Here is a 144179-nt window from a genome sequence, read left to right on the forward strand (position 1 = left end):
TGCCCAGCATATATCTGTTTTAAAGGAGTAGGTGAGTAATTCACTCCTTGATTTACTTAATAAAAGCCTACTTTGAGATTCGGTTGACAAATTCTGCGCTATACTGAAACTAATACCTCCATCCATCTTGGGCACTATAGCACTACTGGAGCCTGCCCATGGGGAAGTAGTATACCTTTACTCAGCATGGTCAATGAAGTTTTGCTTATTGTCTGGAATAAGCAGTTCAGTTTATGTTGACTGAGGGTGGTTGGTCATAGCAAGAAAAAGGGTGAAATGTTTCCTTTTCAATGTGTCCGATTCAACGTTTTCAAAAAACGCTTACTGCACCTTTAATTGATATACAGAGATTTTATTAAGGTAGCATAGCTATTCATTGTTGTGACATTACAAAGCCACTGAATATTTTTTGAGTGTAATACTGTAATATTATTACAATTTAAAATAACTGCTTTTTGTTTTAATATATTTAAAAATGTAATTTATTCCTGTGATCAAAGCTGAATTTTCAGCAGCCATTTCTCCAGTCTTCAGTGTCAATCATTCTAATATGCTGATTTGGTGCTCAAAATACATTCCTGAAAGTTAATTTATTTGAAATAGAAATCTTATGTAACATTATAAATGTGTTTACTGTCACTTTTGATAAATTTGTGTCCATGCTGAATAGAAGTATTATTGAAAAAAAATGTATAAAATAAAAACTTACTGACCCAAACATTTTTGAACAGTAGTGTATATTGGGAACACTGTAATGCTGCTGAGCTGTTGTTTGTTTCAACTTCAAAGTCCAAACAGGACTTTACTTGGCAGATAAGGCTGTTTTTCTACTCAAGAGAATAATGACTAGTACATCTTTTCAATAAAACATGGTGATCAGCTATATGCTATTTGTGTAAAGTTTCCTTAAAGCAATTGCAATATGACAGATATCTTTGTGAACATGTCATGATCTTTCTGAAATTAAAAATGATTATTACCAAAGCATAATTTTTTTTTACTTATTTATAATAATAATAATGTAATGAAACAATTCTCTGGTTTCACAGACAAGAGTTAAACTAGTCCCTGACTAAAATGCATGTTTGAGTTGTTTTAACTGAAAGCAACTTGCACTGACAATCTTAAAATATGTCAGTGGCAATGTTTTGTCTCAAGATGCACATCAGTAATGTTTATTTTTTATGACACTTTTATAAAAGCTATTTAAATGCCCTAATTAAACTAAAGCCTAATCCTGGCCTAATCTAACCCGTCTATGAAACCAGGCCTATATGTATTTGTATCAGTTTTTTAAAATAATTTGTGAAATGAATCATTAACATATTGCTCCACCCTCCTCTGTTCACTTAAATACATGCAGGCATAGTGATTTTGGTCTCATATAATCGGATCGCTGTCTGAGAAAACATGGTAAACTCCCATTATAATATTGCTTATGTTTATAGTTTAATAAATAGATTTGAGGATTTTCAATAGATATTTTTCACAATTAATTACAGGATTCATTAAATGTGTCAGTTGCATGTGATATTTAATACTTTTTTATACCTGTCGATGATAAATTTCACCATACAATTCCTAAATTACTTAACTTTTGTAAAGCAAACATGCTTTTATTATACATTGTTGTAAAATTAAATTCAACCCAATTCTGCAGCTTCATTTAAAACTATTTAAAGTTTAAGATTGGGTCATCTGCTTTATTTGCTTGTGTTTGTTGACTGTGAAGAGGTCTGTGGTTTTGGGTTTGTTTCTGTGCACTGTCCTTCCTCTGGTCAATGCTCAATGCTTCAAAATGGAACACAAAACACCAGGTACATACACACATAAACTTTCCTTTGCTTTTAATGCATAACTAAAGAGTATGACACAATTCTCTTATCCTTTATAGTTAAGTTTTGCCAGGACGAAACAGATAAGACATGGCATCCTATTGGATCCACTTGGAGAAACAGTAAATGTATGGACTGTGATTGTTCTGCTAAATCCATGAGTTGCTGTAGTCAGTAAGTATATTAAATTTAGTAAAGTGACATTACCTATTGATTTCCTCCATCAATACAACAGAATTGAGTTACTAAGGCCCTGTCCACACGAACACGAGTATTTTCAAAACCAGTTAGGCAGTTCGTCCACACGTAAACGCAGTATTCGGTCACTGAAACCAAACTTTTTGGAAAACTCCTGCCAGGGTGAAGATTATTAGAAATTCTGGTTGCAGTGTTGTCATGTAGACGGTGAAACCAGAGATTTTGGCTTGTGACGTCGGAGTGCGTGCTATCTCCTTTGTTTGACATCAGATTGTGCGCCGCTATCTCTTTTGTTTACATGAGGCGAGTCTGTGCTAACAGGGCTTATAACATGTACTGTATACAAATACATGCACAGTTCTCCCATTATATTGTGGAACAGAGGCGTCAGAATGCAATACTATGCAGGTCTCTGCTTATGGCAACATGTTGTTAGCTACCCGAACCAGTAATAACCTTTTTTTCTGGCTTCTGATTGGCCAACATGGCTTTACGGTTAGGGTTATATCGCCATCTGTTGGTTTTGCATGCTCTTGACAGCGCTTCATAACTTGTTTTTGTGTTTTCATGTGGACGGAGATTTTTTTTTAAACTGTGCTTGTGTGGACACGATTTTTTTTTAACGAAGGAGGAAAAACTCAGTTTATAAAAAATACCCGTGTACGTGTGGACTAGGCCTAAAGTAAATGAGACCATTTTGGAAGCTTGAAGCTTGTTTTTATAAAAAAGCACTTATAACAAATTTGTTAAAATTGTGTATTACTTGAGCTGTAAAGTTCATGGTTCATTTAACGGATGATTTTGAGTTTTAGGTGTTACATTGTCATGGCAAGAAATATATATATTTTTAATCCATGTGCAGAAATGTTATTTAAAAAATACTTTAAGACCCAAAGCCACAGTGGGGGATCACTGTTGCCCTCTATTACAAAAGCATTAGGTTAACTAATTCATTTTGGTTCCCTTTTAAGGAAACGTTGCGTCTGTTGCTGACACTATGGGAATGCCTTCAGTGTGTGTCACACGTGTCTGAAGCACATGTGTAATCACGTCAATTCTATTGCCAGAAGAAATCATGACGTCTCTCAACGTGCTTGCATGACACCTCCTGAGCCTTCTGTTTCTTCCTAATCTCCATGATGATTTGTCGCCTCGCATAGTCACTGTTTCACCATCGAAGTATTCTAATGTGCAAGGGCTACACAAGCAAGATATATGAAGATGCCTCAAATAGAAGAGCTTGTGAGCTACCTCTCACCTGGTGTGGCGTCTTCGCTGAAGGCTCCAATCTTGCCACCCAAGCCGTGTCAGACCACCTCGCGGCTGGTGGGCAAGGCCTATGCAGCGGTGGGTAAGGCTGGTGCAGCCCTACACACCATGGCACTGTTGCAGGCATACTAGGCCAACCTTCTCAAAGACCTGGATCAGGTGAGGGATTGGCACCTGAGGCAGTCCTGGAACTCTGTGTCACGAAGAAGGGTCCAGGGTCCATCTGCCCCCGTAGCTCCCTCTTTCCTGCTCCCTGAGACTAGTTCCTGGCAGTAGGGTCAGAAGGGGAGGGTGGCAGTCCGCGCTTCCCTCCAAGGAGTTAGGGATCAAGGCGGCGTGACTGGAGGAGGCTAAAGCGGGACCTTGGGGAGATAATTTCAGCTTGTAGGTGTGAGGACCCAAAGCCGTGAGGTCCTGCACCTGGGGTCTCATTTATAAAACTGTGCGTAGGAACCTTACTAAAAGTGTACGTGCGCCCGAAAGCCAATAAAGGCGTACACAAAAAAAATGTCAGACTTATAAAACCGTTCGTACGCCAGAACCTGCACAGAATTCACTTTATAAATCCCAGTCAGCGGGAGATTGTGCGCACATGCGTCTCCACCCCGAAATAACCATATATGGAGCTTACAACGCCTAGTTTTACTATGCAGATCCTCATTTGCATATCATTTGCATATGATTATTCATCAACGTGATAGCGTTTAACGGTACAAGACACTCTACATTAATAAAAATCATGTAGTTGCCTATCCTTGCCTTGTTTTTGAATACATAAATCAAATAGTGTATAAAATACATTTCAGAGAAAGTTTTTCTCAATCTTTTCCACTGGCCGAAATGTAATTTTAATTGATTTATATTTTTAATGGAAACAGACAGGCCTTGGGCATTATTTGCACGAAACAATTTTCTCAGACAATCTGGTATTATCATGATTATCAATTATCTCTGTGGTTAAAACATTTAAACACAGCACGCCACAGGAAAAGTGTTCAAAAACATCGCATCCACAACAAATATTTCTATTGATTGAATTTGAATATACATTTTTTTGTAACTTCTCAGTAATGATTTCATGTTAAAGTGTTTAACTCCATTCATTTGAATTGCATATTTAATCTAAATGTTTATATCAGAAGTAAAACAGTTTAAATCATTATTTTATTTATTTAAACTGTTATTTGCGTCAGTTTCACTAAACGGCCCAACGCGCTCGCTGGCGCGGACATTTAAGAAGGGATGGATATTTGCTTCAAGTGACAGGCTTGGTGAGTGAAATTATAGGCTATTTGTATTATCTTTCTGTATATGTTTAATTTTCTTTAGATTTTCTGTCTAAAAGTAACCAAAAAGAGACTTAACTCCAGCTCACCATCGGTGTCGCCAAACTGCTCCATCTCCAAAACGTTCGTACGCATGGGTCAGAGTTTGCGTGCAGGTGCGCAAATTTGCCCGTCAAGTTTGTTTTTATAAATCACAACTTATGCGTCAGAAGTGGTGTACGCCTCTTTCAGGGCCTGTTTTGTGCGTACGCAATGGTTATAAATGAGGCCCCAGGTCTCCTCAAACACACCCCTCCCCCTCTCTGTCTCATAACCCTTAGTGAGGGTGTTGTTTTACAAGTGGTTGTTGGGTCATTGGCCTTACAAGGCCAGTGGTAAGGTAGATTCTTCTCAAGCCTCCGGTAGGAGGTCGAGCAAGCTCTCCCAAAGAAGGTAAAGAGCTCAGAGGAAGAAGAATTAAAGACAGAAGAGGTATAGAAAGTTTGAAACAGTGGATGTGGTCAGAAATGGCTATTTTGCGATTCCCTCTCTGGTTTGATTTGCCTAGTGGTAGAGGCACATAGTGCTTTCCAGAGGGTGTAGTAGGTGTTAGACCAGGGTTAGACAACTGGAGATCCATGAAGGAGTACATAAGTGGCTAGTTGAACAGAGATAGTACAGAACAAAACTTTCTGACCCAACACCCCCCCCTGTAGCAAGGGAACTGGACATGGTGTTGGCCTCTCATGAGATTGTTTTTTTGGGCAGGCATTCTCCTATGGAGGAGCCAAGTGGCAGATTTACGGATGGGCCAGACCGTATTTATGGTACCTGTAGTTTATTGCTTTCTTCAGCTTGAAGTGGAGATAAGAAATAGACATACTGTCTGTTCACTCCTCTAGGAAAATGCCACTCATTAAAGATATCCTGCTTGGGCAGGGGCTTAAGCCTGGGGAATTGGCATATTAGACCCCCTCCATATTCATAGGAGGCGATGTGAAAACTCTTCCCTGATGCAGGGAAACTATGTGGGCAGTACTGACCATTAACATCCCACTTTCTCGTCTGTCACCCACCTCCAGTACACTGTTGTATGGAGGTATATCAACCCGCTTCCCTAAAGGTCTGCAGGTTAGTCAACTGATAGGGTGTAGAGTGCATCACTATTTCCGTTCCACTATCTGTTGCCCCCTCCAGAGTCTTTCTTGAGCCGCCAGTAGGAGGGTGAGCATACTCTCCAGAGGACATAAAGAGCTCAGGAATATTCTAAAGACCAGCGGCAAGTAGCAACCATCAGCCTAGGGTTAGAGCTATACAGAGGTGGACTAGGTCATCACATGTGACCAGTCTCTCTGTGGCTCCCTCTGGTTTATGTAATCAGAGGTAGAAGCAAGGCACCACGCTGTATACCAGAGAAGGGCTACTCCTCCAGTTTTTGGAGTAAGAGTGCAAACAGAATGTTGCCTCAGTCCCTGGTGGGCCGCAAGGATTAAAGAGTGGTTGAGTCACTTTAGGCCTCCCGCTCCCTAGTATGTTGTTTTCCTCCGCGGAAGGGATCCACTGTGCAGTAGTTTTACTCCTTCTAGGAGGATCAGGGTTGAACAGGCAACTGACAGTGTAGAAGAGATGGACAGTATCGCCATGGGCGTACCACCCCCTAACCTGTCGCCTTCCCTCAGTTAATTAACTAGAGGTTGAAGTGTAATCAGGACTGCATTCCCTCCGCTTGGGTTGGATTTTAGAAACTTTTATGATGCTTGTGAAGGTGGAATAAAATTGGTTGATTGCCACAGGCTCTTGGTCTATTCACTCTCTTTCAGTTGAAATATGTAATTGGCTGTGGCTGATGCTACGTCTACAGTTTTCCTTGCTACCTCTGTTCCCATGGGTTCTAGAAGTCTAGGGGCATTGAGTTGCTAAAGGCATTCCCATAGCATAAGCGACTGACGCAACGTCTTGTTCCCTTTTCAGGGAACCAGGTTACATGCATAATCCAGAGACATTTTAACATAACACACATACATTTTGTGGCACAATGTTGTACTAATATGATGCATAATCATTTCTTTTATTTTGTTTAATTTCTGTAGAATGGCGACGCCCACTGGTTATGCTGACAAGTGCACTGTGGAGTACGATTACACTACATGCACATTTGAAGTTTTTGAGAAAGTTCCATGTGCTCATGGTACTTTTGGTAAATGATGGCCATGAATTAGGGAAAGAAATCAATCATAATTTTTCAGTTTTATCTGCAGATTTAAAGGGCAATTACAGAAATGTCCAAATGAACATGAAATTTGTATTACCGCTCAAAGGTTTGGAATATTTTAGATTTAATGTTTTTGAAAGTAGTCTCTTGCTCACGAAAATGTATAATAATTGAGGATTAAATCAGCATATTTGTATGATTTCTGAAGGATCGTGTGACACTGGACTGGAGTAATGATGCTGAAAATTCAGCTTTGCCTTCAAAATAATAGATTTCATTTAAAAATATATTCAGATAGATAACAGTAATTTTAAATTGAAATAATATTTCAAAATATTGCTGTTTTCACTGTATTTTGGGCTGGTAGTGTAAGTTAACATGATTTGAGGTATTTAGGCAACCTTATTAACTGCATTTAACAATAAAACTGTAACTGAAATTAAAGGCGTACAGACAATAAAAATTATATAAATTAAAAGATGTAAATTCTAGTTTACATTTTTAAATGTACACCTGTGTTTATATAAATAAAGCTGAATCAATACAATGTGTTTGTTAGCATTTTTTTTTTTTTTTTTTTTACAGCAGCACAGACCAGTAGGCCTACTAATTAGACACTTTTTGAACTCCATGCCTAAACTGTTAATGGTTGAAATTTGGTGGATAATATGGTTAATGTGATGCGGTCAATGAACATAAACATTTTCACTAACATTTCTTACCACTAGATGGCAAAATAACAACCTTAATCACGCCTTTGCTTTCTTTATTGCTTTAAAAAAAAAAAGGATGGAAAGTTGTTTTGGAGTCAAGGGGCTGAGAGAGACAATGATTTTGCACTGTCTGGCAAAATCATGCTCACACACACACACACACACACACACACACACATTCTCAAACATAAACACACACAACCACACTCCCTCCCACACTCCATCAATCTAGCAGCAACTGGGGCAGCGAGCAGAAGTGTGTCAGACTTTTGGGTACATGTACACATTTACATGTTTGCATTTGGGCTCTAGAAACTTATTTCTATCCAGAGACATTTTCTTATTTTTTTCTGTAAAACATTCACTCTGCCACCACAGGACCCTAGAAGAACAAAGAAGACAAATTCAGTCTTTTGGAGAATGCTTTCTCCAAATTAGGTCTCAACATAAGGATTACGGATTGTTAAGGACCCTGTGAAACCTTATTTTTCTCTTATGGTCACTTTTATATTTTTCCTGTAGTCCTGACATTTGCTTGACTCAAATAGTGCTTTACAACATGTGCAGACTTTGGAGGATAGCAGTTTTGCTCTGTGTCAAATTGGTGGGCACTGCGAATGGAAATACAGGACTTGTGCCGGAAAGAGGGACAGCAGCTTCCTCCTGCTATGGGGGTTTTGACCTCTATTTTGTTCTTGACAAGTAAGTTATCCTGTTATTTACCACTTCCATGCATGGTCCATAAATGCTGTGTTGGCGTCTGCATACCATTTAAGACTCACGATGAGTGAACCGATTAACCTGATTTAGTTATAATAGACAGTGGAATACACATGTATAAATTACAAATGCACATTAGAGAATTAGGCTTATTTAAATGCAATGCATATCGTCGCTGTCGGGCGGAAACCTCGTATGTCCAAATTTGGTCAATTTCATATTTTTTCACAAATCGATGCTATTGGTCAGTCCCCACGTGGTCCTGTTATTTTTACAAATTATTAACCAATCTAAACTGTTGAAAATAGCTTGAGAGCAAATCTCGTAACTCCATTGGACACTTCAACTGTCTGAGAATCCTCGTAACTCCACCTCTTCTTCACTCCACGGCGGGCGGGAGCCTCGCGGCATTTTGTCTCCTCAGGATTGAAACTCGCAACGATTAAGAAACCCTCGTCGAGCAACACGTAAAGCAAGCCTTAACTCTGATTTTATCTGTGTCAAACTATGATATCAGTTATTGATGCATTTTAAATGTCTACGTATTACTAGGCTTATTATTAGGATTATTATACTTGTGCATTGAAGTTTTAAAATGTATCTAATATTATACTTGAATTGAATTAAAAGTTTTGGATACCAGCTTTAAATGATTGTTTTTATTATTATTTTACTGACTCGAAGTTGGCACTGTGCATGTAAAATACCCCAAGTAGCAGGTTTTATTTATGGGAGAAAAAGGGTCTGTCTACTGGCGCCAGTAAGTTAAGCCTATTTTTGCATAACTCTGTCTGTTTTTTAGACAATAACGAGTGAAAATAGTTAGGTTAGATACATTTTAGTTGGCTTGTTTTGTTAAAAATCGATAGCTGTAATGCTTTGGTGCAGAAGGAAGCCCGTGAGCCACGGAGGTAAATTTGCGTGCAGATTAGGCAAATTTCCACCTATTAGACAACGTTAGTCAGCTCATCATTTTTTGTTCTGCTTCACTTATAGCTCTTAAACCTTTAAAATGGAGTTTAGGAAGATGTATGTAACCACGGTCGTTAGCTTTGATTAACTATTGAAGCCTTTTCTCTTGTCAAAAGGCTCAACGCGACCGCAGACTTTGTTTGCGTGCAGATTAATTTCCGCCTATTTTAGACAGCCTAATATTTTGGTATTGCATCACTCATATCTCTTAAACGTTTAAAATGGAGTTTAGGAAGATGTATGTAACCACAATCATTAGATTTGAATAGCTCTTAAAGCCTTATCTCTTATCAAAAGGCTGAACGCGACCGCAGACTGTGATGAACACTGTTGGCAGCAGCGACGTCTGTGTCCGTACCATTCTAATCAATGACAGCGTAACCTCGTATCTCCCCGCTCCCAAGTCATAAATCTCGTATCTCCGATTAAACATTATTTTAGGGAAATGTTGTGTTAATGTTGGTATACAACAGTATATGATAGCAATATAAGGTATATTACCAACTTTAACGATACAATGTTTAATAACTCAAAAAATATGCAGTTTTTTTAATTTCCTGAAAAATAATGGTTTTGGAGATACGAGGATTCCGCCCGACAGCGACGATATCTATCTTAAAGCTCTTCAGGTTCTGTTACAGTGAGGAATGCTAAATTAAGTGATGCTTTCATGTTGTAACCCATTGTTTTAATGGAAACTAACTCCAAGAGTCACTTCCATCTCTTTAGGATACTTTGAAGATCATTTTAAAATGAATGCCTATGCCATTTAAACACTCACTGACTGAACTTAATTTCATTAGATGCAAAATAAGTGGCATCTGCTGACAAATGCTGCATTCTTTTCTGAGAAATACTTCACTTTTCTTCATAATTTTTGCTCAATGACTTTTATTAAAGTCAGTTCTCCTCAAGTTCACACAGGTGTCCTATCAGAGGATCCACAGATGTAGATCATCACAGTAAATATTATCCACTAACGTTCAGCAACAGCAAAGTGCCAAAATAGCCTATATTTTGACTTCACTATATGTATTGTTTTATACTTATTATTATATTGTTGATTTTTTTTTTGTGAAATATTTTGCTTTAGTTTTATATTTAATAATTTAGTGCAGAATGGCATTGACATATAAGAGTTAATGAGAGAGAGAGAGAGAGAGAGAGAGAGAGAGAGAGAGAGAGAGAGAGAGAGAGAGAGAGAGAGAGAGAGAGAGAGAGAGAGAGAGAGAATAATGATAAAGATTATTGTTTTCCTCTGTAACATATGTCTCATCTAACATGAGGTGAGAAAATTGCATGTTTGGGGTCAATGCGGACACTTTGGCTGGATGCAAGTAGTGCCCTCTGAGGGCAGTTTACAAATATGCAGCTCTGAGCCAAAAGCCTGCAAGGGAATGATAGATTAAACAGCTGGTTTAAGAGGCTATTTGCCATATTAGTTCCACATTGGCAGTTGAATAAAAAAGAAATGTTATTTTGTGCATTTTGACTACAAATTAAGGTTGTTTTAGTTTTGTTTGATAGTATGCATGGCAAATCACAAGCTATCTTGACCTAATTTTGGCATGTATTGTGGCGAAAGCCCTAGGACCTATAAGAACACATGGAAAATCAATTACATACGACTCTGAACTCAATCATCATGTTTGCCTGCGTGCTGTACACAATATGAATACACACACATGGACATACATTAGATTGGATGTGGGTCACAGTTTCCAACTATTTTGATTCTACCAGTCTAAACTTTGGCTCTACTTGGCAACTTTTCCCCAGAGTGTTATGTTCATGTTCGTCGAATGTGTTTTAAGTAAAAAATAACACAGCTGTGTTTCCTAATACATGTAAATCATTCGTCATGGATAGCCTGGCAGTTCAGCTGTGAATGTGATGTATTTGTTGGACAGATTCATATTGTTTTACAGTAACATACAGCTGTATCTCAACTCATTTCCCCTTTACGCCACTGCCTTGGATCCTGTGTGTAAATCGAATTCTGTCGGATCTAATTCATTTTCGCTTCGTTCGTTCGCTTTTTTGTATTCAGAAATAACATAAGAAATAACAATGTTAATTTGATTATGGTATTGCATATTGGTGCAAAGAACATGTCGTCATTTTCAGCACCCAATGGCCAAGACACTCACTCTTTCAAGGGTTCCTGTATGTCTTTCATCATCTACAAGACTTGTGAAGTCAAAATATTATTGTTCTATTAGAGACACAAAATTAATTCTAGAATGCACTGATGGCAGAACATGCCAAAGCAAATAGCTAAATTACATTCATTTCAGGATTTGATTTGCTATGTCTACTTTCACTTTAATAACAGCAGCACTCAAGGTGACTTAAAAGAAAAACAGATGGTCGTGTTCTTCAGAATGATTTGAAATGTGCATCTTGTGCTTCAATTTAATCAAGTACATCTGTAACTAATTTATTTAACATCATAACTTTTCTTTGAATTAAATTGTTCAAAATTTCTAAACGTTTCTCTTTATTTCATAATAATGTTAATAACACCCCCTTTTATTATGGCATTAAAGGTAGGGTAGACATTAGGTAATCTTTGAAAGCATGATTTCCCACCCTCCCTCCAGAAGCCATGCTCTCAAAAGCCACGCCTCCTTCAAAACACATGAATGCAGTCTGCATAGTGTTATGAATGACGGGGTTAAATTGTCTCAAGCCACATAACATTCCAATCATAATGAACGTAAACAACTTACAGAGCTCTAGTTGCACCACCTGACTGCTGCAGATTCATTTCGGTGTTGATAGTGTTGACATAGAAACACATAAATCCGAGTCTGAGGACGTGACGGGTAGAACGTCAAGGGTTGCCATCTCGTAGTTACTGTAACAATTGACATGGCGTGAACGCAGCATAAGCTCGTTGTTTTGGTTCAGGAGGAACTATAAAAGGCAGCTGCTGTTTGTTTGTGGAGCTCAGTGACTGTACAGAACGCGCTGATGACGTGTGATGTCTGCGTGAGGAGGTATGGACATGCTGACAGGCAGGTAGGACATTCTATTGGACCGAATGCAATTGATTGGACGAAAATATTTGGTCCTGTGACTTCCACAGAATATAGTTCTTTAATATATAGACCACTTCTATTGATTGCTATCAGGAAAAGATGCAATTACACATAAAAGCCAGACTAAATCATGCGTGCTCTGACCCACTTCAGCCCCTAGTATCAAAATAGACAGTTGTAATTTGATTGTAAATACATGTACTGTAATGCCACCTCTGAGCAGCATTAAATAGTCGATGTAAAGACACCTAAATGCCACTGCAAAGTGCCTCTGTGGCACTTTTGTAGTATAAATTTGGCAAGATACAATCAAATCTGACTATTGCAATAGTTTCAGCATTATTTTGCAAATCAGATTCATGTATTTTAAATGCTATATACAAACACAACTTGTCATAATCAGTCATGCGGTGTTACAGTCTATTTATAATGCAATGGGATTAATTTAGCATACTGTATAAAACATGAGCCTTGAAACTATCATGGGACAATGCCTACCATTAAGTTCTGGTTATGTTTACACGGGTTAATTTATCAACACAAATCAATCAGCTTTGCCTTGTATCTGAGTTATGGGAAAGTCAGGGTTTGGTTGTTCTACTTATGGGCCATCTCTGTGGCTCCACTTTATAGCTGTGGGCTTGATGGTTTGGCTCCTGTGCTCAGGAGGGTCTGTGAAGGACATTTACTGTTCTCCTACTTTCATTCAGCTCAATCACTTCTGCAGAGAGTGCAACAAGAGAACAGTTTAGAAGCAGTGTTGGGAATAAAGGCACATGTGTTATGAAACTAATAATATAACTCATAACACTAATGAGCAGGAAGGACTGTTATTGTCTCTGGAATAGTTCTGGAACTTCTGGTACGTCACATCATTCTTTCAACTAAATATTTGTCCATTGCCCCAAATTTTCAGCATACCGGTCCTTTTTTGTGTCTTCACGGACAAGGTATTATAACTAATTGATACCATTTTGGTACATGTGACACCTGTGAACTCTGACCTGTGAATTGGATCATTGAGGGTCAACAGCAAAGGCATTGGTTAATAAAGTGAGATTAAATGCATAAAGTAGGCTATATTGGTGTAATTTAATATATTTAATAATTGCAGGTTTGTGTTATATACTGACTTTGCATTTCACTGTTTTATTCATTTAGCAGAATACTGAATCTGTTTTTGTGCAAGTAAGATGAGTAAATGCCTGCTCACATTTAGTCTAGATAGAACTACAATAACCATCATGTTCACACAGCACACACACACAACGCCTCTGCACTTACTCCTGATTTTTCTCAACATGAATGAAAATGGGTAAGTCGATAAGTGGGAAAACAGTAAATTGTGTTACTTATTTAAAGATATCTTGTTGTAAATTTAAAAGTAATGCATTACTTTACTAGTTACTTGAAAAAAGTAATCTGATTACGTAACTTGCGTTACTTGATTTGCGTTACCCTCAACACTGGCCATGACACAACGAGAGTATTTCTTGTGTTTGTGACAATTATATAGCAAAAAAGAACAAAATAATAACATAAAATGGCATTCAATTTGAAAATAGGTGCATGATGATAAAATGAAGGTATTATATAAACTTAATGTTTAATGTTAAAGTTTGGTTTTACGTTTGACATAGCTCCATGCTATGCTCGTTGGAAGCAGGACTTGCCTCTATATTGGAACTGACATCAAATGACGCGTCTCGCTGATGTTGGGGTTGATAGATCTATCTCGAGTTCTCAGGTCGGATGTCCGACTTTGAGCGGCGTTCCAGATGTTATTTCCTAGTAGAGGGTTGAGTGATCTGGAACGCAACATTCTTCGCACATGCTTGCTTTTGTAAAGAAAAGTTTAGTAAACGACCGAGCTTCCTCGTGAGAAATGTTTCTGCAATCCGTTTTTAATCTTCACTCGACTGTCGAAGTTGGGTGAGTGTTTAGCAGGGGGCACCCTAGATCATTTCCAAAAAAAGATGCACCTACACTCTTTACAATTCAGATTTTACATGTCTCATACGACAAAGTACCAAAATGTACCACAGTTTTACCATGGTGTTTTGGACATGATCCAGATGACCATTTTTGTAAGGGCTATTATATTCATTATGTAATTGCAGCTTATATTCATATTAGTGTGTATTTCTTTGATTTAGTGCATTTGTGTGATGCCAAAGCTCTATATATCTTCAGAGACATGATCATGAAGTGAATAATCATTATTCTGGCCGTGGACTGAATTTTGTCATAAGCTGATTATTATTATTATGGTAGGCATTGTCCCATGATTATTAGTTTCTCTAGTAATGATATTATACTTTTACTTTCTCATAAAATTATAAATTTTACGTTAATAAAAGACACATTAATTTATGTTTAATATCAGTATTGTAGATTAGGAGTTTATGACTGTATGAATACTTTTAACTCTTATGTATCCTAAAATAGGTATGATTGATACCATGCCATAGATATTTATAAACATTTACTGCACTTTTTTGATACTTCAATATTTTTTTTTATATAATTTACTTTAGTATTTTAATATTCTAATAAAATTAAGGATCTTTTTAATTAGCTACTTTAACTTTATTTGAGTCAGTTTATGGTGTTTTTAATTAAACAAGTATTGGATACTTTATGATTTTTTGTGACTGGCTGATACATTATCCATGGCTTACTTTTACAGTAAGACCTTTAATACGTCTATTACAATTTATGATTTATGAAGCATTAATCTAATGATATCTGAGCACATTTACTGATTTTGAAATAATATTCTAGTTTTTCTTTTCTAGTTATCTGGCTCTGAACACCAAATTATTCTTGAGCAAAGGTTAAATATAATACAAAACATAATTTACCTAATGGTTGCTAGGCTAACTGCTATTGTTTTGAGCCAATATAAGTGAAATGTCCTCGTTGACCTGTTCTAGGACTGAAATAAAAGCTGAGAGATGTGGTTTGGGGTGGGTTTTGCGCTCTCATCCATTCCCAGAGATTATCTAAACCTTTGGGTTAGGGAGGAACTGAATAATGTGACAATCCAGTCCAATTTCAGTGAAAATGAATAGGCAATATTGGGACACTTTAGAAGGCTAGTTCATTAGGAGTTATAGCTATTTAAATAAATCCTTCTCTTTTACACACTCACACACACATACCATTTGCCTCTTGTTAAACCATTTCACCATCAGCTCCAGATGTTCCGAATCCTCCCTGCTTTGGCTGCTTTAGAGCCCTGGATCCCACTAACAATGGAAAAATAATGAGAGAGGGATAAAGACAAGCATAGAGGAGAGCAAGAGGAGGACAGAGGCAGTGCTTAATATCTCACATCATTTCACTGCAATTAATAACTCTAAACATATACAGTAATGAGGTACAGTAGTTGTAGTTGCACCTTTAAAGGGATAGTTCAACCAAAAATGAAAATTTTGTCATCATTTACTCACCCTCCTGTTGCTCCAAACTTGTATGAGTTTCTTTCAACACAAAAGAAGATATTTTGAATAATGTTGGTAACCAAACGTCTCGGTCACATATGGTAACCCTCGTTCCCTGAAGGATGGAACGGGACGCCACGTCGAGACCGGCGAATAGGAATGTCGCTAGAGAGGCCAATCTACTTTGAGTGAAACTATAACAAGCCAATACACATTGGCGTGCAATCATTTGCATCAGCTGTTCAGCCTCGCAGCACGGGTATTTAAGGAGCAGAAGTTGCGATTGCACTTCAGTTTTTTGCTGAGGAGCCAAGCCTGAAAAGCTGGCCGCACCGGCGGGCAGCAGAAGATGTGGCGACGGGACGTCGGGCAGCACGACGTGGCAGCACGCCGGTGTGATTGCCACCCGGAGAGTGTCGTGATGCCACGCCCATCTCGGGACTCAGCCGTGAAGCCAGTGCTGAAGCGGTCTCATATGGAGCAGTCCAAGCGGGGTTACCGCTGCTGCCACTGCCATATGCCCCAGGAGCCACTGAAAGAATTTCAGTGGGACTGCCGTCCTGCCTTTGAACGTGTTCAAGCAGTTCAGCACCGACTGAGCACGCTCATCTGTGAGGCGAACTGTCTGTGCGACCGAATGCAACTCCATACCGAGAAAAGAGATCCTCTGCACAGGGGCGAGTTTGCTCTTTTCCCAGCTGACCTGAAGGCCCAGCTGGCTGAGGTGCCTGAGCACAAGGTCCCTGTGTCCGCATAACTGATCTCGAGAGTGTGCTAGTATGAGCTAGTCGTCGAGATAGTTAAGGATCCGAACGCCCTGTTCTCTCATGGGAACAAGGGCTCCCTCTGTGACTTTTGTGAAGACACAGGGAGACAGGGACAGCCCGAAGGGCAGGACCTTGTACTGATATCTATGCTCGACCCTCGAACACAAAGCGCAGAAACGGCCTGTGTCGAAAGGCCTGTGTCTGTGAAGAATCAAGACATGAGAGTACGCGTCCTTCACCAATCTCGGGGACGGATGCATTCGAAAATGCGTTTCTGCGTGAGCATTTTGAACGGTAGCTTCTGGAGGCTCCGATTCAAAACTCGCAGGTCCAAGATCGGTCGTAACCCACCACCTTTCTTGGGTATAATGAAGTAGGGACTGTAGTCCCCTGACCTCATATAGGCGTACCCGGAGTGGGGCAGCGAGGTGGAACACAGGGACTCGACTTGGGAGGCTCTCTCTGGAAGGCGGCCCGTAGCGGAGTCTGAGTGTGCTGTGTAATACTTACCTGGTTCCACAGGGCAGGAGGCAGCTTGGTTGCGTTGTCGAACCGCACACTGCTGCCCGCTGGCGATAGAAGAGGCGGATGAGAGTGGTGAGGATTATCTCCCCCCACTGCTCTCTGGGCCCTCTTTGGACCTGTAACGCCCGCACCAAAGTGGAGGGGTCCTGAAGAGGCTTGAAGTTTCACAAAGCTGATTTGTCAGGTTTGAAGAGAGCGTTGAAGTGCTTGGCTACGAAGCAACAAGCTGAAGTGCAATCGCACCTACTGCTCATTATATACCCGCGCTGTGAGGCTGAACAGCTGATGCAAATGATTGCACGCCAACAGAGCCGATCCTGACCTCCCTGGGGCCCTAAGCAAAATTCTGTTTAGGGGCCCTCATACCTGACCCGTGAGCCATGAACCATTTGCCATTGCCACACAGTCACACCTGACACCCCAGTGTTCCCACTACAATCCCTCCTTTAACTATAGTGAAAATGTAATTCCTGATATCAGAAGACATTGTTACAAGTAAAAAGTTCATTCTTAATATCAAGAATTCACATTTTAAATAGTACAAATTTAATTATTGATATCAAAAATGCATAATTATCCTGTGAATGAATAAAAGCTAAAATGGCGCCATAGCATGTCACTGTGTTTTAAATGATAAAAGTAATTCTTGATACTCTTGATTCTTGATGGTTATTATTTACTGAGGGATGTGCATCCATATTGACCAGAATCTCCAGCCAATCAACATTTTAAATTCAATGGAGCCTATCAATAGTCAATGTCAATACATTGCTTTCCATATTGCATTTGGGCAGAGTTGTAACTAAACCTTGACTGAGCGACTAGATAATCATCGTCTTGTTTTAAAACTATAATGAGGAGTGCCATCACGCCCATATTGTACTGGTCCCAACTCACAACAGATGTTTCTGCTGGAAAGTGTGCGTTTCATTTCATGCACGTGCATATGATATGATCGCATGTTAACGCGCGGTTATCTTTTCCGAGCTGCAGTTTATAAACAAACACCGTTGTCCTTTGTCGTTTATTAAACATAATAATTCAACTCACATCAACTTAACTTTAGCCTACTGTTCTTTGCTGACATCGAAATTTGAGAGGAGAGCACACAAGTCTACCTGATAACTGTTCCTGCAATGAACTCTTATGGTGTTTTTTTCTCTCTCTTTTCGTGACCAGAAGGATAGTTCCGCTTCATTTTCTCATCGATATAGTAAACATTGATTGACGCGCTTTGACACGAGGGGGAGGCGGGGCCTTGAGTAATTTGCGGGGCCCTACGCACTTTGCGTAGTGTGCGTATAGGGCTGATCGGCTCTGCACGCCAATGTGTATTGGCTTGTTTTAGTTTCACTCGAAGTAGATTGGCCTCTCTAGCGAGATTCCTATTCGTCGGTCTCAACATGGCGTCAACTGACCGACTGAAGAGGAACAGTTTTTCCCCCTCCATACTATGGAAGTCAATGACTACTGTTAACTGTTTGGTTACCACCATTCTTCAAAATATCTTCTTTTCAGCTTTATTATTTGGACACTGTTAAAATATGTAAGTTTTTCTTCAACTAAAATCTTAAAAATTTGTTGTAAAATCAAAATGTGTTGAAAAAATGTACTGTACTATCCCATCACCAATTATTTTGTTGCTTTTCAAATGCCTTTTATGTATAGATGTACTATTTTACACATGTTCCAGAGCAATACCTAGAAAGACATAGTGCCATAACAAAATATTGCTATGCAACAAAAATATCCATATGCTATGAGTACTACTGTGTAGGTGTTTTACGCTGTGAATATATTGTGGATTTTATAGCACAAATAAAAAATAAAATAATGTAATAATAATACAGTACACCCTCTTTTAAATAAAAATGTAACAAAGTTAATTTGGTTTTAAATAGTACAAAAAAATCTTATACACTTCATACATTTACTAAAATCACATTGCAGATGCTACTTAATTTGATATTTTGTTATCCATGAAATTTACACATTTCAAACAGTAATAAAGTGTAGCAAAACACATTTCTCCAATGTACTTGACATACATGTACGCTAACAAATAAGTAAAGTATGGCAACAATGATGACGTCTATTTAATAACTAATATAATGTGCACATCTGAGAAAACCACTATCACTTTGAGATAGGTTTGAGGGCAGGGCCTGGATTTTTAAACAGCATTACTATGCAAAAACATGATCATCTGGAAGCAATTTAATCTTTGGCAGAGTTACACATTTTAAAAACATGTACATCATTTGAATGAATCAATGGTCTAGCTCTGCACTAGACATGGCATCATTGAAATAACATCTGGCATATTGACAACTGCATTAAGCAGAATGCCTTCATGAGGTAGTTATACTGGAACTAAAACATTAAATGGCATCTATTATGCTTAGATTTTTAACCTTTCATTTAGTGTGTAATATAGCTATTTATGCATATAAACGATCTAAACTTATGGAAACATGGAACAGCAACTTCAATCCATGCCCATTCTTGTATTGAAGCCCTCATGTTTGCCTTTTCTTGTGTAACATGACAAAAACAACCAATGAACAGACAGAACTAATGAAGCAAGAACCAATGAGAACACGACACATGAATCAAAGTAAACAATTAAAACAAGACACATGTACAAAGGAACCAAATGGCAAAGGGCCTGTCCAAATACACACACTTGCGGTCTTTGCACTTGACCACTTGTCTACTTACATGACATATTTGCTGTATTTGGCCCAAGTGTTCAAGTGAGCGTGAAGATCGCAAGTGTGTTGAGAACTTTTGATTATCCAATGGGATACACTTTAACACAAGTTTAGTCCCAGACTAAAATGCATGCTTCAGCTGTTTTAACCGAAAGCAACTTGCACTGAAATATCTTAAAATATGTCAGTGCCATTGATGTGTCTCAATATGCACACCAGTAATGTTTTTTTCTAAGACACGTTAAATAAAGCTACTGAAATGCCCTAGTTGAATCAAGGCTTAATCCTGACTTAATCTAAGCCCTGTCTGTGAACCCGGGCTAAAGTGCTGTAAAAATGCAAGTGTTTACAGAGCTTTATTTTGATTTTCAATACTTTGCATTTTAAAATAAACCACTAAATGCCTGTTCAGTACTTCCTATAACAAACAACAATTTAGTAATTGTGGTGCTTTTAATTAAGTGATAAAATGCAGTTGCAAATGCACCAATAAAATGTGCAACATTTTTCTGTTTTGCTACCAAATTATATGTAATATCTAATTAATGTAACTTATTTGTAAATAGATTGGTGCATGTATGACATCACATTGAAGGCCATCCGGCAGTTCGCATCTGGTTCCCTCGACAAAAACCCAATAGGATTTTTCCATTGGCTTTTGGATTACCACAAAAAACAAATTCTGTGATCAACACAAGTTTATGATACTTACATATTTTGTCCATCAAGATAATTTTCACATATGAACACAACTTTTACAACTATAAACGAACTACACCACAGTGCCACAACTTCAACGTCACCGTCACTAAGCTTCTGACAACTCTTTCAGTTTTTATCTAAAATCATTTTCCCAGAACGTTTGAGTTAGACTAGTTTATAAGAACTAAATAACTAAATAAACAAATATAAAAACGAAAGTAAAGACGGCAGCTTCTCGCGGTCGACTGCCGCCACACATAATAAAACAAAACAGCAAATAAAATAGTCAGGCCTGGTCCTATTCACGATCGTCGCTCCTCCTTTTATGCTTCCGCTCCTCCGTGAGAGATACGATACAATACAATAAAAAAAGTGTGTTTTGCTAGTTTCAGCCCAACGCAGTTATCTTTTTCTTGTCCTGCGACACGTTGTTTAAATAGCAAATGCATTTGCACCTATTTGTGCGCCCATGGTCGCTGGTCTGAAACCGAGATGTGTTCAGGCGCATTGTTGGCGCGTTGCTATTTTGAGGCAAACAAATAGAATGCACAGTATCAATGGCGCAGTATTTTAATTTTTTTATTTAAAGAGCGCGTCAGTAATATGCATGTATAGGCGGGTCCACAACGCACATACACTTACAGATCCATTTCCTAGCTAGAGAAGTGTTCAGTCTTTCCGCTTGCAAATACCGCCATGTAAATAGCGAACCCGCCATGACTTGAGCGCAACTGGCTTTTGAAGGGCATGGGAGATGAGACTCTGATTGGTTTATTGCACGTTACGCCCAAAACACACCCATTACTCATTAAGATAATAGAGACAACCCTTTCAGACCATGCGCTGGGTGCGCCAACCATTTTCCCCGTCATTAAACTAGAGCGCTGTGCGCTATAGACCATGCGCTTAGATCCTTAAAATAGATCTTAAAATAGATCGGACGAACAGCGGCACAGTGCTCATTCAGTAAATGCACAGCTAAACAGAAGTGTTTTGAGTCTGGATTTGAATGTGACCACTGTAGGAGCACATCTGATCTCTTCTGGAAGCTGGTTCCAGCTGCGGCTGGCATAATGGCCTAACCCTAACCCTAACCCTAAAAGCAGACTCACCATGTTTAGAGTGAACCCTTGGTATTTCTAGCTGATATGATCCTAATGATCTGAGTGATCTGTTGGGTTTATATTCAGTGAGCATATCAGTAATATATTGAGGTCCTAGGCCATTGAGTGATTTATACCAGTAATAATACTTTAAAATCAATCCTAAATCTAACTGGGAGCCAGTTTAAAGACCTGAGGACTGGTGTGATATGTTCATATTTTCTGGTTCTGCTCAGAATCCTGGCGGCAGCGTTCTGTATGAGCTGCAACTATTGGTACACCATAGGGTGTACCATTTGTCACTTTAGGCCTCAGTAGGGTGCTCGTGAGCGCCCCTTTTCACAGTCGATATGCACCCTCGATGCACACTTTTGCCGAGCCCGCACTGAAGCGAGCTCCACAGCAGTCAAAGCGCCATTACGTCACGAAAGTGCACATTCGTAGGAAGACCGTGAATGTTTAGGGTGTCATTTGGGACAGGGCATGAACAGACACAAGATCACATGAGGGGAACAGGGAATCACATGACATGAGCAAGAAACATGACTATGAAAAATTTCAAAATAAAAGACAAGAAAACTTGAACATGAAATCAAACCCAAACACAGACTTGACACTCTTTTGAAAGGATTCTGCTTTGTCTGTCACCGGTTGTTCAGTTATTCAACTAAAATATCAAAAGACAATTTTAAATAGAATATTTGATACAATATTATAGTTACATTAATTACATATATTAATAAGAATGAAATCAAAAGTAATGTATACATTTTGTAAAATTTCTGCCTGTTGGGGGCTTCTTGACCCAGGTAGGAAGTCATCTTACCCTAGTAGCAAATGTTTCGATTTCCATTAATAACACATTAGCTGATGCATCATCATCCTGTACATTCTTAAGTTATTTATAAATATGTCACAATTTAAAAGTAAATGCACATTGTTCTTAAGGGGGGCATCCTCCCCTATCTTACCCTACTTCATTTAATTTAATTTAATTTCAAAGTCAGATTCCAATGTGAGGTTTCAGTGCATTACTACTGTAATATTTAAGGATCACAATTGTTGATCTTTGGCTTAATTCAAAGTCAATGGAATATTAGCAGCTGGCATCACATCATTCAGACAGCTGCTCTGGGAGGATGCTGGATACTTGAACGATTTCCCTCTGAGGAGGATAAAAATGTGTCGATGTAGTTTTTGAACTGCTGCTTTTAGGAAAAAAAAACTGTCTTATTCACACAGCTGTAAATCTCAGACTTTGGCTATTCTTCTCAGCTTGTGAATCTTTATTGCCCCCTTGGTGTTCGACTGTAAGTGTCCAATTTGTCTGTTTCACCCTGCAGATCAGGAAGTGTGCAGCATCACTGGAATGAAATATATAACTTTGTGGAACATCTGGCCCATAAGTTCATAAGGTAGGCAAAGACAGAGTCTTACAAAAATGTGTGTGTGTACGTCATTTTATGTAATCTTTTCTGCTATACTGTATGTGGATGAAAAATTCCCTGCACAAACACCACCTCTCTAAAACATGTTTATCTGAAAATATTTAGTGACTAGTTGCATCTTTAATTTCTAATTGGCTTAATAAACGTTCTGTAAATAAATAAATTATATTTCACTATTGTTTCAATGGTCCACTTTAGACATTCTACTAACAATAAGTATTTTTACAACTACATGTCAACTAACTCTCATTAGACTATTAGACGACTGTTAGTTCAGGGTTTGTAGAATTTCATCAAAATAAAGTGTTAGTTGCATGTAGTTGCAAAGTTACTTGGTAGAATTTTTAAGTGTTACCAAATATGATTTTAAAACTATAATACACCATTTCAGTTAATTCAATCAAACTAGAGTGCACCTGAAATTTACATTGAAATAATCTTTTAAGTCAAATATACATGATTATACATTATAATTTGTTATTGCATATAGCCCACAGTTGCGGATGTCCTTCATTGTATTCTCCGATCAGGGCAAGATTTTGATGCAGCTTACAGAAGACAGGTGAGTAAACTTTATCTTCATTATTTACCTGTTTAACTCCAGCCGTTTGCACAAATGCATTGTGATAACTTCTGCAGTCTTCAAGTGTTTTGACCATATTATGAGTTTGTGCCAACAGAAGTTTCTTACCAAAAAAAAGAAGGCCAAATCTGTGAGAATCGATTATGTGACAGTTAATGACCCATAAAGAACGACACATCTGCTGTGAACATTCCCTGGTCTTGGCGATCGTCTCCAATCTTTAAAACAGCACTTCTATGACTTCAGCATGTGGCTTACAATTTCTAAATAAAAGTCACTTTTGTGGGCTGCCAATGCCAAACTTCATTGTGACTAAGGCTTTTCCATGTGTCCAGAGAAGTGTTGATTTGTTAATGATTGATTTTCAGTGCCAATGAATATTATTCATGGTATCATATCAGTGGGCGGCACTGATGCTACTTTCATTTGATTGGTCAAAACGCCCCCATCTTCTGTACTTCATTAATTCATAAACAGTCGGAGCGGTTTAAAGTTTTTTCAACTTTAAAAAAAACATTTTGCAAGCCATCACACTACGCATACCATTATAAGCAGAAATATGCTGTTAATGTACCACGCGCAGCCATTTAGAATTTTGTCGGAAAATACTATATTTTACGAACGCATTGGTGTATTGTTACGAAACTCAGTATGTGTCTTTGGCACCATGCCCAGAAGGTTCTCAAAACGTTTTGGGGCAGCGCCACCTTGTGGTCAAAAGTTTTGAGGATATATAAAAAAATTAAAATAACGTTTTATTAGATTTGCCTATTGTAAGGAAACTGTTCTTAATTAGATCCATTGGATCATGCTGAGAACATAGATACCAATTTTGCCATAGTTTGCCATAATTTTGCCAAACTTCTTGTCCACCATTTAGATTTTCTTTCAAAACCTACTTTTTCAAACTCCTCCTAGACCGTTTGTCCGATTTTCACCAAAATTGAATTGTATAATTTTCAGACCATGCCGGCAAAAATTGTTGGATTTTTAGACAACGTTTTCGTATGATAAGTTGATGGCATGATGCCAAAACAACTCTGAGGCTGTATCTCTGCAATGCTTTGTCATATTGACACCTAACTTTGTACATGTCATTATCACCTTCCTCTGACCACTCCAGATTAATTTTGTAACAGCGCCACTTATTGGTCAAAGGAGATAAACCATTTAATCATATTACTAGTGATTGTATTTATGATTTTTTCAGACATTTTGCCTGAAATAATATGTCTTAAATTGCTTGTTGTTGCAGTTAGTCTGATGTTCCCAGGCAATGGTGGCATGACTTATCGTACCTTCTTTGTGCTTGGCCCCGATAATTGCTGCTTGCAGCTATAGTTATGAATTATTATTGTTGTTCTAATAATGGTTCTTATTATTATCAATGATGAAAACAGTTTTTGCTGCTTAATATTTTTATGGAAACTGTAATACATTTTTTCAGGATTCTTTGATAAATAGAAAGTTCAATGAACAGCTTTTATTTGAAATATAAATCTTTTGCAACATTATAAATGTATACTGTCACTTTAGAGCAATTTAATGTATCCTTATTGAATGAACGTATTAAGGAATGAATGAATAAAATACAAACTTTTGAATGGTAGTGCATCACGATTTCCACAAAATGATGTTTTGATTTCAACATTGATAATAATATCAATGATAGCGAATCAGTATTAGAATGATTTCTGAAGGACCATGTGACACTGAAGACTGGAGTAATAATGCATAAAATTCAGCTTTGATCACAGGAATAAATTACATTTATAAATATATTAAAAATGATTTATTTTATTTTATTTGTAGTAATATAATATAAAATATAATAAAAAAAGTAATTATTATTTAATTATTTAATTATTGTTAATTATTGCTATTATTATTGGTCATGATGTATTTCTCTCTCCTTTTCATTGTGTGCAAATGTCAGGGACCAGATTCGTAAAGGTTTGGAGGAACTCAAGAATGTCCGGCCAGGTGGAGACACTTTTATGCATGAAGGCATTCAGAGGGTGAGTGAGCCAGTAGTAATCATTTTGGCTCAGCTGTACTTCCCACAGAGCTATGACATATAGCTCTAAATAGTCTTCAACAAGGTAATGTTTGGCCTCTACTCAGACTGATGGACCTAAAAAATAAAATAAAAACACTGTTCAGTGAAATAACCAGTCACGTTGAATGCTGTTTGATCTGCTTGAGATATTACAATATTTATGATGTTTTTCTTTGTTTTTGTTTTTTACTACTAGGCAAGCGAACAGATTTACTATGGTAACTCTGAGGGTAGGTCAATTTAACCACTATTTTGCTTTAAGAAAAAACTGTTCAGACCAGTTTAAACAATCTTAATTTCTTTTTCCAATTGGTGTTATATTACTGACAGAAGATAAACTGGCTATAAACTAGTTAACCATTAACCCCTAACAGGTAGACCAGTTTAACCAGTGTTTCCATGCTAAAACCAGTGGAAGTACCCAAAACACACCTTGTACTGGTAACCAGCAACAAGATGGTCTTAATTGGTTATTTAAGCTGGTCATCAGCTTAACCAATTTAGCTGATTTAGGCTGATTCGATTAGTATAATTACTTTTTATTCCCCTCATATTGTTCTTTTAGATATCAAAATTACTTGCTTGCTAGTTTCAGCATGTTGCATGTTTCTCTTAAAAAAAATTCTATCAAAAAATTTATCAAAATCTGTAATCAAGTTACAAACGTGATACAAATGTTGTGTCTCTGTGAAGGATACCGCACAGCCAGTGTCATCATCGGCCTCACAGACGGGGAGCTGCATGAAGATCTCTTCTATTACGCTGAGAGAGAGGTAAGAATGAAAAAAGACAGGAGAAGGGAAAGAAAAGGAGTGGAGTAGTTGACAGTACACTTTATTATGATTTTAAAAGTAGTATTTAGTGCTCTCAAATGGATTAAATCGCAATGAATCGCATCTAACATAAAAGTTTGTTAACATATAGGGCCCTATTTTAACGATCTGAAGTGTCAAGCGCAAAGCGCAAGTAACTTTGTGGGCGGATCTCCGGCGCTGCTGCTATTATACCGGCGGGATAAATGACTCTTGCGCCAGGCGCAAATCTAAAAGGGGTTGGTCTGAAGTAGCTTCATTATTCATAGGTGTGGTTTGGGCGTAACGTGAAATAAACCAATCAGAGCGTCATCTCACATTCCCTTTAAGAGCAGACGCGCTTTTTCCATAGCGGATTGCTATTGTAACGGCGGATTTGCCAGACGCGCGCCAGGAGCGGTTCACAGCCAAGGAGAGCAACGCTCTCGTCACGGCCGTAAAAGAGAGAAGTTACATTGAAATGGAGAAACACACCCAAATTAACTTCGGTTAAACAGGCGTATGATAATTTGGGTAAATGTGTAAGCTAGATGTATGCTTTTATAATAAATTGTCTATCTATCTATCTATCTATCTATCTATCTATCTATCTATCTATCTATCTATCTATCTATCTATCTATCTATCTATCTATCTATCTATCTATCTATCTATCTATCGTAATAATGTATGATTTGCAAAAATGAAAACTACAAAAACTGCTGCTTCTGTGTAGATGAGAGAATCAAAGTGCGCGTTGTGCACACGCTACATTGATTATGGCCAAGCATGCGCCCTTAAAATAGTATATGAATAACATGCGCAATGCGCCACTGACTTTAAACTATTTTTTCCTGGTTAGTGGCGCAATTGTTTTCTAAACCTGCAAAATAGCATGAAGGAACGCTTGCGCCGGAACACGCCTCCTCTTTGCGCTGAACCGCCCCCGGGAGCGCAAGTTCATTCCCTAGTTTAGCGACGTGCGTCTGTGGAGGGAAAAGCGCGCTTTGCGCGGGTGCAAAATAGGAATGATACATGCGTCGCTGTACAAAGTCAATTGCGCTGGGTGCAAGATAGGGCCCATTGCATGTGTGTGTGTGTGTATATATATATTTTTTTATATATATATATATATATATATATATATATATATATATACACACACAAACGTTTCTGTTTAATGCAATTAATCACGATTCATCGATTTGACACTATTGTTACAGAAATAACACTTTAAAAGAATAGACAACTGAATGTAATGTTTTTCTGACGGTTTATTGCATGTAAATGCAATTAAATGAATATGTATCATAGTTTAAACGTATATTAAATTCAATTAGCTGAACTTCAGAGTGCTTTTTTTTGGCCCACTTAAGTAGGACTTTACATGCAATTTCATAATTACTTCTATTGTCTTTGAGAAATGGATAAAGTGTGAATGTACCAACAAGCATATATAGTAAACTAACTTTACTTTATACTTTAATGTAATTTCTTTTATAACTCGTATGTCATGTATTTAAATATATTTGTAATTGCACATTAGAAATGAAGTTGCAATTTAGTACATTTAAAATGAGTTAGCTTTAAATATTGAATAACACACTACAGTAAAATTTTTATGAAGTACTTTTTAATTGTACTTGTACTTTTAATTGTTAGTGCTTAAGTGCTTAATTATGCTAGTCAACATAAGTGTACTTTTGAAGCATGACAAAAGTTTAAGCAATTAACAATTAAGCACACTTTTTCACAAGGGGTGTCTTCACCGCAAGCAACAATGTGACGCAACGCTTGCTTTGTTAAACACAAGGTCAAGATGGAGTCATCGGTGTCCCATTTGAACTCATTCACACACTGGGAATTAGATCACACATTTCTTTTTTGTTCATCATCCTATAACAAGAGGGAAACAATATTACAACCAATTTGAACCATATATTTGGGTAAACAAATGAATAAGAAGTAACATCAATTTGAATTAGCATAAATCATCAACATACAATTTTTATATACAAAATGTCAGCCACACTCACTGAAATAATAAGTGTACTGTACATCAGTTTTTCCCTTCCCCATGTTTTGACCCAATTTTCCTCTCAGCTTCAACCAACAAAGACATTATTCAGCATCTCTAATGGTTAGAATTACCCAGTGTCCTCTTCATTGATGTTCAGCCAGTGCCAAAGGCAGTTAATGGCTAATAGATTACAGGTGTCTGAAGTGTTTCTGCTCTTGTGTTTCCCTCAGGCCAATCGCTCTCGCAGCCTGGGTGCCTCTGTGTACTGCGTAGGGGTAAAAGATTTCAATGAGACTCAGGTGTGTGTGTGTGTGCTGTGCACAAAAATAGATCTGGGCACTTATGCCATTTAAGTGTTTACAAGGTTTCTGTAAATGATGCTTGGGTGTTTTTGAGTTTGCACTTGTTTAAGTAAATACTGTAATTTATAATGTATTTGTACACTTTTCATAGCTGGCCAAAATTGCTGACAGCAAAGATCATGTCTTCCCAGTAAATGACGGCTTTGAAGCTCTACAAGGTATCATTGATTCGGTGAGTTTTTATGTATGTGGTTTAATACAGTAAATTGTATTCTTCATGAAAAAGTAATGTGAGAAAAGTCACACTGTATTTTTTTATGATTATATAAAATAAAAAATATTATTATGGTAAAATATAGCTTTTTATAATAACATCTTTGTTTCCATCCATTTAAAGCTGCACTTCATAAACAGAACTGCATTTGTCTTGTGGAAGAACATTGTAGCCGGAGCTCCTTCTCTGTGTTTATGTCTATGACGAGTCACGCAGGTACTGGGATACTCCACAGTGGTTTGACCCGTACCAGTCTAAAATAGTCCGAATATAAACACTTATTATAGGTGTACCGTAGTGATTCAGGATAAGACAAAAACACAGTTTAGTTTAGATCCATGATGTACTCGCTTATTATATACGTTTTGTATATTTTGAACACAAAAAAAGTCATGGACTGCAGCTTTAACTTGATTTTATTATTTGTCAGAATTTCAGCTTTAAAAAAAATCCAGCATTAATATAATTCAAAGTGGTTCAAAAATGACTCATCACTGAAGTTTGTAATTTTGGTAACCACTTAAATATTTTAGTATTTTTATCATATATATATATATATATATATATATAGGCTATATATTTCATATATTATTTATAGTCATTTTATTTAAGCAATTAATTGTAAGCTTAAAATTTTAATGAGGTGATTTTTTTTTTTTTCGTTAATGCACTTTCTATGAATTACTTTTTGCCGAATTCAGTCAATACTAATTGGACTATTTTCATAAATTTCTGCCAAAACCTTTGGTATTATGTAATTAAAAATATATTTAAAGGCAGGGGAGGCGATTTGTTCCAGACATTTTTTTTGTCATGCTGGTTGAAAGTCTCTTCACATCCTGATAGCAATCACTAAGTTAAGCGGTCATAATGTATTTATATGTATATATATATATATATCGTCTGTTAAAGGCGTAGGACCATAAAATGTTTGTCCAATCATTGCATTCAGTCAGAACGCGTCTCTCGTGAGTCTTTTGTTTGCTCCTTGCTGTACGCGTTGATGTGTTTTGAAGGAGGTATGGCTTTGTAGACGTTCTGAAGGGATGGTGGGAGCTTATACTTTCAAAGCTAACTTGCTGTTGCTAGCCTCTCGGAAAATTACCTACCCTATCTTTCATGGCCATCACTGGAGAAAGATGCTTTTCAGATGATTTAGCTACAGCATTTACCAGCAGGGGCTAACAGGGCCATGCCAACAAGCCAATCGTTGACCCCTTGGATAAAATTACCATAAGAAACAGCCTCTTGATGAAAAAACAACAAAAGAAATAAAGAAAAACCAAAGAATAACAAACAAGAATAATCATTGAGTCCCGACTGAAGATGACGGATTGTCTACAGTATCCGAATTGTAACAAAGACCTGCCATGCCCTGCCTGGACCGCTTTGATCCCACGGGCCGCTGGAGTCTGCCCAAACACGATCAAAGCCATGTCCTTTCTTTTTGCAATGAAAGTTAATGATTTATATTTGAAGGCTCTGAAGGTGGAAGAAAAGAGGAGATATTTGGGTAAAGACTCGTCTCGCCCATGCAGAGGTTGTCTGTTTCATGAGCTGAGACTGGGGTCAGTCCAGCTGGCCTCCATCTGCTCTCAATTAGCTGAAAGCTGAAAGCTCTTGGCTGCGGCTCAGGAGAAGAGTGTCGTAAATCAGCAGGGACCTTGGGATCTGAAGGCATACTTCCATAGATGACAGAGGAAGGCGGCAGTCATGTAGATCAAAACAATCTCGCCACACATAGGTGCTAGTATGGCTGATGAAGGCTATTTCCAGGACGAGAGGAAAGAGACGGAGAAAGCAGATGTACATTTCAAAACACAAACGCCACATGAGGATTGTCCTGTTGAGGCACTCGCAGGAGAGGTGTTCCTTCATTTGATTGGTGGACCCTTCAAGATAAAATAAACTTATTCTGAAAAAAAGTGGAAGGTCTTTTCTACTAACTGTTTGTGTTATGAATTTAAGGGAATGGAATTGAGTTAGTTTTACTAGGTCAGCTAACCCAGTTGTTTACCTGCTAAATGTCTTTGTACCCACCAGATCTTGAAGAAATCATGCATTGAGATTCTTGCTGCAGAACCTTCCAGTATCTGTGCTGGAGGTGAGTACAATTCTGTTCTGCTCAATAGACAAAATGGTTTTTTTTGCAACAGTAGCGAACAATCCTCCAGACTAGTAGGTTTGATTTGGTTTGATCAAAAGCCTTAGAAGTGAGGTTCATTTGTGTTTTTAACATCTAAAAAAAATGACACACCTCACATAATTACACTTTTACAAAGTGGATTTATATACTTTATTTTGACAGTCCAACATTCTACTTACTACAAGTAACTTTGGAACTACGTCAGCTAACTCTCTTTAGAGTATTAGTAGACTGTCTGCTTAATATCTGCTAAAACTTTACTTTGCTGCTCCCCAACAGACATTCTACTGACTTTGCAAGTACTTACAACTAAAACGTTTCAACTAAAACGTTTCAACTAAAACGTTTTATGCACTTTTATACACAACCGTTTAAATTCGTGAAAGCCATATTGCATGTTCAGGTTATAGGTGCGTAGTGTTTTTGTACAGGGTGACATCACCAACTACTGGCCTGGCAGCAGAATACAGCGATTTAAGTGGTTTTCCTGGAACCCTGTGAATGGGGATCGTTTTAACAACAATGTCGTCTGTATGCGCAAAGCGCAAAGGAAAGCCTTCTATTTTTAGTACATCATTATCAAGTAAACGTACACTTTACTAATACCGGTACACTAAATGAGAGTTAGTTGACATGTAGTTGAAAAGTTACTTATCATCAGAATGTCTGTTGGGGAGCATCAAAATAAAGTCGAATGTCTAAAGTGGACTATCAAAATAAGTTGTAAACCATTACTTAAATATGCTCATAAGGAGGCTGAAAAGGCACTTACACAAAATGTAATAATATTTAATTGCATAATATTTAGTAGTAAGAGCAAAGAATTTCCCCATGCAGATTTTGCAACAACAGACCTTTTTTACTTGTGAAATTTTTCTAATGTGACCACATCTTAAAGCAAAATATAGATGAAGTTATCATCTATTATGCTCTGCACCATAACATTTCTTCCTTCTCCTTTAGAAAATAAATCTTAAAATAAAAATTGTATTGATGGCTCTGATAAGTGCTTTTCAAAATTTGCTACATGATTTAACAATGTTATATGTTACTTTCCTGTTTTAAAGAGGCATTCCAAGTTGTTGTGAGAGGAAATGGATTTCTTCATGCTAGAAATGTGGACAAGGTTCTTTGCAGCTTCCGAATAAATGACACCCTTACCAGAAGTAAGTACAAATACAATTCTAGCAATTATTTAATCACCCTCAAATCTTTTTAAACCTGTATGCTGTTTTGTTTTTTTCATGGAACACACATTTTTCTTCTTCATATAAGTACAGTTCATAGTGGCCATAGACTGTCCATCTACTAAAATACACCAAATAAGCACCGTGAAGTGTACCATAGTGCACCATAGTGTACAAAATGTGACTTGTGTGCCTAAGTCTTATGCAGGCATGCAGTAGCTTTGTGCGGTGAACAGACCTGAAACTTCTGAAGCTCTCAAATAAAATGTGGACTTCAGGTTGCACATCAATAATTTCAAACGTTATTGGTTTTCGATGGTCTTGTAACTTGTGCCATATTTGAGTAGAGAGTTGTTGATGAAGACTAATAGGGATTTAAGTTTCAGTCTGTTCCTCACTTTGGTAGTTTTGGACTTTGAACTGGATTTTTTTTTTTTTTTCACAAAAAAAAGAAAGTCATACAGGTATGGTACGACGTGATTTTTCATTTTTGGATGAACTATCCCTTTAAGCCCGCAATGCTGAATCGGTTGCTTACATACAAGACGTATTACAAAGATCATGTATGCTGAACACATCACTGGCTAGAAAAAGTCTACTTAAAAGGGGGTTAAATGTAATGTGGGATGACAGCAGTCTTATATAAGACATTTCCGTGACTTCCTTGCGTAATTACCATATGGTTGGAATGATTTGAGTCAGAATCTATAAACCCTTCTGATTAGCTATCATTTTTCCACCGAATGTCCCAGCAGACTCGTTTTCATAGAAACCCTGGAACGACCGACCATGCCAAGACAAATGCCAGTCCCATTTGTTTTTTTGCTAATAGCAGTTTTTAAAGGCTACATTAGGAGTTTTACAGGATGGATTCCTGCCAAATGAAGGAGATATAAGAAAGATTCACTGCCACACAAGAGGCTAAGTTTGCAAAGCCCGTCAGGCAAATGTCAGCTCAACCTCTTGCAGTTTTTACTGTAGGTCTCGTCTTCAAACAGGATATGCATCCTTTCCTGTACACTATAGTGTTGCAGAGCTTGGCGGATGAGCCATAGGCACGATGAAATTAACTCTTCGCGCCGGCATTTTTGAAAAAAGTTGCCAGTCAGCGCCAGCATTTTTGATGAACATCACAAAAGTTTCCCCCCTGAATATTTTGTTGTATGAATATCTGAACACGCAATATATCAAAAGAAAGAACATACCCTCTGCTTTTACTCTAGCTTCATGCTTTCTTTTTTATCAACACTTGAATGAGGGTAAGATTCATTAAAAAAAAGCAACATTTAGAGCAAAAAGCTGAGAAAATCACGTTTTTGTCAAAGACTACATCTGGATGGGATTCAGAACGATGATCAAAACACAGATGGAGTGGATCGAGTCCTCACAGTCCTGTAGCTCATTCTGGGTCGACATTTCATTCAGTATCATTACAAAGAGCGCGTTAGTAATGTGCGCCTATAGGCGGGTCCACAATGTGCGTACACTCTACTTATTACGCACACAGGGACACAGCAACACACAAACATAAATAAAAGGATTACAATGTAAAACATTTATATTGTGTACATAAAGATCCGGCTTGTCCCATAGATGGTCTGCTTGAGCTTTGAACTCGCGCACGAGCACTCTGGTGAAGCGTTCAGTCTTTCCGCTTGCAAATTCCGCCATGTAAATAGCGAATCCGCCATGGCACGAGCGCAACTGTCTTTTAAAGGGAATGGGAGATGAGACTCTGACTGGTCCATTGCACGTTACGCCCAAAACACACCCATTACTCGTTAAGAGAATAGGGACAACCCTTTTCGACCATGCGCCGACCATTTTTCCCATCGTTAAACTAGCAAAAGTGGATTCTAAGTGCACTTGCGCCCTGCGCTTTAGACCATGCGCTTAGATCGTTAAAATAGGGCCCAGAGATTCAGTACTTTTTCAGAAGATGCCTAATAGCGCCCCCTACCGTATAACAGTGAAAACACGGAAAGCCAGAAAATTCCGGTGGGGAAAGAGTTAAACTAGTACGCAAGCAGAACTACTCTATGACAGTGAATCTCAATTGATTTTTGCCTCAAGCAATTTCGCATGAATTTGTACAATTTGTATCATTTGATTTTTAGAAAAAGCAACCTAAACATTACCGTCACTGGGGTTTAAGCGGATTATAAAAAAATTGCCGTGAGATTGTGTTGGTGGCAAAATATTTTACAGACCTGTGACGCATCTTGGTGTCACCACTTGAGAACCTTTACAATATGCTTTGCCTTTACAAAAACAAAGAGATGTTTTCTGCCAAGGTTCACATTTGTCCCATCAATGATGGCACAAATTAATTACTAATGCAGTTATGCAAAAGATGTGCATGCATTGTATATTTAACAAAATCTGCTGTTAATTGCCTGGCAACTTTCCTTTTGAAGTTAAACTATTGAAGTGCAAGTGATTCAAATGTTGGCATTTCAAATGCTGCGATTGTGTAATGGTATTAAGCCTTCAGGGAGTGTTTTATTTGATCCAAACAATTGTCATTTCATTAAAATTGGTATTGGATGTGAGATCAAAGCCCAGTCATCTGCTTGCAATCCTATTTTACAGTATCAGTAATAGATACCAGCTTTGGTGCTTCACTTCTTGCCTATCTTTGCTTTGATTAAAGCTGGACATTTCAAACTAGCACCATGCTAATTGTTTGTGTCCGATAAAGACCAGAACATCCGGTTGATGAGTGTAGCTGTGTGATGGAAGTAATTTGGAAAAAAAACAAAAAACATCTTCCCATCCTAAAGGCAAATTTTCAGACCTGCAACAAATTTACTCTGACTTCGCGGAGGCCTGCTGTTTATTTACTCTTGACCACTGTAAACACTAGAGAATATCCTGTCAATGAATAATAATGTCCATCATGCACAACCTGTTCCACTTACTTTGAGCTCAAGGCTGATTGCAGGCTGTCGGAAAGAACCCTGCGTGGTTACAGCGTGTTTAGCTTCTGACTTTCAGTCGGAATATGTACTGTAGCTCTTTAAGTTGCCCAATTTGCATAATATGTCTCCTAATTAGAATAGAAGATTAGTATTATTGCATAAAATTGTAGAACTTTTTAAATAGTATGATATAGGTATTTTAACTAGAGTGGTATGTATCTCTGAACCCCCTCACCTAAGTGTTTGTCAATGTTGGTATCTGTTGTTGTTGCGTCTCCAGTAGTCTTTTGTTGTTGTTCTGTCTTAAATATTCCATCTCTTTTATGGCTGTGAAATGGGCCAAGACAGTGTTGCCACCTTCTGGACAAATGAACTAGTGCAAAAAAAAAATTAAGGTGCATGTGCGAGCTGAGCTTACAGACTATGCATGGTTATAAAAAAATTTTTTATGTGTGTCTACCGTACACATGTACTATGAAGATGTTGATGAAATTTACACAACGTGCACCCTAGCGCACGCATATAAACCGAAGTACACTATACTCTACTCTGCATACCACTCCATAACAGTCTATACTCTGCAATACCACTCCATAACAGTTCTCTTTTAACAAGATTTGTGTAGTTGCTGTCGCGTTTGTCATATAGTTCTTTATTCCGACACCAACGAGACCAGCAGCTCTACATTCATCTTGCCTTGCATCTTCCTCGTCATTTCTTCCCGGCAGTGTCTGTCTATGGGCAGTGTAGACGCTACTTGGCGTATATCTTCTTCGCTGTTACGTATGTGTGCTCGGCAAGACCGTTTTGTGTTTGAGCGCCCCCAAGTTGTGTTTTACTGTAACTTCAGAAGCTCCAGACACGTGAGCAAAAGCGCCAATCTCATTGGTCGGATAGTTTTTGATGCGGCGCGTCAAACCAAAAAAACGAACCCGAGGCGTTTAAAAAAAAAATACGCTTTTACGCGTGGCGTTTTTCGCGTCGGTGTGCACACTCACATTGGCGCCCTTTGTTTAGTCACGAGGCGTTAAACGTCGGCGAATATCGCGGGCGAAATTCGTCCCGGTGTGTACGGGCCTTTACACTACTGTGTTTCGAAAAGCACTCACACACTACAAGATAATCGGCCCCAATTCTACCCTTCCGACAATCCACTTGTTGCAACAATCTACCCTTTTTTTCCACCACAAATTTTCTGAAAAAGCAGTCCAAACACTTGTCCGTCGTCCGCCATGTTTATTTAAAAGATTTTCCATGTTCACTGTCGGGACTCTGATTGTTTGTGAATGGAATCTGTTAGTGTGTGGTGTCTTGTTCAGATTGCAGCATGACACAGACTATAGGAACAAAAATGTTAAATATATGATATTTTTCATCCTCTATGGTCTCACATTTTGATAATCTTATAAGATTTTAAAAATCTTTTAGTGTCTTAAGACAACAGCTGAGAGAGTCACAGCAAATTTGACATCTTTCTCTCTTCTGACCAATGTAATCAATCTCTCAATATTTTTTCCTTATTTGGAAAGTCATAGAAACACTGTTTTGCTATTGTGCAAATAGAAACACAAATATTATATTTGTTAGGGTATTTCTGGGAACTTCTGAGAACTCTAAAATGTGAAAAGGGTCCATTAATATATATATATATATATATAATATACAATTATTATAATTTTTTGTGTGTGTGTGCCATTTAGCAGTGAATAAATCTTAATTAGCTGAAATCACATAAATAGAACAGTGTGGAAAAAGGTGAACAGATGCACAAGAAATGAACGAAAATGTATGTGAACAATTAGGATGGAGTTTATAGGATTTACAGGCCAGTTCACTAAATTTCCGGTCAATGCTGCTCATACATCCATTTTTATGCACCAAAATCTGAACATCTTTTGAAGATTTGATACCACTTTGCAAACTTGGCAAATCCAGAAACGGCTTCTTCTTCAAAGGTTTTTGCTTGTGTGTAGCATGAAACTGACGGTCAATGAATGGACTGGGGGCGGTTTGCGGGTGTCTAGTGTAGCTGTCCTTGACTTGCATTTCCTTTCTTTAACCTCAAGAAAATTCTCAAGCAATTAGATATTTGCAGAATAAGCACATGAGCTGTTGAATTCACCCCTTAGGCTTGAGCCCAGTGCAGACCATTTCCCTCTCTAAAGGCTCAGATGCAATTTGGTACCAACAATAATTCTTATTGATTTATCACGCAAGTGGAAACCATGTGCACATGTCTTTACTTAGTAGTAAAACATGACTTTCCCTCATGTGCTATGGGTAAACAGCCCATTAAAGCACTCTGCCAGAATTCGGATTCTTTGGGATTTGGGCCAACCGCCTACACCAACAAACAGCTTCCTACAGGATAAAGAGAAAGTAGTGCCATATTTGTCTCTTGCTTTGGCTGTGTCAGGTGCTAAAGCACCAATCGACCTCCTGTCCATTTGATTTCTTGCAGTGTAGCAATGGCAAGATACAAAATCACAAAGTTGCAATTACAAGAATGTACCTTTACATCTTCAATCATTCATTGTTTTTGGCCTCCACTGGCTTCTCAGTTGGAGGCCTTTGACAGTCAGAGGCTCCGGAGCTCTGATCCCATTTCTCTTGTTTTGTAATCCGTGGCCCACTTCCACTCTTCCATTCGGATACTTTAGGGTCACTAGTCTGCATTTCTGTCAGGACCACAATCGTCAAATTTGATTGACAAATAGCATACAGTTAGGATTGGCGGTATGGTTCTGTTCTGGGCAAGAACTCCCTGCTCATCCATGCAGCCTAGCATGGAAAAGAGCAGGGAGAAGAGCAATAACCCCCCTTAGGGGAAACAGATCAAAACCAACATGAATGTATTGCAGATATCCATAATTCAAGATTTTAAAGTACAACATAATTCAAAAATGTATTCTGATTCAAGGGGAATCAGAATGTCATACTGACTGACGACAGGAGGAGCTGGGGATGGAGAAGGGTAATTAGCTCCTGAGAAACGCGATATCTGCTGATAATACTGTAGGAACTTAAATACGTATACAGTGATAGGTGTCATATAGGTATATGTGTATCAGCTGAGAATCATGCGAGCTTGACTAACGTGACCTGCCTGAACTGACGCTACTCTAAATTTTTCTTTTTCATTAGTGGTGAAGCCATTGATAGTGGAGGACACGTATCTACTGTGCCCAGCTCCTGTTCTTCGAGAGGAGGGAACGTAAGTGTCCCAGATACACCTTTTTGCATTCTTTCTAGTTGCAGAATTTTAACTTTGGCTTCACTCATGACGTAATACTGTTTTCAAAAGACTTAAGTAATTATTTCCATGTGAATTGCAGGGCAGCCTCCCTTTACGTTAGCATGAACGAAGGCCTGAGTTTTATCTCTAGTTCTGTTACTATCACCACTGTAAGCTGTGTAAGTATTATTCTAAATTATCTTTCTTTATTTTTTGTGTTTTTGTGTTTGACAACATATGTTGGTACAGCTGCACTACTGTTGAAAGGTTTGTAGCCTTTTTTTTCTTTTTTTTTTGGAAAGAAGAGTCTTATGGTCAACAAGTCTGCATTTATTTAATAGAAATTAAAGTACAAACAGTAATATTATGAAATATTATTACAGTTTTAAATGACTATTTTTATTTTATTTTCAAATATAATTTATTTCTTTGATGCCGAGCTGAATTTTCAGCATCATTACTCCGGTCTTCAGTGTCACATGATTATTCAGATATCATTCAAATTAGCTGATTTGCTGCTCAAGAAACATTTCAGATTATTGTTATTTGAAAATGTTTATGCTGCTTGAAGTGTGGAGGTGCAACAGTTTTTTTTTTGGTTTTTGGTTACATTATATTTTAAGGTGTCCATAGAGTGTAATTATACATTTAAGTACTGAGTAATATTAATTAAATATATGTACTTAATATATGGTTAGGAATAGGGGTTGGTTTAGTGTTAGTTGAATGTAATTATGCATAATTTATAGTTATTAATACAGTAACTATATGTAATGTGTAACAAGGACACTGTAAAATAAAGAAAGTTTGGAGAACAGCATTTATTTGAAATAGAAATGTGTAATGTAACATTATAAATGTCTTCACTGTCATTTTTAATCATTTAATTTGTATAAATTGTTGTATAAAAGTAGCACTTTCTTAAAAACAAAAAAATCTGACTTTTGATCGGTAGTGTACCTTTAAAATGTAGCTTGCCCAGTGTAGAAAAGTAGCTAACTACATCAAAACTATGTTAAAGGGACATATCTTTTAAAATATAACTTTCAGATTATATAAAACAGTTTAGGAAAGTGTATTTTACATAAAATGTCAATGTGACATAAAAAAGTGATTCTAATCAAACTGTACTGATACACGTTGGAAGAAGTTTTACTTGTTTCAGTTACTCCGCACCACTGGTAATCACAATGAATTATCTAGCTAACAGTCATTATTGCAGCATTTTAGCTTTTGAAAATGCAGCCAGATTGCTCGGTAAAATATGTGTAAAAGGAAAATAGCAGGGTCCAACTACAGTCTGCAGGCTGGGAACTTTTGTGCAAACAAAGGAAAAAAAAATTTCATTAAAAGGATTGCTGGAATGTCTGATGCCTGTAAAGTGGTGCCAGTCAAAGCTCTTAAGAAGTGCACTATATGTTTCCCACCAGCCAGAGAGGCAATGGGTTATGAGATCTCCCAGTGAGATCACTTGTAACGTGGTTCAATCCCCTCGTTTATTAACCATCTCTGTCGTCATGCATCATCTGTTATTTTCACAGCTAGCACCCTTATATGGAGCCATTGTTTGAACTGGAGGTTGAAGGACTGACTTCATTGTTTTGTTTCATTGCATTTTCCAAATGTTTTTCTGCATGTCATTTGGATCTGATGTGATAACAAAAAACGGTCCCAGTCAGAGTGGTGTTCATCTGCTCCTCCCTGCAGTCTGATGGTACGATCCTGGCCATAGCGCTACTGATAGTGATGCTACTGCTGATTCTGGCTCTCCTGTGGTGGTTCTGGCCTCTCTGTTGCACTGTGGTGAGTCCTCTGCATGAAACCGCTCAACTCCTGTGCTAGTTTACTCAGATAGAAGTGCTGCTACAAATTAGGATTTACACCCAAATCTGCATCTGCAGAATTACACAGAAAACTCATGAAAACTTAAATAGATGAATGTGCATGTGCTCAAGTCCGCAGGGGAAGTTTATAACGTAAGAGAGAAGGAGTATAACGTAAGAGAGAACCCACGATGGAATCAAACATCTGGAAATAAAAAAACAATGGAGAACAACAATTGCGAAGTATTCCCGCAGATGCCATGTTCGTTATTTACAGAGATGATCTCAATAATAATCTCGAAATGATTAACTAGCAGAATTATTACTCTAAAACCTGCCTGGCGCCATTAAAGACTGTTCTGTATTGTTGAACCAAAAGAATTGCATCAAATTTTCGAAGGTTTCGGGAAACAATTGCGACTAGCTTGCTAATTTCTCCAATGATGTATAATTCTATGGTAGTTAATTAGTTGTTGTATAGGAAATGCACCCCTGGTCTCATGGGACGTGACTACACACATTTCTGCTAAATCTGAGAAAGGTTACACAGTCTCAAATCAGTTATTTGAGCTATTCATCAACTTGTTTTTCCCATCAGTTTTATTCACATTCCTCTCCCTTTGTTTGCTCAGTTACTATATATTTTGAGTAATTTGTTAATAATAAACAATAATCAGCTAGCAATAGGGGGCCGTTCACATAGAATGCATTTTTGCATTTATTGTGAGATGAAGGACAGTGGAATGAAAAAAATTGCAAGGTCTAGAGACAAGTTTTTTTATTTTTTATTCTAAGTTCTTTTAACTTGAACGTCATGTTTTTTTAGGATGCTGTGTCATGCGCAAGAGACGGTGCAAAAGATGCGATATGTGAGTGTACTCATCCATCTAGCAAGTTTACATAGAAAAACAATGAAAAGTAGCATAATGGACTGCTATTCTGTGAACAGGACTAAGTGTTTAGTACTTTAGTACTAAGAGTTTAGTACCTAATAAGAGTTTAGTATTCTCAATTGTGTCTTTTACCATATTTACAACCTCACAGATTTGAGATTTGATACAACCTTAGATTCTCACAGATTTCTGTAAAAGCAGATTCTGTATGGGCCTATTTATTGGTTGGAAAACAATATAATGTTTCTCATTATTTTGCTCATAAGTGCACAGCCATGGTTCTTATGTTATGAGGTGACTGTGAATGAACCAATAACAATTTGAGAAGATTTAATTGAAGATTTGGTAATTTCATTAAATGTGGAGAGGACTACACGTCTTTCAAAAATGAATATCTATTACAAAGATGAATTACACAGAAAGTTGCCCAATTATAGAAAACCACCCAATGCTTGGAACATGTCCCCCTATATGTCCAGATGATTTGCTTTCATTGGGCTAAACCCCTTATATGAAGCATACAAGATGCATGTGTTTGTTGAAGATTCATATTTGACAAACCTGTTGGATTCCTCTATTTCCAATAATTAAACAAATATAGAGAGATGACTTGAGCAAAACACAATTACCTAAAGAGACATTTTAGATACCCTAGGCCTAGGGATGTATGGGCAAAGTTAGGTAGGGTTGTGGACAAAATGTACACCATTATTCTGAATTAGCTTTGGTTGTTGCCATCCTTCAGATTTGTTTGTTTTGACGATGTAATGAGCCTTTCTGTTGCTAACCTCAATTCCAGTGGTGTCCAGGCACTATGTGCAGGTTGTGTTAAGTCAGTTTTCATGCCTTATTTGTTCTGTAATGACTTGTTGAGCCCTGATTGAGTATATGAGACCCACACAGGGTCAAGGCCACCTGGGATTTATGAACAGATTGGCCCGACAACTCTTGGATCTAATGTCACCTTTGAACTCTCAAGGTCAAATGTCAAAAGTGACTTTCCTCATTACGATTCCAGCAGAGGTGCAGATGTGGAACCTTTTTTTACAATAAAGAAAGTTTCAATATAATAATTTAAGGAAACAAATAATAGCGTGAATTAGGGGGGTGGGTCAAAATGGTTGATTATGTGGCTAGACATCCAAAAACCAATCAGTGTTGATTAGTGAGATTTTTTTTCTTTTTGTGACCAGACCAAGATCAGAAGAGGCTTGAGTTTGAGTCAAGACAGAGTCCACATGCACCCGAGTCCTTGTGCCAGCAATTGCTGGCGTTATCTTTATCTTGTCATGGAACCAGGAGCATGTGGACTCGGTCCTGACTCAGACTTGATGCTTTTCTGGTCTTGGTTTTGACTCTGACTCAAATGAGCTGGTCTCAACCACTGGGTAATGCTGCTCTTCTACTAGTGTAACTGGTCCTATCACTCAGGGGTGTGTTTTCCGTACAGCAACGTAACTCGCTTCTTTACTACCATAGTACGAGCTAGTCACGACTGTTTCTCAAAACCGTATTGTCGCAAATTGGTCGTTCAAACGTTTGGTTAATGCATACCTGTCAACATTTGGGTACCAAAATACGGGAGACCTGGGGGGGGGTTTCAGTTCAACCACATGCGGTTTCATGTCATCTATACATTACACACCCCATCGCCAAATCATAGAAAAATTCAGTTAAGACCGTTGTATTCATCTTAACAATACACAACAAATCAATATACAGAAAAACAGATTTCTAAAATAAGGTATTGGCCAAAAATCTGTGAGTTGGCTACAGTTTTCAAAACTGAACAGATGATGTTGAGTAATATTCAGTTACTGTAAGAAACTGTTCCAGCGGGTGCAGTTTACTGGTACTGAATATTACACATCACATCACCATTCTATAGAAAAAAATAACTACGTACTATACAGCGGTAACAGTGAACAAATTCATAATCCGTGCACGCTTTTGCAATCGTTGTTTTGTAAATCGTTCTTTCGCAATAGTTGTTTGTAATATTCAGTTCCTGTGAAAAATTGTGAAATAGTGTTCCAATAGATGAAGTTCCACAACAATATGCTGATTGATTACATAACAATATTTGGATGTAATATTCAGTTCCAGTGAAAATCTGTTCGATTTGTATGATGTGTTGATTGCGCGAGTAGGATGGGTTTCATACAAGATCTGGCAACTGGACAACCTTGGAATAATATATTGATGTGATTATTCATACAACGACGTTTGGGCCATACAAATAACGGGAGTTTCACGGGAGAAATAACAAAACGGGAGGGGGGCGGGAGATGGGTGGGAAATACGGGAGACTCCCGGGGAAAACGGGAGTGTTGACAGGTATGGGTTAATGATGTCACGCACCTGGTGGAGTAATAACTAATTTTAATGAATCTGTTAGCAATCGAATTAATGCTAGATGTTTTGCTATAAATTACGGACATGGCATCTGAGGACTATTTCTCAGTTATTTTACTTTATTTCCAGATTCAATCATAGGCTCGTCCTTACGTACTAGAGCATGTACGCACATGCAAACTCTTCAAAAGCGGTGCTTTAAATCTCTTGACAAACTAATCGACATAAATTACATTTGTATGTATTACAAATAAAAGATACAGATTGTACTGGATGTTAGCTTGCTTATTTTGCTCAAAATAAGGATTTATTAAGTCCACATGTCATGCAAACAAGAAACTATGCTTCTAACCACAGGTGGAGAGCTGTCGTTCCAACTACACAACTTTGCAATGCTGTTTGTGGATGTTCGTTAAAACTATGGTTTCGGGAAACACAGACTCATTTAACTATGCTGATAACGACAGAACTTGCGACCATAGTTGGCTAAAGATGCTTTTGGGAAACGCACCCCAGAGCGGGAATCAAACCAGCGTTAACCGGTATGGGAGGTGGGTGCACTAACAAGGGTGCAGCCTCTAGTGTCAGTTGCTAGCGTGCCTCTTAAGTTTGCCTGCACAGCTTTTACCAGCTGGCCTTCGTTGCACTCACACTGTTTACAACAGATGTGAGCAGCGCAAAGTAACAAAAACAAAACAAACTATAGAACCCATTATAGTAAGTGATGCTGTCAACACTGGACAGAGCGCCATGCAACATGACAAATCCCAACTGTGAACTGATGCTCCATTATATTTCTGACATACTCAAAGCATTTGCAGTACTTGTGATACAAAGGACAAATTCATTTGCAATGGTTGCTTTGTTGCGTCCAACATAGACACAGTGTCAGCCTCTTAAAGGAACCGTATGTAAGATTGTGGCCAAAACTGGTACTGCAATCACTTTCAAATTACTGTAGAGCGGGGTATCCCCTCCCCCTCCCCCCTGACTCGAGGTTGCCAGATAGGCTGACATTTTTTATCCGACACGTTTGTAGCTGCAGCTGTGGTAACTAGAGCAGAGCTGGCAACCCAGATGCCGAAACACTACTGACTTCGTGATTGGTAGATAGGTGGAGGGTGGAGCATCAGGCCAAAAACACAACATGACAACATCAACATCAGTTGCAACCCACACTTTTAAATAACAATATCCTGGCCGGACTTTGAAATGTATTTGAAATGAACATGATTTCTTAATGTCTAGTGACATATCTGGGCCATTTTATGATAAATTGAAATACATTTCTTACATACGGTTCCTTTAAACCTCACTCCCATCCGTGTCACAGTGCCATTGCATCTGGTCAAAGGCAGAGGCACCAACAATGGCGCTAAAAAGCTTACCTGTATACTAGTTGGCCTTTTTTTACACTAACACAAGCTGGTCAGAAGGTCATTGTTGCAGGTAAACTAGCTTGACCAATGTAGCCATAATGGTGACAAGTCAAAACCAGCATGGAAGTGCCCAAAATATACCTTATACTGGTCAATAAAATGGTTTTGACTGGTAATTTAAGATAATCAACAGCAGAACCTGCGATGGTCTTGGCCTGAGGTGTCAAATTCTGCTCCTTGAAGGCCACCTTTCTGCAGAGTTTAGCTCCAACCCTAATTAAACACACTTGAACCAGAAAATAAAGGTGTTGGCTTAATTAGAACCTTCCAGGCAGGTGTGTTGATATTCTGCAGTATAGCATCAGACACCCCTGGTCTAGTACAATTTGACCTATAGATCTTAGAGAGATTGAACATTTTCCACAGGACATTGTGCTTCCACTGCTTGAGACCCTAGCCTGGCCTTTTTCTTGATTTCTGAGGGACATATAATAATTCAGACAGTCAGTGAGATCCAACTGAGGAATATCAGAAGAACTAGACATGTCTGGAATTTGTCTGGAAAGTCACAACAGGAAAAGAGAACAAATGAGTCATTTCCATGTTAGAAGAGTGTGGAGCTCTGGAGTGAAGTTCATGGAAGGTTGAACCAGCTAAACCAACTAAAATCCTGCTCAGCCACAATCAGTTTCCATGGAGATCAACTGTTGGCTATCATGGACCAAATTAACATTAGCTTATTGATATGTTTAAATAGCTTGGCTTTATTTATTAACACAAGTTCTTTTAGATTTTAAAAACCATGTGTGTTAGTCAAGTTCAAACCTGCTCTGCAAAATGCCTTATGAAATGAATATTTTTACAAGTCTTGACCAAAAAAACGGAAAAAGACTTGTCTGTCTGCCACCTGAAATCTCTCCGGGAACTTCCAGGGGGCACGGCTCTGTTTGGGAAATGTTATCCTGTGTTACCATGGGAAATAAAATTATAATTTGACCTTTGAAATAACAAGGAGGAATAGTGCCCATTCTCAATTGCATTAATATCTATCGATTGCCAAGTAGCCTAATGCTAGCATTTTACTGGAGGTACAGAACTATATTTGCAATGCGAAAAAACTGGATTGCCTCCTCTTTAATAAATAAAGCAGTTTTCACTGTAGGATAGCCAGTATATGAAACACACTCTATATGCCAATGCTGTGTTCAAGTCTTTCTGCACAGTTTCCTCCAATAAATTCGAAATTTACGAAAAGTGAATTTACATGTAATAAAATGAATGTGTTGGTTAATTTAGTTTAGTTAATTTAGTTTTTTTTTTTAATATATATATATCTCAACAAAGACAGGAAACTTTGTAGCAGTACAAAATGAAGAGTATCTTTTACTTTATCTGTATTTAATCCTTCTCAGTCAACAACAATTTTGTGCAGATTTGTTGCACAAGCTTGTCTTAAACTACTGTAGCTAAAGGAGCAGTATTAAAATAAGCTTTATAGCTGATCTTCATCAGCAGAATATATGTGTATAAAACTAAATGGTACATCAACATTCATGACAACATTTTCAATAACAGTTTCCTTCTACCATTAATTATTTAATTGACACCCTATACCCTAACTCGGAAACTGGGGGCTTAAAAAAAACGTTTCTCACTGGTAATTACAACTTTATGAACAATAAACAAGTCCAACAGGGGAGGGAAAGAGGGGGCTTAGGAGGTGGGCGCAGGCACAAGGTACAAGCACAGGGGCCATGGTGGAGCAAACAACAGGAGGAACCAGGGCAGAGATCATGGTTGGAGAAAATAGGGTGGAATCCCTAGCAGGTACCCCAGGGCTAAAGCCCAAGGCAGAGAGTCGAGGGAGTGAGGAGTCATGGTGGAGATCTGGCAGACGGAACCAGGTGGACTACCGACCAAGATGAAGCCGATGATGATGGAAACTCAGGCAGAACCAAAGAGTCCGGGCGACACTGAAGGTCCTGGAGACCCAGTCGAAGCCGGGGGGACGAGATGCCAAGGCGAAGCCAGGGTGCCGGAGGACTGAGGCGGTGCCGGTGCACCCATGGGCTGAGGTGGTGCCGGAGGGAAGACGGAGCCAAAGGGGTGGAGGGACGAATTGCAGCTGAAGGCCCGGAAGTCCATGGTGAAGGCAGAGCGACGACTGACCAAGGTGAGGCCGTAGGGATGAGGAAGTCCAGTGGAGCCGTAGGGATGACGGTCCCTGGTGCAGCTGAGGGAGCAAGGAGCCACAGTGGAGCCAACAGGTCAACGGCCCGAGGTGGAGTGACAGGTTTCTAGGCGGAACAAACAGGTCGACAGTCCAAGGCTGAGATGGCAAACTATCAGCCCAAGGCAGATCCACAACGCACTGAGCTGGTAACATAGGAACAGCCGAAGGGCTGATGAGAGGCAGGCAGACATTTCAGGAACGGCTCTCTTGGCCGACTCGGAACAGGCAGAGGAGGTTGGAGTGGGAGGCGGGGCAGGGAACACCGACATCAATAACTCGGTACTGGGTGACCAAACAGGCTCGGTGCTATTATCCTCCATATCCTCAAACACTCTGGGGCTCAGAGTTCAGGTCATCCACACTCGCCTTAGCTAATGAGATGGGGCTCCACTCCCTCCCCTCATACTCCACCAGTATTTCCTGAATGACGGACAATGTGGTGGTAGGTGGCAAAAAGTGCACAGTGTGGAGTGTAGTGTGGCGATCCTCCTCCATCTCGCCGATGGTAAAGAGGGACACACATTACAAAGCTTCCTCGAGGAAAAACAAATACAGGCTGTCGTCGTCATAGTGGACAAGGTGGCATAAATCCAGGAAGGCCTTTGTGTTTCTCTCGAGGGTGCTGTCCCCCTGGGAGAGGAGGATGATACGATCTGCTGCTAGATGGTCTGTTCTTCTGTCTACTATGGTTGCAAAATAAATATGCATGAACGGATCTAATAGCAGCAGTTTTAATTTTATCAAAGAACTCAGGACTAGAAACATGAACAGAACACCCATGTAAAAAGTGATGAGCACTTACCAAGAACTGAAAGAAACACAAGGCTTAAATAACCAGAAAAACGAATCAACGGAATGAATAACAGGTGCGCAAATAAGTCAAACAATGAAAAACTATGTAAACTAATTGAAAACTAGGACACAGAACTAAAACACGTGACAAACCCACCTAAAACAGAAACAAATCCAGATAATCCCTTACACTTAGTGGGGTGAGAAAAATAAACTTAAACTCAAAGGGAGTTATTTTTCTTACACCACGGACAGATATTTTTTCTTGTTTTAATTATAAACATTTATATTTGATAATTTTTTGATATTTGTAATGTAAAACAAAACAGAATTTTTTTTTTTTTTGCTGTGTGGTGTTGTTCATATGCTCTCACTCATAAATACAATAATCCTGATCCCTGACAACACTAAATCACTGAAAGAGAACACAGAAATGTTTATACAAACACTCAATTAATCACATAATTTTCCCTTCAGTCCAAAGAGAAAGCAAAAGAGCTGGAATTATTACTACACTCTGGAATTTTTAATGTCTCTATCCTTGAAATGTTTTTCACATGATTCCCAGAATTCCAGATGAGTTTCAAAACAATAACAACATGTGCTCTTTTGCATGTGGATACATACTAGATGTGTTTTACACTCTTTAGCACTATTAATATTAGTTTCCCAAATATCTTCTTTTGGTTACTTGGTGCAATTCCACAATATTTTTTTAACTGATGCTGCCTTAAACTTCAATTAATGTCTTTTAAATGATATATTGCATGTCACGTCATATAACCAAAGCTGTAAATGGTCGATCTTTTTTGTGTGTTTTCAGTTTTCCAATTAGTTGATAGCATCGAATACACTAACCGGTTAGTCTGCTAACCTCATAAGATAACAAGTAATGTCATATAATGCAACAAGCTATTTAATTTTCAGAATTTACAAACAATTCCTTGAGGTCTAAGGAGGGTAGGATTTCTGAAAAACTGTTTATCTTATTTATTACTAAATCAATATAACAGTACATTGTTGAATTATAATCCATGTAATAATAATAGGAATAATAATAACACAATTATTATAATTATATTATAAAACTATTATTATTACTATTATTATTATTAATTATAATGATCAGTGATCCATACCCAGAGGAACATTAATTTGGGCTGGAAAACATAACTTTTTTTTTCACATGGCAGTTCTGAATCATGCATAATTAACGGATTATATGGTTGACTTTATATTCCTGGTGGTGTTTTTGTACTGTATTGTTAAGATGTTGTTGTACAAGTGACTTCTGGACAAGTAAATAATCAGTTTTATTACTCCGAAAGACACGTACCTGGAAAAGCTTAATGTTGAGCTCTGCCTTTAAGCATTTAGATATGGGCTCCAGATTTTTAGGTCATTTAAACTTGCTTGTAAACACACTGAAAACGAGGAGGGGAGGGCTGCAATTCCTTAGCCATGTGTTTTTGTGTAACCTGATTTTCTGGCACACATTGAACACATTACTTGGGTCCTTTGACTTGTCAGTGAAAGAAAAAAGGTTTTTGTTTTGTTTTTGTTTTTTACTTTGGAGAGCATGTGATCTGACATGCCAGCATGAGTGGGCTCATGTGAGATTGTTTATCTTTTCATCCTCTGTCCTCTCTCTCTTTCTCTCTGCAGATTATCCATGAACCTCCACCACCAATAGTGGAAGATAGTTCGGTAAGAACTTTTGTTTTATGGTTATTGCCACACAATTGTCACAATCTATTTAAGCAGCATCTTATTCTAAACTGGCTGGTTAGGTCATTTATTTCTTCCCCGCCAACAAAAAATAATGCCAGAAGAAGCCAAAGCATCAAGGTTTGCCTTCCACGAAGCAGCACACAGAATGAAAGCTGGTCTGGAACAGAATATCAGTGGACCGGCATGAAAGAGATTTCCCCTTTCTGCTCAAAGCATAATCATGCCACCGCTCAAATACTCTTGTCTGGAACGCAACGAGCACATGAGAAATTCTAGTGTTGTTGTACTAAATATCAGCACTTTATCATGGCATTCTGGAATACTTGATTCTGATTGGTCAATTATAGAACTGAGCATTCAAGTATTTTTGTTTATTTACTTAAAAAAAAAAAAAAAAAAGGAACTTAGAATGGTTCTTATAGAAACTCTAATAGAAATGGCCTCAAAGGACTGTATATATCAAACTTTAATATACTTTAATATACATTTTTAAATGTTAAAATACTATATACGGTCAGCATAAAAAGAAAAAAAGAAAAAAAACTTTTGTCTGACCAACAAGGTCCCGATTAGTTGCAGTGTTCATGCCATGTAATTACGAGTTTTGTAAGGACATGAATGCTTTTTATAAGTCGGAATCTCGTAATTATGGTATTTCTGTCATAAAGACACAAAGAGCTGGAAAAGAGAGAACTTAAAACAGAGAAAGACAAGTACCTTGGATTGCAGATTACTATTAATACATTATTACTGAGAAAATGTGTCTGTAGGTTATCTGCAAGTATGATGACAAGTATCCTGGTAAGTAGCTGTGTAATAAGTGGGATAACGCATAGCCAGCTGGTCATTATCGTTCAAATAAACTCAGACCAGACCATGAAGTAAACGGAGGGGCGTTATATCACCCTAAACTGCAGAGTTTATGGTGATTGTCTTATTTAACTCTTATTTTTCTTGGATTATAGGATTAATCCCTAGGGGTCTCAATGTACAAATCCACACATGAAAATTGTGTATTAAGACCATAAATAGAGTCTAATTTTGATGTTATTTTGTAACAGTGTTATTTTGACAAACTCTTTCTGAAGGCCAGAATGATTCAGCTATTTAACAGGAACTTTGGGAGAGACTTTCGACTCTATAAAACTATCCAGATCTTTGTAGACTGTTGTTTAACCATGCTGGCTCTGCTGTGCTAAAATAAATTAGTTCAGTCTGTCCTTATTAAAGACCTGTAATATGATAGTTTTTTTTTATTATTTTTTTTATTTATTTTTTTATCTTTCATTAGTGATGTCACTTTTGTAAGACCGTAGGAATGTTAAATGTGGAATGGCTGTGGGTTGGGAAATTTTCCCCAAAGGTTACTTTAAGTTGCACTAAACTTGCAGGATATAAAATGTTATGGGGAATCAAGTGGGTGGTCGGAAATATGAAGGGAGGGGACGGCTGTTAAACTTTTTGATTAAGTATAGAGGCATTGATAAAAGATGGCTGTTCGAATCCCGCGGACTGATTGTTAAACAGGGTTAAATTTCTTCAGAGCTGGAAAAATAAAGTCATAACTTGAGTGAGCCAAGTTGAACTTATTTTACTGGATCAGGAAGAGCTAGGGAGGGCGTAAGGCATTGCTCGTGCCTTTCTGAGAGGCAATAAATGAAAAAGTCATGTTTTAAAAGAGTGAGTCACACCTCATTTAGGAAAATGCTGTGCCATTTGAATAAGACTACAAAAATATGTTCGTGGAACAAACAAAAAAATCTTTACAATAGTGTTTTTGTTTCATTCAAAACAAGATGTGTATATCAGTTATCAATGTAGAGAGAACTGAGAACCAGATTTAGTATGAAACCTGTAACCCCTACGTAATATGGTCTGGGTTGTATTTTATTTTTACCTTGTGTAATTTTGTTCTTGGTTTTCGAAGATGAGGATTTTGGCATCTTCTTAATTTGGCTACCTTAGTAATTTGCACCAAAAAAACTATTCTTTACCTGTTGTCCTTGACTAGAATAGCTTTGGAGTCTGCCGGTTGAGAACCATTGAGCTCTATTTTTGATCATTGTCTCGTTTGCTGTGTAAGGATGATGAAGAGGATGGAACTCCGAAGAAGAAGTGGCCCACGGTCGACGCGTCCTACTATGGAGGAAGAGGAGTTGGTGGCATTAAAAGAATGGAGGTAAACAACAGTTGTATTACTCACTAGAGGATACCAGCCACTAAATTAGCGCACACTCAGTCACTTAACAGATGCTTTTCATCCAGATGAAGAGGGCCGTGTCTCTTGAGGAACCTAGGGTTAAGTATCTTTCTTAACGGTGATAGATTCTGTCTGTAAATCTCCAGTTGACAGTTTGCCTCTACTTGGAATGAAACCACTGTTGTTTACATTACTTGCCAAGAGACTTCACCACGTCATAATTGAAGTCAGCAATGCTGCTGAAAGTGAATATAAAAGCCTACAACTGTGGAGAAAAACAGGAAATACAGAAGGGAAAGTAAAATGTTTGTCAGATGCATTCACAAAAAGTAAGCTTGAAATAAACAATGTAGCCTATTATGCAAACCTCATTAACAACACCTTACAAATGCCATTATAAAAACAAGGGAAAACAGTTTCATCCAGCCTACTGTTAGGTGGTTTCTTGGTCTTAGCTGTCTGCTAAGACTGGTCTAGTTTGCTGGTTTTAGATGGGTTTTGGACACTGGAGCTAAACTTAATCATCTGAACACCAGCTTAACTGAGCTGGGAGACCAGCTAAACCACCTTAAGCCCGGGACACACAAGCCGACGTCAAAGAACTAGCGTCGCCTCTCGTCAACTGCGCTTGAACACACTGTTAACTAGCACATGTGTTCTGCGCCTGCATGTAAGTAAATATCTGTCCATATCAGCAGGTATCAATAGTCTATTTTCATCATTCAAAAAGGGAAACCGAAACTAGGGCTGCAGATGTAAAAACCTTAAACAAAGAAGCGCTTGCTTACCATTTTGAATATCAATCACGCTGATCACTTTCTTCAATCCAGTCGGCTCATGTTATAATGAAAATATCTGTGGATTTGAGTGCTCAGGTAAGATGACATAAAATTATAACACCCTTCTGTCTGTACTGTCTTGACTTCTTTACTCGCTTTCATCACTATCGCTTTTATTCTCGTGCTCGACTCGTTAGCTAAACAGCCAATCAGAGTTCTCTCTCTCAACAACGACCCAACGCTGATTCAACATGCTGAATCGGCCCCAAAAAATTGTTTGGTGTGTCCCGGCCAACATCCCGGTCCCAGTGTGTTTTTTCCAACAAATAGCTGCCGGTAAAGTATCAGAGTTTACAATCACAGCAGGACTTATTAAAGCTACACTGTGTAATTTTTTAAGTTGATTCTTAGCAAAAAAACACTTTGTTCTTTCAAAATTATATGTGCTCATTCATGTGTAATTACTTCCACCAACTAATCAAGTATTCTCGTAAGCGTAGAATCTGCCATTCAGAATACATACGAGCGAGTCGCTCGAATGGCGGCAGCCATGTTGCGCCTCCATCTTGAGAAGACATTAGCCAAAGAGGGACATACCTGGAAATTCAAGCTTCGCATTTCGCGCTTTTACACTCAGTGGCACCGTGACGAATGCGAGAGGGAGATTACTCGCGACTGCCGGCAGATTTGAAAGCCGGCCACCATAGGAGCTAAAACGCCCTCGGAATGGGAGGGGCTAAAAAGTAATATTCACTTGGTAGTCATATACAATTTCACTTGATGGGAGAAAATCTTACACAGTGTAGCTTTAAATTGAGGACAACAAGCGTGTACATTATTCAGCTCATCTGCTGTTTGGAATCCTTCCTTCCGTCAAACATTCTCCCTAAATTACCAGCACTGCAGAGTAGGCGATGTAAAGGAGCAGTAACCGATTTCTGGTTTGCTGTGGATATTTAAAATCACCAAAACAAAAACGCCCCTAACCAAAAGGATCACACCCCTATCTTGATGGCAACGACTATGTTGAACCTGCTGTGCCTGCTGCTATGATGTCATCAATAATTGAAAGCAATCAGGGTTGGGGAGTAATGGAATCCATGCAACGGTGTTACGTAATCAGGATAAGAAAATGTGGTAACTGTAAAACAAAAACAAAAAACTAAATAATCAGATTATAGTAAAAAAATAAAAAAAATAAAAAAGGGAATACTATCAGGATTACAATGGTTTCACTTAAAACTAAATAAATGAGTATTTTGACATAATAATTGGCAGTAGTGATGAGCAGATTGCATTATATCCGTGGAGACAACAGATAATCCGGGTGGGCGAGCCAAGTAATAAAAAAATAACGTTCCAATTAATTGCTGGTGGTTGAGAGATAAATCATCAATGTGTTGATTTTAAAAAAGACATGGAACTCTCATTTCACAGTAAAACACAATGTGACGACCGGGTGCAGATATCTAAATCAGAGAAAATCATAGGTTTGAGTGAGCGGCGGGTGGATGATTTATATTAACAGTGAATACGGTTGACGTTAGAACTGATCCGCATATCTCTAATTGACAGCTGGTTCTGTTGCCAGTCATGACTCATGTTTGCATGTGCAATCATTCTCATGAATATTGCTTTTTACTTGACTTTATTTACACACGTGACCTTGAAGGAATCCAAAAGTTATCAGATTACATTACTTTCATATTATGGTGCTTGGATTACGTTACTGAATAACTTTTTTTTGAAGTAAGTTGTAACTATTACGGAATACATTTTAAAGGTATCCCTCCCAACCCTGAAAGCTGTTTGTGTTACTATTATAAATCAGGTTCAATGTTTAATTGATATTTAGCTCCTCTTCTCCTTCGATGGCAAAGTCATCCATTCCATCCCAAAAAACAAACGCAGCTTTCATGAACAGCTCCCTACATAACACGATAGTCAAAGTATCTAATATAATACAAATAAAATAAAATAAAATAAGAATAAAATAAAATTTGTCCTGTGAACTCCTCTTTGGAGAAGGTCAGATGTTCTTGCTCTTCAGATCACATGATAACATGATCATCACCATCCTTTCAGGTTCGCTGGGGTGAGAAAGGTTCGACCGAAGAGGGTGCTAAACTGGAAAAGGCGAAGAACGCAAGGGTAAAGATGCCTGAACAAGAGTTTGAAGCTCCTCCTTCTCGCATCCTAAATAATGGCATGCGGAAACCACCAGGCCCTCGCAAATGGTACTCCCCTATAAAGGTGAGAACAATAGCGTGTTCTCAGGATACACATGATAACTTAAAAGCATTTTGTGTTGAGAAATGGCGTTGAGAATTGTGTTGATAAAAAAAAAAGTTTTATAGGTGCTTTAAAGGGACATTTGGATAGTCAATATGAAAAACTCAAGGGAAGTTAACACGTTGTGCGGTGTTACATGCTAAACTCATTCAATTATTATTTATATATATGTATATATATATGGGTGTGTATATATATATAATTATTGTGCATGCTGCTTTTATGAGATCATATTAATTGGAATATTTGTATCTTAAAAAAAATACATTTGTCATACTGCAAAATTAACTAATGAAGCTAAAAGGGTGATAAAAACTGTTAAAAAAAAATCAAGAAATGTTGACTACTTTTGCCCAAACATTCACATGAATTTTAACCTTTAAAGTCCCCCTGTGGTGAAAATCAAGTTTTTAATGTTGTTTATATGTCTGTGTGATTTATTTTATTTTAAATATGCTTTAAGACAAACCATGTGCAAATTCATAAGTCAGCAACACTGCTGAGTATTTTCTCTTTAAAACTGCAGTGATCTAAAGACGCAGTTTGAAAAACGCGGTTTGATATCGCTGGCGTTTCTGACGTCACAAACTACCTTGTAACCAATCAGGTCAACATGATTACTAGGACAGCTCTGAAGCAGTGGAGTCTCAAGAGAAGCCAGGTTATCCCAGTATATTTTTTTGTTGATATAAAAAAAAATCGGGTACACTTAGCAATATAGCGGGTGAATTATGTATGATGTAAATTACGATGTAATGATGAACTATGCCTTTCTCCACTGACGTTCTGAGTTGTTCAAAGTGTTTCTAAGGATGCTGATTGTTCAGCCCGATCTCATCCCAAGGCGTCATATACTGACGCTTTTGACATTTCGTCTACATCCAACGCACATGGCACCCTTTAGCGTCAATATGAGACGCAGATAGATATGGGCCAGAAGGCGCCTCCTAGCGGTCTAACCCTAACCCTACCCCAGACATAAACCTACCCATAACCGAACAAAGCTCTGTGCGTCTCATATTGACGCTAAAGGGTGCCATGTGCGTTGGATGTAGACGAAATGTCAAAAGCGTCAGTATATGACGCCCTAGGATGAGAATGCGTTGGATTGTTAGAAGGCAGCTGTCTGACTCTGAGATGGCGAACGGAAACATGGTTTGTGTAACATTAGCAACACATTATTAGCTTATTTGTAACGTAGACAAGCAAAAGGCTAATCATATTAATTACCGTTATGTGTCCAACATTGTAAAGAGCGAAACCATTTTCCATTTACAATAGTCCTTTACGACTGTTCCTTGTCGGACTGTGCGAACATGATCCCCGATGTAATCCGTCACAACGTAAGATCTCAGTTGTCATTAATGTCAGATTGTACGACAATCAAGATGCGTTAAAAACGGACACACTCAATTTACATCATCAATCAATGACACGTTCGGTGACAGTGAGCTGCATTACACGTGGAATTGAAATGGTGGCTACAAAGAAATCTCTAACTTTAATTTTGGTCATGATTTTTCTGAAAAACGAAGACCATTTGACGGTCGTCGTCGGAGACGTTACACTGCAGGACTGTGAGAGTCAAATCTTCTAAAATTTTATCGCAACGGTCATTTATCGGCTGTAGGTGAGCATGTCAAACTAACGGTCAAAGACTTCGGATTTTAGCCTAGGACCAGAGGAATGTTGCATACAGTATGTAAATGACCTTTGTTATGACTTGCTGATCTCTGTATTCGACTGCAGCTCACAGTGTTGTTCGTTTGGATGGGCCCTGTTGCTGAGTACTGAATAAAGCCCAAGAAATACCCTACATAAGTATGTGACTGCAGATGCATCTAGCTACACGTTTAAATTTGTGTCAGACTGAAATTTATAATACCTACGCGCTGTAGTCTTAGCTTTGCCACAAGGTGTGCTATAGTCTCTTTCTATGAGTTTTCTATGGTGGGCATGTAGATAATGTATTGATTTCTTCTGTAAAGCACAAAAGAAGATATTTTGAAGAACAACAAAACTGGCCCAAATCACTTTCAATGAATGGACAAAAAAACTGAATGTTTGTAAAAATCTGTTTATTTGTGTTCCATTGAACACTAAGACTATAGATGAGACTCACTCTGCTGACAGCTATACATGAGCAGCCCCCCACCATTCAGCTCTCCTGCTGAATTAATATGTCTAAAATCATGACTTGAGATGTCAATGCTTATAATCAAGCGTCTATGAATCATAGCTGGGGGATTTGTAATACAGACCAGAAACTGTGGTGACCTCCAAGAAACTGGGCCTGCGGAGTCAGCATTTCATTACATTCAAAACCAGGTTTCCCTCATTTCACCTCTCTCAGTTCCCTCACTCTCATAGTCCCTGCCGTCCAAGAGCACTGAGCATTGCCAAAGTCCCCCCCACCCGGTCATTCTTTTGGTCTGTTATTTTTTTCTTTCTTTTTTTTCTCGTTTTAACATTTATCCCCTTTTTATTTGTTCATCTCTATCTCATGTGTCTGCCTGTTATTTGTTTATTTGGAGAGAGGCAACGTGATCAGATTTTTGTGACCAAACTTTACATTTAAATATTCCTAGACATTCTTCTGTTCTTCTCTTTCCTTCACCCATTCATTTTCTCTGTTACATCTCCCCCCGACCCCCTACCCTACAACCCCCCCCCCCCCCCCCCCCCGTCCCCTTTTTTTCTTTTTCTTTTTTTTTGATGAAGAGAGCAGCTCTTGTGCAATGAGAGTTGGCTGACTTTATTAGGAAGTTGGGTCAAGGCTGAGGGACATTAGAATGTGGTTTCATTTTAATAACCCTGGGGCAGATAGTGAAGCATTGATTCAATCTAAACTATGGCTTTGAGCTTTATCCATCTCATCTCATAATGAGCCAGAGAGTCCACATGTGGGGTGTTAAGTTCAGGAAATCTCTTTGTTAATAAAACCCATTTCCCAGAGTTTAGTGACTGATCAATGTGAGGAACAAGTTATTAAACACCTGAGGGTCAAAAAATACCTGAATCGCACAGCAGAAGCACACTTGCTTTTTCAAACTTAATTTTCATGTCTTTGATGTGTGTGCTAATGTGCAGGGAAAACTGGATGCATTGTGGGTACTTCTGAAGAAAGGGTATGATCGAGTGTCCATCATGCGACCACAACCAGGAGACAAGGTAAGACACTTAGTTCATTGTTCATTGTATCACAGAACAATTTGTTTCTTTATCAGGTTATCAGAGACCATTTCTTTGCGAGTATTTTGTTTTACACAGTAACTAAAAAACAAAAATAAAAAAATTCTGTGTTATCAGAAGCCAAGAATTACTGTTGTTTTCCCATTCCCGTGGCTCAGCTGGTAAAGCATAGCATTATAATTGACAAGGTCATGGGTTCAATTCCCTATTTTACATATATATCTTTAATGTACTGTATGTAACTTTTGGGAAAAAAAATATTGGTCCAATGCATTATTGGTTTTTGTTTGCACAAATTAGCCTTTGCCTAAGGAGCAACATTAGAAGGGTGTGAGAACGTTGTTTCCTTTGTGAACAGGAATGGAATGATACAAGGTTTTGAGCAGTTGGGATTAGACATGATTTGGATACACAGATATGCAGAACTGTATACGCTTTATGAGTTGTTGGTAATATGAGTGAGTAGGATGCGGTTGTTGGGAATATGTGTGAAAAGTGGACGGAAGTTGGGGAGTTTAGAGCTGAACAGGGTAATTATATGCAAAGAGTTTGCTGTTTCCACTTAATTTCTTTTTAAACATGAACACTCAATGACTCCGAAGCTTAAAAAAAAAAGAAAAAGATCTTTACGGACTTTTCTTGATTCATTTTTCACAGTCCAACAGAGCAATCTGTTAAATCGCTATTATAACTGTCAGTTAATTCAATATGACTTGGCTTTACTTAGGTGATGAAAAGCAGAAATAAAAAGATAAATATGGGTATCTACAGCTTGATAGGAAATGAAAACCAGGCTCACACTGACAGAGCTTTACACAGCATGGATATAGACATCCTAGATCTTTGTTCAGTTCGGTTTCAAAGAGCTTTTTTGTCATTTTTGGAGCTTGTGCTCACTATCCATTTTTGTTTATTAAAAAATCTCCTTTTGTGTCATATGTAGAAATAAAAACGGTTTGGAACAGCTTGAGGGTTCAATAAATTATGATAATGTTTGAATAAACTATCCATATAAGTGGGCATATTTTCATTTAGTAATGTTTAGTAAAACAAAGGTCAGCTTTGCTAAAACATTTATCATGAACGTTAATGACAAATGTTGCAGTTAGACTTGGCTTCGTCTCTATAGCATGTATTTGCTTTCACTCCGTGCTTCTTTCAAACATTCTTCTATCCTCGTCTGGACGGAGAACAACTACAGGTCGAGTCAAAGCCCACCTGTTGCATGCTGGGTCTCCTGGGCTAAGCAAATAAACAGAGTAAATGCATATCTTATATCCCAGTTGGGGATGTGCATGAAATGAAATATGAAGTTCTTTAGGGTGGAATTGTACGTTATTATGCTACTTATGCAGAGGATGATTTGACTATACAGTTGACTGCAGGTCAAATCCACAGAGAAAAAGAGTTCATCTAAGAACAGGATCCAATTCACAATGCTGTTCATAGACTTTTAAATACGGTTTGGACTGTTGGAGATGTGATGAACTTTTTCAGGGCACAGTCAGGTCTCGTTGTTCAGAAAATATACAATACACTGGTTACTGATACTACGATTTTTTTAAACTGATACTAAGAATTTGTTTTAAAGAAATAAATCCAGCAAGGATGCATTACATTAATCAAAATGAATGTTGTTATATTGAAATTTCTTCACTTCAATTCAAAGTTCCCCTTCAGTCGGTCAGTCGACGCCACAATGAGACCGACGAATAGAAATCTCGCTAGAGAGGCCAATATACTTTGAGTGAAACTAAAACAAGCCAATACACATTGGCGTGCAATCATTTGCATCAGCTGTTCAACCTCGCAGCGTGGGTATATAATGAGTAGCAGGTGCAATTGCACTTCAGCTTTTTGCTTCGGAGCCAAGCAATTCGATGCTCTCTTCAAACGTAACAAAATCAGCTTTGTGAAACTTCAAGCCTCTTCAGGACCTCTCCACTTTGGTGCGGGCGTTACAGCACAGCAGCGCGTGCGGTCTTTTTTCTCTCTCTTTGTTTTCTGTTTTTTGTTTGGTCTAAGAGCAAACAAGCTGTTTTCACAGCTGGTAGGTGTGCAGGTGTGAGCGCTCAAAGGCTGTTTTCACAGCTGGTACCAGCGAGAAAGAGAGGGGCCTCGAACACGCTGAGGCAGCTTTTGTGGATGAGTCATGTACCATTGTGGAATGATGACCATCGCGGAGCTGCGGTCAAGACTCTCGTTCCTGCGCCTCTGCCTCGAACCAACCCTCCCCAGAGGGTTGCTTCGGGCAGTAGCGCCTCCACAAGCTACCGTTCAAAATGCTCATGCAGAAACGCATTTTCGATTGCATCCGTGCCCAAGATTGGTTTGCAGCGATCGACCTGAAGGACGCATACTTTCATGTCTCGATTTTTCCTCGACACAGGCCGTTTCTGCACGTTGCGTTCGAGGGTCGAGCGTATCAGTACCAGGTCCTGCCCTTCGGGGCTGTCCCTGTCTCCCTGTGTTCACGAAGGTCACGGAGGGGGCCCTTGTTCCCATGAGAGAACAGGACGTTCGCATCCTCAACTATCTTGACAACTAGCTCATACTAGCACACTCTTGCTTAGGCATCTCAGCCAGCTGGGCCTTCAGGTCAACTGGGAAAAGAGCAAACTCGCCCCCGTGCAGAGGATCTCATTTCTCGGTATGGAGTTAGATTCGGTCGCACAGACAGTGCGCCTCACAGATGAGCGTGCTCAGTCGGTGCTGAACTGCTTTAACACGTTCAAAGGCAGGACGGCGGTCCCACTGAAATTCTTTCAGAGGCTCCTGGGGCATATGGCAGCAGCAGCAGCGGTAACCCCGCTTGGACTGCTCCATATGAGACCGCTTCAGCACTGGCTTCACGGCCGAGTCCCGAGATGGGCGTGGCATCACGGCACTCTCCGGGTGGCAATCACACCGGCGTGCCGCCAGACCTTCAGCCCGTTGTCAGACCCCTCGTTCCTGTGGGCAGGAGTCCCCTTGGAACAGGTGTCCAGGCATGTTGTGGTATTCACAGATGTCTCTGCCACTGGCTGGGGTGCCACGTACAACGGGCATGCAGTGTCAGGGGTGTGGACGGGCCCCCAACTGCATTGTCACATCAACTGCCTCGAGTTGCTAGCAGTACGTCTCGCTCTGAGCCGCTTGAAAAGGCAGCTTCAGGGCAGGGACGTGCTGGTCCGTACGGACAACACTGCGACCATTGCGTACATCAACCGACAAGGTGGTCTACGCTCCCGTCGCATGTCGCAACTCGCCCGCCATCTCCTCCTCTGGAGTCAGAAGCATCTGAGGTCGCTTCGAGCCATGTATGTCCCCAGGGTGCTCAACAGTGTGGCCGACGAACTGTCAGGAGCTGTGCTCCCGGGAGGATGGCGACTCCACTCCCAGGCAGTTCAGCTGATCTGGAGAAAGTTCAGAGAGGCACAGGTAGACCTGTTTGCCTCCTCAGAGACTTCCCACTGCCAGCTGTTTTACTCCCTGACCGAGGGAACACTCGGCACGGACGCACTGGCACACAGCTGTAAAATATGTGTTTCCCCCCAGTGAGACCCTGTGCAAAGTCAGGGAGGACAAAGAGCAGGTCCTTCTGGTGGCTCCCTATTGGCCCACCCGGACTGCTCCTCGTGACAGTCCCTTCCTGGACCATTCCTCTGTGGAAGGACCTTCTGACTCAGAGACGGGGCACTCTATGGCACCCGCGTCTGGACCTCTGGAAACTCCATGTCTTGTCCCTGGATGGGACACGGAGATTCTAGGTGACTTACCACCAGAGGTACTTAAAACCATCACTTCTGCACGGGCGCCGTCCACGAGACATGTGTACGCCCTGAAGTGGAACCTGTTTGTCGAGTGGTGTTCTTCTCACTGACATGTGTATATTCTCCACGGCAGCTCCTAACGGAAGCCCGTGTCTTTCTCTTGGGCTAAGTCACCCACAATTCATATGTAGTACAACCTTCAGGGTAGTCCATATGTATTTCCCACATAACTCTTTGAAGAAGTGTCTTCCGCAGCGTTCTCCTTCCTAAACAGAAAGGGCACGCTTTCCCAGTGTTATCCAATAGCCTCACTATATGGGTTATCACGGAACAACAGTGACAGATACACTCTGTGTAAGCCTCCTCCTATCGTCCTTCCAGGCAAGAAGGGGTAGAGGCTTGCACAGTGCGCTGGATGGGGTGCAGCAGCTGTGGCCCTTTGGTAGGGATTCCTATATTCCTATTCACTCGAAGTAGATTGGCCTGTCTAGCGAGATTCCTATGCGTTGGTCTCGACGAGGCGTCTCCGTTCCCTCCTTCAGGGATCGAGAGTTACCATATGTAACCGAGACGTTTCCAACAAAAAAAAATCAATCAGCAAAACTATTGTTAACTTTTATAAAAAAAATATAAGATTTGTTTCAAATCAGCCTATTAGAATGATTTCTTAAGGATCTTGTGATCATAAAAATTGTATTAGCGACCCCAAACCTTTGAATGGAATGGAACCACATTGCAACAGCCTAGCAACCTTGGCAGCAACTTTTGCATATGCAACCATGACTCACAATTTCTTCACAAAGTTAGAAAATCCAAGTGCATGAAATCTAGATTGTATGAACAAGATAAATCACATTGAACAGTGCACTACCAATAACTTGACGGCTCCTGCAAGCCTGTACTACGTGCTGATAAACCAGGCTGTCATTTTCTCCGCTACGAAACATGTGCAGCTTTATTTTACCAAAGTAAAAAGATGGGGTCCAATGTCAACAGAACCATTTGGACTTAACAGCATGTGCAGAGGGTGTTGTCATTTATAAATGTGAAGCACAGTGCAAAACTCAACACCCACACCCTAATTATCTCTGAGGACCTTGCTTAGTAGCTCTACATGCCATATCCCCACTGTGAGTCACATTTGACTTCAATTTTGGACCTAATCCTCTTAAAGAGATGTTTCACAAAATCACCAACAAATAACTTCCTCACTGTCTTGTGCTATCCTGCTCCATGAATCTGCAGGAAAGATTAAGTTGATCCGATGTTTGCTGAGCGATGTCAAGAATTTGCGCTTGCATCTTGAATGATTTTTATTAAAAGGACATGCACAGTGATACTCAACACAACTGACTACTCAACAAAGCAATCAGATTTCAAGAAAGAAGCTTAAAAGAGATATGGGCCAAGATCCAACAGAAAAACAGAATGAATAGAGTCTAGACTTGTATATCATGAAAATTATACAACTGCTTTACAAGAGGACAGCCAAACATAGTACAGTGATTAACACCATCAGGGAGGCGACACCCTCAGAGATTATAGAGTATGATGACATCACAGTATGAGGTAAAAAAAAAAAAAACATTTCACCACAATGGATGAAGCCACTTGGATGCATGCCGATACCTAATGGAAAAACACATCCAGATGCTCCAAAATGAAACAGTAAAAGATATTCAGTGATAATCTGGATGACTGAGTGTTCACAAGTCTTGCATATGTGAAATGACGTGATCATCAAAATTAAACAGCATATAATTCAAAACTGCCAAATGTCGACCCAGGACGAGCTGTAGAAGCTTAAGTGAAGCTTAAGGAGTGTTGATGGACTCGATCTACTCCATCTGTGTTTTGATCATCATTCTGAATCCCATCCAGATGTAGTCTTTGACAAAAATGGGATTGTCTCAGCTTTTTGCTCAAAATGTTTTTTGACATTCAAGTGTTGATAAAAAAGTAATGCATGAAGCATGCATGCATTTTAAATCAGAAGCTCTGTTCTTTCTATTGATATATTGCATATTCAGATATTCATACAACAAATTAATCTGGGGGCCATAAAACTTTTGTGAAAATGATAGCAAATGCTGGTGGTGACTGGCAACTTTTTTTCAAAAACACTGGCGGGGAAAGAGTTAATTACCTACACTCTGGCGGCATCACAGTCTAATCCAGGGGTGTCCAATCCAATCCACGTGTACCAGATGTGGGCCAGATCTGGGCCAACGCTGTGTTTCTGTCTGGGTTTACACTTCTCATAATAACATTATTGAAACGCAAGTGAAGAAATTAAGACCAAAGTGTTGTAATATACTGTAGTGTATATTACGTATTATGATACATTAATTTTTAATTTACATTTATTTTACAGTTCAGTTCTATTAAAATAGTAATATATTATTAGTAGTATATTGTGAATTTAATGAAGACTGAGACACTATCAGAACTAAAAAGAGGTTTGAGTCCACTTTAAAGGTGCTGTTTGTAATTTTTTTACTTTACTAAAGCACACACACACAATGCTACAGCCAGTTGTTCTACTTTGAAATGTGCGTTCCGTGTCGGAATGTCTTTTTTTGTTTTGATCTGTTTGATCCCACCCAATTGAACCAATCGTATTTTGACAACTCAGGGTTGCCAGTTGGCATAATTAAAAACACAGCGTATTGTAGCCATAGAATCATAAATCAACTCATCAATTTACAAAATAAGCCTTCCATTGTCAATTGCGCTCTTTCCTGTTGCGTGTCCTCAATCGTGTCGTCGAGTCTGAGGAAGAGGGAAGGGGGAAACATCTCCAATATTTTTTATTTGGACTTCAGTACTCATTTCAACCACTAGCTGTCAATATTACATACTGCACCTTTAAATGTCCAGGTACAAGTCAATGCAAAGACTTTTTTACTCTGTTCAATTTGGACACTGAAAACAAATTGGAGCTCTTAGTTTTCAACTCTCAAAGTGCACCAGACTGATGCATTTAACTTTAAAATATACAAAAAATTTCCCCTCTAGAGGGACCAAGGTCCAACCCCCATAGTCTCACAAAATCCTGTGGGAAGCACTGCTTTGATACCATAGTACTGTATGATTAACATAATATTCAGAATATGCTATTTGAATATGAAAGAATATGGCATAACTTCAAAGAAGACCTTGGTGTTACTATTTGGTACATATCTCCAAAAAACACAATAACTGTCTGGAACACTTGGCGTTCCCATGCCATTATGTCCAAAAAACGAATATTATGTAGCTTAAATCCCTAAAATGCTAAATGTTGTTAGGTTAACAACATTTAGTTGGTAACTTAGTAGTTAAATTGATGATAAAGGCGCATATGCAGAACATTACACCGGATAAACAGCTGTGAGCCGTAAAGCAAACACAGACAGTTATGGTGCCGGATAGGGATGTTGTTGTCTGGCAAACTCATCGGAAGATTTCAGTATCTGAAGCCAGCTTTAAAATATGCTGCTTATATAATGGGGCACAGGAGACAGAGGGATTCTGAGCTAACTTTTTAATGGGCTTTGCAAGCTATTGTAATCTTTCATTAAAGTAAGCATTCACTTCACCCACCTCACCTAAACACTTGTATTCACATCATGTTCTTTTATCATATATCCACATTAACAAAATTACTGATGAAAATGTTTGGTTGATGACGATTAGTGAAGACATGATGAAAAATATGCATCATGAAGTGAGAGATCAAAATCACAATTTCAGTCAATGACTGAATTGATAGTGATGTTAATTTGCATGCAATGTCTGCATTTTTAGCACCCAATATCTAAAACAATTATGCAAATTGAGTAATATCGCAAAAGATACAATACAGAATACAATTTGTAAGATGCAGTGCTAGGATTCAGCAGAAATCATCTGACACACTCCAGAAGCACGATTTGATATACCTGTATATGCACACAGGTTTTTTTATGCTGAAAATATTGTATGTAAAAGTTGCACAACTGTTTAGTGAAACACTGGCTATATGCATTAGCTAACATTAACAATAAGCAATGTTATGGTATTTTTTTAATCTGTTAACGTTAGTTAATAAAAAATATTTCATTGTTAGTTAATGGTAGCTCAGTTCCATTAATTAATATTAACAGATACTATTGTTTATTTTAATAATGTATTAGTAAATGTTGAAATTAACATTAACTAAGATTAATAAATGCGAATACACTTTATTTTAAGGTGTCCTTGTTACAGTCTAATTATGCATTTAGATACTGTTTAATATTAACAACGTACTTTCTATAGGGTTAGGATTAGGGTTTGGTTTAGTTACATGTAATTATACATAATTTACTGTTATTACTACAGTAACATGTGACGCGCAACAAAGACACTGTAAAATCAAGTGTTATCATGAATGCTTTAGAAGTATTTTTAATTGTTAGTTCATGTTAACAAATGTACCCAGTAAATTTAGCCACTTACCAAAAACTGCATAGTCAGCACTCTAGTCTAGTGGATGTGTCAGTTGATGGATATGTATGGGAATTTTTTGCAGTGGTGGGTCTGATTCAGATACTTGAAATTATCATGATGTGAGTTCAGTGGTTGTGTAGCAACTGTGGTCATACATGTCTGCCGAGCTTTGATTGGATCAAGACATCTGTCATTTTCAAAAAAGAAAACAAGAACAAAATGGGAAATTAACTCGTTTTAATGTAAGTTGCAGCCAAATGCTTCTGTCCAGTGGTCAAGTTGATGCTATATACAAAATCATTGAACAACATGGATCTGTTGCTAATTAGAAGCAGATGAAATTTTATTGAGCCGTCCAGTGATTCATGATATCTTCTATATAATGTTCTCTGAGGTCTACTTATAATGTTATCAAGACTGTTATCAAAACATCCTAATTTAGAAACTATTTTTGACCCTCTCTTTCGATCCCTCTTTTGATAGGTGCTAAACATCCACTGCTATGATTTGGTAACAGTTTTGCATATTAAAATAATTTTCAATGTAGTTGAAACATTTGCCAACAATGTGAAACATTTATGCATTAAATGTAGTCGTTACTGCATCATTATTTTATTTTCTCTCCTGCGTCAAACTTTGTCTTGTTTAAAACAAATTCGCAGTAAAATGTAGCGAACAAATGAACAGTATGATCAGTCAGATGTTGTCTTGTACAACAACAAAAAAAAAATCAGCTTAATCTTTAAATTTCTTAACTTAATTTTTTTTATGTAACTGATTACCTCAAATTTTTTGAGTTTTGCCAACTTATTTGGTGGAAATGCGGCTTGGTGCACAATGGTGCGCCTTTCATAGCTACTCATTTTTTTATTGATTAGTCCCACCTTCCCCTTGTTTTATCCCTAATTTATCCTGTGTATTTATATTCTGTTTGGTTGATTTGTTCTTTATTTGTTCTCTATGGAAGCTTGTTTCCGCCACAGAATAAAACATTTTAAAAGATAATTGCGACTTTTCATCTCACAATTGCGAGTTTAGATTGAAATAAAGTCAGAATTGTGAGATATAAAGCCAGAATTGTGAGTTATAAAGTCCAAATATAAGGGAAAAAACACTGAAAAAGTCAGAATCGCAAGATATAAACAATTCGGAGAAAAGTCACAATTGCGAGTTTATATCTCACAATTCTGACTTTTTAACACGCAATTGCGAAGATGTAAACTCGTAAACTTTTGTGGCGGAAACAAGCTTCTAGATTCTCGCCTATCTCCTCGGTCCAACCAGCCCTGACAATAATGAAGTGTGACAGTTGTATTAACATAGTGAACATACATCATAAAGTGTTCCAAACATATTATAGCCTACATGGTTCGAAAGTGTGGCTCAAGAGATTTATTCAATCAGACCATCCAACATTAACTGAAAATACAATAACACAATTATTGTTATTCCATTTAGCTTTTGTTTGTACATTATTGTTGTGCATGTTTATCATTTTAAGTTTTGTTCTTTGTAAACTCAGTTTTATTTTAGATAAAAATAGTCTGAAAGTTAACGATAACAATCTTGCTTCAGTCTGTTAATGCACCATGGTATACTGTACTTTATGTCACTTCAGATGTGGCATCTGCGCCACCATTGCAGTGTAAAGATGCATGCATATAATTACATAAAATTGAATTATCCTGTTGGCTGCACATATGCCTAACATGTGCACTGGTTAAATAACATCAGTACTTCCTTTTCAACAGGAAGGTATCGTTATGTTTTTGATTTGTTGAGTGATCATTTTTCTATTCACTCAAGCGGTGTCAATAAGGGCAGTTTAAGCAGAGCAGATGACAAAAGTCTGGGAAGGAAGACCAGACATTAACAGAGGAAGGCATGTAGGCATGTTGTTATTTAGCAAAAAACTGTAGGGTCTGGTGACTGTAAAATTAAAAAGAAACTACAGCTGGCTGCTGTCCCGGCTACTTCTGAGAGAGACAGCGTGGAGACAGAGAGAAACTCTGCAGATGAACGTTCTGAATTAAGGCAACAGTGTTCAGATGGAGTATAGAGGGCTACTTCTCATCTGGTTTTGCTTCAGGACCTAGATTTCAGAGTGCAATGCCAATGTACAATGCCAAAACTGGTTTGCATACAAAAGCAATCAAAAATGTCCTGAAAAGTCTAAGTCTAAACTACAATCTACTAAAATCATAAAGGAATGCAAAAAAAAATAAAAAAAAATACTATTTTGGTCTATAAATGTGTGTTAAATTTCAATTCAGTGCACAAAACACAATTCTTGAAAATTCTGATAATTGAACAGAACCAAAAAAATTATATACTTTTTTAAGAGTTGCCAAGTTGCCAAAATTGATTATAACTATGGACACTTATATTGTTTTAATAAGTGTGCTGAAAGTTTGTCTGGTTGTCTACTTACTGCCAAAGTCCCTTCAAAATTCACCCCATCTATTTGAGGAAACACTGAAATCTCTGTAACTGTTTGTCAAGATATTAATAACATGTGTCAAATCACAAATAAAATCTGACAATAAAATTATGAATAAAGCTTATTTGGCTCAAATCACACAGAATTTGTCAGGACCAGATATTATGCATGCACATTCCAAGGTAACCAAACACACGATTGATTATTTTATTAAAAGGCGGGACTTCTGTTCCTCCACATTTACTATTATGATTTCTTCCATAATTGTTTCTATGAGAGGTTGGTCTCCTCGACTTTATATTGTTGACCTTATATAGTTTTCAGTCACATGACTGGTGCGGAGACCTGGAGGGAAAAATATCCATAAAACTGCATCACAGGCCTGTCAATTTCCCAGGCCTGTTTCAAGAATATTTAAATCACCTAAAAGAAGAAAAACAATGTGAACAAACTGCAAGTTTCCTGATCCAAGTACAGAACCTGTCGCAGTAATTTAATCACTAAAAACAGCGGGACATTCTAAAACGCCTTACCAGAGATATTAAAATATAAAATTCAATTCACACCTTATTGATGATGAATACTATATACAGGCAAGCAAATGAGCCCACAATATAAAGGCATTACACTAAATTGCGCAGAATATGAACGTAACTCACTCGGTTTCACGTTCAGCGTTTTCCCATAGAAACTAATTATAAAGAAAACACTTAAAGGGTTATTTCACCCAAAATTGAAATTTATGTCATTGATTTCTCACCCTCATGTCGTTCCAAACCCGTAAGACCTTCGTTCTTCTTCAGAACACAAATGAAGATGTTTTTGATGAAATCCGAGAGGTTTCTGAACCAGCCATAGGCAGCAGCGTCATTGCAACTTTCAAGGCCCAGACAGGTATAAGACATCGTTAAAATAGTCTATGGGCCCTATTTTAACGATCTGAAACGCAAGTGTCAAGCGCAAAGCGCAAGTAACTTTGTGGGCGGGTCTTGGTCGCTGTTGCTATTTTCCCGGCGGGATAAATGCCTCTTGCGCCCGGCGCAAATCTAAAATGGGTTGGTCTGAAGTAGCTTCATTACTCATAGGTGTGGTTTGTGCGTAACGTGAAATAAACCAATCAGAGCGACATCTCACATTCCCTTTAAGAGCAGGCGTGCTTGTTCTAAAGCGGATTCCTATTATAACGGCGGATTTGCCAGGCGCGCGCCAGGAGCGGTTCACAGCCGAGGAAACCGACGTTCTCATCAGGGATATTGGGGATGGAGAAACCCACCCAAATTAACTTCGGTTAAACAGGCGTATGATAATTTGGGTAAATGTGCAAGTTAGATGTATGCTTTTATTATAAAAGCTTACATCTAACTTACACATTTACCCAAATTATAATTATACCCAATAAATTGTCTGTCTGTCTGTCTGTCTGTCTGTCTGTCTGTCTGTCTGTCTATCTGTCTATCTATCTATCTATCTATCTATCTATCTATCTATCTATCTATCTATCTATCTATCTATCTATCTATCTATCTATCTATCTATCTATCTATCTATCGTAATAATGTATGGTTTGCAAAAAGGAAAACTGCTGCTTCTGTGTAGATGAGAGAATCAAAGTGCGCGTTGTGCACACGCTACATTGATTATGGCCAAGCATGCGCCCTTAAAATAGTATATGAATAACATGCGCAACGCGCCACTGACTTTAAACAATTTTTCCCTGGTTAGTGGCGCAATTGTTTTCTAAACCTGCAAAATAGCATGAAGGAACGTTTGCGCTGGAACACGCCTCCTCTTTGCGCTGAACCGCCCCCGGGAGCGCAAGTGTATTTCTTAGTTAACCGACGTGCTTCTGTGGAGGGAAAAGTCCGCTTTGCGCGATTGCAAAATAGGAATGATACATGCGTCGGTGTACAAAGTCAATTGCGCTGGGTGCAAGATAGGGCCCTATGTGTCTCCAGTGGTTCAACCTTAATGTTATGAAGTGACGAAAATACTTGTTGTGCACAAAAAAAAACCTAAAAATAACTTTATTCAACAATCCATTCTCTTCAGTCATTCTCCTTCGCTGTTGACATAGTGTAAACAGTGCAGCGCTTTCAGGTTCTACGTAAGAAGTGAGGTGGTGTTCTGACGTAGAACCTGAAAGCGCTGCACTGTTTACACTATGTCAACAGCGTAGGAGAATGACTGAAGAGAAGAAATTGTTGAATCAAGTCCTTATTTTGGGGGGGGTTTGCGCACAAAAAGTATTTTTGTCGCTTCATAACATTAAGGTTGAACCACTGGAGACACATAGACTATTTTAACGATGTTGTTACTACCTTTCTGGGCCTTGAAAGTTACAATGACACTGCGGCCTATGGCTGGTTCAGAAACCTCTCGGATTTCATCAAAAAATTGTGTTCCGAAGATGAACGAAAGTCTTAGGGGTTTGGAATGACATGAGAGGGAGTAATTAATGACAGAATTTTCATTTGTGGGTGAACTAATCCTTTAACGTGAAACTTTGTGAGTTATGTTCATATTCTGCTTCATCTGCTTGCCTATATTAGGTTTTATTAATAAGGTGTTTACTGAATCTGGTCTTTTAATATATCAGTGTCTTGTTACATTAGTACTCAGTACAAACCTGGTAAAAATAACTGGCAGGCAGCAGAAGAAAGCTTTGTTTTGTCCTCTAAGTGGGCGTTCATAGAGGTTTTATGTCACATGAAAACTAGTGCTATACATACCAAATGCTTTCAGTCTTTGATGTGCTTAATTACAGTATATAGTACATACAATAAGCTCTTAACTGCACGAACTGTGTGTTTACGTATGTGACCTTTATGGGGCCAGCGGGGGACTTCTTCATTAGTTGACAGGAAATTGGGACAGAGTGCACTAATTTTCCATAAGCGTTTCTAGTAAACCATCAACAACTAGCTTTTTCCTCTGTTTATCATTAAAACTGGTCTGGCATTTATAACTTCCCTACAGCAGACAGAAAAAGAGGAGAAAGACGCCTCTCACCACTTTACCTCAGAGTGTGTGTGTTAGTCATGTTGACGGTAAAGTCCATCATTGCAGACACATGCATTTGGAGACTTGAGATGAATGTCCCTGGCTTATTCACTTCATCTGAAGTGAAATCAAATAATGTAATACATTTCTCTTCTGCCACGTTGTCCTACACGATGGCATCAAAACAAGCTTTTTACGATCGTCTTCTGAGGCTGAGGCTGCAAAATGACAAATTCAATGGAAGGCGTTTTGCCAGTCAATGCTATGGTTATTTTGAGATCTCTGACGTTCAACTCAACACAAAGCCGTAGTGTTTTCAGCATGAGGGAAGCAACATGCCTGTTTATTATTTGTTCCACATTTTGTAATGAAATATCAATAGCCTGATTTACTAATTCCCAGAAAAATTTTACTCAAATCGGTTTAGTTTTTTGCAACACTTTAGTTTAGGAACCAATCTCACTATTAACTAGTTTCTTATTAGCATGCATATCACTGGGAGATTGGCTTTTTATTAATACTTATAAAGCACATATTAATGCCTTATTCTGCATGATCATTTTCATGCCTTATTCTGCATGATCATATTCTACATCCCTTATTCTTATCAATACCTAAACTTAACAACTACCTTACTAACTATTAATAAACAGTAATTAGGACTTTATTGAGGCAAAAGTCGAAGTTAATAGTTATTTGATAGTGAGAATTGGACCCTAAAAACTAAAGTGTGACCTTTTTACAAACCCATCAAAAGGTTTACAGCCATAATTGGTCTGAAATCCAAGTAAACAGAATTTGTTTTGGAATGTCTCAAGCTTGAGATACGTCATGATATGCAAAATCAAATTTTCCAATTTTCTGTCCTCTCTCTCTCCACATGCTACTTTGTGTATTGTATGGAAAAATCTCTTTGCATTGTGCTGATGCTTACACACTGTTACTATAGCAACCCATGCAGATCACCTCATATTGACAACACTGTCTGAAGAAACAGATCCAGTTTCATTACTTTCAAAATGACGGTGAGGCAGTGAGTCCTTAAAACCAAATTGAAAAACTGCTGTGTGCAGGGTGAACAAAGCCATAGAGAACCAAAAATAATTGCCACCACATAGCAATGCCCTGGAAACTTCCCAGAGCACCCTAGCAACTGAATGTTCTAAAACCCCACAAGAACATGTTAACCCCGCTTAGCAACGCCCTGGCAACTACCCAGAGCACCCTAGCAACTGCAAATGCTAAAACCTCACAAGAACATGTTAACCCCGCATAGCAACGCCCTGGGAACTACCCAGAGCACCCTAGCAACTGCATATGCTAAAACCTCACAAGAACATGTTAACCCCGCATAGCAACGCCCTGGGAACTACCCAGAGCACCCTAGCAACTGCATATACTAAAACCCCACAATAACATGTTAACACCGCTAAGCAATGCCCTGGCAACTACCCAGAGCACCCTAGCAACTGCATATGCTAAAACCCCACAATAGCATGTTAACCCCGCTTAGCAACGCCCTGGCAACTACCAAGAGATCCATAGCAACTCCATATGCTAAAACCCCACAAGAACATGTTAACCCCGCTTAGCAACACCCTGGCAACTACCTAGAGATCCCTAGCAACTGCATATGCTAAAACCCCACAAAAACATGTTAACCCTGCTTAGCAACGCCCTGGCAACTACCTAGAGATCCCTAGCAAACTGCATATGCAAAACAACAAACAAGAACATGTTAACACTGCATTGCAATGCCCTGGCAACCACATAGCAACCGCATAGCAAGTACTAAAAACTGTTTAGAACATTTTAGTACCGAATAGCAATGCCCTGGTAAGCACTGACAACACCTTAACAACACTCAAAACATGTTATTCACTGTATAACTACGCCTTGACAACCACTCAGAACACCCAAGCAACCCCATAACAAAATATGCGCCGCATATGAATACCCTGGGAACCTCCATGAACATCCTAACATCCTATCCACTACATAGCAACACCCTGTCAATCACCCATAACATGTAAGCTGCTTCATAGCAACACCTTGACAACAGGAAAGACCATACCACAGCACATTTTCTTCAGAAAAATTTTACATTTAAATTCTAAAATACTTTTTTTCTGTCCTATCTTTCTCTCTCAGGGTCGCTGTATGAACTTCACCCGTGTCAAGTCTAATCCTCCTCCACGGTATCCATCCTACAACCACCATTCTTCACCCATCTACACCCCCACACGGACCCTCAACCCACCACCTCCTCAGGGCCAGCTGCCCCCTCCTCCACGCAGTCCACCGGACTCCCTATCCTCCAGTTTTCCTCCGGTACCTTCCACCCCTCCTCCTCACACCATCAACCCATCTCCACCCATTACTCCTCCTCCATCCTATTCTCCACCCCCCGTCTGGTCTTCATTCCCTACCACCATTTTCTTTTCTCCACCCAACTCTCTGCCCTCTCTTCCGCCATCACCTACTTCTTCCCTGCCCCCACCCCCTCAAGCCTCGCCTCCAGGCAGAGCTCCTCCTCCAGATCGTCCACCTCCACGGCCCTGTGTTTAATGTGAGTGGACTACTATGAGGGCCTAAAGATGAAGACTGGAAGCAAACAGGAAATATACATTTTCCACACCCTCCTCAAGATTCCGTTGCTGTGTGGCCTAACACAATAAAATATGGCTCACCTGTGGCATCAAGGGCATTTGCTCCCGTGAAAAGAACAATGAAATGGAGCACAATCCTCCATGAAACTCTAAAGGGGGCAACACAAAGAATCACACACTAGGCATTGCAAAGAAACAGAAAATTCACGTACGAAGCTCCTGTTTCTCAGCAAGAGTGATTTGTGAGTTTAACCAAGCTTTGAGAATGGATGTGGCTGGTTCCATTAATGGATTCATGGATGTTCCACAATTGCATGCACATGGGATCATCTCATAAAGGCGGTTTCCACAAATGAGGAAAGCTGAAACAAAGTAACCTTTCAGGAGCTTTCTTGTTCAGAACAGTTGAGAAAATATATGCACGTTTTTAACTAGTGTCACTATATACAGGTCAACTCATTCGCTAAAAATTACGAGGATTATGCATACTTAAACACACAAGACAACTTTGCACAAAAACATCAGCCAGATTCACAATAGGTGCGTATACTATGCACACGGATTGTTTTTTAACCTTCCAATGTTAATGATTTGAAGTATTCTAAATGAAAGACTGCATGCCACAGCTGTAATTTGCATAGGCACGCCCATCTCCATATAAGGGTTTTATGTATGATGTAAGCGTGCAGCGTACATGTGGACTTCAGTTGGTAAATTTAGAATAATTTTTAATGCTAACATATTCATGATTTCTATGTGAAAATTTCCGTACACTGATTTTACGTGCAGTTATGCACATATCTAGATATGACCCATTGTGGCTGAATCATTCTTGATGTGTTTTTGTTCTAGCGATGGTGTAAATTTTTCTTTCAAACTAAATGCAGTTGCAAAATTCAAACACTTTACCATAGGAAGGCAAAAATGCTTTACCATAGGAAGGCAAAAAACTGTTGCTCATTCAGGTAATTGACATTTATTATTTTGTGCAATAGTGTTTTTAGTGGCTTTGATTGGGTTGGGGGTTTGGGGTTTGGGTTGGGGGTTTGGGTTGGGGGTTTGGGGGGGGGGGTTTGGGGGGGGGGCATGTTGCTTTTTGGTCTTTGAAATTATTAACAAAGTACCAGATCATGATGAATTAAAGGGATAGTTTACTCAAAAATTTAAATTCTGTCATAATTTTTGGGTAAACTATTACCTTTAGGATGATGTTGAAGAGACTAAGATGTTTATGCGGATGGACTTGAAACATGGAAAATCTGAAATGTATGTAAACTATAAACAACATCACCTTACTTTTTGCACATGTCACAGTTGAAATGGTGTATGGGTACATCATTTAAAAAATAGTTCAAATTATCATACTTTACACATGCTGTATGTATAAATCTCTGTAGCCCTGTGTAGATTTTTTTATACAAGGTTTTTTTTTTTTGTGAAAAAATAAAATAAAAAAAATGTATTATTATTGTGGCATGATTGCAATTTTAAATAATGTAGAAGCAAAACAAAATATGACACATTTGCCCAGTAAGAGTTCTAAAGCCTCTGCGTTTTATCCACCATGAATAACCACAGGGGAAGATTAGATTTTCGCATTGGAAATAATTTTTGCCAAAGAAACTATTTACAACCCAGAGCCCAATGCATTTGATATATGAGTTTGTTTTTGTTTCATAATTACATGCGGTATATATTATTGTCATAATGCATCAGTGTCATTTTTCACAATCATTTACTTCTAAAGAGTTCTTGTCATTTTCCGTTGTACTCCGAGTCTAAGTTATTGCGGTCCCACTATGATGCCAGTGTTGTTTATATAACTCCAAAACCCTGTTATGATGATGGTTTTATGGGTAATTAACATAAAAGAAATCACATATGTCCATGTTAAATCCTATATGCTTTTCAAAGAAATCATGTAAATGAATCTTTCTCCGAATGACTTGGATCATGACTACATTATTTTTGTATTTTTTTTTAAGTTCTATTGTTTTTAAATAAAATGTTGTCATAAAAGTCATATAGTGGTCCTCCTGTTTGCATGCGTTTCATGGATGGTGTGCCTGGAGTTTTCATCAAGAGAAGAATCGTTGCCTTAAAATCTTTTTGTTCAATCCTGTTCTACAGTGACCTTTAAAAATAATGGCTTGATCATTCTGAAGTCATATTTAAGGGAGTGACATCATAAAAATGGTTTTACCACATGGTTAAATAGAGGTAAGAGGTATGTTTAATACTATAATGTGAAGAGTTCAACTCTGTTATAGGAAAAATACATCACATTTACAAAAAAAAAATACAAAAAAAAAGAATTCTTGGCATAAAGCACCAGAAGCTGACTATAAATCATGTGGTCATTGGATGATGTTTTAAATGGACAGTGGTTGCACTTTATTTTACAGTACATGCACTTTCAATGTATTTACAGTTTACTTACCCACAAAAATACTGTCATTACTTTCAATAAATACATAGTATACAAGCGAAACAGGACTGTAAAATAAAGCGCTACCAGGACATTCTTGGACTGATTTTCAACATGGTTGACAACATGCTTTGAAAGAGTCATACGTTATTTGGATTTCTGCATAATTTGGTTATATAATCTGATCTTTAGGTGATCTTAAGTCTGCTCAAAGAAATAAACTAAAAATGATACAAATGATTTCTTCCTTTTCCTGTGTTGTTTTGAATCGGACATTTCCGGCAGCTCGCCCTCCTCTCCTGAACTGGTTCCCTTTAGACCAGGTATAATTGAGTCCAGAGTCCGCTCTGTCAACATTTGCACAGAGAGCTGGCGTCTCATGAGACAGAGACTATAAACCACTCTCGCCATCATGGATGTGTCCAATTTCAAAAGCCAGTTTTATTCAGTGAAATAAGCACAAGCCCAGCAAGGTTTGGCATGACATGTTTCAAGAGCAGCCAAAGATAAGCAAATGAAATTATTCTGGAAAAATAAATTGGGATTATTATGCATTTTCTCCAGCAGTGCAGTGGGACCTGTGTAACCTGTTTTGTTCAGATACAAAAATATAATGTGATGTTCTGTATAGATGGTGTAAATTCACGTCTTTGACCCTGATATCTTTTTTTTAACCATTATCCCATCGTTCCCTCTCCTTGGAATTTAAGTATGAGTCATGGATATAATTGTCATATTTTATTGCATTCATTTTTATCCCATAATTTATTGAACAAAATGACACACCTAGTTTATTGTAGGCCTGATTGCGATAGTTGCAAAAGTCTTTGAGTGAAACGGCTTCTTGAACAAGAAATGTACAGTAGGGCGGGACTTGATTTTAAAATGATGTGCACGGATAAATCGTTTAAATAAGCATTCCATAAACATAATAACTGTTATATATTGGTCATTATGAACAGGTAGGCCACATCTGAATTGTTGCTTCTTAATGCCATAGTAGGCAGAAAACAGTAGGCCTATGTGAAAATAGTATCTGAATTCTTAATATTTTTGTAACAGTCAACGAAAAGTGTCTGGATCACCTACTATTTCTGACGAGATTCTGAAGTGTGCATTCAATAGACACTTTACTATCCCATGAGGCAACGGGAGTGGATTTGTGAATGGCAGTGAAGTGATAATTCAAGTCACATGACAATGACAACATGGTGAATGTAGTATGCCCAGATTACATTCATACTACACACATTCATACTATTGAGAACATCTCTTTTTAATGGTCACGAAGTAAGTATTTCATTAAAAGAGAATCCAACTCAGGAAGTAAATGACTTTGGACAAAAACAGATGGTATTAAGATGGTCAATCAGATCACTAGTAGACGAGGGAGACGCATTCCTGTTCACACCTGGTGTTTTAATCCGTCTCTTTTCTCCACTTTCAACCGCTTCTGTTCTATGGGCAGGTAAATCTATGTTTTTTTTTTTTTTTCAGATCTTTCGATCAAATGGACAAAACAAGCTCACGCAATATGAGCACACCCGGAGACGACGGAAAAACAGAGAGCAGCTTTTGTTTCTGCTCTGGAATAATTCATTCCTTTTGCGACTGTTCGAACACATTCGATCACATGAGCGTTTACACTCAGAAAGCAATGCGTTTTCGACTACCTCTGGAAGTGGTCAAAAGTGGCATTTTAGACCCATTTACACCTGTATTTAGTGTCATCCACTTGTGATCCAATCGACTAAAATAAATCTTAATTCCAGGTGTAAACAGGGCCAGGTGTATATACACATATAGTGCCCTATTTTAACGATCTAAGCACATGGTCTAAAGCGCACTTAGGACGTGTCTGAATCCACTTTTGCTAGTTTAACGACGATAAAAATGGTCGGCGAGCGGCGAATGGTCTAAAAGGGTTGTCTCTATTATCTTAATGAGTAATGGGTGTGTTTTGGGTGTAACGTGCAAAAATCCAATCAGAGTCTCATCTCCCATTCCCTTTAAAACATTAACAATAATCCAGACTGGCTTTCAGTCAGTAGTCTGCTTAATCACACACAAAGATTGATGATTTGGCTTGTTTTGGAACTATTGGCAGAGAAAAAATATACAAACTAACTGGCCAAATATGGTCTGAAACTCAAGTCATTAACCTCCTGTTTGTAGAACTGGTGTATAAAAACATTACCACAGTCAATCACACTATGAATCTGAATATCAGCACAAGAGCAATCTTGCGTGTGATAATGTTGGTGTTGCTGTATAGAAAGATGGTTGAACACAATTTCAGAAATGTTTTGATAGGCCAAATTTTGTATTCTCACAGGAAAACTTTTCAATTATTATATTTTTTTTTATTATCTATTATTATTATTATTATTATAACCTAAAAGGTAACAAGGCCACAATAATATTTACATTTATGTTCCTGGCAGACGCTGCACCCAAAAGAAAAATAGTTGTGGCTGGATAAACAGTGAATTTAAACACACAATGGAGTTAAAGTGAGCTCAGACTTGGCAGTAAACTGACATTTTACCCAAACTGACAAAGTGACCATATACAAAGTGGGTGGCATGCAAGTGATGTGTTACTGTGAGTGACAGGCCATTGTTGGTTGGCTTTCTTTCTTTACTCATTCGGTGAAGTTTGGGTTTAGCATCACACTCCCTGACCCACTTTCTGCTCTAGCCAATAAAGCAATCCAGTCATCAACAACAACGACGACGACACACGGTTTCAATCTATCCACACCGCCAAGATCCTTTGAGTCAGAGCTTAAACGTTTCTCTGCTCTTAAAGAATGATATTTTCAAAGGACGAACAGCTCATATCATCAAAATGTCTCGGTTACATATGTAACCCTCGTTCCCTGAGTAGGGAACGGAGACGTTACGTTGTGACGACGAATGGGGTTTCGCTTAGAAAGCCTCTCACCTCCGAGTATTACAAAACGAGCCAATGGCAAGGAAATGTCATGGGTCTGCCAGAATATACATATGACCCACGAGCGGGCTGCATATGGAGAAACACTGGGGCGTCCAGCCCGCAGGGTGGAATGCTTCAACCACAGGGGTGGCAAGGTGGCTTGCCAAGGGAAAAACACATGCTCAGAGAGGCTTACAGTGGAAATACAGATGTGGGGGTCGCCCAAGGGGGGAACCATGCACATAGAGGCACCTAGGCAACGCAAAAGCTGCCGGTGGCATAACTCTGGTGTTGACGTCAACGGCGCTGGAGGAACTCAGGGCTTCTCGGGAAAGCTCACCTGAGGAGAATATCGCACGTATCCAGTCCGAGGAGTGGAATGGCGAGCAAGCGAAGACACCTGAGCGGGTCCTAGTACCGGCTAGTTGAAGCGAGTACACGAGAGGACACTGGCTCCACTCTGAGATTGTAGAATCTCGCGAATGTGTTGGGTGTCGCCCAGCCTGCAGCTCTGCAGATGTCTGTTAGCCAGGCGCCATGCACTGGAGCCCAAGAGGAGGCCACACTCCGGGTGGAGGTCGACCTTGCTGCTGGTATGCCAAAGCAATGGCGTCCACTATCCAGTGAGACAACCTTTGCTTGGAGAGATCCTTTCCCTTCAGCTTTCCACCATAACAGACAAAGAGCTGGTCTGAGGTCCTGAAACACTGCGTTCTGTCTACGTAGGCACAGGCGCGTACTGGACAGAGCAGTGCCAAGGCTGGGTCTGCCTCCTCCAAGGGCAGTGCTTGCAGGTTCTCCACCCGGTCTCGAAACCTTGGGCACACATCCAGGCCGGGGTCTCAGGATCACGTGAGAATAGGCCGGCCAGAACTCCAGGCACGCTTCGACAACCGAAAATGCCTGCAGGTCCCCTACCCTCTAGATGGAGGCCAATACAACGAGGAGCGCTGTCTTCATTGACAGGAACTTAAGCTCCACTGATTGCAGAGGCGCAAAGGGAGCACTCTGCAGGGTATTTAGAATCACTGAGAGGTCCCAAGAGGGTACGTCGTGGCAGAATGTGCTTTATAGCCTCAGTCTGCTTCTGGGCAGTCGAGAACTGTTGGGCGAAGTCCTCGGCCGCGCAGCCGAAGAGGCCAGCCTGGGATATGGGAGTGTCGAGAAAACGGGTTCTATCATATTGGCCAGGTTGAGCCAGAGATGTCTCTCTTGGACCACGTTCGTGGACATCAGGGAGCGTGCGGTCACCTTCGTCGCTCGGACAGCGAGGTCGTGGCGGCACGCAGCTCATCAAAGAGCCCTGGGTCAGTCCTACCCTCTTGCATGTTCCTGAGCATCGTGCCTGATAGACCTGCAGGATGGCCATGGCATGCATAGAGGCGGCTGCCTGCCCCGCAGCTCTATGGGACTTCGTGACAAGAGTCGACGAAAACCTACAGGCTTTGGAGGGGTGCTTAGGGTCACCACAGGAGGAAGCGCTCTGAGGATGCACTCTGAGGATGCAGTTGCGTCGCAACAGAACGTTCCACCGGAGGAACCCCAGTGTACCCTTTGGCAGCGGCTCCGTCGAGGGGAGGAAAGGCGGAGAAGGTCGCCGAGAGATCGCGGGAAGACAATGGTGCCTTCCAGGACCTCCTCATGCACTTCCGGGAAGAAAGGTATTGGTATACCCAAGGTATACCCAAAAACCAATCGTCCAACCGTAAGCGCTCAGGACAGGGTGGAGGGTTCTACTCGAGCCCGATGGTGTGGAGTGTGGAGTGTGGAATAGTCGGCGCTTTGTTCCACACCGTCACCCTCAGGTCACCCTGTCCACCAGCCAAAGTACCACCTCTCGAGGAGGGGGTAGATTGGGGTGTGGATGAGGGGACTCTAGGTCTCCCTCAAAAAACAATATGCTTTCTCAATAAAACAACTCTTGGCTTCAGTTTGTATATTTTATCAGTGTAACTTATCTGCTAGTTGCAAAGCTTACTCATAAAATAAAATAAAAATTCCCTGTTGAATTTATTAATTTATGAATTCTTGAATTTTTTGGTCTATTCTGCCATTTGCAGTGTGATTATTTTAAGACCTCTAAGAAGTTCTTTGATGATGTTTGTTTAAAATTCTCAGCAAAGTCACTAAGAACAAGAATAAATATATATATTTTTTAATCATAAATCTACTTTAAAGATCATTTTGATAGTTGATAGTAAGAATATTGCAAAACCATAACAATGTACCCAACATACTGTAGTTGACGGGTAATTATTACACTCCTTGACAATAGGTCATTGGAGATGAACTATAGAAAATCATAGAATATTTTCCACGTGTTCAAAATATCCGCAGCAGAAAATGACATCACATGATGCTGGTCATTTGTTTTTGGGATAAACACTTTTGTCTTTTCCTTTTTTTTCAGGGGGATGTTTGGTTAGTAACATAGTTTAACAGAATATTTGCGGAAATGGATAAAATGAAACATTTTATTATTTATAATTTGGAAAAATGTAATAGTCTTGAAATGTACCCTAAATTATAGAATGGCCCATCTAAAAATAAATAAATAATTGAATACATTTAATGTGTATTGCCTGTTTGGTAACATGACTGCAAAAATACAAACCTTATATCATGTGAAAAATTTAAACGGCTCACCTCCCTGGAAAAGAGTTGCATGCCCTGTTTTTTACCCTATTCCTGGAAAGTATTTTTTCCCACTGTACGACTCTGTAAAAGCCAAAGTTGAATGAATGCAGCCAGAGAGTTAGAAAGACTGAACGTTTTATTAACTATTTTGATCATAATTTTAAATCTTGTACACGCTGCCCAAACACATTATTTATGACATGCTTTAACCAAAAATAAAAAAGGCTGGACAACTTCTCGTACTACACAAAAATGTGTGTGGATGGCAGAACTGATCTGGAACAAATAATCTACCCCACAATCCTTTCAGGTGAAAAGATAAAGCTACACATATTTAAGATGCTCTTGTAAAATCCAAAAGCAATGCAAAGAGCAATGCAATTATTTTAGCCTGTGAAATACTTAAAACCCTTTCCATGAGCTGGCATAACTTATAGGTTTAGTTTTAGAATGTAATAAAAATATGAGCACAGAACTGTAATCGTACCTTCATTGTTATTGCCCCATATGACCCTTCTTCATCCTTTGGTTATATGACATTAATAGAAGATATTGGTTGCACTTTATTTTACAGTGCGTGCAGTTACAGTGTACTTACCTAAGAAAGTACTGGTAATATAAGGTAACTACATGGGTTAGGTTTAGGGGTAGGTTCAGGGTTAATACCTAGTTATTGTAATTAATAAGTACATAGTATTTATCTAGGGAACAGGACTGTAAAATAAAGTGCTCCCAAGAAATTTTTGGTTAATGCTTTGAACGGAAGTTTCAGATGATATAATCTTTATTCATGTTTATGCACAACATAATAATGTAATCATGAAATTTAAAAATCACAATATTTGAATCAAAGGAAGTACATAAGCATTTTAATCCCAAATAAAGTAGTATATAAAATATAACCCTTTTAAACCCAATAAAAACAAAAACATAAGTGAAAGACAGAAGACAACAAAATGGTCCCATGGAAACGATCAAAACTGACGGTGGCGTTGTATGGGGCAGGCGCTATGAAACGCATCATACTTCATGTTCTCGCTTTCTCCTCTGCGTCCTTTGGCAATACTACTGTAAACCGGAGACACACTCACAGTCTCCTTTGTAACAAGACCTTTGAATCTCCCAAAATAAAGGAATCAAAGAATAGAAGCCATGCATATATTTCAAGCACACGACTAAAGTGTTGATCTCAGTAACTGATTATAAATATCACACTCATACAGTAACTACAGATACAGTGTTGAGTCACCAAATGCAGTGATTCACTATCAATATCTGGGTTTAAAACATCCTTAAGAACGGACTTTTTTGTGAGAACCAATAGGTCTATTAGTATTTGGTACTTCAAAAACTACAATATTCAAACAATTCATTCTCTTCATCAAGGCCAGTAGATTCCCTTGTGCGAAATCAAACCTAACATGACCAAAATCACATAGAAACTTCATTAAAATGTCGCCATATACTGTAAATCAGATCATACATTCACGTCATATTTGACCCTTTGTGTTGTAGTCATTTTACTTTACTTTCCAGCAGGGATTTCATTAATTTCTTTGCAACCAGAATGAAGAAACCACTAAAGATAATAAACATTTTAGGGTAACAGTAAGTCTCCATTTGCTATCATTAGATCATTCAGTAAGCATCATGAACATTTTTTTTACAGCATTTATTAATCTAGGTTCATTTTAAGATATAAATATACTATTCATTGTTATATTTGTTCATAATGTTAATTTATACATCTTTAAATTGAAAACAATTGTATTAGTATACATAAAAATAAACATGAACCAAGATTAATGAATGCTAATAAAAGTACTGAACCTTATTGTAAAGTATTAGCCTACTATTTTACAAACCATTAAAGTTATGTTTTAAATCATTGGATTGAGAAGACGTGATCTCTAGACCGAACTCTAGTGGACATCAGCATTGGTTTAATATCAAATTCAGATAAAAGCACAAATGTATCAAAGCTCCTAAATGCCGCTTTATGCTCTGAGCAAAGGAGGTTATCTATGGAAATCCCTGTGGATATGAAATCAGTAACAAGCGTATCCCCTTAAATAGCAGCGAACCGGATAAACTAAATAGTGTGCAAACTACCAATAAGCACTGATTCACAGTTGTTGTTTTCAGTGCCACATATCACTAGAAACATGGGTTTTTTTCTTAGAGAAAAGCCTCTCGTGTAACCAAACGCAAACTGGAACGCCATCTTTGCTACACACATGCATGTGTATTTGATGAGAAGCATCTAGATGTTTTTCTGGGACAAACAAAAATGATGAATACAGCAATAAAACAGCCGTAAGAGAAACGTGTTATTAGCCACACAGTGTGTGACATCAAGTGTCGCCACCCCATACCACGCCACCACTAAAAGACAAAAATACAAATAAATCACATTCCAGTCAACAGCAATGACACAAAGCCAGAATCATGCTCTGAGACGAGATACAGGTATAGGAGGTACACTTCAGGTTCTTTACGACCGTTCAATGAAAGCTGGCATGTATAAAACTCATTGTCTTCATGTTTTGATGTTCTGTACTTGCGCATATATACGTGTGTATGTGTGTGTGTGTGTGTGTGTGTGTTTGGGGCATTGATCAGGAAGTGTTTACTCAACAGTCACAGACTTGGCCAGGTTTCTTGGGCAATCAACCTGTGTGGGACAAAAAGAAAGAAAAAAAGAAAGAAAAATATAAATATTACATTTTAAAACATTATTAAGATGTAATTTATTTCTGTGATGCAAAGCTGAATTTTCAGCATCATTACTCCAGTATTCAGTGTCACATGATCCTTCAGAAATCATTCTAATATGATGATTTGATGCTCAAGAAACATTTCTTCTAATTATCAATGTTGATCATTTGTGTGCTGCAAACAGTTGTGCTGCTTAATATTTTTGTGGAAATCATGAATGGTTTTTTTCAGGATTCTTTGATAAAACATTCAAAATAACAGCATTTATTTGAAATAGATTTTTTGGTCACACTTTAGTTTAGGTCCAATTCTCATTATTAACTACGACTTTTGCCTCGAACTACTAATTACTCCTCCTTAATAGTGAAGGTAGTTGTTAAGTTTAGGTATTGTGTGTATTAAAGGACAACTCCACTGAAAAATGAACCTTGGGGTAATTAACACATGGTTACCGAGTCGATCGTTCCCTGGGGTGCGTTTTCATGATAATCGAATGTAAAGAGTTTTATCTCTAAAAACAGATTAGCTCATAACACTAGTATATGGGGCAGAGTGTAAGTAAAAACAAATCGCAAGTTAATACCACTAACAAGGCTCAAAATAGCCTCACACTAACACGGTAGCATAATGAGGGTCCATACATGCAAACCGAAGCATTGAGAGCGTTGTAAGTGTACAGACAGTTTAATAAGAAGATACTTTATAAAGACAGTACATTACGCGTTTACAGGCAGCGGGCATCTTGGAAAATAGTATCGATTAAATCGATCGACTCGGTAACCATGTGTTAATTACCCCAAGGTTCATTTTTCACTGGAGTTGTCCTTTAAGGGATGTAGAATATGGTCATGCAGAATAAGACATTAATATGTGCTTAAGTAAGTACTAATAAACAGCCAATATCCTTGTATGGTAATATGCATGCTAATAAGCAACTAGTTAATAGTGAGAATTGGACCCTAAACTAAAGTGTTACCGTTAAAAAAAAAAAAAAAAAGCCGGGAAATTTGCATCATGGATGTGCAGCCGACAAATCTGCAGCAACTGTGTGAAGCTATCATGTCAATATGGATCAAAATCTCTGAGGAATGTTTCCAGCCCATTGCTGAATCTATACCACCAGGAATTAAGGCAGTTCTGAAGGGAAATGGGGGTCCAACCCGGTACTAGCAAGGTGTACAGTGAATTCAGGGTGATTAGGACACTTTTTGTATTTGAGATGACTTGGAAAAAGTGTCCCAATCAGCCTGACTTCACCCTACATAATAAAGTGGCTGCTGAGTGTATATGAGGCTTCAGAAACTCACGTCGAATCCACGCAGCACAGCGAGGTGGAAGGAGAGCAGCTGTAGAGGAATGACACAGAGGATTCCCTGCAGGCAGTCCAAACAGTGAGGCACTTTAATGGTGCGACTGGAGTTGTTGATGGTCTCATAGTCCTCCTTATCGCAGATTACGATTGGACGGCCCTACAACAGCAACAACCATTTCATATTAAACAGCAAAAACTGCAGAGATAACTAGGGCTGTACAAAAATAGCAAGCTTTTTAATGATATTCAATCAATTCTTTCTTAAGCCACGGGCATAGTAGACACCTTATGTGCTTTTGTGTACTGAAACTTGGTTTACAATGTATTTAATCATTATTTTATATCTTGCAAGCAGTTGCAGAACATGCAAATCCAGTAATGATAAATCTGAATGGCTCTTACCTGTCTCGCCACCACCTGCTGCAGTGCGTTTTGGCATTTGTTGTACGTGTGGTCTCTCATGATGATCATTATGACAGGCATGAGTTTGTCCACTAGAGCCAGCGGCCCATGCTTCAGCTCTCCAGCTAAAATCCCCTCTGAATGCATGTACGTGATCTCCTTGATTTTCTAAATGACACACAAACAAGAGCAATATCATGCTACCTGAGAAGACTGACTAGACAGGAACAATTAAACCAAACTAAAACAAAGACAAAACCCAAAACACAACGGTTACATAATCCTAATTAGGGAAAAAATAGCTGCATCACATCTTAGGTTCAAATGCACATTTTTGTGGTCAGAGCTGGCTAATGCCTCAATGACAGTTTCCCCATCCTCACTTCCAGAGTAAGTGGGGTTTTTTTCTTAACCAACACAGTCAAATTGCTTCCTGTGTTTATCTGCGGTTAAACTAAATGAGGCCAAACTTCTGGTAAAGTCCATCAGTTAGGACTCTAATTTTCTTCCTTGTTCTTCCTTTCCTGGTAAGACTTAAATATACAGGTCTAATTATTCTTGAATGCATAAATTACTCTCCAAACAGAACTAAAGCTAATCACCTTCATGTCTTTCCAAACCTGTACTTTTACTTTATTCTGCAGAACATAAAAGATATTTTGAAGAATGTTGGTGAACATGTATGGATGAAAAAAAAAACATTTCTCATTATATTTTCATTATATGTTCAGCAGAAGAAAGAAAATGACGATGTAAATGATGACAAAATTAAAAATTTGGGTGAACTATCGCTTTTGTCCACTTTTTCCCACTTGCACACTGACACACACACACACACACACACACACACACACACACACACACACACACACACACACACACACACACACACACACACACACACACACACACACACACACACACACACACACACACACACACACACACACACACACACACACACACACACACACACACACACACACACACACACACACACACACACACACACAGCTGATTGCATGTGAACTGAACAAGCACAAATGAAATGTGAGAGCTATGGAGGAGGAAAATTAAAAGCTTTGTGTGAAGTACAGACCCAAATTAAAAGTCATTATTCACTATCATATGGCTTCAGGAGACTTGAAACAGGGGTTAAAGGGGAGTGAGTGATAGATGGGTGAAGGAGGAGGAGAAGAAGAGGGATTGTGGTCTAACCAAAGCTCCCTCCAGGCAGGTGGCGTAGTGGTAGCCTCGGCCCATGATGAGAACACTCTTCTGTTGATACAGCTCAGTTGCCAACTTCTGAATCTCATCGTCCAGACTCAACACCTCCTTGATCAGATCTAGAAAAAGAGACACAGTGTAGCTTGTAAATTGTGCAAGAATTTGTGCTTTTGCACATTCACACATTAAATATTTAGTAAAGGTGGGAATCACAGGGTACCTCACAATACCGATAACATCACGATACAGCAATTCTGTGATAATCAATATATTGCTAGACAATAATGATACATCACTATAGCTGTCTATGAAAGCAACATGCCTGTGAAAAGGTTTAATTGCAGGTTTTCTCTCTTTATTCAAGTCCAAACTGGTAGAAAACAGTGCAAAAAGTTTTTCAGTCTGTAAATTAGATTGAAAATTTTAAGCAAATTAAACATTTTCAATGAAATCAGGGTGATGCCGTTGCAAGTGGCGTGTTCATGGTATTACCTGTGCACTTTACTTTTACCAGGCAGTTCTTGTATGCCGCGTACTCAATTTTGTTTGTCCCATCAATGGTAAAAAAGCCTTTAAGAATAAAAGTGGGTCCAGACTTTGGATTTAAAAGTGGCTGGTGCATCTATTTTAATTAATCATTAATGTAATTTTATGTTTTATTTTTTCCCTTTAAATGTTTGTGGCTTAAAACTGGATGCTAGCTATAAACATGTGCACAGTTTAACTAACTTGCAAGGATCTTTCCAAACTGCTGCTCTACCACGACAATAGTTGAACTTAAAAGGAAACAACAGATATAATACCTGCTGCAGCACCCCTGGTGGCAAGACTGAGAATACAATACATACATGTGTACACATTTCAGAATATGACTGTCATGTACTTGCATACAAATGTTTTGGGCTGTAAATACAGTGACCAAAACATGCAAGCATTAATGACAGAATCAGCAGTTTTTAGCATGAATAGTAAGCTGGAGTGCAGGGGGATCTTTAGTAACTGGCTGCCAACACATTCCCGATCTCATTGGCTTGGAAGCAGAACGAAAAATCCACAGAGGGAGAACGAAAGAACTGGAGAAAGGAGAGGGAGGGGCGCCCCAGCAGACACTTGTGGTCCAATAAAGACTTCCAACAATGACTGAGAGAGCTGGCCGAGGCCATCTGCTCCTCCCTGCACACCAATCCGTGAACACACACACACACTTACACACACAGAGCTCTATGACATCAGCAACTCGCCAACATAAATGTACACAAAGAGCACATGTGTACAAAAAAAGAGGTTTAGAATTCATATATTGTGAATTATGACCAGGACCACATTAGAAGCCATTCTTGCAGAATTCCAGACAATACTAAAACTTTCATTCACACACACACACACACACACACACACACACACACACACACACACACACACACACAGCTGTATTTGAGTTTACCTGGCAGCACTTTGAGGCCTTGAATGATTTCTCGTCTGCGCGGCTGCACTGAGATTCTGTCATCACACATCAACAGGGCGAACATGATGAGAGCCACAAACTGACTTGTGTACGCCTGCAACAGACAAAACAAACAGAACAAAACAGACTTCATATGAGCTCAACATGCAATTGGTTTGTCAGATATGGTTGTCATTGTGTATTGACCCACAGTGGCCTGCAGTGCCGGAGACAGATCAGACATGAAATTATTTGTTATATTTATTGAATAATCCACAATACCGCGCACCAAACAAGCAAACTATGAATCAGAGTTTCTGTGTAACTCTCAAAATGCAACTAACAACCATATGCAGCGGCAGCCAAAAGACACATCAGCAACATGAGACTTCCACTCTCACTTCATTCTCTTAGAAACAGAAAAAAAAAAAAAACTTTTTAATCTCATAGATTCTATATATAACCATTTGAGAAATGTATACACATTTATACATTTCCCAGCTCATGATTTCTTTTATATCGTTTTGCCTATATATTGATTCGAACACTTTTGAATGAATGTTTTAGTATTGCATAATGCAGTTAAAATAATACACAGTTTTGTCATTTTTTGCAGATCTGTGTGAAAGGGGACCGTTGTCGTCTGTACATGAAACCTTCCAAAAACTTACTGTACATCGTTGTTGTGTAAATGTACCCTCACACATGTAAGCCGCGTTTCCACCGAAATTACCCGGAACAATTTGTACCAGGAACTTTTTTCCCAGGAACTTTTTTTGCCCCAGACCGGTTGCTTTCTGCGTTTACACCGCGGTCTAAAGTACCGGGAAGGTAAACTGCGCGCAACTGCTCCTCCCAGTCTGCGACGGACATAATCAGTTGCGCCACATTTATAATTATGGAGGAGATTCAAACTGTGCTGCAGTTATGTATTGGTTTACTAACGAGGTAATTAACAAAACAAAATAGACGAGCACTGATACTAAAGCGTGTTCAGAAAGCTCGTATGCGTATAAAATTAGACAACGTATGTTATCAGTTATTGTAGATGCCTGGGACGAACACGGAAAAAAAAATTCCTCTTTCGCAAATACACTTAAAAAAAGCCTGAACCCCGTCTATCAATCATAAATAGTGACAGTCTTGTAAATAGTTGTTTGTTACTAACCTAACCTTGCAATAGATGACAATGTGTAAACATAATGACTTAATAATAAAAGCTGTGGCAGAAAAGAGACGAGCACTGATAAAGCGTGTTCAGTAAGCTCGTAATGCTAACGTTAGATATAAAATTTGTATGTTATCAGCTATTGCGGACATTGACCGTGAGATGGCTGGGACGAACGCGCAGAAAGTTTCCTCTTCCACAAATCCCCCTAATAAAGCCTGAAACTCGTCGCCAGTCCGCCAGTTTTTTTATTAAATTCCATATTTGCAGACAGACAACTCTGCATGAAGCCACGACACGAACCGCAATAGATTTTTTTAAAAGGGAGGTTAAAAATAAATAAAATGCTGCGTGGAATCATCCAACCAAAATGCGGCGTGAACACAACCAATCAGCTTGTGCAGCGCACAAGTCCCACCCCTGAAAGTTCCTGAACTTTGAAAAAGTACTACCTCATGAGCAGGGACTATCGGAGGGGGAAATATTTACCCGGAACTTCATTTAGACCCTGGTTCCTGCGGTGTAAACACATAGAGTACCAGCCCAAAGTTCCTAGTTCCTGGGGAAAGTTCCTGCGGTGGAAACGCGGCTGTAGATAGTGGCTTGAGTGTCCCAAGATGCATATTTAATATATAGGGCCTCTATCATTTAGAACGTTATGATCCACATTCTATACCTGGTCAAATGATAAAGCGAGAGAAATTGGGTTGCCAAAGACACTAAGAGGTGTTATAAAAAAAATACAAAAAAATGTATTCTGTTTTGGTTGAATGGTTTGCCAAATAAGACCAGGAAAAAGAGAAAGGAACAGTGAATAACATTCTATCAGCTTCTTATTTGTCTCCTTGTCCCCATCTCTTACACGCGCCTGTGATCCAAAAGCCTCTGTGGTTATAAATCATTTTAACAGCATTCCTCAATGCATACGTTGTCACATTACATGTCTAACTGTAATCCAGCGCAATGCCATCATCGTTCAGAGCATATTAAAGCTACTCTCAGTCAAATATGAAGCACATTTATAAAGCATTCAGGACGTCTGACAACATGCTCTGGCTCACTTAAGGTTCTGTGAGTTCACGCAAGATATTTCCAGTGACGGTGGAGGAGCCATGGACAATAAACCCACCCTGACAAATCACTAACACATGAGAGCTGATCTATGGACATTACTGTGTCTCTTATTATTTGCAGATGCTTTTCATCTGTGAAGGTTCACTACCTGCACTAAATCTGAAGTTAAGTAGCTTGGTCAAAGGTGTGATAGTAATTAGGGTTGACAGATTGATCTTGGTAAGTTGCTAGAACTCATTAAACCAACAACCTTTTTGTCTTTAACCAAATTACCAGCACCCCAATCTATAGTAATCCAAACCCTCTGCAAGTTTTGATGAAACTAAACAAACCCAAACCTGTGAAAGAAAAGTCACGCATAAAAAGAAAGACAAACTCAAAACCAGTCATTTTGTTTGGTCCCAGTGGATTCAGGTCAAGTAACCGAGCTCGACTTTGCACTTAGGTCTACTACCTTGCATGCATCTATGCAACATTGAGTCACTAAAGCGTAGTATTACTGACTACAAAGGCTGAGAGCCCCATTTGGGACCAAATCATAGTGTAAAAGTTTGTTTCTCCAGTTGTCTCCAATGCAAACAAACATTCTGGCTTTTACAATGCTATGTGCAGAGCTAAATGCGCTCGCGGTATGTGCATGCATATGATGTTATAAGATGAAGTTGACTATTAGTGAAGAGCTTATTAAATGTGTAAAGTAGTCAAAACAGCAGCCGTAATCCCTCAGTCACAAACGAAGATCTGTCCTTTTTATGGTCGCATCTTGTGACATCATGTTTTGTTTTTAGTTCGTTTACATGTCATTCGTCTGTGTTGTGTTCATATTTCAGTCGAACCAGAGTTCGTTTAAAAGCAGACCAAGACCCATCTGTTCAGCGGCCTCGGTCCACTTGTTTGGTGCACACCAGGGTTCAGATGACTACGTCCACACTTATTCAAATGAACCGCACAGACCAATCGCTCCAGAGTTTGTTTTAATCGAATCAAACCTGCCAAATGTGAACACACCCTAAAAGAGGGGTTGACACTGACAGTGATTTGCCGTGACAAAGCGAACAGACACCAAAAAGAACCACCGTTTGGCAATGAAAAAAATTGTGTTCAACTTTACGCACATGGTGCAGGAAGTAATCTGCCCTCAAAATAAGAAAAACTTTTAGGGGAACACTGATGTTAAAGATACACTGTGTAAGATTTTCTCCCATCTAGCGGTAAAATTGTTTATGACTACCAACTGAATATTACTTTCTAGCCCCTCCCATTCCGAGGGCGTTTTAACTCCTACGGTGGCCGTATTATTTCAAATCTGCCGGCAGTCGCGAGTAATCTCCCCCTCGCATTCATCACGGTGCCACTGAGTGTAAAAACACGAAAGGCGAAGCTTGAATTTCCAGGTATGTCCCTCTTTGGCTAATGTATTCTCAAGATGGAGGCGCAACATGGCTGCCGCCATTCGAGCGACTCGCTCGTATGTATTCTGAATGGCAGATTCTACGCTTACGAGAATACTTGATTAGTTGGTAGAAGTAATTACACATTAATGAGCACATATCATTTTTAAAGAACAAAGTGGGTTTTTTTGCTAAGAATCAACTTAAAAAAATTACACAGTGTAGCTTTAAGTATGGAATCTTGAACGAAATCAAAGCTTGCCACAGCAGGAATATTCTGGAAGAAAAGTGGCCTTGTGGAAGAGGGAGGACTGCAATAACAGCAAGATCAGGCAAACCAAGTAATATGTCACATCTACATCAAATACAGTGGCTCACAAGATGGGCCAGGCATGAGCTTACAGGCTGCAAGCTGTGCTGCAAAATGGTGCATATTGGTGCAGTGGAAAAAAACAGTTGGAGGGTATCTGTTGCCTGGAAAAAAGATGACTGCAAAGTGCAAACACGTTTGACTGGTAGCTTAACATTACATATAGGATGTTTTGAAAATGAAGTCAAAAGAGTCAGGAAAAGAGAACTGCTGTGTACTAAGACACTCCTATTTTTCAGTCAGCAGAGAGTTGTCTTCTCCCCCAAACTTAAACTTCCCAATTATTACAGCTGAAATCTGGAAACCCAGGAGAGCAACACTCCAAAGTAGTTGTGGGTGTGTGTTTAGAGGTTCCCCTGAGGGACTGCTCTGGTGCTGTGTAGACATGGGTGGATAGAGCAACTGCATGCATCTGTGGAGAAATCCAACGGTTCTCAAAGGTCCTGACATTTTAAAAATGTGGTTTAAGGGTAATTTAGACAAGCAAGATGGCCAGATAACTCTCGACTTGAGAGAGCATGATTGTGCATGTTTGGTGGGTGTTCTGTAAAAACACCCACTAAAGTCCTGTGCTGACACTTAATGCCCCTGATCTGGAAAAACATGAATCTGGAACCAAATGGTAGGAGGATAAAAGAACGGAAGGATGGATTTCTACTTTCATTGATGGATAGATGCGAAAGTCAGAGTGTCATTCTCTTTGTGATGAGAGTTCCAGTTGGGAAACAGCTTCCCGAATGATCATGGTGTTCTGTAATCCCTCCGAAGGGAATTCATTTGAGACTCTTGAGAAATTATTACAATGACAATGCACCACAGGAAAGAGATCACCATTTTACAGAGCAACAAAAGCCACTTTTCCACCATCCGGCCAAACCGTTCTCATTGATTAAACCGTTCCATTCTGTGCCGATCCGGTCCAGCCGGTACGGATATGGTTTCATTTTCCACAGTGGGGCTGATATCAGAGCTCTTTGGAATGTAATACAAATGTGTCAGTCATTGCCCTATTACAGCAAGGATTTACAGATGATATGAGATGAGAATGATCAGATATTTCTTTCAATTTTTTTATAAAAATGCGTTAACTTCACTCAAATAGCGCACTTGGCCAGCTACAGAGAAACTGGTAGCCAGGCAACAGACAAGTGACCAATCCTGAGTGGTAACGTCACGGTTTGTAATCGTGCCTTGCCGAACTTCGCTTAATTGGAAATATAACTGGAACCGTTCCTTACCGATCTTAGAACCATTCGTCCCAATGGTGAAAACGTGCCTAAGTGTCAAATTCATGTTCATGCAATTTGAAAAATAAGTAAATACAGTAACAAAACACAACAGAATCTTAATTTATCACCACACGACCAGGGCCGGTGGAACTGATTTCCGGTAATTTTACTTCCTGTCACCTTAGACTGGCATCATGAACCTTTTGCCAGGACAGGAAAACCCCAGGAACCTCACTCAAGGAGACAGAGGTGATGGTTCATCATGGATCACTTCTTGGAAGTAGCAAAAACCCAATTACCAGGTTTTCACCTTAAATCCCAACATGATTCTATGTTTATCATTAACATAACCAGTAATCTTGGATCTGCAAAAGTGGGCATCAATGCCAGAATGGAGCTAAATAAGATTTTGCAGCTGACTGTGCAAACACCATCTTTGTAGTAATATGAAAAGGACCCATTTTGATTTCATACTGACTTTAATATAACCTAACGAACAATCGGTTATATGATCTATGCATATATTCACTGCTGTGTGACTATCAATCCAATATAATACCTATAAATACATTTTTATGGTAAGAATGGGTCCTTTTACAACTATGTAACACCTGGTCATTAACAACCTTTGGGAGTTTCTTAAATCACAACCTCATTATAATTGTTTTTGAAAACAGAAACAATTAAACCACAGATAAATCCAATATAATACCTATAAATACATTTTTTATGGGGGGGGTGGGGGGAGTCTGCAACATATCATGGCATGCACAGAAAGTAGAACTAAATAGCAGTGCAGGATTTTGCCAGATGTCCTGGCTCCTCACCCTCATTATTTTACTCTGATACTTATATGAGCAATTATATCACCTAATTCAGCCTGCAGGCATCCACGTTTCTATCCTAATGAAGCTCTATCATAAATCGACTGGAGCTCTCGTCTTTCTTGCATGACACATGTTACTAACAGTAAAAAAATCACAATCATCTTCCTTTTAAGAAGGGTGAAGGAAAGTAGGGGTAGAGAAAGGCTGAAGCAGCTAGAGTATGAATACTGCAGTCTAATAAGCATTCATATTTCTTCTCTCCATATTAAAATCTCTTATCCAGCCAAATCCAGCTGCTCCCCAGACTCAAGATTCCAAAAACAGATTTTTCTTTTCACATATTTGTTGTGACTTCATTTGACTTGTATGCGGTGGCCGAAACAATAGAACAGCTTAAAACAAATTCTCTAGATCTATTGAGCTGTAGTGCTCATACTGGAGACACAGGGTTGACATATTTTTTCTTGCGCTTTTAATTCTCTGTAACTTGTTTGTGTGTTTTTTGCTCTTATTTTTTTCCTTTCCTTTTATGTACAGCAGTTTGGCCAACCAGTTCTTCTCTTGGGTATAAATACAAGTTTAAATTACACTGATAATAGTGAGAGTTTTAGAAAGTGGTCTACACAATAACAAATTCCCTTATCAGTCCAACAAATAGAAGCCTGTATACATAAATATACATCATTTAAATTTGCAACAAACTACTGAATGCAACTTAAAAAAAAACTTTAAAGTGAACAAAAAAGACAAAATTATCAAAGCTTAGAAATTTATGTTCATTTATTCACTTCGTAGAATAATGGATAACCAAGCTCCCATGTCTACTCTAGCACTACTGCAATATAGGGCTGTGCATTCACACAAATTTCACAATTCGATTAGATTTCGATTAACTTGGATATCAGGATATATATCAGGTACAGAACATTGGAAATTTCCTCAAGGAAAAATAAAATAAAAATCTCTCAAATAATGCTAGAAAATATACAGGGTATATATATATATATCCAATTCGGGTTTGTTTAATACAAAACATTTAAATGGTGGATGTCATAATGAATATTGAGGAACAGTAAAAAAATATATATATAATGAATGTGTGAAATGGTGCATATATTCAACAAAATGCTCCTCTGTAGTGTTAATTTTTCCAGCTGACTAACGAGTTTATGGTCATTGAATGGCTTTTCTGAGGTAAACTTAACGTGACTGTTTCCACGGTTAAAACACTGATTTCGGTAAGTTGTACTGTATCTTTCAACATACCTTCTGATCTTTCATGCTTATTCTGTGCTGTAACTAGTGAAGCATAGCGTGACGTCACATTATTATTGTTTGAATAAAATGGACAGAATATAAAATCTGAGACTTTTTCATATTAACAGTGAATGAATGAGGCATTTATATAGCGCTTGCATATGTACTGATGTACATCCAAAGTGCTTTACAATCATATCAGGGAATCTCTCCTCAACCACCACCAGTGTGCAGCATCCACTTGGATGATGCGACGGCAGCCACAGTACAACGGCGCCGGTGCGCTCACCACACACCAGCTATAGGTGGAGAGAGGAGAGAGTGATAGAGCCAATTCAATTGATGGGGATTATTAGGAGGCCATGATTGGCAAGGGCCAATGGAGGGAATTTGGCCAGAGAAGTGCCATGGGATTTTTAATGACCACAGAGCGTCATTAAGAGAGTCAAAAGTAACAAAGCCCAAAGCTTATTGGGATTTATTGGATGGGAGGCGCACTAAAATGTTCCATCCATTTACAAACTGAAAACAGCATTGACTAAAAGATCGATTCTTGCGATTTAAGAATCAATATCAATTCATAAAAATGAGAATCGATTAAAAGAGAAATGTATATTTTTTACTCAGCCCTACTGCACCATATTGAACAAATTGGTTCCCTTTCAAGGGAACTCCCGTTGCGTCGAGAAAATGACGCTGTGGGAACGCTTTGCGTGATGACGTCTTGAAGCACATGTAAAATCAGTCCAATGGTGTGGCGGAACGTCAGAGGCGGGTGACGTCACGTACCAGGAAACTATAAAAGCCGGCCCAAAACAGAAAACGAAAGCTTTCTGAGTCTTCAGTTGCGCTCTGTGTTGAAATCTGTCCTTGTTATTTGGTGTTGTCTGTCGCTATATATATATATTGATTCAGTTATGGCGAGCAAGCAGCAGTATCGAGTGTGTGTCCATCCCTGCCCGCGTTATTTAACGGGAGGTGACACACACACTCTTTGTGTTGTTTGTTTGGGAGAGGAGCATGCCCAGTCAGCACTCGAGGGTGGTGACTGTGAGCATTGCTGTGCGCTTCCATTGCGTACGCTCCGATCCCGTTTGGCTCGGTTCAATCCCGACCACGTTCCCCAGGGCTCGGGTCCCGCCGCGGCTGAGGCTCGGCGGCGATCTCAGACCTGGGGTTCGCAAATGGATCTGTCAGTGGATGTTGAGACGGGCTCTGCCTTATCTCAGCATCAATCTGACAGATCCAGTGCCTCTCATCAGGGTGCGGAAGCACGCGCTGCGGTTTCTTCCCCCCTGATAGAGGCACCAATACTGCAATTGTCCAGCTCTGAGGAGTTGGATGTTGTGAGTGTTGAAGCTGAGTCTGAGGATTCGCCACCTCAGTCTCATGCATTTGAGGAACTGCTCGATGTTATTACTAGAGCAGTTGACAGACTTTCTATTGAGTGGCCAGAGGATAGGCAGGACGTTCGCTCGAAAAGTAAGCTCGACGAACGCTTCCTGCCATCTCGTGCTCAGCCTCAGCGAAGAAGCCTGCCGTTTTTCCCCGATCTCCACACCGAGGTGTCGAGATCGTGGGGAAAACCGGTTTCATACAGAGTATATGCACCACAAACATCTCATTATTCATCTATTCAGAAATATAAAGATTATGGTTATGGGGAGATGCCGAAGGTGGAGGAGACGCTTGCGAGCTATCTCTCTCCAGCAACGGCATCTTCCCTGAAAGCTCCTTCACTTCCCTCTAAACCAGTAAAATATACTTCATCCCTGGTTCATAAATCTTATGCAGCCGCTGGTCAAGCAGCAGCGTGTCTGCATACGATGTCCATTATGCAAGCATATCAAGCAGAATTATTGGGGGATTTAGAGGAGGGCGGGGGAATTGGTCCCGATACAGTGGCTGAACTACGCAGAGCCACAGATTTGTCTCTCAGGGCCACCAAGGAGACCGCTAAATCAATCGGGCGGTCTATGGCAGCCCTGGTGGCCACTGAGAGGCATCTGTGGCTCAACCTGAGTGATATAAAAGAGAAAGAAAAACATGTTCTTTTAGATGCTCCGGTTTCCACTGTGGGTTTATTTGGCGATGCAGTAAACAGTGCAGTAGCTAAATCTCAGGAAGCTGCTAAACAGGCAGCTGCATTGCAGAAACTCCTCCCCCGCCGTTCTTTCTATGAGGCTGCTGAGCGGGAGCAGCCTCACTCCTCTAAAAAGAGCGCTGAGCACCGTGCCACTCAAAAACAGAGCGTTTCCTCCCGTGCTCCCCCACAAAAACCTCGGGGACACGGAGGGCGCGCTCAAACCCAGCAGTCTTCGAGGGGTAGAACGGATCTGCGGACCGTTATTACCGCCAAGAAGGCTGCTGGGAAAAAGTCCTGACGTCCGAGGACCCAGGACAAATGAGGGTAGTCCCCCCCGAAGTAGAGCGGTTAACACCTCATTTTACGGTGCCCGTCTCTCTTTGGTGCCCTCAGGGGACCGTTCTGCCAACCCTGCCACCTCTGGTGTTACAGGGCGCAGCGGTCTCCGGCGAGCACATATCTCAAGGTCCACCCGGAAACGTAGTGGCCTCGGGATGCCCGCCCCCTCCGAGGAGGGTGCTAGAGCAGTCTGTTCGGTCGTTCCCTGCCGGTTCGCCGTTACAGGGCGTCGAACCGACTACTCAACAGCAACAAAATCCAGAAACCAGTCTCGAGAGGCTGGTACCTCTAGTAGAATCTTTGACAGCGTGGAAGCTACTGTCAAATGTTTCTCGTTGGGTCCTGCAGACCGTGGAAAAAGGGTATCAGATACAATTCAAGAAACGCCCACCTCGGTTTATGGGGGTCCTGCCCACAGTGGTGGGCCCCGAGCAGGTTCTGGTTATGGAACAGGAAGTGAACACTCTGTTAGAGAAAGGGGCCATAGAATATGTACCTCCCTCCAGCAGGGAAACCGGGTTTTACAGCCGGTACTTCATAGTTCCAAAAAAGGACGGGGGATTGCGTCCCATTTTAGATCTTCGAGTTCTGAACGAGTCAGTCATGCAGCTCAAGTTCAAAATGTTAACATTGAGGCAGATCGTGCCACAGATCAGGTCCGAGGACTGGTTTGTCACGATAGACCTCAAGGACGCATATTTCCACATATCCATCCGTCCGTGTCATTGGAAGTTCCTGAGGTTTGCTTTCGGGGGCAAAGCATACCAATATCGAGTTCTTCCATTCGGCCTAGCTTTATCACCCCGCACTTTCACCAAATGCATGGATGCAGCTCTGGCGCCACTGCGCCTCCAGGGTATTCGCATTATGAACTACATCGACGATTGGTTGATTTTAGCTCATTCACATCAGATGGCGGTTCAACATCGAGATGTTGTTCTCGCCCACATGAAAGAGTTGGGGTTACGGCTGAACGCCAAGAAGAGTGTGCTTTCTCCATTACAGAGGACCACTTTTCTAGTCGTAGTTTGGGATTCTGTGTCGATGCAGGCGCGCCTGTCACCGCCACGGATAGATTCCATCCTTGCAGCTGTGAAAAGTGTAAAGCTAGGCCAGCTACTCACTGTCAAACAGTTCCAGAGACTGTTGGGTCTCATGGCAGCAGCTTCCAACGTGATACCTTTTGGACTGCTACACATGAGGCCCCTGCAGTGGTGGCTCAGGACCAGGGGGTTTTCCCCGAGGGGCAACCCATTTCGCACAATCAAGGTCACGCGGCGATGCCTACGTGCCTTGGTTATGTGGAAGAAGCCTTGGTTCCTGTCCCAGGGCCCAGTGTTGGGAGCTCCTTGTCGTCGCAAATTGCTAACGACGGATGCTTCCCTCACGGGCTGGGGAGCGATCCTGGAGGGTCGCTCGACTCAAGGTCTGTGGGAAGACCATCATCGTTCCTGGCATATCAATCGCCTAGAGATGTTAGCTGTCTTCCGGGCTCTGAGGAGCTTTATCACAGATCTCAGGGGGCACCATGTGTTAGTACATACGGACAACACATCGGTAGTCGCCTATATCAACCACCAAGGGGGTTTGCGCTCGCGCCCGTTATCCAACTTGGCACGCCATATCCTCTTGTGGTCCCAGGGGAAGTTACTGTCACTCAGGGCAGCTTACATCCCCGGGGTACAGAATATAGGAGCAGACACTCTGTCGAGGCAGGGGCCGAGGCCCGGGGAATGGAGGCTCCACCCCGAGGTGGTGGAGCTGATATGGAGGGAGTTTGGCCAAGCACAAGTGGATCTGTTTGCGTCTCGAGAGACGTCTCACTGTCCACTTTGGTTCTCCCTCACGCATCCAGCTCCTCTCGGACTGGATGCTATGGTACAGACGTGGCCGAGGCTACGTCTGTACGCCTTTCCCCCAGTTGCTCTGCTCCCGGGAGTTCTGGAAAGAGTTCGCAGGGACCGGGTCCATCTACTTCTTATAGCCCCACGCTGGCCGGGCAGAGTATGGTTTCCCGATCTTGTGTCCCTCCTCGACGGGCATCCTCTGGAGTTACCCGTCAGGAGGGACCTTCTGTCCCAGGCAGAGGGCTCGATATTTCACCCTCGGCCAGAACTGTGGAATCTGTGGGCTTGGCCTCTGAGGGGGCCCAGCTCATAGAGTCAGGTCTCTCAACCGAGGTTGTTGAGACCATTCTACAGTCCAGAGCTCCCTCCACGAGGAAACTTTATGCCCTGAAGTGGAGAGTCTTCACTTCCTGGTGTAGTGACCGTCGGTTGGACCCAGTCCACTGCCCAATTGGTACAGTGCCTGAGTTCCTGCAGGACCGGTTCACTGCAGGTCTGACCCCGTCCACTTTAAAGGTTTATGTGGCGGCCATAGGTGCTTACCACATTCCTTTGGGTGGAATGTCTGTGGGGAAAGACCCTCTGGTATCTCGTTTCCTTCGTGGCACTTGGAGGCTGAGGCCTGCAGTTCGCTCTAGGGTGCCACCTTGGGATTTGTCCTTTGTGCTACAAGGCTTATCCCAGGCCCCCTTTGAGCCCATTGAGGAGGTTCCTGAGAAGTTTCTTACTCTGAAAGCTCTTTTCCTTCTGGCTATTTCTTCTCTTAAGAGAATAGGGGATCTTCAAGCATTGTCGGTGGCTCCGTCATGCTTAGAGTTTGCTCCGGGTATGGTTAAAGCGTTCCTTCATCCGAGACCGGGTTATGTCCCCAAGGTCCCCACTAATGTGGCTAGACCTATTGTTCTGCAGGCTTTCTGTCCTCCTCCCTTTCAAAATGCTGACCAGGAGGCTAATAATTTGCTTTGCCCTGTGCGGGCGTTAGACGCTTACGTCCACAGAGCTGCCCTGTGGCGTAAAAGTGATCAATTATTTGTGTGCTTTGGGTCCCCTAACAAAGGGGGCCCGGTGTCTAAGCAAAGGATGAGCAAGTGGGTGGTCGAGGCTATCTCACTTGCTTATGAGGCGGCTGGGCAGCCTTCTCCTTTGGCTGTCCGGTCGCACTCGACGAGGAGTATGGCGGCCTCTAAGGCCCTTATTTCAGGAGTTTCTTTACAGGACGTCTGTGATGCGGCAGGCTGGTCCTCACCGCACACTTTCGTCAGGTTTTACTCTCTGGATCTAGACTCTGCTCCAGGGTCTCATGTTTTGTCTTCCTAGTGCTGCTCTACGGATTTCACACAGGACAGACATTTGTAGCTATGGAGGCGTTGGTATAGACGTTCCCACAGCGTCATTTTCTCGACGCAACGGGAGTTCCCTTGAAAGGGAACGCCTCGGTTACGACTGTAACCTCGGTTCCCTGAAGAGGGAACGAGCGTTGCGTCGCCCTGCCATATCTCCTTCATGCCTGTCAGCTCGACTTCAGACTTTTACGAAGCTTTCGTTTTCTGATTTGGGCCGGCTTTTATAGTTTCCTGGTACGTGACGTCACCCGCCTCTGACGTTCCGCCACACCATTGGACTGATTTTACATGTGCTTCAAGACGTCATCACGCAAAGCGTTCCCACAGCGTCATTTTCTCGACGCAACGCTCGTTCCCTCTTCAGGGAACCGAGGTTACAGTCGTAACCGAGGCGTTTCTTGAACAGGTCCCCTGGCTATGGGATAGCTGCGGGTAATAGGCCAATTTAAAGCACATAACGAGGGTTGCCATGTGGGATGTTCACTTGGTCATACAAAGTGAATGGTTAAAATAATCTGTTGTACAGAGCATTGGATGCACCCAATTGGTGGAAATGGGTTGGAGAATGGTACGAATTACGAGGGGGTTTGTAGGGGGTCTGACATCCCTAATTAAGGCTTGAAATACCCAAGTGTTAACTGTTAACAGTTTTAATCTTACATAGGATTATGGAACATTTCAAAACCATTTTCAAACAGCATTTCAGTAACCTAAAAAGTTAAGATTACAAGAAAAAGTCAGAGAGTGCATTTTCAGAAGCTTGTGAACAGAACAGGAAATTCACCCGTGGGCTGCTTGAGCATTAGTACCAGTATCAGATGGTACACAGATAAAAACAACTATCATATTTATGACATTTACTAATTTCCACTGCATGGTACGGTACGGTACGGTACGGTACGGCTCGCTTCGGCTCGCTTTAAATGGTACTTGGTCTGTTGAGGTTCCAAGCGTACCGTACCGATACTAAAATGTGACGTGAAAACACTGCAGATCACTGATAGGTCAGACAGAATCATCACTACCAGCGTCATTGTATTTACAACATGAGACACCAAACCCGCTAGATTTAAATAGCCAGTAGACAACAGCCAACGCTGTAGCGCCTGTTTTAAAAGTATTTGCTTCAAAAAAAGAGTATAAACTTAAAAAAAGAAATGGCTGAATCGTGGTCAGTGGACGAGGTGCAGACGTTCCTCTCGTTGGTTGCCGAGGAGTGGATGGGGAAACCCGGAATGAAAAATTCGCATTTAATATGATGATGTCATGGCAGTAGAGACGGCAACTATAACGATCAGTCACACCCACTTTGAAGCGGTACTAACTGCAGTGGAAAAGCAACCGAGCTAAAGCGAACCGAACCGTGCCGAGTCGTACCACTCAGTGGAAAAGCGAAGCGAGCCGAACCGTTCCGTGCCGAGTCGAATATATATATATATATATATATATATATATATATATATATATATATATATATATATATATATATATATACACACATTAAGGGTGTAACGGTTCACAAAATTCACGGTTCGGTTCGATACGATACACTTGTGTCACGGTTCGGTACGGTACTTTTTCCATAGGCTACAGCAAAAATAAATAAATGCCAGAGAAATTTCCTTGAATTAATTTTTTCTTTTATTTTATTATTTTATTTAATGAAACTAACATCATAAAGTATGTTTTTTTTTTTTTTTTTTTTTTTTTTTGCTTTTTTACTGAGCAATAATGGAGCTATACTTGACTCTTCTTATGAGCATATAAAACAAAACAGCTCCTTGGACAAAATGAAATACAATATTGTAGTAGTAGGCTAGTTATAAACAAAGGTTTATTTTAGTTCAGATTAACATTTGAGGGCAGCAATTGTATTCATAATGTCAAAATAAAACAGACGTAATGTTACCTGAAAGCATTATAGCCCACTATTCCTGACAAACTTCCATACCTTGCAGTTAGTGTTACTACCGCAAATCCATTCCACGGTGAATGTTGCTGATCTGTGGACACCGGCCAGTTCATTCATCGTGGCACGATGTTTCTTCCAGGTTTCCACGTCAGCGCTGTTTGATCCGTTAATAACAGAGAAATGTGCATGTTTCTCACTAGATCTCGCAGCGATGTTATTACTTCAGTGGCGAATTCAAAAAGCATTTGAAATTCAAATGCTTTCTTTACTGGTCTGGATCTCTTAGCGCTGAGTGGTGTTGCTTGATCAGGCTCGCGCATAGGGCTCGCGAGTCCCGCTTCAGAGGTCAAAACTGATAAACGGTCCACACAAACACAATAAGAGTAGCTCAGTTTCGTTCCTTACATTGCATTTGCCAGATGATGTTGTGGTCGCGCCAGCCTCTATGAGCGCGCTTGCCACCCGCGACGCGCCTTCATTTGAAATAACGAAATTTTGGTCGGCAGAAAAAAATGGTCCAACGAACCGGTCGGTACGTAATGCGTACCGAAAACCGAACCGAAAGCCTCGTACCGAACGGTTCGATACGAATACGCGTATCGTTACACCCCTAATATACATACATACATACACACACACACACACACACACACACATACTAATAAACATGTTAATTTGATGTCCAAAATATATAAAAAAAAATTGGGAATGGCAGACGACAAAAAAAGTACTTGATAAATTAAGAAACAAACAAACAAAAAGAGCAGAACCCACCTTGGTGCTTGCCACACCAATTTCTGGGCCAGCGTTGATGTGAACGCCACAGTCTGTTTCCCTTGAGATGGAGCTGCCCACAGTGTTGGTGATGCCGACCGTCAGAGCGCCTCTCTCCTTACAGTAGCGCAGAGCCAACAGACTGTCTGCAGTCTCTCCTGAACACACACACATCAGAGTTCAGAAACCTGCCTTTTCCCACAAACACAATACACAGCTTCACACACAGACACACGAGCTAACCTGACTGACTGATGAAAAAGCACACATCATCTCGGAAGACTGGTGTGTTTCGGTCCAGGAAATCACTGGCTAGCTCCACCATGACAGGAAGTTCAGTCAGTTCCTCCAGTACCTGACGAGTCTAAGCAGGAAACAGAACCAGCAGGAACCAGTTATTATGTCCTAATCAGACATGACAATAAAATTACAATAAATGTGATCAAGTGATAAAGACATTTTATTTGTCATATCTTGTAATTTTTTTAAAATAATTGTATTGTTTTTACTCTGAAGTCCACTTATGACTTAATCAGGCCTTTCTGCAGCTAAATGTTTTTTTGTTTGTTTTTTTCACAATTTCCATTCTTTTTGGTAAAATTTCGCACGCAAAAAAGGGTTTACTTTCAAGCCTTTTGGACAACACAGGGAATCTGAGTAACCAACTTGAACTAATCACAAAATCTAAGTTGTGAAATCAATCGCCCTCATGCAAAATTCCACATCATGTTGATTTCTACAGAATTTTTTGGGGTAAATTCCCTTTTTGCATGTAAAATGAGTAAAAGCAGGTCAAATATTCTGCGCTTCCCCATCTTTTCAAAGCAGCCCATTGACATTATAATGTTTTTGCAGTGGGGGCGCTACTGAGGTGCGCATGAGGTAGACGCGTTTCATCAAGCTTGTAAGCTCGCCCTCGATCGGCCCAAAGTCCTGCATCCGACCAGCGCGGAAGGTCTCTACGTGTTACGGTCTTTTCTTGAGGCAAAGTATTTTTTGATTAAATGCAATACATTTGAATATGTATTTTCTCGGGTGAATTCAGGTGATCGGAGTATGAGAGAGAGAGGGGGTGAGGGATGAGGAAATGAAATTCATCATTAGGATGACTCGGAGGTGAGACTTTTGTCTCAAATGGTGAGTTCAAATGGTAATTTCCAGTAAGATCCTGTCTTCTCTGGGTCTGGTCGATCCTTAACCAGACTGTTCGGCATTTTCTAATTTCTCAAGTCGTACAAGCTCCTCCACGCCAAGTTTTTAAATTGGTGAAATTAGGTGCCATCTTAATATTTTTTTTCGTATAAGTGTATTGTGAACTTCTACTTAGCTTGTGTCCCTCACGTGGTCTACACCTGGATACGCGAAAATGCTTTTAAAACCAGCAAAAGCCTTGAAAAGTTCTGGCCCTCAGCCGACGGCTAACGTTAGCCAAGTCGGAGCAAATATCACCGATAGTCATGCTTCTACCGACGATATGCCACTGATGAGGGAAAAGATATCAAACAAGATTCTTGCAACCATAAATGAAAGATTCGACAAGTTTGAGGAAGACTTTCAATCTCTACAGACATCGGTACGGGAATTTGTGGAGAGAGTGGAGACTGTCGAGGGTCAGACACGGGACCACTAGGACCGCTAGGGCCGCTTATGCTTTCGAAGCGGCTTTGTCAGATTTGCAGAAGAAGAATATAGCTCTTCGAGCGAAGGTCAACGACTTAGAAGGGCGATCGTGACGCAACAATATACAAATAATTGGTATCCCCAAAGGGAGAGGAGAAAGGGAGACCGACTGAGTTTGTTGCAGCGTTGATCCCAAAACTACTGGGTGAGACTCACTTTCAGGACCGTGCTCACCGTGCTCTCAAGCCAAGGCCGTCAGATGGGGAGAGACCCCGCATCATCATTGCACGAGTGCATTTCTTTCAAGAAAAGGAATTAATCCTTCGACTTCGCCGAGATCGCACCCTGGACTACAACGGACACAAGGTGTATCTTTCCAGACTTTACTGCAGAAGTGATGGAACAGCAAAGAGCGTTCAGTGATGTGATGCGTGAGATGAGAGAATTAAAGGTGGCACACAGTCTCCGCTTTCCTGCGTCAGTTCAAGACCTTCACTGACCCTGCAGAGGCTGTGAATTTTGTGGAGACCAGGCTGAGGCAGGAGTAGAGAAATATGCACAACACTAATATCACTCTTAAAATATTTGTTTTTTGCTGATTCGCTATTGTTTATGTTTTATTAAGAGTGTTTCCAAAACGCATACATGTATGGCACTTCTGTTAATTGTTCTAGAACTTGAAATGTTTATTAATTGGAAGTGGAGTTGAGCGGAATCGAAGTGACTGGAGATGGATCCTCTTACTACTTACATGTGAGTGGTGTTCTCGGGTCGAAAAAGAGACAAAGTGCTTCATTTCGGGGAAGCCAGATGTGTGTGTGGGGGGGGTTGACTTTGTTCTAAGTCCTCAAGAGTTCTGTAGAGTTTAGTGACTCATCAATGCAGACTCTCAGGACCAACTGGATATCTCAGGTTTACCAGGCCCCATTCAATGCCAAAGCTAGAGGTGTAGCTATTATTTTCCGTAATGTTCATTTTCGATTTTCATCCATGGTTGCTGATCCTCAGAGTAGATATATAATGGTATCTGGGCATATCAATTCTCTCCCCATAACTTTGCTCAATATTTATGGCCCCAATTTTGATGACTCCGAATTTTTTCGCAAAATCTTTAATGTAATTCCAGATGCGAACTCTTCAATTGTAATAATTGGTGGTGATTTCAACTGTTACTTAGATCCCTATATGGATAGACTTTCCTCAAAACCACCACCTACAGTTACCTCCATACAAACACTCAAATCTAGAAATATGGTTGATATTTGGAGGCTGCAGCATCCGACAGATAGAGATTATTCATTTTATTCTCATGTTCACAAATCATACACTAGAATTGATTACATTTTGGTAACGTCTGAATTGGTTTCTAGTATTACCCCTAATTTCCACCAACTGCGGAACGCCTGCGGATCTGCTCCGGAACGGCGGCAGAGTCAATAGGTTTCCATTAAAGTCAATGTGTGCATTTTCACTGACTGCGGAACGGCTGCGGATCCGCTCCGGAATGGCGGCAGAGTCAATAGGTTTCCATTAAAGTCAGTGTGTGTATTTTCACTGACTGCGGAACGGCGTTCCGACTCCGGCAATCCGCAGCCCTCCGGAGAAGATTCGCAGAGCTTCTATTTTTGCCGGATGCCGGAGAGCTCCGCAGCAATTCAGCACTTATATCGCGTGATCATACGTGAATTCGCGAGCTCTCGTGGATCCTCGTGACTTAAGCTGTCAAGTCATGGCCGCAGCCGTTCCGCAACAAATCCGGACCTGGTGGGTATTGAAGGATGGCGAAGCACGGAGCCGACACGCAGTGGAGCCGATCCGCAGCCGTTCCGCAGTAGGTGGAAATCCAGGGTTAGTAATACTAAATATCATAATATATTAATATCTAATCACAGCCCAGTTACATTTCAACTTGAAAGTATTTTGCAAATGAAAAATTACTTTTAGCGTTTCAACCCAATGTTAATCAAAGGTTCAACTTTTATATCTTATTTAACTGGAAAAAATAGATGAGTTTTTTTAAACTAACGACAATGGAGATGTTTCAGATTAGATTTTGTGGGATACGTTTAAGGTTGTTATGCGAGGCCATATCATATCATTTGAGTCATCCAAAAACAGGCTTCAAATAGTCGGCTTCGAAAAATATAAGAAACACTGCCAGTACTCGAACATGCATATAGAGTGTCACTCTCAAAGTCTGACTATAATTTTTTATTTTTTATTAAAGTATGAGTATAATTCAATCCTGAATGGTCAAATAGGTTAAGCAGAACTCCTCAAACTTAAGCAGAATAATTTTGAATAGGGGATAAACCCGGAAGGTTGCTTGCAAGGCAATTGAGGGGAGAACAAGCTAAGAAGGCGATTCAAATGGTAAAATCAAAAACGAGCAGTTTAATAACTAATCCCAAGGAGATAAATGAATGTTTGAGGGATTTTTATTCTGAATTATATACTTCTAAAGTTAAAGATTCGGACCCTAATTACGATAGTTTTTTTTCCCCCAAATTAAGTCTTCCAAAACTTAGTGAATCCTCTAGGTCTGATCTAGAATCTGAACTCTCAATTGAAAATTTATTAGAGGCAATTCATGCTTTTCCATCTGAGAAAGCTGCAGGTCCGGACGGGTTTGGCTGTGAATTTTTTTTTTTTTTAGCTTTTAGTAAGAGGCTGGCTCCTTCTATACTAAGAATGCTACAGGATTCAATCCAAAGGAAGAAACTTCCTGATTATTTATATGATGCAAATATTTGTGTCGTTTTGAAAAAAGAAAACCTGAGACCGATCCAGCTAATTATAGACCTATTGCACTCTTAAATTTTGATCAAAAAGTATTGACTAAAATATTGGCTTCCAGGTTAGCACAACACATCTCAACGATTATCCATCCTGACCAAACTGGGTTTATTCCAGGAAGGTTTTCATTCTGTAATGTCTGCCTACTTCTTAATATTTTATACGCAGACCGTAAGTTTGCCAACAATTCTGCAGCTATTATTTCACTGGATGCCCAAAAGGCCTTCGATCAGATTGAATGGCCATTATGTTTGAGGCATTAAAACAGTTTGGATTCGGGGACAGATTTATCTGGGTGTACGACAAAGTGATCCTTTATCACCTCTTCTTTTCAACATTGCACTTGAGCCATTAGCTGTAGGAATCAGAACTCATCCACATATTCGTAGTATTTCATTGGGCAATGCTGAAAGTCTGATAAACGTATATGCAGATGATCTTTTACTGCGTGTTACTGATCCTGTGGTCACTGTCCCTAAAATTTTTGACTTTTAGCAAACTTTCAGGATATTCAATAAATTGGAGTAAAAGTGAATTTATGCCCCTAACAAATAACTTAAGTGATACCTTTTTGAACAGTACAACATTTAAAATGATGGAGGATCAATTTACATATCTTGGCCAGAAAATTCCAAAGAACCCTAATTATTTGTTTAAATTAATTTTTTAGACATGATTAACAAACTCAAATTAAGCTGGAAACTGCTTCCTCCATCACTAATTGGCCATGTGGATGTGATAAAGATGGTTACTCTCCCTAAGTTTCTATATCTCTTTCAAAATCTCCTTATTTATTTGCCGGCAACTTTTTTTAAACAACTTGATTCAATTATTCTGTCATTTGTATGGAACTATAAAACACCTCGCATAGCAAAAGCCCACTTGCAAAAACCTACTGATTGTGGAGGCCTCGGCCTTCCTATTTTTAAGCATTATTATTGGCCAGCGAATGCCAGAGCTCTCACTTTCTGGCAAAGATTTATGCTGTATAGGAGATCTCTATATAGATGATCAATTTGCGTCTTTTTCACAATTTAAAAGTAAGATTGCACTCCCACAGTCTCACTTCTTCCGATACTTGCAAATTAGAAATCATGTACCGGTAAAGAAAAATATTCCACAGTTTATAAATAAACCTGAAAACCTTATTATTCACGATCTTTTATCTTCTAATCCTGAAACCAGACATTTGATATCTTGTTTTGTTCGTGCTTTTGCAACATCTATATGCACCCACCACCTTAGTTAAAGTGGTCTGGTCTACTGAACTGAACGATGAAGTGTCTGATGAGATCTGGGAGGAAGGCCTGTCGAGAATAATGTTCTGTAAATTCGAGATATAAATTAATCCAGTTCCAAGTTATACACCACATTCACTACTCCAAAACTAGATTAAACAAAATATTTCCCTCCATATCTTCTCAATGTGATAGGTGCAAATGCCGAGGCGGAGGGGACATTGGCACATTTATTTTGGCTTTGCCCTAATTTGTATGATTTCTGGTCTAACATTTTTTTATTGTTTTCAAGCGCATACAGTATTAACATTCAACCTGACCACAATCTGGCTATTTTTGGCTACTCTGATGTAATGGATACTATCCCTCATACTCTTCAGCATGCTCTAATGGTAGGCTTAATTACAGCCAAAAAAGTACTACTCCTCAATTGGAAAACTTCACAAGCCCCTTGTTTCCAGAGATGGTTAAATGAGATGCTGTATATTATCCAAATGGAACAGTTACATTTTGGTGAGCTCTGCTCACAAAAAAGATTTGAAGCCACATGGGGACCTCTCTTGAGACTTTTGGAAGTTTAACATTGATATATTCTGTAAGCCTCCCCTCTATTTATTTATTTTTATTATTATTTTTCTTCTCCTGTGGTGAATTATCTGATTTATAAAACAACTGTGAATATTGTAATTTACATTTTGCATCTATTTGCTGACTGAGGCAATCCAGATGTTTTTTTGTTTTGTTTTTTCTCCGTTGTGTGTTAATGTATCTTTTGTTGTCCTGACTGTTTTATGCTTTTGTGTTGGTAATATAACTTCAAAACTTTAAATAAAATAATAATAATAATGGTTTTGCAGTTTAGTGTCAGTAGATGATCCTTTCAAAATGAGGTGGAAAAGTTTTGAAAGTTACTTAAAATGTTTCACATTAGCACACTGAACTCTAATTTCAAAAGAAAAATGTATTTCTCCTAATATGAGTCCGTATTAGGACAAAAGCTGGACTTAAACTTGTACATGTCTCTGTGGGCCCTTCACACCAGACAATAACATGCATTTCATATCCGGACAGTCTTCAGCTGGATTGCATTGTCACCTCGGATTCCAAGTCTCCAATGTGATCAGACTCAAATATTTCTAAATTATTTATTTCATATGACAGACCATAAATAAGAAATAGTCTATTGCGTTTTCCTACTTAGAAGCTGTCTGTGAAGATTCAGCAAAGATGGAAAACTCACACACAGAGAAAGGCAAATTCTATAATACTTTTCATACATTTACTTTCTTTGTTTAACAATTTGGACATAATTTATTAGCCAGTGGCCCAGTACTGTTAAACAAAGAAATCTAATAAAGATGGAGAAAAGGTGATGTTCTCAGCGTGATCATGTTAAAAGTCCCGCCACTATCAATCATCATTATGCAAATTATCGAGGAAACAGAAAAAATGATCAGCTGATGATTAATAAATAATTTATATTATATTGACATTTCAGCCATTGGCGATATATTGGTTGCTCACTAAATGAAAAACTTTTAAAATCAAATGTTTTCATGAATGAATTATCATGTACAACTCTGTTGAACGTTGTTAGAATCTGTCCCTGATTAGCTCTGAATGTGGCGTCACACTGTGTCTTCAGTGCGTGATCCATTTGCTGGAAAACCCAAAATAATGTCAGGTGTGAAGTGAGGCCGTGTTTGTTTGTTTGGTGATGTACATACTGCAACTCCAGCATGATAACTGGTCCCACAGGCGATCAAAATGAGCCTTCGACATCTCTGGATCTCTTTAATGTGATCTTTCAGCCCTCCCAAGGTCACTGCACACACACACAAACACACATTAAGAAAATCTGGCATAACAAGTAGAAAATCCAGGACAAATGTCCAGTAAATTTGCTACTAATAATTCTACTGAAATCTGACGCATTGCTACGGAAGCCCTGATTCACAACGAAAAAAATCATAGGCTTTGAGTCAACGTGCCACGTAAAGTTTGGACCAGGATTGTGGTGCCTACTCCGGCGGAGTCTTCGTGCTCGTTCATAGGCCTCCTAAGACAAATGGTAATGCCATGTTGGTAGATTAGCACCTGTAGAATTTCCTTTTGTTGAAAGCTCAGGGGCCGGTTTCACAAAGCTATTTTAGACCGGTCTATAGTGTTAGACAAGTCTAAAATTTGCTCATAGACTAGTCTAATGCAAGTTAGACTGTTTCACAAAAATAAAGACTGACTTAATTTAGACCAAAAAAATTAGACACCTTACCCCCAGGCTAACTTAGGTCTAAGACTCTATGTTACCAGCAGTAACAATCAGTTACATTACAAACAGCCAAAAGAAAAGGGAAAATGGCTCATAATTTAAACATTTCTTCTTGTTACTACATTCTCCGCTAAATTTCCCAAGTAAAATGTCCTTGTAAGTGTTATACTCCTCCAACAAACACATATCTCCCGCTGGGGTAAACTGCACTGAGCGGTTGAATGCGCTTACTCGATCCGCCATGTTTTTTGTTTTGAAAAGTGTCTTAATTTACCCAGAAGGCACTGCAGTGTAGTCCTACTTAAGATAGTCAGAGTCTTAAGTGCTTTGTGCAACGGTCTGATTTTGATGTCTATCTGAAGTCTGACTATCTACTATATCTAAGTCTATCTTTGTGAAACCAGCCCCAGATAAAAGTAAAAAGCTACTATTATATTTAGATCCATGTCAGAAGCAGTTCGACTTCACGAGCGCATTTCTTTACAAAAAAATAAATAAGAACTTCTACAGAAGACTGTCTGTATTCTCAAAATATTTTGACTTTATTCTCGGAATATGCTAGTTTTTTTTTGTTTGTTTTTTTACACGTTGCAATTGAGGGCTTCCGTGCATTGCTCATGAGTCCAGTTTAATGGACAATAATGTATTTTACTGTAAGTGTCATCTGGTAAATGTTTGGAATTCATTCCTGTTACATCCATGTAATTGTTTCTAAGGAACTGTAAATTCCCTAGAAACTTTACCCACGTCTGGTCTGGAAGTGATTCACTGATATGAGCACAGCCGGGCTCACCTGTGTTGTTCTCAAAGTTAACTCTTCCTCTCATGGTGTTGACCACTGACTCTGGCTGCTCAAAGATCTCCTTCTGCATGAAGGAACTGAAGTTTCCTGTTTTAAAAGAAGAACCAGAGTGATGTTAGCAAGTGGTAAACTACATTAGAATATCTAAGAATGCTGTGCTGAAGCATGAAACGGAGTTCATTCGGTTGTGTTGAGTGAATTGGCATATTTTTGAGGAACTATCATCTGGAACTGTTCTCGTCTCAAATGGCATCCAGGAGGCGTTGTAAGCCACGACTGAAAAACTATTATCATAAATTGCCGATTACAGACAGTCTCTTTGACAGGATTAAGAGAGTTTAGCCACTGACACCAGTCAAAAACAAAGCCCTTAATGTTCTGCTCAATTACAAACTCTTAATTAATTATTTTCTCACATAATCATTGAGGAACACAGCAGGAATGCAAAAACAACTGAGGGAATGCTATACCCCAAATTTAGGTCATGAGAATTGGGTTATTTCACAATAGGCCAGATGAAATGTAGGGGGTGAGGAGAAAGGGGGGAAGGAGTGGATGGAGGAGGAGGAGGAGGAGGAGCAAAAAAGGAGGAGAAATACATCGCAGTGCACATCTGAAGCGATGTACTGCCCTCTGCTGGCCAGAGAGTTGCACATTTGTTCTCTAATACACGGCAGCTCAACAAGCTCAACAGTGCTATATAGACTGCTATGTAGTCTCCTCCTCAGTCCTCAGTCAGTCAGAATGCTCAACTGCAATGTCGAAACTCTTCCCTGACAGGAACGACCTGGACGGAGACATCTAAAGAGGAACCTCAGCTGTACACAACACCAACCTTTTGTTGTGTTTTCACCATTTTTCTAACGACAGCTTTATGAAACATGCAGTTCGATGCAGGTCAGATGTTATAAATGACAGTTATAATAAGAAAGGTATCAAATAAAGAATTACCACTGTAAAACGTCCTGAACAAGTCGTGGTTGCGAAGGTGTATTGTACGTGTTATATTTAGTATTATATGTCTCTTAAGACACTTTCTTTTTCAAGAAGCTGTTTCACTCAGATATCCGTAACAAGGAAGAAAATACTATTTAAACTTTCATTTCATGCTGACTTCAAATAAAAAATTATATATTAATACAAGTGCACAAGACATGAATGACCCATTCTTAGACATTTCTAAGATGCATTTGATCTTATTAAATAATATTAAATTGTAAATAAATTAAAAGATTCATCTGACTGTTTATTTTTTCCCAAATTCTGTTTTCTGTATTTCATTTTAATGTTTTGATTCCATGTTATCCAAAAAGGATAACTAATTTATTGAATGCATTAAAAATATTAACAATAATAGTGCCCGATGAAATGTGTTTTTTTATTTTTATTCTTTGCTCTGTCTGTTTGGATTTTGTTTTATACTTTAACACAAATTTATTATCAAAAACAATGATAATCAAATGAATGTATAACAATTTAATTAATATTTTAAAATGTCAACAATTTTTTTTGTTTTGCAAATGTAGTGCCGCACAAGGGTTTGCCATTTAAATTAAAACAATATAATATATAATAATGTTATTCCTTAAAATATTCCTTACTGTTTTAATAAACCGTATTATTGTTATGTTTTGTGCAAGAGCGAAGGGAATCCACGTGCGAGTGGAGATACACACTCGATCCTTACTTTCCAGAAAAGTTGGGACATTTTGTAAAATGTAATAAAATTAAGAATCTTTAATTTGTTTATTCTCTTTCATCTTAATTTAACTGACAAAAGTACAACGGAAAGATTTTCCATGTTTTCACTGGCCTATTAAACTAATTTTGATTTTGATGTCTGCAACATCACACAAGTTTGTCCTTAAACATCCTGAAAACAACCCATTTTACCCCTGCAAATGTGGGTCACACAGGGTGCGGTTGTTTCATATCCAATCATCTGTGTATTTCTCCCGTGACATTTCTGTAATGTGAGTTTAATCACGTCTAAAAGGCTCTTCGATTTCCAAGAAAACGTCACTCAAACGCGTCAGAGCAGACTTTACAGAGGAAATATGATCAACAAAATCAAGAATACTTCAAACATTGCAAATAATTAACACAAAACAAAAAGATTGCATGTGTGCATGTCAGTTTCTGATTTTTCTCAAATAACCAGACTGTTGACTATCACCATAAAGAGCCATTCACACCAAGAACAATAACTATAAAGGTTTATTAATCGTTTAATTCTATGAGAATAGGGAAGTCCACAACACAATGATAACAACACAGAGGAACGACATCTTTAGAATCACTTTAAGAACTTTTTTTTTCTCCAGCTGATGAACGATAAAAATATTGACAGCCAATCAGAATCCACCCAAATTTGAAGAGCTCAAGCACTTAAAGCGGTCGATGGCAAAACTATAAATTATACATGCTTATTATAATAAAGTTATCGTCCATTGATGTGAACGCTAATATAGTTATCGTTATAGTTCTTGGTGTGAACGGTGAGATAGATATACATCTATATATAAAAAATAGGCTATGCACACATGGTATTTGTAGTCCAGAATGTGTGAGTTGTACTAATGCTAATTCAATTATTAATAATTAATTACTTAAAACCTTTTTCCTGAAAAGAGACATGACCTTTGCAAACAATGTTACATCTATAGTGCTTTCCCTGAAAGAAATTTGATCCAATTTGGATATATATAATTTATAGTACATATACATTTTTCTCAGGCGAAAAGAAAATCTCACAACTAATGCTGTAAACTATAAGGGGAACCCTGTAAAACCCTATTAAAGGTTAAAGTTAACAACTGATTTGTGTTCAAACATTTGAACTGCAGGCAGGTTTTAGAACAATAAAGCTCCTCTCTAGAGTTATTTAATTTAATTGACTAACAAGTAATGGTCATTGAATGGCTTTTCTGAGGTAAATGTAACGTTATGTACTGTGACATTGTTTACAATCTGTTTTACTGACGTATTTCCGCACTTCACTGACTGAGTGATGACACGTAAGTCAGATTCCTTAAAGGGATAGTTCACTTTGAAATTAATTTTTGGTATGTTTTAGCTTACCTCAAGGGCATCCAAGATGTAGGTGTCTTTTTTTCCACAGTAGTTTCAATTTTTATATTTTTAGGTCAAACCGTTCTTGTCTGTCAGTCATATAATGCAGGTCTATGGTCACGGTCTCAAAACACAAGCACAGAGTCCAAATTAAAACAATTCCCCGTCGTCCAAATTAAACAATTTCCCATCGTAAGCACACATTGATGGCCTAAGACACGAAACGAGTGGTTTGTGTGAGAAAACGAACAGTATTTATATCGTTTTTACCTCTTATACGCAGACATGTCCGAGTGATCTGATCTGACGTGTACGCAGACTGGTGCATAGATATATACACTAGATGTCGCCTTAAAGACATTCGTTCCAATGAACTGCCGTAGACAAGGCGACATCTAGTGTGTATATATCTATGCACCAGTCTGCGTACACGTCAGATCAGATCACTCGGACATGTCTGCGTATAAGAGGTAAAAACGATATAAATACTGTTCGTTTTCTCACACAAACCGCTCGTTTCGTGTCTTAGGCCATCAATGTGTGCTTACGATGGGAAATTGTTTAATTTGGACGACGGGGAATTGTTTTAATTTGGACGACGGGGAATTGTTTTAATTTGGACTCTGTGCTTGTGTTTTGAGACCGTGACCATAGACCTGCATTATATGACTGACAGACAAGAACGGTTTGACCTAAAAATATCAAAATTGAAACTACTGCGGAAAAAAAGACACCTACATCTTGGATGCCCTTGAGGTAAGCTAAAACATACCAAAAATTAATTTCAAAGTGAACTATCCCTTTAAGTACTACAGTGTCTTTCAACATGCCTTCTGATGCTCATTCATGTTTATTTCATTCTATAAACAGTAAAGAGGAAGAGCCAGTCAATCAGGTTGGAACTGAGGATTTCAATCAGCTCTTGCCAATTTTGTGTACATCATGCATCTGTCCTTACCCTTCATGATCTGCTGCAGTTCCATCTGAAGGGTCTGGATGGCGCGGGCCGGATGGTCTCCCGCGGTGCGCTTGATCCGATGAATGGAGAGACGACCATCACTCACTGCCGCAATATCATCGTCCTCGAGGAAGATGACCTGATTGGTGTGCTCGATGACAGCACTGCAGTGACAAAAGCACAGACATATAAAAACCAAGTTCGTCATGAAACTCTAGATGGCGCAGACTGATGGGTCCTTAACGCGACACTACAAACTACACGGCAGAAGCTGATTGGTTCCTGTTGCATCTGTAGCTGATGAGCTTACTGCTCAATATTTAAAAAGTAGATCAATGTTGCTGTAGCAGTTTACGGCACGCTTTCAGAGTGTATGTATTGGCAGTAGCAAGTTCATAGCAGATCTATTCCGCCAAGACCAAATACATTAACACAGTCAAATCCACTCCCATGCAACACTTTTCAGAGAGTTGCCATGATTTAAATGCATTTAAACACCTATTCTGTTTAAATCCACTCAAATCTTCTTGGGTTTTGCCCCATGGGCTTCAAAAACAGTGCAAACAAATAAATTCTCTCTGAAATTGCACAATATATGGATAAAACCAACAAAGAAAGAAAATGGATTAAACAGAGAGGAATGGACCTGGCATCAGATGCGAAGTAGTATTCCACAGCTTTCTCATCCACAGGAAATAGACACGTGTCCTGGTCCAACCTGGGCAGAGTACTGCAGCTCTTTTTATCTTTACCAGCTATATAAAAGACACAAACAACATTATCATTCATTATAGAACATAACAGGGGAATTTTTTTGTTTACACTTTATTTTGGGTAACTCTAAAGAGAATATATGCAGGAATGATATTTATGATGCAAGTAAAAGTTGCATTGAAGCAGGATAATGCATGTAAACTACATGAGTTATGCATGACAACATACTCAAAAATGCAGGTTTTTGCCACTATATGAATGCTTATTAATCGGCAATCAAATTTGACTTCATTTTTGGACTTCTGGACTTATTTGAAAGGAATTTACTTCCGCTGGACAAAGATGGGCCAATGGAATCTTGCTCAATTATACACAGCATGTCTCAGTTGTTTTGCAAATGTAAATTGTGCTGAACGCAGTGTGAGGTCTGTATGAAGACAGTGTGTGCAAACTCACAGGAGCGATACAGGATGGGGATGTGATCCGTGGAAAGCTTGTGGTCACTTCTAACTCCAATCAGTAATGGACCTCCTCTCCTAGATGGAAGCACAGAAACATCCGTTTGAGAAATTAAAATAAGACTTTTGTTTAAAAATTTATTTGGCTGATTTGCTTTTAGTTGTTTTGTAGCCATTGACGACTGTCAAGCGATTTTTTTTTTTATGCATTCAAACACATCAGTTCAAATCAGTTTAAAAATAAAAGCCTGTTTGAAAGGTGATATTTGTGTTTGAACTTGATTTGAGGATGGCTTGAGTTGATTTGAACTTGACGTGACGTTCTCCTGTGTGTATGAATACAAATATTCCATGCAATAATAAACAGATTGTATATTTCTCAAACTGCAACAAAACGTGGGGAAAAAACAGAAATCAAAGAAAATCTGAAATAATTTAATAATAAAACAAATTTGCTCACACTTTTTGGACATCATCTTACACGTGTAAAGATAATTTGCTGCTGGACTGCTGGAGATAATTTGCTGCTGGATAGAATTTGCATTTCTATGGAAAGCCTTTCACTTGAGCCTTGACAATTACATTTTGGTAGCACTTTACAACAGGGTCCCATTAGTTAACGCATTAACAAAAGTAACAAACATTGAGCAATTAATTTGTTACAGTATTTATTCATTTTTGTTAATATATGTAGTACTGTAGTTCATGTTAGCTCAAATCTATTAAATAATGTTAAAGGTACACTATGTAACTTTTTTTGTTCAAAATTTAAATAATGAGGCAATACATCATCAATAATTTTACCATTCACTATGGTAAACCTATTAAGTGTTTATATTTTAGACCTGTCTGGATGATTTTTGTGGGAAAATGCGTACATGCGTCACTCAACCGTGCGCTTCTCGTCATATCTGTAAATAGAGAAAAGTTGCTCCAGCTACTTTGACGCGTGTCTGGTGTGGGAGTGGCAGAGGTTAGTTGTCACAAAAAACGAGCGAGAAAGGCTGACATGAAGAAGCTAAATCATGAACCTATGAGGAATCACCCGTTAAAAAAAAAACGCACAACATTGCTTTGGCTTTTCGGAGATGGCAAGATGTTGTAAAAGCGACACAGAGATGAGTGTTTTTATTACTCCACAGGTGAGTAAGGTGTTTTATTGAACAGATAAACTGCCATATGTAACTCTCTAACAGAGTTCACTGTAAAGCATTATTTATTGTGAAGATCATTTCTTTATGGTTGTTGTAGCGCTGTGCTGGAATTTATTTTCAAGGAAATCTAGAAAGTCTATTAATGGGTAAAGCTACAGCAACATCTTCAGCTAGTCAGCATGAGATCCTTTCCATCTAAACTGGTTATATCTCTTAAGCCTAGTAGTGAATGTTTTATGAGCAGTACAATAATCTATCTCTCTTTTTTTTGTAATGAGAAAGAACCATATTCATCCGCACAGTCACGCAGAAGTTGGTCATGCGGAAGGGCCAAAAGATACATGGTATACCTCTAACAAATACAACTAGTTATTTTTTTTGTTGTCGTAAATATTAACACATAAATAACACCAAGTAAGATTCATAAATGTTTTAGATTTATTTGAACATTTACGATGTTAGTTCATGTGAACTAATGTAATTAACTTATGTTAACAAATGGAACTTTATTGTAAAGTTCCGTAAACCAAATTTTTTACCATACAAAGACTGTAAATTGTTAAACATCCCATCTGTTTAGATTTAATTTAGAATTGCCCATAGAGAATGAATTTCACCTTCTTTTAACTGATAACAGGAGTGTGTGTGTGTGTGTGTGTGTGTGTGTGTGTGTGTGTGTGTGTGTGTGTGTGTGTGTGTGTGTGTGTGTGTGTGTGTGTGTGTGTGTGTGTGTGTGTGTGTGTGTGTGTGTGTGTGTGTGTGTGTGTGTGTGTGTTGCTCAAAAGGTTACGATCAGGTCTTCATCCGAATAGAAAGAAACACCTGAATTGAATAAATGCACTAAACGCATTTATTTAAGCACAAATGTTGACTTTAACTTGATCAGGTTGATGTTACCTGCTTCCTACTGTCTCTCCTGGATAGTGCACACTTTTGAAGACAAGGACAAAAGCTCCTTCCTAAATAGAGAAGGCATTTATTACCACATCATTCTCATTATTCATGACCTTCAGATCCTCTCTTGTCAAGGTGACAGAAAATGTGTTTACTAGTTGCTGGGTGACTTGTTCCACGAGGGTGGCGAAGGTGATGTCGCTCTCCCGGTTGTCATACATGTACTTCAACAGCTTAGCGATGGTCTCTGTATCTGTCTCAGACTCAAACTCATAACCTTTACTCTCCTGTAAAAACACATCAAAACAGAAGTGGTCAAAATACAGCCATATGTTGGTTGTTTGGATGAATGGATGGATAGATGATGCCAAAATGTTTTACTTGCCAGAAACTTCTTCAGGTCTTTGTAGTTGGTGATGATTCCATTATGGATGACAATAAACTCTGCAAGCAAATAAAATAAATCACAACTATGAAATTATCCATTCTTTCACAGATCTGTCAAACTAAACAATTGCAATGAAAAGCAGGCTGTTGGTAACAGACCGTTGTTCTTGTCTGATCTTTGCGGGTGGCTGTTGACGGGGCTGGGGGCTCCATGAGTGGCCCATCGAGTGTGAGCGATTCCCAGGTGCACATCGAACTCCACATCAAGATCAACATCCTGCTGCCCTGTGGAACAGATTTTCAATACAAACTGCTAATCTCATATCAAACAAATAGTGACATGATCACACTTAGACTCCAAAATAGAAATATTCTTTACACGAGTACGCATGCACTTGGCCAATGCACTTCAAGTGTGCAACCCATTGTACATGTTAAAGAAAAGGAGAAATCTAGTTTTAAACAAGTTCTTCGAAATGTACTCTTTTTATTGGTTTCACAAAACGCTTAAATATCATTTTCAAAAAGTTTACCTGTTAAAACCTCCTAACTGTAATCCCCCTTTTTAAGCATTGATCTGAACTTAAATGGTTGTAATTAGGGCTGGGCGCTGAAACGATTACCATAATTATCTCAACTCAATATAATTTTCCTCGGTAAAACGACAACAAGAGTTTGATAAATGTTCAATATAATGTTGTTTATGCTCCAAAAGCGGAACGAAACAGCGCTGCTAATTTGAACTGCGCCACACAAACCATTCATCCGCTTCAACTTTAATGAAAAGTTTTATTAGAGCTAAAAAGCTTATTAGAGCAGATGCGTTTACTCGCTGATCGGTCTCTGTGATTTAAACTTTTATCTAGATTGAAACAGTGCTGACAAACAGGAGAGACACTGTGTCATTCCACAAATCACCATCATTTGCCATGGATTTACTGTAGGAACACTAACTACACCATGGTATTGTGGCTGAAATGTGGGATATTCATATCGAATTTTATTACATTATTAAATGTAGACATGTATTAAAGGAGTAATGGAATATAATTGCAGTATTTTTTGTGTGATTAAGCAATAGCATTTGTGCAGAATTTTTTTTTTTTTCAGATGTTACCGTTTTGGTTAATGAACATAAATTTACATCTGCATCCTAACTCAAGCACCTACTGTCAACTCAAGCTCAAGTTTCATGACTTGAACATGCAGAATAAATAAGATACATTTTTCAATTAAGACATTTATTTTGTTAAGGAAAAATGATTGGAAAAACGTGAATTAAAAAATGTGAAGTGACAATAAAGAGGTTCCTGCAAACTTTCACTTAGGAGCAAAAATCTGCCTTTAAACTTGAAAGAAATAGAGATTTAACATTTAACGTGATAATTATCATTCTTTGGCCTATTGCCCAGCCCTAGTTTTAATTCATGAATGTTTCGGAATACAAACCTACGGTCTCTTTTTAAAGACCCTCAGCAGATTATTGCAGGAGTGAAAGCTGTACTGAACAATTTTATTTCTTGCATACATACAAAATTTGGACTCTTTAACGGCTCTTTAATATGCTAGAAACTCAAAAGCCATATGTGTAACTAAGTTGTGTTCCAAATTTGAAGTTGATTTCACAAAAATTCTGCTCGCTAAAAGGTTTTAAACTACCATTTCCATGATAACGCAATGTCCAACTTTAAAACTTTTTTTTTTTTCAAACTTTACATTTAGAGTGTTGAGTGGGGGAAAAAAGCAGTAAAAAAAGTATGCCAAGTGCTTGAGTTTAATGACTTTAATGTGCTTGAGTTTAATGTGATGTAACCAAGTAAAAAGTAACAAAAAATAAATTTACCAGACCTTAAATACACGTGAATGTGAACTTCTTAATATATTTTCCACAGTGAAAAGTATTTTTACAATATAATGAATCAATAAATGTATAAATTACCACTGTTTTTGTGGGCCACACAGCACATGACTTTGAATTTAAGGACAAATGTTTTTCATACATTAATAAACAGGGAAGCAGACTTGTTAAAAAGTTTTTTTTTTTTCTTGCAAGAATTGGATAGGCGTGTCATCTTGACATTTTTACTTTTCATTGTCACACTGTTTACAATTTAGAGCTAAATCAACTGTAACTTGCTCATCAAGATTATTAACTTCATTTGTGTGAGAAACCAGAAACTAGAAGACACAGAGCTTCTTGCAGCAATGTTGAGAATGAGATGCATGCTTGAATTTGTGTTGTGGTTCACGCTGTGACATTTCAAAGCACATTAACTTGGTGAAGTTGTGAAGAGCTTCTAGAAGCGTTCTCATATTGGCATGGGGTGTGTTTTGGGCCTTAACCTGAACCTGCAAAATGAGCACAATTACTTACTGTGGATTTCATCATCCAAGGCTTTCACTTTTCCTGATTGTTTGATCAGGTGGATGCTCTTGGAGTTGGTTTCCCATTCCTTACTGTTTCCCCCATCAATACCCACACCTGCAAGACAGAAAGAAGATGCTAGTTTCAAGATCAGTGGGTCCTGTTCCAGAAGAGCTCATTTTAATTGTGTGTGTGTATGTGTGTGTGTAATCAGTTTTATGAGCCGTTTGTTCCTGACCTGCGGAGTCATAGCCACGGTACTCCAGGCGATGCAGACCTTTGATAAGGACCTCAAGGATCTCACGGCGAGTGCGAGGCACGTGATAATTCAGATACGCAAAGATTCCTTCAGAGAGAAAAAGAAAGTGTGTTTTTCAGGATGGACAGTGCAGTCAAACTCTTCTGTTTATTTGTAAATTCAGTAATCAAATCAAAAACTAGAAATACGATGCATAATGTGATATCAGATGTAAATGCCATTTCATCCATTTTTAAATAGTCCTAAAGGACCTTAAAAGTGATTTGTTTATCTAGATATGTGAAAATGCAACAAATCTGGTTTGTGTATGCTATGCAAAGCAGGTTGAGTGAAGTTTTTAAATTGCAGATACAAAGTTATAAGAAAAGATGGGTGATGTAATACTAGTGGTGCAACGGATCACTAAACTCACGGTTCGGATCATATTATGGTTTCTGAATCACAAATCGGATCATTTTAATGTAACTGATTTTCATTTATCACTTAAAATCCACTTTAAGTACTTCAATACCACTGCAAAAAAACTAGCTTTGATAAACATTATTAAATAGAAGTGAACCGTCAATAATAAAATGGAAAACAAATACACAAATTACAAGCATTTATAAATACAATACAACAGTTACACATAAAGTAATGTCTAACAGTAGTATTCAGGTACAGAAATATAATCATTAAATGTAAAACTCACTGTAAGAGTTCACTGTATAAATTAAATGGGTCAATGACATGAAGTGCATTTTGTGTGTCCAACTGTAATATTTACTTTTAAAATAATTTGATGAAATGCATATCACTTGAATCTATAGACCTTATGTAGCCCCGCCCCTTTTCAGCGCTGTGCTCGTTGTCTTTTGACTTCCGGTCTGTATTTTCATAGCGATCTTGCGTATTTTAAAATCTTCCCAGTCTACTGACATTTGTTAAGACATCTGCTTTAAACATTACAATCCTCATGATAACTTTCGTTAACTTTACATTAAGTAAATCAACTTCAAAAGCTAATTACTCCTGGACAGCAATGCCATAGAAATATATAGAGCGACCGCACAAACGGAAGTTAAAAGACAATATTCTAAAGATGGCTGCGCCCTTGTTTCTCTGGTGCATAAGGTCTATAAAACATATTTAGTTTTAATTCATTTTTACATTTTTATTTTATTTTATTTTATTTTATGTTTTGTTATCTTAAACCCCCAAAATATCAGGTGATGCAACTGTCCGCACAAATTAACAGACTAAGAAACTATTTAAAATGGTGTCTTAATAATACAAAATTTAAAAACTAATAAACAAATGTGATAAATATAAAGCTGTTGGGATAACTGAAAAACTTTTGTCAGCGATTTGTATGTCAGGGTGGCACAACTGCACACATCATGGCTCTTTTATTATGAATTGTCAAGGTAATAAGAGTAGACATGATAATACATCATCCAGAGGAGCCCGACTGATCTTTGTGGCGGAGTGAAAAGGTTTGTTGATCTCTCTCAAACACAGGTAAAAACTGCTTATTTCAAGAATGGGTACATTGGTACACTTTCCATGGCAGGTGGTACAACTACAGTATGCATACAACTATTTAGTTGTGCCGCCTGAAATAAAATAATAATAATAATAATAATAATAAACATGTTTAAACATTATGACTAAAAAATATGCATTACATCAGTTTTGAAAAGATTTTTAAAAAAACCTTTTTTGAAGCTTTAGCCTATTTGTCAATGACCCAAATATAGATCAATCTGTGTTAAAGTGGTGTTTTGTTGTTTGATTAACATTAATTAACAGACAGCAGCAGGTATTTATAGGCTGCTGTCACTTTAAGACCTAATGCACAGATCTAATACAATGATACACATCAGATTTTTTTCTCAACTGTTAAACATAATCGACTGCGTTTACGAGAATACTTGCCAAGACGGGTATTTTAAAGGGGTCCTATTATGCCCTTTTACGAAGTCTTGATTTAGCTTTTGGGATGTACTAGAATATGTTTTCATGCTTGATTTTTTTTAATATATTACATCATCCCAGCACCTCTCTCGAACGTGCCGTATAGGTCCTGTTTCGATGAAACCTCTCCTTCAGAAATAGGAAATGTGTTGTGATTGGTTAGCTGGCCTAGTGTGTTGTGATTGGCACTGCATAGCGCGTGTTTAGGAAATGTCCCTTCCCTTCGTAACTGTGAGTTCTGCTGTAGTGTAAATATTAAGGGTGGCGTCAATTTCAAACCAATTTGAGTTCGATTCAGACCCTGACAATGTTAACGAACAAGAGGATCGTGCAGAACGGATTTCATGCATGGACTTTGCAAGCATGGATTTCACAGGACGTTTCAGAGTGGTATGTTTTTAGTCATTTTTTACACACCATTTAATCATGATGTTTGTCAGAAAACTACGGTAATACAAACAGTAATCTGTAACAAAACCCTGGTTAATTTTCCTAAGGAGTGGTGAACAGCCTTACAAAAAGAAACAGAAAACAAGCTGTTTGCACAGATAAATGTTGGGGTTACAATGTTCAGGAACAGTGTTAAAAATAAGTTTAGCCACTCAAGGTTTGTCCGCCTTAAGAAGGCCAAACAAAGAGGTTTTGGTACCGGGGTGGGGCAAAAAAACAACATTCTTCATCTTATCTAGTGAAGCTCATGCTACTTCTGATTACTAGTCAATTTAAAGGACAAATAAACAAAACAAATGACATGTAAGAAAAGCTAGAGCTTTCATTGAATTTCCATAAAACTTATCAAAATGAAAAAATATATTTCTGTGTTTAAGTTTTCGTCATAGTTAGAACATATAAAATAGCAACTGCTTTTGCTATTCTTTGGAAAACTTCAGTGTCTCTAAAAACAGCACAGCAAACAATCAGTAAAGAAAGCGGAAGACTCTCCCAGAAAAAGTGACAGCCAGGCAAAATTAAACAAGAAAAGCAAAGAGTGATGTCAACACTGATAAGACAGTATTAAAGAAGACACAACCGGTTTGACTCCTTTTAAATAACACTGAGGACAGGCACTAGAAAAAGGCAAATCAACAAATACATTGCCACAAACAAAGAAGTGATACTATGAGTATGCAATTAAGAAAATGAAGAAGCCTAATGGAAAGAAACATCCATCTGTGTGGACACAGTCAGAAAAAATTATAATAATTCAGCTCAGCAAAATCTGGTGTAAACAGCGAGATGAGGAAAGTGAATATAAAGAAAATGACTGGTATAAATGTTCCTATCTTCATAGCGGATAAATATACTCCAAGTACAGCATGAAAAACAGAAACGTCACAGAAGCACCATTCAGTGGTCTGCACTCGTGTGTGTGTGTGTGTGTGTGTGTGTGTGTGTGTGTGTGTGTGTGTGTGTGTGTGTGTGTGTGTGTGTGTGTGTGTGTGTGTGTGTGTGTGTGTGTGTGTGTGGTAGTCAAACAAGGCTCTGCTTTATTAAGACAGATGACTCGCTAAAATGAATGAAGGATGGATTGTTAATAGTTTCATCCCCCTACCTTTAAAAAAAAAATAAACCTGAGCCTAAATCGATCAAAAAGATGTACTCTAAAGTTTAAACATACTGTATAGCCTATTACTGTTGAAAAGTTTGAAATCTGTGAGATTTTTATTTATGTTTTTTAATGTATTTTATGCTCACCAAGACTGATATTGTGAAATATTATTACAATTTAAAATAACTGTTTCCTATTTTTAATTTCCATACTCCAGTCTTCAGTGTCACATCCTTCAGAAATCATTCTAATATGCTGATTTGCTGCTCAAGAAACATTTCTGATTATCATCAATGTTGAAAATAGTTGTGCTGCTTTTTCTTTTTTTTTTTTTTTTGTAGAAACTGTGATATATTTTCTTCAGGATTCTTTGATAAACAGCTCAAAGGGAAATAAAAACAGCATTTACTTGAAGCAGAAATCAATATAAATGTCTTTACAGTCCCTTTTGATCATTTTAATGTGTCCTTGCAAGACAGTATTAATGTCCTCTTCAAAATGTTTTACTCATCCTAAACTATTGAATAGTGTAGCTAACTTTAGGGGAATAGTCTTATAAAACAGTATGACGAGTAGCCTAGTACTTTATGTTTTCAAAGAACATACATTAGAAGGAACATAATCTAAACATTTAGCATTACATTTTCACTTTAGTTACTAACAAGTTAATGTTTCTTGTGAAAATCTAAATTACAATTTTTTTTTTCTACAACTCTCTTTGACCCATAAAATTTTACAGGATTTTGTAGCTGTACGTGTGTGTGTGTGTGTGTGTGTGTGTGTGTGTGTGTGTGTGTGTGTGTGTGTGTGTGTGTGTGTGTGTGTGTGTGTGTGTGTGTGTGTGTGTGTGTCTTTGTTGCCTTTGGCTTGCTCAGTTGGGGATATTTTGGGGATATTTAATTTAATTTTATCAATCAATAAATTCCTCTTGAAACAAACTTTGTTGTATTATTTTAATTTAATACTGTGAAGCTGCTTTGATACAATCTGTATTGTGAAAAGCGCTATACAAATAAACTTGACTTGACTGTGTGTGTGTGTGTGTGTGTGTGTGTGTGTGTGTGTGTGTGTGTGTGTGTGTGTGTGTGTGTGTGTGTGTGTGTGTGTATAACCATCTATACAGCGTGTAAACAATATGTGCATGACCTTTAAAGTAGGCTGTCTACGTAATATATTGAACTCATCCCCCAAAAAAGCAAGGAAATGCTGTTTTCTATTTCAGAGTTCAGACTCTGTTAGAACACATCTGATCCAAAACTAGTCTATTAATCACTTTGTGACGACCAAAAATCCCTGCCGTTCGTCAAGGTTGTGTCTGCAAACCCCTGAATGTCTTGTCTATCTTAAGGAGAGGTCATACAGATTTAGCTTATCAGAAAAAACCTCTGGGAAAAGAACTTCCAGCTGGTCGTTCTATCTCTCTTTATCACTTCCTTACCTCTAGCAAAGACAAAAGATATTCAAGCCCTTCTCCTAAGAGGTTTTAAAAGCACAGACTAAGTTAAAGGGATAGTTCACCCAAAAATGAAAATACTGTCATCGTTTACTCACGCTCTAGTTGTTCCAAATCTGTATAAATGTCTTTCTTCTGTGGAACACAAAAGAAGATATTTTGAAGAATGTTGGTAACCAGACAGTTGATGGTAACTAACTTACATAGTAGTTTTTTTTTTGTTTTTTTTTACTGTGGAAGTCAGTGGCTACCATCAACTGTCTGGTTACCAACATTCTTCAAAATATCTTCCTTTGGACAAAAACAGTCTGTCTGTGACTGCCACCAAAACAAACCTGAATTAGAGGTGTGGTCCTTTTAAATGACGTTTTGTGACCTGTTTCACTGGAAAGAGTGGTCTGATCATCTTTAAATAATGGGATGTTTCATGTTGAATGAATAAACACTATGGTGAGTTATATTTATCTTATCAAACAAGATTACACAGTGTGCTTTGCTATAGTATAATTATAATCTAGATGGTTTATACACAGAGTAAAAAGAAACAAGAAATGTACAACAAACTCATAGATTCAAAACACTTTAAATATTAATAAATTAAGGGCATGTCTATCTAGAAAACGTTTTAGCATCATAACCGCGTTCGTGATGCCCAAAAATGCTGTCTATGTAGTATGTAGGCGGCTCACTATTGTAGATTTTCAGACACAGCCTCTGTCAGATGCTAAATGCTAGTAGATTTTCCCTCCAACGGCTTTTCTATCTGACTATTGCAGCCCAAACGTCTTTAATCTATGACGCGTGTAACTTAAATAAATGTCACGTATATTATCAGTGTAAATATAACATAAAAATGTAGCTTTCATTGCTGTACTCACCACACATGTCTCCGTTTCTGCTGCCAAAAGCTGTTTAGTTCCTCGTTCTGAATCGCTGTCAGTGAAAACCCGCCCACAACGATTGTTATTGGTTGAGAAAGAAGGCTGCGCCTTGATCTTTAGCCCGGTGATTGGCTGATTCGGCTGTCTGTACTTCAGTTACCTGCCAACAGAGTGAGTTTAGACGTGGCAGCAGGATGCGAGTCCGCCGTGTCGCGGCCAGTGATGTCAATGGCATCATCTTTAGTCACATATTTTCTTATCTGGCAAATATGTTAAAGTTGTGTATTTCAACGGGAAAAAAATAAATATAAATATATATGAACTCATTGCCCAGTTGTACTGTAGTAGATGATGCAAAACCTTTATTTATTTATTTTACAAAACTAATCATACAGTAAATATAATTTTTATTATTGGTACCCTGGATTGATTTACACAGATAATTGTATATAATTAAAACATCATGAAACCTTTGATCTTAAACTGGTGATTATCATATTTTTTGGACCTTGTTCTACTACAGACAATAAGGCTCACTAATATTCCTAACAGTTTGTTGTGAATAGTAAACAACCATGTTTTTAGCAAAGGACCTCTTCTCATGCTACCATGGGCTTTTCATTACATACATGCACATGTAACATTTTAAATAGTTCCAAATTGAATTTATATTGCTTCAATTATATTGCCTTGTTTTTTAGCTTTATATATATCAGCTCACAAATATACATATTTTATATATACAACAATTTCTGAAAGGTATTGGAATGTGATCAATGTCAAAAAGTTGGAAAGCCTTACAGTGCATCAAGGTAAATAAGTGCAGTACAGTATACATACTAAACCTACTTTATACACACTAAACGTACTTTACATCTTATTTTACTTGATAGGTTTTTGGGAGCTTGTTGGCATTGATTTAACTGGACCATTACCTGAAACTGCAGATGGTTTTAAATACATCCTCACAGACTATTTCTCAAAGTGGGTTGAGGCTTTTCCTTTAAAAACCAAGACAGGGAAGACATCTCTGTTCCATTGTTTATAGACATGGCTGTCCCCAGAGAATTCTCTCAGATCAGGGAAGGGAATTTGTAAATGAAGCAAGTGTATTTAAAATTATCAGTATTAAAGTGATTTAGGTTTAGCCTCAATGTCTTCATTTTTAGATTTACATGAGTTGTTATATTTTCCATTGCACATACAGTACATGTATTCAATTATTGTATGTTTAAAGGAGCTTTTCACCCATTTGCTCACAGTGATTTTTTTCTTCTTTATTTTTTAAGCTTAACCACAGGCTTTGTGAAATGTGCATCAAAAGAAGTGTGACAGCAGCTTATCATCCTCAAACTAATGGCCTGGATGAAAAGACCAACGACAACATTAAACGGTAAGTTTTGTTATTGTATGTACCTAAGTGTAGGTCAGGAAAAGTTAAGGCCATGACATTTTCACCCATCCTCCGCTTCAAGGCACCAAATAAGTTATAAATGCATTCCTTAATAGGCTGTCATACGGCAAGTTTATAAGCCTTCTAAAAAAAAAAAAAAAAACGTTCCCCTTTATGTTTTATTTTAGAGCCCTCAAGAAATTGGTTAACGACCAGCAGAATGACTGGGATGTCTATCTGGATGCCACCTTGTTTTCTTTAAGATCCAGGGTCCACACCACCATACAACACTCCCCCTTTTCTTTTAATGTATGGGAGAGAGGCAGTGTTCCCTGCAGAGATTCCTGTTGAAATGCCGGTGAGTGTGCTTATGGAGTCATTTAAGCAATTTTGTCATACTAGCCTATGTCAGAAGAATTGTGCTTCAAGTTTCAAGTTTGTATTTATTTATATAGCACATTTAAAAACAGCAAACATGGCTGACCAAAGTGCTGAACAAAACACAAGATAAAGAGACAAGGGCAAACCACACATTCATGACAGAAGCTCACAATGAATGAAAAGCTAAAGAAAAAAAGTAGGTTTGAAGAGAAGATTTAAAAACAGTTAAAGACTGTGCCGATCTGATGTAAACCGGAAGGCTGTTCCACAGCCTATAGGACCGGCAATAGCAAAGGCTCTATCTCCTCTATGCTTTAACCGTGATCTGGGGACAGACAAAAGTCTCTTATCACCAGAGCTCAGGTTTCGTGTGGGATTGTGTGGACAGAGTAGCTCAGACAAATATCTCGGTGCCAGATTATTTAAGGATTTAAAAACAAAGAGAAGAATTTTAAACTAAATTCTAAAATGCACAGGTAGCCAATGCAGCGATTTCAAGATTGGAGAAACATGATCAAGTGTACGTTTTCTTTTGAGGAACTTTGCAGCAGCATTTTGTACTAATTGGAGACGAGCAATAGAGTATTTGCACATGCCATAGTAAAGAGTAGCCTGGGTTTCCCCATGCTGCCTTGAGCGCAGCGTGATTTTATTCATGCTGCTAGGCAGCCTGGATACCATGGACCAAATTTTCGCCTCAGCGAGGGGACCAATCACAGAACGGGGAGGGAGCAGCAAGACGATGACGAAGTCTATGCGACACACCGAAGCAGTTTGTTCATATCTATGGATCCAACATGGCAGCAGACGTGAAGTTACCTTTCAATGCAGCCTTAGATAGTGTTCTAAGTAGTTTAGTCTTCTTCAGCCATCGTCTTCAGCCATCGTCTTCTTCCTCGTCGAATTTCTGTCGCTCTACATACGTCATCTGATATAATTGAAACGATTGGCTATGAGCTACATACAGGCGTATTTGATAGACATTCGTAGTGCCCAATAAACGGCTCTGGGCATTCGTAAACCACGCCTCAAATACGAGAAAATGAACATGTGGTTCCCAGACCATGTCTCAATGAGAAAGAGGTCTGACGTTAGCCAGGCTAAGTAAAGAGAGTTGCAATAATCCAAACGCGATGTAATGAGCGCATGGATAGCAATCTCTAAGGTTTTCACAGAGAGAGAGGATTTGATCTTAGAGAGAAGACTTAGCTGGAAAAAAACAAGAACTAATCACCGCATTTATTTGATTTTCAAATTTGAGGTTCTGATCCCAGAAAACAACTAAGTTCTTAATGCAGGATGAAGTAAAAGGAAAAAGGTAATCCAGGTGAATGTTACTGCTCTTAAAGTTTTCATGGGGGCCAAAGACTATAACCTCGGTTTTAGATTCATTCAGAAATAAGACATTTTGAGAAAACCACATTTTCACTTCATCTAGGCATGCAAAAAGAGATTTCAGAGCAGCATGTTTGTTGTGTTTCAGAGGCAAATACATTTGGGTATCATCTGCATAGCAGTGAAATGATACACCATGCTTTCAGAAAATGCAGAAAGAGCCCAGACGAAGTAAATACAGGGAAAAAAGAATGGGTGCGAGAATTGAACCCTGCGGCACTCCACGGGAGAGTTCAGCAGGCGAGGAAGAAAAATTACCCAGTTTAACAGAGAAACTTCTATTCGTTAAATATGATTTAAACCAACTGAGGACAGTTCCCTGGATGCCCACAAAACATTCTAGTCAGGATAAGAGAATTTTATGATCAACTGCATCAAAAGCCGAGGTTAGGTCTAACAGTATTAGGATCACAGAGTCACCAGAGTCAGTCGCTAACAGTATATCATTAGAAACCTCTAATAAAGCAGACTCTGTGCTGTGCAGAAGCTTAAAGCCAGACTGGAAGGTTTACATTTTTTTATTTGAGCTAAGAAAAGACTTGAATGAGAACCGTTTACTCCAGTGCTTTAGTAATAAAAGGAAGTGTCGAGATAGGTCGAAAATTATTAAAAATCCCTATCATCAAGTGAAGGTTTCTTGAGAAGAGGTGTAACAGTAGCTTGTTTTAGGCTATCAGGGATAGTCCCTGTGCACAAGCATTTATTCGCAAAAGACACCAAACATGTTCCAACCGAATCAAAAATTTCTTTCAAAATATGGGGAGAAAGAACATCATGAGAGCAGAAGGAAGGTTTCACATGGTCAGTAATTTCTCTGAGAGACAGAAGAGAAACTGGGTCAAAAACACTCCATATGGCTGAAGAATAACAAAGTTCAGGTGGAACATTAGCAGATGGTTGTAACTGAGATCTTAGAGAGGTGATCTTATCACAGAAAAACCTTGAGAAACCTTCACATAATGAGACTCTGAGGGATTTGAAATCACATTTACAGGAGGATTTAGAGCAGAATTTAACACAGAAAATTAAGCTTTAGAACTATGATGATTTTTTGCAATTAATTTAGAAAAATACTTAGACTTAGCAGATTTCATAGCTTTCTGAAAAGCACTAAGGATCCAGGATTCAGCATCCAAGTCAGGTAAAGATGACTCCAGGGACAGACACACCTCGTTAAAGGTGTTATAATTTGTTACATTTATATAGCGCTTTTCTAGGTACTCAAAGCGCTTTACATGGAAGGGGGAATCTCCTCAACCACCACCAATGTGCAGCATCCACCTGGATGATGCGACGGCAGCCATGTTGCGCCAGAACGCCCACCACACACCAGCTTACTGGTGGAGAGGAGACAGTGATGAAGCCAATCGGTATATGGGGATGATTAGGAGGCCATGATGGACCGAGGCCAAGGGGCAAATTTGGCCATGATGCCAGGGTTACACCCCTACTCTTTTTCGAAGGACATCCTGGGATTTTTAATGACCACAGAAAGTCAGGACCTCGGTTTAACGTCTCATCCGAAGGACGGTGCTCTTTTGACAGTATAGTGTCCCCATCACTACACTGGGGTGTTAGGACCCCCACAGACCACAGGGTGAGCACCCCCTGCTGGTCTCACTAACACCTCTTCCAGCAGCAACCTGGTTTTCTCAGGAGGTCTCCCATCCAGGTACTAACCAGGCTCAGCCCTGCTTAGCTTCAGTGGGAAACCAATCTTGGGCTACGGGGTGATATGGCTGCTGGTGATATGGCTGTGTTAGTGAAGTCATCACGGAAACAGGGAGAAAAGGAACGAGTCCAAGTAGGAGTAAAGTGTCAAAAACCTGAGCATCAGTAATGGAAAAACCATGAGAAAGTACCAGGTCCAAAGTATGTCCATGAGTATGCGTAGGATCTTTCACCCACTGAACCATGTTAAATGAATGGCTTAAAGTAAATATAGCCTTGAAATCATTGCCCAGTGGTACTGTAGTAGTAAATTTACATACAGTAAATATCATTTTTAATTATTGGTACCCTGTATTGATTTACACAGATATTTGTATACAATTTTAACATCATGAAACCTTCGATCTTAAACTGGTTTACTGATTATATTTTTTGGACCTTGTTCCACAACAGACAATAAGGGTCACTAATATTCCTAACAGTTTGTTGTGAATAGTAAACGACCATGTTTTTAGCAAAGGACCTCTTCTCATGCTACCATGGGCTTTTCTTTACATACATGCACATGTAACATTTTAAATTATTCAAAATTGAATTTATATTGCTTCAATTATATTGCCTTGTTTTTTAGCTTCCCACCATCAGTCTCCCGATGGAATCAAGTTTTAGTGATTACGATTTAAAAAAAGAGAGATGAGGCCAAAAAACAGGCAGAAGAAAACATTGCTAAACAGAAGGAAGCATATGCTAAAAAGGTCCAGAAGAATTACAAAGACTTGATTTACAATGTTGGTGATGAGGTTCTTCTGATGAATATGAGGAAGTGTGGAAGAAAAGGAGGAAGGACTGAACCTGACTTCTCAGGACCCATACATCATTGAGAGACTTAGTGGCAAACTTGTCACATTAAACAAACCTGGAGGGATTACTTTAAAAACTAAATATAGCATTGGTCACATTAAACCATACAGAAGAAGCCAAACTGGAAAGGTGCCTGATGAGTGTTCTGGTATCTCAGTCTCCAGTGGGTCTACAGAGAGTAACAGTTCTTTCAAGATTCCTCGTTGCACTGTTGCACCTACACTCAGCCCTCAGCATTCTGTGACCAAGGTAAATGATTCTGAGAAGCTCCAAGAAGATTCAGCGTTACAAAGACCTTCTGTTATTCAAGTTGCCCCTAAAATGCTTGACCAAACAAATGGCTACATCGAGGAGGTAAAATTAACCCCAACAGATGAAAAGCCAGAAATAAAGTTCCCATCAGATGTAAAGCAAATCTCAGAGGAACAAGGTTTTATATTTAAAGAGATCTCATTTCACCCTTAGTTGCCAGTTTGGCCTTCCCGACCAGTTTGGTCTTGTTGTTATGGTTTGCTTGCTTGCATTGTTTAAATCATGGTGGCCATTTTGACCTGTTGGTCAGAGGTCACCGTTATTTATAGGAAGTGGACCAAATTAATCATAAAAAAAAGGCACAACCTCAATATTCAGTATATAACAGTGAAGCATGGTGGTGGCAGCATCCAACCTGACAGAACTGGAGAGGATCTGCAAGGAGGAATGGCAGAGGATACCCAAATCCAGGTGTGAAAAACTTGTTGCATCTTTCCCAAGAAGGTTGCAGTATAAATGGCTGCAATATAACAAAGAGTGAAAAATGTAAGGGGGTCTGAATACTTTCCGTACATTTGGATATACCTCTGGTCTTAGATATATCGTTGTTGTTGGATAAATCTTTCGAGCTTTGGATATACCTTTTGGATATACATTTGGATATACATTTGATGTGGGATATACATTTGGATATACCTTTGATTTGGAATATACCTTCGGATATACCTTTGGAGATAATAAGAGTTTTGGTTCTCTTTCAACAAACGGATTTGCAAAAACGTAAGGCTATTTTTTTAGATACTGTGATTTTTAACATGCTGTGATTTTAATATTATGATGTGTTTGAGACACTTTTTAAAGATATTTTATGTAAAATGTAACATTTTACAAATAATGCGTGAAAGTTAAATGCTTACAAATCAAAAAAAAAAATGTATTATCTTTTTGTAAATGAAAAACTCTCTTAACTTGTTTTACTTTTCTGTAAATGACTGAACATTGATTTTTCAATGTTTTAACATTTTTAAAATGTTGTTTTAGATGTTTTAATACTAACACATTTTGATAACTTTAAGAAAATGCAATTTAAACTTTTTCATTAATGTTTTAACATTTTACAATTGTATGAACGCTAAAGACGTGTATTTTAACTTTATACAACGTTTTATACACCTTTAAACACTATGTAATTGTGAAAGTACAACTTTTCTTCAAATGTATATTAGAAAATAGAACTATTTGTTTGATATAATTTTAATACATGTTGTTTTAGATGTTTTAATTCTAGAACATGTTTTCAATTCTAAATGTATAATTTAATTTATAATATTTCCTTGGTTCTGTTCACGCCCATAAGGCAAGCGTGGGGAAAATCCCCTGCTAGAAAGGGGGCGAGGCAAGCGTGGAAAAAAATTTCATGATGGAAAGGGGTGGGGCTTAAGGGCAATAAATCACTCAAAGTGACATATAGTGCCCTATATTCTCTCTTATAACTATTACTATAATTAGGCTACTATAAACCTAGACTAAACCTGACCGCGCGGGCGCCTCCATGATTATATTGTCGGCTATATTTGCTTCTTATGTATTAAATCCAGGCAATTGGTTGATGACAAATTGATTAAAATTAAGATATTTATACAAAACGAAATTCACTTTAAAGAAAGGTTTTCTACAAAACAAAACTTAATTATTGTGCATCCTACTCGTGCTGTTCACTTTTCATAATAAACATAGATGGAAAAAAAAATAACATTATAATATTTTAACAAATATATTAGGCTACTAAATGCGCTTATTTAATGGCTACAACACGTATAGTAGGCCTACAGACTCTCTATTTACAAATTGCTGCACATTCATTTAATTCTGAATTTTGCTCACACAAGTTGAAAGGCATTTGTTTGTGCATAGTAAAACATATCTGCAACATTTATCAAGTTCACGGATAATGGTGGGTGCATTTTATAATCAAAATCATAATAAAGTAGGCTATGTAAAAAAAAGAGCTCAGAATTGGAAACCTCCCATAGAAAACCATTATACAGTAAGAACGCTTAATTAATGCATTAGAATGTCCCCTTATTATGTCGAAATAACGATATATTATGTCGAAATAACGACTTAATATCTCGAAATAACAAGATAAGTTTTCTTTTTTCTTCACCATGCGGTACAGGGCTTCCATACAGCCTGAATATAATTGCTTCCAGAAATAATTTTTGGGGGTGCTGTCGGGGTGCTTTGTCTTTCTTGGGGGTGCTGAAGCTCCTGCTAGCCCCTCCAGCGCCGCCCATGTTCCTAACTAACTAAATATATAAATAGACTAATTAAATGTGCGAGGAGTTAAATAATTAAATAAATAAAACGAATTTTTGGGGAAACAAAATATGTTAAAAGAAATGCTATACTGAAAGTTGACCTCATTATGTGATTATGCAAAGAAGTTCTGGAAAGAAGTAGCTTGGCTTTTTTTTTTTTTTTTTTACTGCTTACAACAAACTTTTCTTTTTTTTTTTAAATAAAGAATGTACTGTTTTTGATTTGGGACTCAAAAGAAGATGGACGAAAGATTAAAACTTCTAACTCTATGTGGCCAGTTTCATCTCCATTAATGTGAAGTCACTGATTGATTCTAAGCCCAATTTTAGGCATTTCTGTGTTGATTTAAAGTTATTCTATGACTCTCTTTGTTAATCAGCTAATAAGGAAGCCACTAAAACTGCTGTTGTTAAAAAAAGATTATGGTTTTATTATGTTACCTCCTGATTTCCTAAAGATGACAAAAATATTTTTTCGTTGTTTCATGTTATTTATTTTAATTTATTTTTAATCATGTTGTATGTTTAATTTCTATTGCTTTACATGTTTTAAGAATGATCTGTATCTTGTTTGAAAATGTAGCCTACTTTATTGCCTTGCTCCAGTTCCTTGTCCTATTTTTTATTTTTTATTTTATTTTTTGTGTGTGATACATGTGTCCCCTGTGATATTTGTTCAATTTAATAATAATAATAATAAATTAATTGACAGACGCAGACGTCACGTTTTGCAGACGTGCATTTATTTGACAATCAGCTATATTATATTACATTACATTCTATTCTATTCTATTCTATTCTATTCTATTCTATTATATAAAATAGAGACGCGATGACGTCACGAATATGCTAATTGACGCATGACGTCATCTAGCGACTTTTCGGGAAGTTGTTAGGAGAGCCGTTAAGGGCGTTAGCTACTTTCCTTTGAAAATATTTGGCATCACTGCGTGCTCTCGAGTTTTGCTACTCTTTTACCTTCATAGTGAGCTGGCTGGATTTGACCTCAGTACATTGTGATTACGTGGTGTTCAGTCTATTGGTTTGGGGACATCTGAACTTTGTGTGAGCGATCACCGATCGAGAGGAAAATTCATGGGCATCACATTCTCACAAGACGACTATGAGAGGTCTGCTCTTTATATTTATGAGAAAATTTTAACGCATCAACCACGCCTCTTACCAGATGTAGGCATAGATGAGTCTCTGCTGAAATATTCTGGTAACGACTCTAACGCTGTGCTGCAGGCTTTCTCTAAGGAGATGCTCAACACGGTGCCAGGTTACGTCGGCGATTTTGGATCTGCCATTGCTGCTCTGAATTCAGTCCCGAATGCTGTTGGACTTGGAGCTTTGGTGATTTCCTTGATTATAGAGACCATCATCAAGGGCGGTACTGAGACAGGTGATAATACAGATAGCCTGTTACGACGTGTGTTTGGGGAAGAGAAAGCTTCGAGTGTCCGAGACACAATGTCAGAGTATCTGAAACGCCATCAAGTGTACATGAACAATGACCAACGATTACGGGAGGAAATAAGGAGACTGGAACAGCAGCTGAGCAACCATCTCACCATCCTCAGAAACTCCCTGCTGCTGGACGGACAGATGAGCAGCCGTGGGTTAAAAATCTGGGTCAACGGAGCCGCCTTCCACGTCCAGATGTTGATCCATGAGGCTCGACTGGATATTCAGGCTGGTAAACCTGCATCAGTCTATGTTAATGAAATCGGAGTTGCAATAGATGTGTATTTACAGTACCTGGATCGTTTGCTGGAGAAACACAAGACCTACAAGACCAATTCAAAAATGTTTATAATTGAATGGGACTGGAGCTATCCTTACAGCAAACCACTATATTATATAGTAAATAATGAAATTGAAAGCTGTAGAATGATTGTTGCTGCTCCTATGCCTTGTCCGTGGTCTAATCCAAAAACTCTGACGACTTTTATGGATATTGTTTACTCAAAGTATGAACCGATCAAAGGTTTAAAGAGTTATTTTTTAAATATCAAGAACAATCTCAACTCTCGAATCCATGAACGTGGTTCATTCACTCTGCCGTTAGCAGAAGGTTAGTTTCGATATTTGGTGTTGATGAGGGCGCCCGGTGTGGTGAACAAATGAGTCCTACTTAACAGATGAGTCCGAGATTAGGAACACATTAGTATGCCAGTAGTATGCCTGATCTAAATCTGTTATTGCGATAACTTGTAGTGAGCTGTCTAAACTGTTAATAAGAAAAAAAGTAATATACACAAATAAACATTATTTTATGGTTCTTTCATTTAAAAAAAAAAACTATACTTGTAACATATTGTGCTGATTATTACAATAAAAAATAATGATAATTATAATTGCATTACGAATTGCTGAGAATACGGTAAGGCAGAATCAGGGCAGTATAAGCCTATAAGCTCAGGTAAAGCTAAGCTAGCACAATCATCGGATAACGTTAGCTGTATGCTATGCTACCATCTAATCTAACCAAAAACACACTAACAACGAGAAATGTTTAATTTCACAATCTATAGCTTCGGTTAAATACTAGTTTATGAAACGTATAAGTTAAAATACATTAATGACTCGTTATAACGTAGTACAAACGTCTTCTATAATAAAGTGATTTTGTATGATTTGTAACCAGGCACCAAAAGCGATTACCCATAAAACGTGCTTTGAACCAATCCGATTGCTTGGGTCCTAATCTCGTGCTGCGTTCCAGTCCACTTTTAGACATGCACTTGCGAACTTCTCTAAGCACTTCCCCTCGGGGGAATCCCCGCCGCCATTTTGAGGGAAGTTTATATGGACAGACCCTCGTTCCCTCGATTTGGACAGAGGGAGCGAGTCTACTTCATATGTACACTTCAGGCACCTATATGTCCCACAATGCAGTACGATTGTGATGTCACCACAGATCTCATCTAATCACCACCACAACAAACAACTCTATGATATATTCATTCTAATTTTTTTTTATTGAAAACAACCCAAACAACATATATACATTTGGATGCTGCATTAAACAAATTCTTAAAGGGAAAACAAATGTAAATAATAAATCAACTACATAGCTGATTCCAAGTGATCAAGGGCTTTCCAATTCAGTCCATTGCTGTTTCCGCCAGTAGTGGGCACTCGCAATGACGTACATCCGAGTGAACGAGACGGAGGGAAGTTAGCAAGTGAAGGCCATGACAATTTTGGACTGGAACGCAGCCTCGGACTCATCTCTTCAGTAGGACCTTACTGTCTATGAGTAGGACTCATTTGTTCACCACACCGGAAAGCCAGAGCCATATAGAGAGAGAGTTGGGACAACGGAAGTTCAAAATGCTTGATCGTCACGTGATTCATGTAGACTTCAGATAGTTCCAGGAAGTGCTTTGGCGGGCAGTTCAAACTGTTAGAATAGAGTGACAGAACTGCAATTTCTGGTAATTAGTAGTCAATAAATGCATTTATTTTATATATTTATATAACACACCGGCATATGTATGTAGCATGACTATGTAGTTACAGTGATGTTGTTTTTAAAAGATCAAATCTGCTAATATTTGAGGATTAGTGTTCGATTACCGTTATCTGCCTTAACTTACAGTGGTATGGAAAAGTTTGGGCACCCCTGTAAATTTTCATGATTTTCCTTTATAAATCATTGGTTGTCTGGATAAGAAATTTCAGTTAAATATATAATATAGGAGACAAACACAGTGATATTCGAGAAGTGAAATAAAGTTTATATGATTTATGGAAAGTGTGCAAGAATTATTTAAACTAAATTAGGCATGTGCATACATTTAGGCACCACAAAAGAATAATTAACTCAATATTTTGTGCATCCTCCTTTTGCATAAATAACAGCCACCATCCTGCGCCTCTGCTTATCTGAGATTTTTCTTAGTCTGCCACTTCGGGCCTTAACTAGAACTGGTCTCTGGTCTTCCAATTCCTCACAATGTTCCTCACAGTTGAAACTGAGAGCTTAAATCTCTGAGACAGCTTTTTGTATCCTTCCCCTAAACCTTGTTGTTGAACAATCTTTGTTTTCAGGTCATCTGAGAGTTGTTTTGAGGCTCCCATGTTGCCACTCTTCAGAGAAGATGCAAAGAGGAGAAATACTTACAATTGGCCTCCTTAAATACCCTTTCTCATTATTGGATTCACCTGTGTATGGAGGTCAAGGGTCACGGAGGTTACCAAACCAATTTTGAGTTCTAATAATTAGTACTAAAGGTATTGAAATCAATAAAATGACAAGGGTGCCTAAATTTATGCACATGCCTAAATTATTTTAAATAATTCTTGCACACTTTCCATAAATCATATAAACTTTATTTCACTTCTCAAATATCACTGTGTTTGTCTCCTATATGATATATTTAACTGAAATTTCTTATCCAGACAACCAATGATTTATAAAGGAAAATCATGAAAAATTACAGGGGTGCCCAAACTTTTCCATACCACTGTATTTCAGGCTAACGTTAACTTGTATAAAGACGGGTTGCTGTTGCCTTTTTATGTTACCTCATGTGCATTGTGTTTTCACTAATCTCATGATAACTAATGTCATATTTATGACTTTATGACTTTCAGATAGTACAGAGACTCTCAAGATGACAGGTGATTTTCAGCTCGCACCGCACAATGGGTCAATGAACTATTTAGCTGCAGTAACATGATGTTAAGTAAATGTAAAATTTAGTGAAATTAAGCTTATTGTTTAGCCTGGTTAAAACCAGACCATTCTCAGTAGTAACTGAGTTATGGTCTGGCAAAGCTTCATTAATAACTCATTTCCAAAGGGGCGTCACCAACGGATGTCGCTCAAATTCCTCTGGGCGCAATTGGATAGACCTAAAACCAATCAGAGCGATCGTCATCGTGTAAAGCCATATGCTGCGTCCCAATTCGCCTAAATTACACTACGCCATAAAAGTATGTACTCTTTTTGTGAAGAAAAGGTATTTACTTTTGAATGTGTAGCAAAAAAAGTAGGCAAGCTTTGGGACATACTACTTCGTCATCTTTATCGGACGGATCTGTCACGTGCATCCTGTCACGTAAACTGCCCTGTCAATCATCTCGTCACAGTTAAAATCCTCTATTAAATCTAATTTAATTTCCTACCGTTTCGGAGAGAAATGTAGCAGCAGCAGCAGCACGTTCATCTGCCAGTGGATCTTTCATGGAGACTGTCCTCATATGTTTGCAATTTGAATATAATAATGCATTTAAAAGTTGATGCGCTTCACCAACGGACGTCGCTCAAATGCCTCTGGGCGCAATTGGATAGACCTAAAACCAATCAGAGCGATCGTCATCGTGTAAAGCCCGCCTCAACGTTTCTGATTGGTGCCGCGATTTCGACGTATTAGAAATGGGCTTGAATAAGCTCTTTGCCAGACTACTTGCAGAGCAAATCTAAATTTGCCGGAAGTTGTCTGGGTTTTCCCAGGCTACTTATTTTGTACAATTCTTATAATTATATATAGTATATCATTATTTTTATATTATAAATATTATATACAGTATCTAATGTATAATTCTTACCATATTTATTCATATACACAATATATTCAGGTTTAAAACAACTTAAGCATACTCTTATATAAACATGTACACTGCTTAAAATAGAAAACTGTTATTTTAAATTGTAATCATATATTACAATATTACTTGTTTTGTATTTTTATTCAAATAAATGCAATTAACTATTTACAGCAATTCATGAATACATTTCAAATAAATTGAATAGCATGCCAAGCATTTTGTATGTGTCCTTTCTTTCATGTTGTCCTTGCATAGTCTCCACCATGGTGTGCTGTGCTGCATGGGGATGCTCCAATCGCTCAGAGAAAGCTGTGCATTCGTATGGCTTCCCCGCTGACATGGAGAGGAGGAAAAATGGTTGGCTCAAGTCAGCAGGAGCAATCTAAATCTAAATAAAAATTACAACAACAAAAAAATTTGTGA

At 38.8% G+C, this 144179-nt stretch overlaps 2 protein-coding genes and 2 long non-coding RNA genes across 4 annotated transcripts; 3 read left to right on the top strand and 1 right to left on the bottom strand.

Annotated features, from left to right (window-relative positions):
* The first annotated feature begins 1420 nt into the window (after positions 1-1420).
* On the top strand, positions 1421-75124 carry antxr1a (ANTXR cell adhesion molecule 1a). The gene is made up of 20 exons (XM_082188732.1): positions 1421-1817; positions 1895-2009; positions 6658-8194; positions 22829-22900; positions 23424-23495; positions 25453-25534; positions 25772-25805; positions 26269-26348; positions 28617-28685; positions 28840-28920; positions 31006-31066; positions 32176-32274; positions 38361-38430; positions 38552-38630; positions 40159-40254; positions 49592-49633; positions 51741-51836; positions 54722-54889; positions 58019-58099; positions 73916-75124. The coding sequence occupies exons 3-20, from the start codon at positions 8052-8054 to the stop codon at positions 74330-74332; spliced, it is 1842 nt and encodes a 613-aa protein (XP_082044858.1). The 5' UTR covers positions 1421-1817; positions 1895-2009; positions 6658-8051; the 3' UTR covers positions 74333-75124.
* Positions 40262-41124, top strand: LOC309513107. The gene is made up of 2 exons (XR_014211307.1): positions 40262-40997; positions 41041-41124. It is a non-coding gene; the product is annotated as an uncharacterized lncRNA (long non-coding RNA).
* Positions 75125-82493: 7369 nt separating the features above from the next.
* gfpt1 (glutamine--fructose-6-phosphate transaminase 1) lies at positions 82494-130071 on the bottom strand. Its single transcript, XM_082188712.1, has 19 exons — positions 129918-130071; positions 124061-124168; positions 123832-123939; positions 121617-121742; positions 121456-121514; positions 121226-121357; positions 121074-121135; positions 119021-119100; positions 118497-118605; positions 117851-118014; positions 113812-113907; positions 112477-112574; positions 105339-105459; positions 105096-105253; positions 89479-89593; positions 88026-88153; positions 86808-86975; positions 86401-86562; positions 82494-85049 (listed from the first exon to the last, which is right to left on the bottom strand). The coding sequence occupies exons 1-19, from the start codon at positions 129922-129924 to the stop codon at positions 85005-85007; spliced, it is 2046 nt and encodes a 681-aa protein (XP_082044838.1). The 5' UTR covers positions 129925-130071; the 3' UTR covers positions 82494-85004.
* A 932-nt stretch (positions 130072-131003) lies between these two features.
* Positions 131004-133502, top strand: LOC309513103. The gene is made up of 3 exons (XR_014211303.1): positions 131004-131313; positions 131502-132294; positions 132790-133502. It is a non-coding gene; the product is annotated as an uncharacterized lncRNA (long non-coding RNA).
* The last annotated feature ends 10677 nt before the right edge of the window (positions 133503-144179 follow it).

This window comes from Leuciscus leuciscus (genome assembly GCF_965113295.1).
Source record: "Leuciscus leuciscus genome assembly, chromosome: 13".
NCBI lineage: Eukaryota > Metazoa > Chordata > Actinopteri > Cypriniformes > Leuciscidae > Leuciscus > Leuciscus leuciscus.

Coding starts and splice junctions, on each gene's coding strand:
- antxr1a (XM_082188732.1), top strand. CDS start 8,052: ATGTGCAGACTTTGGAGGATAGCAGTTTTGCTCTGTGTCAAATTGGTG. Junction 25,535..25,771: donor TGCATGAAGGCATTCAGAGG/GTGAGTGAGCCA, acceptor TTTTACTACTAG/GCAAGCGAACAGATTTACTA. Junction 54,890..58,018: donor AATGGTACTCCCCTATAAAG/GTGAGAACAATA, acceptor GCTAATGTGCAG/GGAAAACTGGATGCATTGTG.
- gfpt1 (XM_082188712.1), bottom strand. Junction 113,908..117,850: donor ACTGCAGCAGATCATGAAGG/GTAAGGACAGAT, acceptor CTTTTAAAACAG/GAAACTTCAGTTCCTTCATG. Junction 86,976..88,025: donor CCTGCCTGGAGGGAGCTTTG/GTTAGACCACAA, acceptor TGTGTCATTTAG/AAAATCAAGGAGATCACGTA.